Source organism: Enhydra lutris, unplaced genomic scaffold, assembly GCF_002288905.1.
Source record: "Enhydra lutris kenyoni isolate GAN:26980312 unplaced genomic scaffold, ASM228890v2 scaffoldscaffold85, whole genome shotgun sequence".
Taxonomy (NCBI): Eukaryota; Metazoa; Chordata; class Mammalia; order Carnivora; family Mustelidae; genus Enhydra; species Enhydra lutris.
Genome location: NW_019154169.1, coordinates 7,785,976 through 7,918,351, shown reverse-complemented (window position 1 = coordinate 7,918,351; position 132,376 = coordinate 7,785,976). Strand labels below are relative to the sequence as shown.

The following is a 132,376-nucleotide window of genomic DNA, read 5'->3' as shown; positions in this document are numbered from 1 at the left end:
GGAAATATTGAAAGGGGTCCTCTAAGCAAAGTGAGAGCCTAAGAGTAACAGACCAGCTAGGAACAGAGACAATATACAGTAACAGTAGATACAATGGCACTAAATTCATATCATTCAATAGCTACCCTGAATGTAAATGGGCTAAATGCCCCAATCAAAAGGCAAAGGGTATCAGAATGGATAAAAAACAAGACCCATTGATATGATGTCTGCAAGAAACTCATTTTAGACCCAAAGACACCTCCATATTTAAAGTGAGGGGGTGGAAAACAATTTACCATGCTAATGGACATCAAAAGAAAGCTGGGGTGGCAATCCTTATATCATAACTTAGATTTTAAGCCAAAGACTATAATAAGAGATGAGGAAGGACACTATATCATACTTAAAGAGTCTGTCCAACAAAAATATCTAACAATTTTCAATATCTATGCCCCTAAATGGGAGCAGTCAATTATATAAACCAATTAATAACAAAATCAAAGAAACATATCAACAAGAATACAATAATAGTAGGAGACTTTAACAATGCCCTCGATGAAATGGACAGATCATCTAAACAAAAGATCAACAAGGAAATAAAGACTTTAAATGACACACTGGAACAGATGGACATCACAGATATATTCAGAACATTCCAACCCAAAGCAACAGAATACACATTCTTTTCTAGTGCACAGGGAACATTCTCCAGAATAGATCACATCCTGGGTCACAAATCAGGTCTCACCTGGTACTAAAAGACTGGGATCATTCCCTGCATATTTTAAGACCACAATGCTCTGAAACTAGAACTCAACCACAAGAGGAAAGTTGTAAAGAACTCAAATACAAGGAGGCCAAAGAGCATCCTACTAAAGAATGAATGGGTCAACCAGGAAATTAAAGAAGAATTTAAAAATTCATGGAAACAAATAAAAATGAAAACACAACCATTCAAAATCCTTGGGACACAGCAAAGGCGGTCCTGAGAGGGAAGTATATAGCAATACAAGCTTTTCTCAAGAAACAAGGAAGGTCTCAAGTACACAACCTAACCCTACACCTAAAGGAGCTGGAGAAAGAACAGCAAAGAAAGCCTAAGCCCACCAGGAGAAGAGAAATATCAGAAGAGAAAGATCAGAGCAGAAATCAATGAAATAGAAACCAAAAGAACAATAGAACAAATCAATGAAACTAGGAGCTGGTTCTTTGAAAGAATTAGTGAGATTGATAAACCCCTGGCCATACTTATCAAAAAGAAAAGAGGAAGGACCCAAATTAATAAAATCATGAATGAAAGAGGAGAGATCACAACCAATACCAAAGAAATACAAACAGTTATAAGAACATATTATATGTTATACGCCAGAAAATTTGACAATCTGGAAGAAATGGATGCATTCCCAGAGACATATAAACTACTAAAACTGAACCAGGAAGAAATAGAAAAGCTGAACAGACCCATAACCAGTAAGGAGATTGAAGCAGTCATCAAAAATCTCCCAAAAAACAAGAGCCCAGGGCCAGACAACTTCCCAGGGGAATCTACCAAACATTTAAAGAAGAATTAATACTTATTCTTCTGAAACTGTTCCAAAAAATAGAAATTTAAGGAAAACTGTCAAACTCATTTTATGAGGCCAGCATTACCTTGATCCCCAAACCAAACAAAGACCCCATCAAAAAGAATTACAGACCAATATTCCTGATGAACACAGATGCAAAAATTCTCACCAAAACACTAGCCAATAGGATCCAACAGTACATTAAAAGGATTATTTACCATGACCAAGTGGGATTTATTCCTGGGCTGCAAGGTTGGTTCAACATCCACAAATCAATCAATGTGATATAATATATTAATAAAAGAAAGAACATGAGCCATTGATACTCTTAATAGATGCTGAAAAAGAATGACAAAGTACAGCATCCTTTCTTGATTAAAACTCTTCATGGTGTTGGGATAGAAGTTACATACCTCAATATCAGAAAAGCCATCTATGAAAAACCCACAGCAAATATCATTCTCAATGGTAAAAAACGGAGAGCTTTTCCCCTAAGGTCAGGAACACAGCAGGGCCTAAAACTTATATGGATCCAGAAAAGACCCCAAATAGCCAGAGGAATGTTGAAAAGAAAACCAAAGTTGGCAGCATCACAATTCCAGACTTCAAGCTCCATTACAAAGCTGTAATCATCAAGACAGTATGGTACTGGCACAAAAATAGACAAATAGATTAATGGAACAGAATAGAGAGCCCAAAATGGACCCTCGACTCTATGGTCAACTAATTTTTGACAAAGCAGGAAAGAATTCCAATGGAAAAAGGACATTCTCTTCAACAAACGGTGTTGGGAGAATTGGATAACCACATGCAGAAGAATGAAACTGGACCATTTCCTTACACCACACACAAAAATAGACTCAAAATAGACGAAAGACCTCAATGTGAGACAGGAATCCATCCAAATCCTTGAAGAGAACACAGGCAGCAACCTCTTCGACCTCAGCTGCAGCAACTTCTTCCTAGAAACATCGCCAAAGGCAAGGGAAGCAAGGGCAAAAATGAACTACTGGGACTTCATCCAGGTCAAAAACTTTTGCACAGCAAAGGAAACAGTCAACAAAACTGAAAGACAACTGACAGAATGGGAGAAGATATTTGCAAATGACATATCAGATAAAGAATTAGTATTCAAAATCTACAAATAACTTATCAAACTCAACACGCAAAGAACAAATAATCCAATGAAGAAATGGGCAGAAGACATGAACAGACATTTCTGCAAAAAAGGCATCTAAATGGCCAACAGACGCATGAAAAAGTGCTCCACATCACTTGGCATCAGGGAAATACAAATCAAAACCACAGTGAGATACCACCGCACAGCAGTCAGAATGGCTAAAATTAACAAGTCAGGAAACAACAGATGTTGCCGAGGATGTGGAGAAAGGGGAACCCTCCTACACTGTTGGTGGGAATGCAAGCTGGTGCAGCCACTTTGGGAAACAGCATGGAGGTTCCTCAAAAAGTTGAAAATAGAGCTACCCTATAACCCTGCAATTGCACTACTGGGTATTTACCCTAAAGATACAAACGTAGTGATCCTAAGGGGCACGTGTACCCCAATGTTTATAGCAGCAATGTCCACAACAGCCAAATTATGGAAAGAACCCAGATGTCCAACAATATATGAATGGACAAAGAACATGTGGCATATATATACAATGGAATACTATGCAGCCATCAAAACCCCCTGAAATCTTGCCATTTGCAATGACATGGATGGAACTAGAAAGTATTATGCTAAGTGAAATACATCAATCAGAGAAGGACAATTATCAATTATCATATGATCTCTCTGATATGAGGAATTTGAGAGGCAAGGTTTGGGGTCATGGGGGGTAGGGAGGGAAAAAATGAAACAAGAATGGGACCAGGGAGAGAGACAAACTTTAAGAGACTCTTAATCCCAGGAAAGAAACTGAGGGTTGCTGGGGGGTGGAAGGGGAGGGATAGGGTGGCTGGGATACAGACATTGGGGAGGGTATGTGCTATGGTGAGTGCTATGAATTGTGTAAGACTAATGATTCACAGACCTGTACCCCTGAAGCAAATAATACAGTATATGTTAATAAAAAATTACTAAAATCCTAAAAAAAAGGAACAAAACCCAACATTCACTGAGTATTTATTATCTACCAGCTACTGTTAGTGACTTCATTTAATTCTTACATTCACTACTTTAAGTAGGTACTATTATCATTCCAATTTTACAGAAGAGGAAACCAAGGATCTTCAAGGTGAGACAACTCAGTCAAGGTGAAACCATTTTTTTTTTTTAATTTTATTTATTTATTTATTTATTTATTTATTTATTTATTTATTTAGAGCATGAGCAGGGGTCAGGGGAGAGGGTAAGGGGAAAGGGAGAGAAAGAATCTCAAGTAGACCCCACACTGAGCACGGAGCCTGAGGTAGGGCTCAGTTTATGAAACCTGAGATCACGACCTGTGCTGAAATCAAGAGTCACACACCTAACTGATTTAGCCACCCAGGCAGCCCACGGTCAAAAGATTTGTAAGCGGCAAAGCCAGTCTTCAGACTCTAGTTTGTCTCCTGCATCTCATTCTCCCTAGCTCTACCTGACACTGTAGTATGTGTTTTTCAGTAACTACTTTATCAAGATATAATGCACATACCATATAATTCACCCATTTCTAGTGTACAATTCCATGGATTTTAATATACTCACAGAGTTGTGAAGCCATCAATTTGAGAACATTTTAGAACATTTCATCAACCCCTGAAGAAATCCCATATGCTTTAGCCTTCACTCCTCATTTCCTCCCAGCCCCCTCTCCCTACACAGCCCTAGGCAACCACTAATTTACTTTCATCTCTATTCTAGACATTTCATACAAATAGAATCATATAGTATGTCTGTATCTGGCTTCTTTGACTTAGTATAATGTTTTCAAAGTTCATGTTGTAATGTATCAGTACTTCATTATGGCTGATTCTGTATTCCATCCTATGGATATACCACATTTTGTTTATCCATATGTTATTTGGTGGACTTTTGGGTTGTTTCCACTCACTGGCTATTATGGATAATGCTGTCATGAACATTTGTTCAAGTTCTTATGTGGGTATATGTTTTCATTTCTCTTGGGTACTGTGGCTCATTTTTGAACCCAAGCTTTTGGGGATGTCCCTGATTGGTGCAGTCCAGGTCACACGTCTATAGAAATTCTTCTTAAGATACAGAGAATCTGGGAGTGTGAGTTTTTGGCTCACACTCATAATGAGGTGAGGTGAGCTCACCCCTGGGTGAGCCTTGAGGAAGGCTCAGACTCATAATGTGGCAAATTACCAAAGTCTGGGAGAGCATTTGTGTAGGTTTTAAGTTTATTGATTCTTGGCTCCAAATTCCCTCTTTTTGCCTGCTCTTTGATAATGGAGCTGGGCCTTGGTATTTCTCCTTGGCCAGCCAGGAAGTTGTTCAGCCTGGCTTGTAGAGGGGGCTGGAGGGGCAGTGGAGGAGAAAGGGGCTCTCTTTCTTCGTTCTAGTTGCTAGGATTCTTTTCTCTTCACTGTCTGGTCCCCTGTGGTTTCTCCAGGCCACGTTTCTGCCAGGAACAGCTTTCTCCGGCTTCCACGTGCTTCTCTCTTGACTTGGGTGGCAGTAGGGTATCTGGGAGCCTCAGGCAGGATAGGCTGTGCCCTGAAAGGTCACTGGTTTCACACCCTCCCCTCAGCCCCAAGCATATGTGTGCTGGGGAATGAGATGGGATGGGGTGAAGGCTGTGGGATGGCTGTCTAATGACCCAATCCTAATTCCATACACCTGGCCTGGAGTTGCCTTGGCCACACCACACACAGAAGAAGTATGCCAGACCCTGCTGATGGTGTCCCCTTTCATTCCCAGCTCCATCAGCACCTTCACAGTCCCCAACTCCCTGTACAGCCTCTCACCAGCCTTGGCTTGTGTGCTCCCTGAGTGCGGTTCTGCCCCCATGACGACTGTTGACCAGCTCTGACCCTGGTGGCCCAGAGTACTCTCCACCATCCAGTGGTAGAGGTCTGAACCCCTCTTCAGATTGTCCTTCCTTGTGTACTCCTTCTCTGACCTAGGGTACGCTTCAGAATTCTCATTCCATCTTTATAGTCACTCTCTTACCATCGAGCCCCACATTGGGCTCTATCTCACAACCTTGAGACCATGACCTGAGCCAAAATCAAGAGTCAGATGCCTAAACGACTGAGCCACCCAGGCACCCCAATGCCTGGCATTTTAAATCATAATTTCAAGTTGTATTTCCAACAGAGACTAGTAGCTATTTTTTCTACCTTTATGTAGATTTCTTAAACTTTTTTTTCCCGTATCTTTATTAAGTGTGTCAGTCAAGTTTCTACCAGAATCAGTAGAATCTATCTATCTATCATCTATCTATTATGTAGAGATTATTGTATTCCAAGTTATTGGCTCAGACAGGCAGTGATGCTGCAGTCCACAGGCAGAATTTCTTTTCCTGCAGGGAAGAATTCTCACCCTCCTCCACTCCACCACTTAGTTTTGCTCTAATGCCTTTCAGCTGATCAGATGGGCTCACTTGCATTATTGCAGATAATCTCCTAGACTAACTGATTGCAGACTTTAATGACATCTACAAAATAGTTTCAGAGAAACACCTAAATTAATGCTTAATTGAATAACTGGAAACTATAGCCAAGTTGATTATAATTTACATACAATGAACTGTCCATATTTAAAATGTATTGTTGCATCTTGGCACCTATAGACACCTGTCCACTCCCTTCCCCAGACATCAAGAGATCTGCTTTCCATCATTATACGTTAGCTTGCATTTTCCAGGATTTAATAACAGGTATTTGTGGATGAATGGATGATGCCCGGTGAAGTGAAGTAACTTGCGAAACTCATACAGCTAGGAAGTGGTCATGCCAAGATCCACACCCGCACCTGCAGGTTCCTCAACTCCGCAGCCTGTCTCCACTGCCTCCCCCGTGCAGGAATCTTCTGGGGGCGGAGAATGTCAGCTCCTTGAGGGCAGGGACTGTCTGATCCTCTGATTTCTTTCTTTGTTTTTTTAAAGACTTTATTTATTTATTTGACAAAGACAGAGAGAGAGAGAGCACAAGCAGGGAGAGCAGCAGGCAGAGGCAGAGAGAGAAGCAGGCTCTCCGCTGAGCAGGGAGCCCAATTCGGGGCTCGATCCCAGGACCCTGAGATCACAACCTGAGCCAAAGGCAGGTGCTTAACTGACTGAGCCCCCCAGATACCCCCACCCTTCTGATTTCATTCTTTCCTCTCCTTAGCTTCCTCTGGGACCTACAGGACATGGCACTTTAATAAGTGGTTGATGAATTTAATTGTCTCTTCTCTGTACGTTTCCTCACGTCCCTTCCTATGTCTCTGCCTGTTTCAGTTATCTACTGATACATAGCAAATGACCCCAACACTCTGGATAAAAACAAGAGTGACTTATTACTTCTCAAGGTTCTAAGAGTCAGCTGAGCTGTTTTTCTCCCGTACTCACTCACTCACCAGGCTGTTGTTAGCTGGTGGGCTGGGTGCTGGGGTCAGCTGGGATGCTCATCTGGATGGGTCTTTCTCTCATGGAGGTCTTTCACCATTCAGTAGTCCAGATTGGGCTTTTTTGCAAGGTGGCAAGAATATTTCCGACACACAAGCCCTTGGCAAGCTTCTGTGTTAATGCTCCAATGGCCAGAGCCAGTCATGTGGCCAAGTCACGGTCAGTGTGGGAGGAGACCATACAGGGGCGTCAGGGTGGTGCGGTTGCTGCTCAGGTCAGTCCACTGCTCTGCCCTGGGGCTCCCCCTTGTTTATGGAGCAGAATACTTTGCTCTAAGAGAAAGGACTGAGGTTCCCGATGGCCTGCTACCTGTTAGCCGCGTGACCTTGGCCAGGAGACTCAGCTGTGCCATGCCTCAGTGTTCACGCCTGTAAAATGGGTTAATGTTCATCCCTTCCACAGAAGTTAGATAAGTTCATGCAGGCAAAATTCTTAAATCAATGCCTGGCTCCTAGACAGCCCTCGATAAACATTGCCGCTGTTATGCTGTCCCCATCACTTCCGGCTGGCGTGCTAGTGTCCACGGGAGCTCTTGTATCAGCTGTGAATTATACTTGACTGTTAGAACGGAGACCACCTGCAAGATAGAGGTCTGTTTCTCTCCCACGTGAGACAAATCCAGAGGCGGGGCTAGTAGTTCAGCCCCACAGGCTTGTCAGGGATGCAGTGCCTTTCAGCCACCTGCTCAGCCCATTTACAGGTCATCACTGCGGCTCCAGGAGCCTGAGGCATATTCAAAGCAACAATTACATAGGAGGAGTAAAGGGGATGACGGGCACCTGCCAGCTGACTAGTCCCTTTAGGAAACTTTTCCGGAAGTCCCGCCCCAATTCTAGAGGGTTGGGTTTTTTGTTTGTTTTTCGTTTTCTTTCTTTTTCTTTTCTTTTCTTTTCTTTTTTTTTTTTTTTTTTTTTGTCTTAGCTATCCTAACTGCAAGGAAAGCTGGTTGATATCTTTTAGCTGGGCGCTAAATTGCCACCTGCAATTAAATCGGTGTTCTGTTACTAAATAAGTGGAGAACGGATACAGCCTGGGCCACTAGGAGTCTTTGCCACACACCCCTGGCTCGACGGTGAGGGAGCCAGTGTGAGTAGACCAAATGGCAGGTCGATACGCCCTTCCCACTAGAATGTCAGCTCTAGGAAAGCAAGGATCTTTGTGTTTTGTTCACTACTCCTTAGTCATGCCACCAGGTTAAGGCCTGGTACACAGCAGGCACTCGGCAATGCTGAACAAATGGACCTCCGGCTAAGACCCCCGAGGAGCAGAAAAAAAACAATTACAATTGTTTGAAACACGGTAGAGGTTGTTGGGGTTTTTTTTTAAGATTTTATTTATTTATTTGACAGACAGAGATCACAAGTAGGCAGAGAGGCAGGCAGAGAGAGAGGAAGGGAAGCAGGATTGCTCCTAAGCAGAGAGCCCAATGCGGGGGATCGATCCAAGGACTCTGGGATCATGACCTGAGCCAAAGGCAGAGGCTTTAACCCACTGAGCCACCCAGGCACCCCCATGGTAGAGGTTTTAAAAGGAAATACTTATTGGGGTGCCTGGGTGGCTCAGTGGGTGAAACCTCTGCTTTCAACCCCACGTGGTCATCAGGGCTCTCTGCCCAGCAGGGAGCCTGCTTCCCCTCTCTGTCTCTGTCTGCCTACTAGTGACCTCTGTCTCTGTCAAATACATACATAAATAAAATCTTTAAAAAAAAATAAAAGGAAATACTTACTGATTTGCCTCTAATATTTTATTTTGAAATTTTGCACTCTTACAGAAAAGTGATAATAGCAGGTACAGAGATGTTCCTAAGCCCTTCCCCTAGATTCACCAGTGTTAACCTTTTACCTCCCTAGGGCGCCTGGGTGGCTCAGTCGGTTAAGCCTCTGCCTTCTGCTCAGGTCATGATCTCGGGGTCCTGGGGTCGAGCCCTGCATCGGGCTCATTGCTTGGCAGGGAGCCTGCTTCTCCCTCTGTCGGCCACTCCCCCTGCTTACACTCTGTCTCTCTGACAAATAAATTTTAAAAAAAAAACAGCTAACCAAACCACTTTACCTTCCTTTGTCTCTCTCTCCCACTCGAAAGCAATTGCAGCTATCACAGTACTCTACACCTCAGTGCCTCCTGTGAATCTCCTCAAATCAAGGACATTTTCTGACACGAATCACAGTGCTCCAAAATTTCAACATTACGGTAACAGGACAACACTATATTATTTAGTATGCACTCCATATGCAAACTTATCCAGTGATACCCATAATATTTTTGTTCTTTAAAACTATTTACAGTTTCAAATCCAGGATCCAATCCAATCAAGGACCATGCAGATGTTGATGACGCGTCTCTTTCTGTCCTTTGATCTGGAGCAGTTCCAAAGCCTTTCTGTTTTGTTTTATTCTCTTACGACGTTGACGTTTTTGAAAAGTCCAAAGCTGGTTGTTACACAAAAAATTTTGGCTTGGATTTGTCTGATTGTTTCTTCATGATTTAAATTCAGGTTAAATGTTTTTGGCAAGAATAATTCAGAGATGGCGCTGTGTCCACGAGGAACATGATTTCGGTTTGTCTCCTTTTTGGTGACTGGGTTAAGATGAAATCTGGCATGTTTCGCCCTTGTAAAGACTTCGTTTCTTCCTTCTAATTAATACGTCATCTGTGGGATGCTACTCGAGACTGTGTGAATATCTTTTGCCTCAAAATCTTTTCGCCCAAAGGATGAAAATTGATTGGTGATCTTTATTTGAATGAATTATTCCATTGGTGGTCCAAAATGCCTTGAAGAGTTTGAAATACCAGTGATGGTTCAAACAGAAACAACCCGGATTTTCATGGAGAGAAAAATTTTCAGCTCTCTGGAGTCCTTCGACAACAATGTAGAAATAAATTTCTCTTGCTTTTTTTTTTTTTCTTAAATTGGTTTTGTAGCTAGATTCCCCCACATCCTGATTCTATTTGTCCATCTGTCTCTGTCCCCTTCCTCCCTTCCTTATTCCTATTTTCCCCTCCCCTGACTCAGAATTCCTTGGAAAGACTAGCCAAGAGTCGCTATATCTTAGTGTTTGGGGAAATCATTAAACTTAAGTGAGCGATGAAGCTTTGGGGCCATAGACAGGCAATGAGGATATGATGATGCGGGTGATAATGAACGTTTACTGAGCATGGATGATGTGCCGAGAATGATTCTAAGTGGTTTATAGATATTAAGTACCTATATTTTCAACAACCTTATGAGCTAGGCACTATTTTTATCTACCTTATTTCAGAGGAAAGTGAGGTACTGAAAGGGGAGATGATTTGATCAAAGACACATATACCTAGTAAGTGGCAGATCTGGGACCTGAATCCAAGTGATCTCACGCCAGGTTATCTTTCCCACTCTCTTTAACTTTAACAAAGAGACTTTGCAAAGAGAAAGACTTTGAAGTGGCTAACAGATATCTTGCAAAAAGACCGATATTTGTATCAGTCAGGGTTCATTTGTAAGAGGAATAAACCCCGGTAGCTATTCTAAACAAAAAGGGTTCGTAGTAAGATTCAGGCACTTACTGTGATGGTTAATTTTATGTCAGCTTGGCTGGGCCATGGTGCCCAGACATTTGGCCAAATGTGATTCTGGATGTTTCTGAGAGGGCGTTTTTGGATGAGATTAACATTTACATCTATTGACTTTTGAGTAAAGCAGATTGTTCTCCATAACCTGGGTAGGCCTCATTCAAAGGCCCCAAGAGAACAAAAGATGCCCCCCACCCCCGCCGCCCCGCGAGCAAGAGAAAAATTTCCCAGCAGACAGTTTTTTAGACTTGAACTGCAACCTTGTCTCTTCTCAGGGTAGCCAGTTTTCCAGTTCACCATGCAGATTTTGGATTTGCCAGTTTCCATATTTCCTTAAAAAAAATTTTTTTCCTTAAAAAAAAAAATCTCTCCGGGCGCCTGGGTGGCTCAGTGGGTGGAGCCTCTGCATTCGGCTCAGGTCCTGATCCCGGGCTCATGGGATCCAGCCCCGCATTGGGCTCTCTGCTCAGCAGGGAGCCTGCTTTCCCCTCCTCTCTCTCTGCGTGCTGCTCTGCCTACTTGTGATCTCTCTCTCTCTCTGTCAGATAAATAAATGAAATCTTTTTTTTTTAAGATTTTATTTATTTATTTGACAGAGATTACAAGTAGACAGAGAGGCAGGCAGGGGGCGGGGGGAGCAGGCTCCCTGCTGAGCAGAGAGCCCGATGCGGGGCTCGATCCCAGGACCCCGGGATCATGACCTGAGCTGAAAGCAGAGGCTTTAACCGAGCCACCCAGGCACCCCAAATAAATGAAATCTTATAAAAAACCCCAAAAAACCTCTCTTCATATATATATATGTATGTACCATATACATATCACAATAATATATGATAATTATATATATTAATACCTCTATATCTATAGATTACCTATTGGTTCTATTTCTCTGGCGAACCCTAATACGCTTATAAAATCACTCAAAGGCCTGGAGGAGAAAGCTGTAGGCTTGGTGTCCAGGAATGACCTTCTGGCAAATTCTGCAGAGTTTGCCCACCAGAGAGCTCCTACTTCTCCCACAACCAGGGAATTCAGGAGACTGTTGTGGGACTATTGAATTCAGGAGCAAATTGGGAGGACTGATTGTTCATCTATAGTCTCAGCTCCAAGCTCATTTGTCTCTGCTTTGTGTGTGCTCCGTGCTCCATGATTGTAGGGCTGAAAACCGACACACTGCATTTTCCTGAACTCTTTGCCATCTTCTGATTAAGTTCTGCCAAGGAGAGGGGCGCCTGGGTGGCTCAGTGGGTTAAAGCCTCTGCCTTCGGCTCAGGTCATGATCCCAGGGTCCTGGGATCGAGCCCCACATCGAGCCCCACATCGAGCCCCACATTGGGCTCTCTGCTCAGCAGGGAGCCTGCTTCCTCCTCTCTCTCTGCCTGCCTCTCTGCCTACTTGTGATCTCTGTCAAATAAATAAATAAATAAAATCTTAAAAAAAAAAAAAAAGTTCTGCCAAGGAGAGAAGAAGGGAACAGCAACTTTCTTCTTGCTTCTAGCTCAGATCAGCATCCTTACAATAGCAGCCTAGCAGCCTGTCGTCGCTAGGGTTCCTAAAAAGAAGACCAGGGTCGCCCTCAGGATGGATACCTGTGGAAAGGAGGGGGAATGTAGCAGGATTGGGCAGGGGAGACATGGAGCTGTGATATATTCCCAACAAAGACAGCCCCCCGACCCTGCGGCAGCTCTGGATGGTTTTCCAGAATTGTCTTGAGTTGGGATGAGGAACTGGGGTCTTTAGACCCCCACATTTATCAGTGGTTGGATGTAGGCTGCCCGTGGAAAGAGGTGTGAATTTAGGCAAAACAGGTTTCTTTAACTCAGGCAATTCCCAAAGACAGTGACAGACAAGCCCTCCTGGCACCTGGAGAAGTTCTTCATTCTTGAATGGTGTTCTGGGTCATTTATCATAACACCCACTGCACGGTGGAACACTCTAGCTCCAGCTGTAATACTGCAGCGGTCCCAGTACTAGCTGCTCTGTAGCCCCTAAAACACACCGGTAGTCCAATATGCTGTGTGCCATGGATGGTCAGAGAACCAGCTCCAAGTTCTCTCCTCTGAGCCTAGGCACCTGCAGCAGGGAGCTCCCTTCAGAAGTTGGAGCAAGAGTGGCCATCGTGCCTCCTTGGAGGTTTGCAGGTTCCAGTACAAGGTATCGATAGTCTGAGAACCCATCCAGTGGGGACTTGTCGCAAAGATCCTGGATTCTGGGAGCACCATCTATCTTTGTTCCTTCAATCCTAGAGGTGAGAGCTATTTTATTCCATTGCTGATATTTGGGTTACTCTGGTGTTCTTTTTTTTTTTTTTTTTCCTCAGTCAGCTTTCCAAACACCTGTGCGACCAAATCTCTTAATTTAAACGCTGTTACTTGAAATACCTAGAGTAGTTCTATTTTCCTGACTGAAACCTGATGAGTAACACTGCTCCAGTTAAAAGAAAATGTGGGATCATGAGGTTATCACCGGAACTGTTGACTTCAAGAGTGTGCCCTGTGGTTGGGACTCTGCGGTTATGAACTTGTCCCACTGCTTCTTGACATCTGTGAATCTTGAAACTGGGGATGCTGCCGTGGAACAAAATGAAAACAGCGGGAAGAAGGCCTGCACACCAGTTCTCATGCTCTCTCTCTTTCTCTCGAAGAAATAAAATCTTAAGCAAACAAAACAAAAAAAATAGGCTGCTAGATTTGGGGTGCCTGGCTGGTTCGGTCAGTGGAGCATGTAACTCTTAATTTCAGGTGAGTTTAAGCCCCACACTGGGCTTGCAGCCTGCTTAAAATTTAAAAATTAATAAATAAACTGCTAAATTTATGTGGTGGTTTGTTAGGGCACCAATAGGAAACTAATAGAATAAGAGAAAAAGACTCTCGGATAGGCATTAACCCTGCCGGATAATTTCTGTGTTTGTCACCATCTGCCTGCAGGGGAGAAGCCAGCCCAGCTTGAGAGGTTCCTGGGACTGAGGCAGGCCAAGCCCGGACATGCCCTGGCAGTCTGATCAGACTTCCATCCCTCTTCTGCCTTTTCCAGGATGTCCAGAGTGGAGTCGTAGAGTGTCTGTGACCCTTTTCTGACTTATTTTGAGAGTGCTTAATAAACAAGAAAGGGCAGGAGGGAAGTTACCATGCAGCAGAGGAAACTTTAGAAGGTGATGGATATGTTTATTATTTTGACCGTGGTGAGGGTTTCACAGATGTATTCATAGGTCAAAATTGATCAAATTGCAAACTTACGTTATAAATATCTGCAGTTTATTCTATGTCCGTGATACCTTGGTAAAACCATATAGGAAAAATAGACAAGGCTAAGGCATGAAAAGAGAAACCATAGATGGGGAGAAAATATTTGCCAGACAAGGATCTGATAATGGCCTTTCATCCGGAATATATTTTTTAAAACTTGCAACTCAGTAGTAAGACAAATGAGCCAATAAAAATGGGCAAAAATGTTGAACAGACAGTTCCCCAAGGGGAATATGTGGGTTGCAAAGGAGATGAAACCATGCTTGTCATCGTTAGTCATTAGGGAAATGCAAATTAAAATCACAATGGGATTAAAGAGGGCACGTGATATGATGAGGGCTGGGTGTTAGACTGAACCAATGAATCATTGAACATTCTATCAAAAACTAGTGATGTACTATATCTTGGCTAATTGAATTAAAAAAAACAGAAAAAGGTTAAAAAATAAATAAAAAATAAAAAGGAATTCCCAACATTAAAGAAATAAATAAATAAAAATAAAATCACAATGAGAAAAAAATAAAAAGGAAATCACCATGAGATACCATTACTCACCCAGACGAATGACTGAAATCAGAAAGACTGAAAATACCAAGTGCTGGAGAGTTCAAGATCAACAAAACTCGGTGAGGGCTGGACCTGGGTTCTCTTGGTCATCACTGTGTCCCACTGTCACACAGGTCAGGGCCTAGCATAGAGCAGGTACTTGGTAAATGTGTACTGAATAAACGAATGAAGTACTTTGAGAGGATTTTTTTTTAAAGTAAGTTCTACACCCAATGTGGGGTTTGAACCCACAACCCTGAGATCAAGAGTCATACCCTTTACTGCCTAAGCCTGCCAGGTGCCCCAAGAAGACATTTCTTGATGATGACTAGAGTCCAAGGGCAACTGGCTGCTCTCTTCTGGGGATCCTCCAAGATAATGTCCCAGCTCGGGGGTGATGACTTCACAATAGTTGTTTTTTTTTTTTTTTTTAAAGATGATTTATTTGAGAGATAGAGTGAGAGAGAGAGATCATGAGCCAGAGGAGGGAAAAACTAGCAGGAGAAGCAGACTCCCCAATGAGCAGGGAGCCCACTTTGGGGATTGATCCCAGGACCCTGGGATCATGACCTGAGCCAAAGGGAGACGCCCAACCGACAGACCCACCCAGGCGCCCCGTACAATAGTTGTTACATTCCTTCATTCATTAATCATACTTTCCTGACATCTACAGAGTCCAGGCTTTGGCCCTTGATCCTGGAATCCAATGTGGCCCACCGTCCCAGCCCTCTGACAGCTCAGAGGCCACATTAACAAAGAGCCCACACATGGGGTGAGTGTCATGTGCAAAGCGTGGAGGAAGAAAAGCAAGGAGTGACTTACGGATGGGTCCCGTGAAGGCTTCTCAGAGGAAGAGCTGATCTTGTTAAATCTCAATGGATGAAGGAGAATTTCCAAAGCTCCCCAAGGACAAGGTCTTATCAATACACCCATGTCAATTTCCCCTTTTACATGCCTGCTGCCTGCAGGGGTGAGAAGGCTAAACTCCCATTTCTCAGACTCCCCTGCAACCAGGATCTGCCTTACATTTGGGTTTGTCCAATCAGATGTACTCATACAAGATGTGAAAGAATGGCGGGCGTGAGGCAGAAACCGCTCTTCTCCCTGCTCCACCATCATGGAAGGGTTGGCTTTTCTGGGATGGTCTTTCTGATCAAAGCCATTTCCTTTTTTTTTTTTTTAAACACTGTATTCATCTATTTGACACAGAGAGAGAAAGAGAGAGAGAGAGCACAAGCAAGGGGAGTGGCAGGCCGAGAGAGAGAAGCAGGTCCCTGGTGAGCAGGGATCCCAATGCTGGGCTTGATGCCAGGACGCTGGCACTATGACCTGAGCTGCAGGCAGATGCTTAACCGACTGACCCACTCAGGCGCCCCTGATCATGGCCATTTCCTGAGGGTGGTTGTCCATCACTGGGACAGATTCCCAGCTGTGTTGCCTTCCTGAACATGGCAGTGGAAGCCAATTCCTAATTAAGCAGTCAAGGTCCTGATCAAAGAGAAGAAGTCAGCCCTTGAAAAACCTGTCTATGGTTTGGCTCCTGAAATTGTACCAGGATGGTCAACACAGAATCTGTTTGAAGATCTTTTTCTTTAATCTGACATAGAAAGAGAGTGCGAGAGAGAGCGAGAGAGGGAACACAAGCAGGAGGAGTGGGAGAGCCGAGCAGGGAGCCTGATGCGGGGCTTGATCCCAGGACTCTGGGATCATGATCCGAGCTGAAGGCAGATGCTTAACAAATGAGCCACCCAGGAGCCCCAGCACAGAATCTATTTGTTCTGATATTTTTGTTAGCCATTTAACATCTGATAATAAGGCCCTTTCTGCCACAATTAACTAGCCTCGGTCCTGGTCTCTGTAAGGAAAGATGTGAGATCGTTATGGCTATTTAGCAAATCCCCACAAACTTTGTGGTGTCAAATAGAAATTTATTCTCTTGGGACACCTGGGTGGCTCAGTGGGTTAAGCCACTGCCTTCAGCTCAGGTCATGATCTCAGGGTCCTAGGATCGAGCCCTGAATCGGGCTCTCTGCTCGGCGGGGAGCCTGCGTTTCCCCCCCTCTTCTCTCTGCCTGCCTCTCTGCCTACTTGTGATCTCTCTCTTTGTCAAATAAATAAATAAATAAAATCTTAAAAAAAAAAAAGAAATTTATTCTCTCACAGCTCTGGCAACCAGAAGCTCGCCATCAATATCACTGGGCCAAAATCAAGGTGTGCTCCCTCCGCAAAGGCTCCAGGGGAGATTCCGCCTTGCCTCTTCCAGCCTCTAGGGGCTACCAGTCTTCCATGGCTTGTGGCCACATCACTCCCATCTCTGCCTCTGTGGTCATATCACCTCCTCTCTCTCTCTCTTTCTTTCTCTCTCTCTCTTTTTTTAAAAGATTTTTAAAAAAGTAATCTCTACACCCCAGTGTGGGGCTCAAACTCACCACCCTGAGATCAGGAGTCAAGGCTCCACCGACTGAGCCAGCCAGGCACCCCGTCTCCTCCTCTTTTGTGTGGGTAATCTCTCAGTGTATCGCACTTACAGGACACTTGCCATGGCATTTAACTCCCCCCATCCCCTCATCCAGAATAATCTCATCTCTTCTTTAATTTAATCACATTTGGGAAGACTTCCCTGCCCCAGTAAGGTCACATTTCATTTTTCAGCCTGTCACATGGAACAATGTAGGACCTTTCTTAGAGCACCTGTTTCGCCTCAAGCCAGATTCCCCTCATCATCCACCCGAACTGGATCATCATGAAACACTTTGTCTCTTTCTTCCTCTAGATTCACTCTCTGCTCTGTCCTAGGTCTCAGAATCTGGATCGCACCAACGAGGACTCCCTTCCCTTCTGTCTTCCAGCTGGGGTTGGCCATAACCACTTCCTCCCACGTCCCTTCCAGTTTGGGAATGGTAAGTTTGCGGCCATTGGCTGGGCCTGGGACTCTCCCTTTGTTGGTTACCCTTAACCACGCCCTGTCTCTGATCATTGCTGCTTAAGTAAGTCCCTTCCCTCATTTGACTGTGACATGGGTGTGCTACAGGGATCCTGGTTGACACACAGTCACATAGTCATGCCTACTCTGATCCCTAGCAAGAGGAATGGGACTTCCATGATTGGTTTTAGGTCAATCAGATTCGGCCAAGAATAACGTGGGGGAGGGGATCTGCCAAAAAGACACGAGAAATATTTTGTCGGGCTGGGAACAACTCTGTCTCCTTTATCCGTTTTGGAGCTAGGACCCTGAGATAATGCTTCCTCCTTGTTTGACAGTTTATATGTTAAAGCTTTTCTTAAAGTAATGGTACATTGATTAAGTATGGAGTCCTTACTTGTGCCAGGGACTGGCAGCTGACATGACTTAATGTTTTTAATTCCCACAATCACCTGGTGAAGAAAGATATTGGAACTATTTTATCCATTGGAAACTAAGAGTTGAAGTGACTTGCCCAAGGTCACACAGCAACTCGGTGAGCAGACTTGAGATTCTAAGATCTCTCTGACCTCAGAGTTCATTAAAAAAAAAAAAAAAGATTTATTTATTTCTTTGAAAGAGAGAGAAGGGAAGGGGCAGAGGGAGAGAGTCTTTTTTTTTTTAAGATTTTATTTATTTATTTGACAGAGATCACAAGTAGGCAGAGGCAGACAGAGAGAGAGAGGGGGAAGGAGGCTTTCCGCGGAGCAGAGAGCCCGATGTGGGGCTCGATCCCAGGACTCTGGGATCATGACCTGAGCCAAAGGCAGAGGCTTTAACCCACTGAGCCACCCAGGCGCCCCGGAGGGAGACAGTCTTAAGCAGACTCCACACTGAGGGCTCAGAGCCCTACCTGGGGCTTGATCTCACGATTCTGAGATCACACCCTGAGTTAAACCAAGAGTCTGATGCTTAACCAACTATGCCATCCAGGCACCCCAGAGTTCACATTTTTAACCACTATGATCATACTATCTTCTTTATCATACTGGAGACACTTCTACCTATCAGGTCGAATACTCATTGCTTTGCATATATTATTTTGAATCCACAAAACCTATGAATACATCTCACCAACTTTTCTGCCCCGCTGAGATCTAACTCATCATCATAGCACACCTAGACTCCCTTATCCACTCCTAGGCATGCCAGTCCCTTCTCCTCTTACAAGGCCAGAATGTTAGACGCATACATTGGAACAGCGGCTTCCTTGCTCAAAAACCCTGTCGGGACTCGCTGTGTATCCTCCAGGAAATCCAAGTGCTTTGAAGATCTCACAGACGCCGTAGGACCTGGCCCTTGTCTACCTGGCTAACCTTGCTCCCAGCGTGGAGCTCTGGACTCCAGTGCTAGCCTCCTCTCTGCTCCTCCAACTGACGACAAGCTCCTTCCCCAGTCTGGAGCTCCTTGAGGATAGGGGCTGCAGCACAGTACCCCAATACATGGCAAATAACTGACAGCCAGGAAACAGCATCCACGCGGAATGAGTGTGTAACTGAATGGGTGGATATTGACAAATGCATCTTTAGAAGAAAAGTATCACTAGGCTATTTTCAGAGGAAGAACCTAGAAGTCAGAAAAGGCTAGTATGTTACTGAAAGTAACTTGGCAAATAAATGTCCCATCTGGGTATCAGATTCAGGTTGGCCTTCCTCCTCTTCACACCACCTCCAAATGATTGCTCCCAGCTAGTCAGTGTAACACCATTTAATAAGTGAAAATAAATACTTCAGGGGGGAATGGGTGAAAACACAGGTACACAGGGCATACAGATAGGAGGACACATAAATAGCAGGATCCAAAAAATATCACAACAAGGGGGAACTCTGACGTTTGTGATCCCCCAATCCCTCAAGAAATGAGACCAACTTGGGTGGGGAGATAAAAGATTCAGATTCATAGAATCTTTTTTTTTTTTTTTTTTAAAGTAAGCTCCACACCCAGCGTGGGGCCCAATAGAACTCATGACCCTAAGATCAAGACCTGAGCTGAGATAAAGAGTGAGAGGAGGCTTAACCCACGGAGCCACCCAGGCGCTTGAAATTCCCAAATTCACAGAATCTCAAAGGAGGTGTTGAAGGTTCAGATCAGAGGTCCAGCCCCGTTATGGTGAGAAGAACCCAGGACAATGGCATGAGTAAGACTGTCTCTGGGTACTTGGCAGAAGGGGGTGGGGGGTAGGGAAGCAAAAGACTGTCAGTGGCCAAAGTGGACCGAGGTTTGAAGTTTCTTCCTGAACAACCTTGTAAAGATAATAGGGCAATGCATCCCGCGGAAATATCGCTGCACCCCGGGGGAACTCGGTCTGGTCTTGCGAAAAACACCCGCCCCTCTGGCCCTCAGGGCAGGTGAGTAGAGGTCCGGCCAACACACGCTGAGTCTCCCGAGCCTCAGTGCCCACTGGCTGAGACACCCGCCTGCTCCAGGGGGCCAGCAGAAGGCAGCCCCCCGCAGCCGGCCGCCTGCAGACCCGCGGGTCCCAGGTAAAGCCGCCGCGGGGATCAGAGACAAGGCCCCGAGTTCGCCACCAGCTTCAGGTCCCACGTGAGCAGGCGCAGGAGGTTGAAGATGACGCTGGCTTCGTGGCACCGAGGCGAGTCCTGGAACCCGGGAAGGAGGCGGAGCCGGGCTGAACCAGGAATTCCCTTTCGGGCAAAGTCCCCTCCAAAGTCCCCTCACCGCTCAGAGTCGGAGCTCCCAGCCCGCCTCCACCTCCCACGGTCCTCCCTGCGGTCTAACTGCCCCATCGCCTGCTCCACTCACAGCTCTCCGTGTTGGGGGACGCCTCCTCGGTGGCCGCAGGGACTTCCTCCGCGAGCCCAGCCGGACCAGCTCGAGCTGCAGGGGGGACACGAGGGCCATGGAGACGGCGAAGAAGCGAGTGTCCCGGCCACTCGGCCCGCGACCCTCCCAGCCACAGACCAAAGCCCGGATCGGGGGACACCGACACCACGCGAATCGTGGCTGCGGAACAGACCCGCCAAGCCGGTGGGCTTGGGCTGGAGGCCGGGGGCGCAGAGAGAGCTGGGAGGACCCGAGGGGCCGGGGGCGCGGGCGGCACTCACGCAGGCCCCCACATCCCGTCGCGCGGCCGCCAGCAGCTGCAGGGTCGGGCCGGTGCCGGGGAACCGATCAGGGCTCGGCAAGCGGCTCAGCACCGCCTGGGCGTCCGCCAGGTCCCGGACCACAACGCGGAGGCGCGCGCACGACTGCGGGGGGAGCGGACGCCAGTTAGCGAGGCCGTGCTCCCTACCCGCGCCGTCCCCCATCCCCCGCGACGGCTCGCCCCCCTCACCCAGGGCGGCGGACGATCCCTCCTGGGGCGGAACGAGCAGTTGCGCGGCCTCCAGCTCAGCGTCTCCTCCTCCTGCGGGACAAGGGCCGGCGTGAGGCTGGGCCTCCTCGCCAGGCCCCCGAAGCGCTGCGGCGGCGGGGATTCCTGCACGTAGAACGCGCCTGGCCGGGACGGTTGTGCGGATTGTGCACGGAACCTCGCAAGGCGCGAACGCTGGCTGAAGGCACCCGGTGACGCTTGGCCTCGCGCAGCGGGTCCTTTGGTCCGACGTGGAGCCCAGGCCGCCTGCAGGGGGCGCCCTCGGGGCACTGGCCCAGAGGCGGGGTCGGTGCTCCCGCCCGCTCCCCGCGGCGGCCCGCAACATCCGCTGCTCAGAATCCTGGCCCGAGATCCGAGCCGCCCTGCGGGGCGCTAGGGCGCTAGAGCGCCAGGGCCGTCGCACACCGGGACCAGCGGCTGGGGCCCGGCGGGCCCTCGGGCTCGGGGGACCGGGTGGGGACGTCTGGGCATCACTCACGTAGCGGTCCCTCAGCGCCTTGACGGCCGCCAGCGCCCTGGGGTCCAGCGAGCGGTAGTGGGACAGGAGGCAGCGCCGGGGCGTCGCCACGCCGGGGTCCGCCGCCTCGCCCGCGGTCACCAAGACCCATAGCGCCACGGCCATGGCGGCTCCGCCCCTCCGCCCCATTTCTGCTCCTGCAGAAAGCGACGGACGGCAGGCAAGACGCCCAGCCCCTGCCTCTGCTGGGCCTCGCACACCGACTGATGCTCAGAGCTCGGGTGCCTAGCACACGCGGTGGCGGTGGCGGTGGCGGTGGCGGTGGCGGTGGCGGGAGAGACCAGGAGCCCGGAGACCCCCTCTCTGCGTCGGCCTCTCTGCGCTCGCTTCTCCCCTGCGGAGTGCCCTGGGTGCCTCCTTGGTGCGGCCGCGGGACGGGCCTCCCACTGGCCCCGGCGTGGTGCCCACCTCCGACAGCGGTGCCTGCGCCCTCCATGGCGGCTTTATGTGTGCGGCGGAGACCCGGTGAGCCATCGGGCTTTCCCTCGCCATCCCGCTAAGCTTTCTGAACGTCAGCGCTGGCGGCAGGCCGGGTGGGATGCCTGCCATGGAGAAAAGGACTTTACCCACACGGGGTACCGTGCCAGCCCTGACTCTGCCCCAAAGTCTGCCACCAGTTCTGGTCTCCGTCCCATTCTATATCCCATCTTCTTGTCATAGCCTCGGGGTCCTCATCTCCGTTGTATATATGTTACAGAACTGTAAACGGCTGTGTAACAATCAGCCATTGTATAGGCTTACTGTGTCCTAGACCCTGTTTTAAGAAATCCATACATAGGGGCGCTTGGGTGGCTCAGTGGATTAAAGCCTCTGCCCTCGGCTCTGGTCATGATCCCAGGGTCCTAGGATCGAGCCCCACATCGAGCCCCACATCGAGCCCCACATCAAGCCCCACATCAAGCCCCACATCGGGCTCTCTGCTCAGTGGGGAGGCCTGCTTCTCTCTCTCTCTGCCTGCCTCTCTGCCTACTTGTGATCTCTGTCTGTCAAATAAATAAATAAAATCTAAAAAAAAAAAAAAGAAAGAAAAGAAATCCATACACAGGTGTCACCTTTTTGGAGAGAGATTTTATTTATTTATTTGAGATAGAGAGAGAGCATGAGTGGGAGGCAGAGGGAGAGGGAGAAGCAGGCTCCCTGCTGAGCAAGCAGTCCCATGCAGGACTCCATCTGGGGACCCTGGGATCACGACCTGAGCGGAAGGCAGACGCTTAACTGAGTGAGCCACCCAGGCACCCCAAGGTGTTACTTTTCATTCCTCAAAAAGCACTCAGCAAAGGATGTCTTATTATTACCCCAATTTTGTAGATCGGAAAACTGAGGCACAGAAAAGTGAAGGAACTTTTCCAAGGTAGGCAGTACCTGACAGAGGCCGTCTTTGAACCTACACAATGTCCAGCCCCAAGGCTTTCTCTCTAAGCCAGTAACTGCCCCTGCATATCTGATTCAGTTTCTCCTCTCTCTCCATCTCCATTCACCTGGTTCCATTCCTTCTTCTGCGCTCTGTAGAAGCCTCTCTTGGCTCTTGTTCCTGTTTCTGTCTGATTTTGTCTAGCTCCATATTTATCTCATTCCTTTTTCTAGCAATCATCCAGCCCGGGACTCCTCTGTCTGTGTCTGTCTGTCTGTCTGTCTCAACCTCCTTGTTTTAGTTTAAAAATAAAATCTACTTCACCTTGGAACCACTGTTAAAAAAAAAATCTACTACTTTTTTGATAGCAATAGTAATGCCAGTTCATGGAAAATACAGAAATGCATAAAGGAGGAAAAATAATACTTTTTTTTTGTTGTTTTCTCCCCTCAGCCTAACTCTGGACCCATGTTTCCAATGTGTAGCTATTTGATGTCTGTTTATTTGTGCATATGTTTCCTGATTACCAAAGGAACACATTTGAAGATTCAGTCAATGCAAAAACACTGGACTTGGTGAGTTAAAGGAGGTCTTTAATCCCACTTCCTGGAGGTGATTCTTTTTAACAATTAGCAACAATTCCATGTGCTATCTCCCCCTCTTGTTAAACACCCCCCCCTTTTTTTTTTCTTTCTAGAAATCATTTCTCCTAAACTGAAACCAGGCTGTACATGGTTTGGTAGCTTGTTTTTTGTTTATGTCTTACCATTATCTCTCATTTGCATTTCTCCACATCTTTAATGCTACTGTACCAGTTAGGGTCCCAGCTGGAAACAGATGGCCCAATCAATTTAGGATAATTTGAGGTGGGTTTAATACCCGGAGAATTTACAAAGGGTTTGGGTGGTAAAGGTAAAGGTAAATGACCAGGGGCAGTGCAAGGCCCTGGGGCCCTGGATGGGGGAAGGTCTGTCCTCCTTAGGCCCAGGGGAAAGGGAAAGGGAAAGGGGAGGGAGTGGTTGTTTGACCTGGGAAGGAGAATCTTTTTTTTTTTTTTTTTTGGGAAGGAGAATCTTGTTAGCAGGATGGACAAGTGTACAAATTGTCATGACCCTGCAGGGAGGAAAGCCGGGAATTAAATACATTCTCAAGTCTCAGAGAATAAATACTCTCCTTTCCTCTCCCTGGGCCTTCTATGAGGCCTCCAGTCGGCTGCACCCCCATGGAGGCCAAAGGCCAGCCTCCTGGGATGTGGCAGCAATGAGGGGGAGCAGTCAGTAGGAAGAGTTGGGCTGGAGGGGCAGTGGGAAACATCCCACATATAACACTATTAAGGCTTTCGTTCTAATGGGATCATTTAGTAACCAATCCCCTCCTGGTAGGCATTGAGGTTATTTCCAGGTTCTGTTAAAGCCATGGTTCTCCAGGCTGGTGAGAGGGAGGTAGCAATTTTTTCATTCTCTTAACTGCTGAAGTTTTTAAGTTGAATAAAATTTACCTGCTGAATTTTTTTCTTTTGTGGGTTATGTTTTCATTGTATGGAAAGCCATACCAAATTCAAAGTCCCCTAGATTTCCTCTGTGCTGTATTCTAGTAGTTTATAGTTTGCACTTTATATATTGAGATCTATGATCCACGGTGAATTACATGTGGAATTATCACACAAATGAGGGGCTCAGGTCATGATCCCAGGGTCCTGGGATAAACCCCTTGAATTGGGCTCCCTGCTCAGCAGGAAGTCTGCTTCTTCCTCTATCTCTACCCCTCCCCCCACTTGTGTGTGTGCTCTCTCTCTCAAATAAATAAAATAAAATAAAATAAAATAAGAGTTGGTTACTTAACTGTCTAAGCCACGCGGACACCCCTGTTCATTGTTGTTGTTGTTGTTTTTTAAAGTTTCTTTTATTTATTTAAGAGAGAGAGAAAGTTGGGGGAGGAGCAGAGGGAGAGAATCCTCAAGCAGCCTGCTGGCTGAGCACGGGAGCCCAACCAGGACGCTGAGATCATGACTTGAGCTGAAACCAAGAGCCAGATGCTCAGCGATTGGGCCACCCAGGCACCCCTGTTCATTGCTTTTATGCAGGAAAACCACAGACTTTTGTATGTTAACTTTGTGTCCTGCAACCTCGTTATAATCATGTATTGGTTCAGAAATGTGTTTTTATTTTTTTAAAAGATTTTATTTTATTTTACTTTGACAGAGAGAGAGAGATCACAAGTAATCAGAGAGGCAGGCAGAGAGAGGGGGGAAGCAGGCTCCCCGCCGAGCAGAGAGCCCCAGGACCCTGAGATCATGACCTGAGCTGAAGGCAGAGGCTTAACACACTGAGCCACCCAGGCACCCCCAGAAATGTGTTTTTAATGCATAATATAAAATACACATGGCTATGCAGAAAACTCATTATATTGAAACCCAGTTGCCAAAACATAAAAGCAAGTTTGTAATAAGTAATGCACATGCCTCGTTATCAATGCATTAAGTAATAAGATACTGCAATGGGGTTTAACAACCACTATCCTTTTGAGGTGGTAATGAGAGTAAATGATATGTCAAGACACGTGTCACATCTGTAGCGGACCGTGAAAATATCTGATTTCTTTCAGTAACAAAGTCACAGTTTCTGCTATTACCGTTGTGGTTTGTTGCTTACATTCATAATGGAAAGACATGCTAACTTTCATTAGAGAGCAGTGAAAACGAAAACGCATCTTTTTCTCGTGCAAGTTCAGCCTCCCCTGAGTCCTACTGTGGGGTGATCTGCGGACCTCAGGTTAAGCTAGACCTGCAGCAGTTAAATAGAATGAAACAGATCTATATGTGTTGACACGGAAGAATCTTCACGACATCCTATAGAGTGAAACGAAGTTATATGGCTGAACAGTACCCCTGGCGGGGCACTACCTTTGTTCAGAAGAACTCACAAGTGCAAACGCAGTTCAGTGGAGAAAAATAGCCTTTTTCACCGACAGTGCTAGAGCAATTGGACATTCACGAGCCAAACAGTGAACCTTGATCTAAACTTCACACCTAAAATAAAAGGAACTCAAAATGGACCACAGACTTAAATGTAAAATACAAAGCTAGAAGACTTTTGGGGGGGGGAAATCACCAAAAACACCTTTGGGATCTAAAGCTTGGCAAAGTTTTTAGGCTTGACACCAAAGGCTCGATCCGTAAGAGGACAACTGATGACCTGGACACGACTGAAAGCTTTTCCTCTGCAAGAGACCATGTTAAGTGGACGGAAAGTCGAGCTAAAGTAAAGACTGGGAAGCAATATTTGCAAATCACCTACTGGATCGCGGACTAGTACCTAGAGTATACAAAGAACTCTGAAAACTCAACAGTAAAAACTTAAACAGTCCAGGGGCACCTGGCTCCTTCAGTGGGAGGAGTGTGCAACTCTTCATTTCGGAGTCCTGAGTTCAAGGCCCATGTTGGGAGTAGAGATTACTTAAATAAATAAAACTTTAAAAAAAGTTAACAGTCCACATGGGAAATGGGCAAAAGAGACATTTCACCAAAGAATATACACAGATGGGAAATAAGCACACGAAAAGACCGTCTATGCCATTAGCCATTAGACAGACGCAAATTAAAACCACAGTGAAAGAAAAAAAAAAAACCACAGTGAGATCTCATTACACAGCTATCAGTATGGTTAACCCAAAAAATAATGACAACATCAAATGCTGGTGAGGTTGTAGGAGAAAGTGATCACCCACCATTGGTGTGAATGTAGAAATGGTACAGCCACGCTGGAAAAAAGGATTGACAGTTTCTTAAAAAACTCAACATGCAACCACCACATGACCTTGCAGTTGTGTTCTTGGGCATTTATCCCGGAGAAATGGAGACTTATGTTCCCATAACATCTCCCATGTGAATGTTTATAGTAGTTTTACTTGTAATAGTCAAAAACCGGAAACAATCCTGATGTCCTTTAACAGGTGATAGTTAAATAAACTGTAGTGTATACATACCATGGAATACCATTCAGCAATAAAAAGGAACACACTCGGGACGCCTGGGTGGCACAGTCCAGGTAAGTGGTTGCTTTCGGCTCAGGTCATGATCCCAGGGTCCTGGGATCTAGTCCCACATTGGGCTCCTTGCTCAGCGGAAGCATGCTTCTCTCTGACTCTGCCTGCTTGTGTTTTCTCTATCTCTCTCTAACAAATAAATAAATGAAATCTTTTTTTTTTTAAGATTTCATTTATTTATTTATTTGACAGAGAGATCACAAGTAGGCAGAGAGGCAGGCAGAGAGAAAGGGGGAAGCAGGCTCCCTGCTGAGCAGAGAGCCCGATGTGGGACTGGATCCCAGAGCTGTGAGATCATGACCTGAGCCGAAGGCAGAGGCTTTAACCCACTGAGCCACCCAGGTGCCCCAATAAATAAAATCTTTAAAAAAAAAAAGAAAAGGAACACACTCTTCCCCCCCAATTTATTATTTTTTATTTCTTTTAAAAGGAACACACTCTTGATACACAACTGTCTGTGTAAAGGTCCAGGGAATGATACCGGATGCAAAGAGCCCATCACCAAAAGTTACACACCATAGGATTCCATTTATATAACACTCTTGACATGACAGAAGAACACAGGGGTGCCTGGGTGGCTCAGTCGGTTAAGCCTCTTCCTTGGGCTTGGGTCATGATCCCGGGGTCCTGGGATCAAGCCCTGTGTGGATTCCCTGCCCTGTGGGGAGCCTGCTTCTCCTTCTCCCTCTGCCTCTCCCCCACCTCTTCCTCTCTCTCTCTCTCTCTCTCTCTCTCTCTGTAAATCTAAAATTAGGTCAAAATAAAGAAGCTTAATCAACACAATTATGCACAAATATTATATATTGTCTCGGGAGCTATATGATGTATCTCAAAATGTATAAAAAGGTTTTCAAACATATATATCCCTAGTTGATTAATAGGGGCACATCTCTGGGGAGGGCATGGGGAGATGATCCTTGGAATACTTAATCTCATCAACAATATTTTAGTTTCTGGGGCGGCTGGCTCAGTCCGTGGAGCTTTCTGACTCTTGTGGGTTTGAGTTTGAGCATCACATTGGGTGGAGAGATTACTTAAAAATAAAATCATTGAAAAATAATATTTTATTTCCTTACAAGGAGAGGGGAATTCTACTTGAGTAATTAAAAATTTAAACCAGCTCAGAGCGTCTGGCTGGCTCAGTTGGTGGAGCATGCAACTTTTGATCTCCAGGTCATGAGTTCAGGCCCCACATTGGGTATAGAGATCGCTTGAAAATAAAATCTTAAAAATAAAAAAATTAAAACCAACTCATTGGTTATGGGGGAAATGCTAGCTCATTGATTCCTTAATTCCTGGTAGGATGAAAACATTTTGAGAGCTTTTTAAGAGGTAGAACCTGTTGATTTGACCTCTAGATCTGTGGATATGGCCGAGTAAAATGCTGAGTTTGCCCTCTGCTGAAAATCTCTATTTACCAAATCTTTTTTCCAGCCTGTACTGGGCCCACAGACACTGCATTTGTGAGTCTCCCCTGCCCTCTGGCTTATGGTTGGGTTCAGGCAACAGGATGTGCTGGCAGGAGATTGAAAGGAGGAAGTGAGCAAGGCTGGGGTATTTATTCTCTGTCCTCCTGATGCCCTCCCTGCAGGGCTGAGGTCTGACAGTGGCTGCATTTCTGTTCCTCTACCTACAGCCTTGCTATGACGACCCCAGCTTTCCACGTTACTAGCCACTGGATGCAAAGCCATCCCTTGTTGCTTCCCTTAACCCACCCACTTCGGCCCAGATTACACATTTGGGTAGGTCACCCGCTTCCTGTATATTTCAATTTTTTTCCTGAGTTTTTTGCACTTTTATTGAGATAACTGTAGCTCTGCATGCTGTTGTCAGTAATAATACAGAGAGGGGCGCCTGGGTGGCTCAGTCAATTAAGTGGCTGCCTTCAGCTCAGGTCATGATCCCAGGGTCCTGGGATTGAGTCTGGCAATGGGCTTCCTGCTCAGTGGGGAGTTTGCTTCTCCCTCTGCCTCTGTCTCTCCTCCCTGCTTGTGTGCTCTCTCTCTATCTCTCAAGTAAATAAATAAATAAAATCTTAAAAAAAAACACACAAAAAAAACCTTTCTATTAGGTTGGTATCCATCTTAGTCCACTAGGCTGCTTTAACCTAATACCACAGAGTAGGGGGTTCATGAACGACAGATTTTATTTCTCACAGTGCTGGAGACTGGGAAGTCCAAGATCAGGTGCCTGCATGGTCACATGAAGACCCTCTTCCAGGAGGCAAAGTTCTCACGGGGTGGAAGGGAGCTTGGGAGCTCTGTGGGATTGCTTTCAAAAGAGGACTAGCCCGGTTCATGACTTCCTCACCTCTCAAAGGGGCCCCCAACCAGTACCATCATCTTTGTTGATTAGGATTTTGACATCTACATTTTAAGGGGACAAATATTCAACAGTATTAAATGTACTTTTTACCATACATCTTCGAGCTCAATAGCCCGCGTTGCGGGGCTCAGAGCTGACTTACTGATTGTCAAGAAATGGCATTTGCTACATCTTCGTGTCCTATCCCACCGCACTCCACTCTTCCTGCCGTCACCAACTTTACTTGTAGTTCTTCAGCCTTTGAAGGCATGTGCCGGCCTTTTAGCCCCAAAGTTTATGTCGGTTCAGAACACCTTTGGTGGCCAGTAACCAAAACCCCAACTCAAGCTGATTGGAGCACTGGACAATTTATAGACTCATAGAACCAGAACTCCAGAGTTTAGGTGATGTTTGATCCTGGAGGACATCACGAGCCTCCCAGTTTTGCTTTGTTTTCTCTTTCGGGTCTCCCTTTCACAGGTGGGAAGGCTGTTTACCCTTACAAACTTCTAGAGGAGTGCCAGCGGCTGGCCTGGCTTTACACTTCCTTCTTCTTCAGTGGGTAGAAGACAGCTTCTTTCCCCAAGATGTCTGAGACTGAGATTTATTCTGATTGGACTGGCTTAGGTCACATGTCCATAGCCAACCCAATCACTGGAGCCAGGGAGACAAGGCAATGGCAATGGCAATGAGGCAAATGGCAGCAGCCAGGTCACATTCTCCATCCCAGAGATGGGGGGAGGGAGGGATGCACATCCTCTTCCCAAAACCATCTGACTCTCCAACTGAAACGGGGGATACCAGGACGGGTGCAGGAGAAGTAATGGAAGCTTGGAAAGTATGCTGCATGGGTTCCTCAAGGGGTCCTTTCTAGAATTTCCCTCATGATTTTTTGGAATCCTTACATTTCAGCCATTTTGATGTTTCTTTTTTCTTTTTCATCTTTTTCTTTTTTTTCCACTTTTGGATTAGCATATTTCACTGCTACTGTCAAAGTGCAGAATTTTTTAAAAAATCAAGAAGATCTAAGACCTTGTTTCCTTTCTCCCACCCTCTCCTCCAAAAAACAAAAACAAAAACAAAAACAAAACAAAACAAAACAACAACAAAAAAAACACATGATTTTCTTGCTGTATTTTCCTCTCTGCAAATGTCAACCAGGACTCGATGCAGGAGGGCTGAGCGGAATTGGTCACGTCGCCCCTTCTTCCATTTCTTTCAAACCCCAAGGGCACAGGCTCAGGAGACAAGGTGTGGGTGGTGGATAAAAGGCAAAATTCAAGCAGCTAGAGAAGGCTGACCAGCATGGGGTCGTGGGCGAGCTGGGGCCAAGGGGGCCAGTTCTCCATCCCCTCGGGTATGGTGGGGCCCTGCAGGGCATAGGCCAAGGTGGGGGAGGGGGGCTCCCTCGGAAAGCATGGACTCTCACCCTCTGGGGGTGGCTTGTGGCCACCACCTGGTGCTGTGGGCTGCCACCTGGGCGGCCCTCAGGTGGGCGGACAAATGCACACACCATAGCCCAATGTCAGCCCATTTTGATGTTTCTTAAAACATCTATGCCTTTGGAAGGCCTGGGTGGCTCAGTGGGTTAAGTGTCTGCCCCTTGATTTCTGCTCAGGTCATGATCTCAGGGTCATGAGACCAAGCCCAAGTTGGGTTCTGCACTCAGCCCCAAATCTGCTTGCTATCCTCTCCCTCTCCTCCTCTCCCCCTCTACACTCCCCCCACAGTGTTGGTGCTCCCTTTCTCTCTTAAAAAAAAAAAAAAGGCAAAACAAAAACCTCTATGCCTTTGAAGAAGACTTCTGCTGAAAAAACAAAGTAATTTTCTCATAATGCTGAGAAAGATCTACATCTGAAAAAGTCACGACTTGCCTGTAATTATCAGCATTCATTAATGAATTTAATTATAATGAGTTAGATGGGGTCTCATGGTTGAACTTGCTGAAAATATACCTGAACTATTCTGTAGATGGGCAGATCAGTCTCTATGGATGAGTGAAGGTAGAACACCACTGACAGTAACATGGTTGGGGGGGGGGTCCCAAAGCCACATCTAGGAGCTGTGTGAGCTCGGGCAGGACCTGTAGCCTCTCTGTATCTCAGTTTCCTCATTGTCAAAATATCGGCTAACAAGAGGACCTGTGTCGAAATGCTGCTGAGGAGAGTAAAGCAGTAAGTACAAGAGTAGAGCTCCAAGTGGGGTCTGGCAGATGGGAAGTGTTCAGTACAATTCAGCTAATGATGACTATTAACCGTGATTGAAAAACTCATGTCTGACCCTCCGCTCTTCAACAGCAAACTCACATTTAAAATCAGTACAGGAATACCTATCATTTAATAGCCGACTCAGGAAGGAATGAGGAAAAGCCAGAGAGAACACAGAGGGGAGTTTTCAGAGTGAGAGAGAAAGATAAACTGAGAAAGACAGGAATGGAAGGACAAGAGCCTGCCTGTGGGGCACTAGACGCCCACAGTGTGAACTCCCCCCGAGGGCAGGCACTTCAGTGGGGAGGCCTGCCACTCCTGTCTTTGGGAAGGGAAGAAGTGGTCTGTTTTCAGGTCATTCCTAGAGTGCAGAAGAAAGACCAAGGCAGGCGGAAAAGACAAACAGCTGTCCAGAAGACAGACAGGAGCAGTTGGCTCAGGATAAAGTGTTGGGGCAGAGTCAGGGCTGGCACGGTACCCCGCTGGGTAAAGTCCTCGCCCCATGGCAGGCATCCCACCCGGCCTGCCGCCAGCGCTGACGTTCGGAAAGCTTAGCGGGATGGCGAGGGAAAGCCCGATGGCTCACCGGGTCTCCGCCGCACACATAAAGCCGCCATGGAGGGCGCAGGCACCGCTGTCGGAGGTGGGCACCACGCCGGGGCCAGTGGGAGGCCCGTCCCGCGGCCGCACCAAGGAGGCACCCAGGGCACTCCGCAGGGGAGAAGCGAGCGCAGAGAGGCCGACGCAGAGAGGGGGTCTCCGGGCTCCTGGTCTCTCCCGCCACCGCCACCGCCACCGCCACCGCCACCGCCACCGCGTGTGCTAGGCACCCGAGCTCTGAGCATCAGTCGGTGTGCGAGGCCCAGCAGAGGCAGGGGCTGGGCGTCTTGCCTGCCGTCCGTCGCTTTCTGCAGGAGCAGAAATGGGGCGGAGGGGCGGAGCCGCCATGGCCGTGGCGCTATGGGTCTTGGTGACCGCGGGCGAGGCGGCGGACCCCGGCGTGGCGACGCCCCGGCGCTGCCTCCTGTCCCACTACCGCTCGCTGGACCCCAGGGCGCTGGCGGCCGTCAAGGCGCTGAGGGACCGCTACGTGAGTGATGCCCAGACGTCCCCACCCGGTCCCCCGAGCCCGAGGGCCCGCCGGGCCCCAGCCGCTGGTCCCGGTGTGCGACGGCCCTGGCGCTCTAGCGCCCTAGCGCCCCGCAGGGCGGCTCGGATCTCGGGCCAGGATTCTGAGCAGCGGATGTTGCGGGCCGCCGCGGGGAGCGGGCGGGAGCACCGACCCCGCCTCTGGGCCAGTGCCCCGAGGGCGCCCCCTGCAGGCGGCCTGGGCTCCACGTCGGACCAAAGGACCCGCTGCGCGAGGCCAAGCGTCACCGGGTGCCTTCAGCCAGCGTTCGCGCCTTGCGAGGTTCCGTGCACAATCCGCACAACCGTCCCGGCCAGGCGCGTTCTACGTGCAGGAATCCCCGCCGCCGCAGCGCTTCGGGGGCCTGGCGAGGAGGCCCAGCCTCACGCCGGCCCTTGTCCCGCAGGAGGAGGAGACGCTGAGCTGGAGGCCGCGCAACTGCTCGTTCCGCCCCAGGAGGGATCGTCCGCCGCCCTGGGTGAGGGGGGCGAGCCGTCGCGGGGGATGGGGGACGGCGCGGGTAGGGAGCACGGCCTCGCTAACTGGCGTCCGCTCCCCCCGCAGTCGTGCGCGCGCCTCCGCGTTGTGGTCCGGGACCTGGCGGACGCCCAGGCGGTGCTGAGCCGCTTGCCGAGCCCTGATCGGTTCCCCGGCACCGGCCCGACCCTGCAGCTGCTGGCGGCCGCGCGACGGGATGTGGGGGCCTGCGTGAGTGCCGCCCGCGCCCCCGGCCCCTCGGGTCCTCCCAGCTCTCTCTGCGCCCCCGGCCTCCAGCCCAAGCCCACCGGCTTGGCGGGTCTGTTCCGCAGCCACGATTCGCGTGGTGTCGGTGTCCCCCGATCCGGGCTTTGGTCTGTGGCTGGGAGGGTCGCGGGCCGAGTGGCCGGGACACTCGCTTCTTCGCCGTCTCCATGGCCCTCGTGTCCCCCCTGCAGCTCGAGCTGGTCCGGCTGGGCTCGCGGAGGAAGTCCCTGCGGCCACCGAGGAGGCGTCCCCCAACACGGAGAGCTGTGAGTGGAGCAGGCGATGGGGCAGTTAGACCGCAGGGAGGACCGTGGGAGGTGGAGGCGGGCTGGGAGCTCCGACTCTGAGCGGTGAGGGGACTTTGGAGGGGACTTTGCCCGAAAGGGAATTCCTGGTTCAGCCCGGCTCCGCCTCCTTCCCGGGTTCCAGGACTCGCCTCGGTGCCACGAAGCCAGCGTCATCTTCAACCTCCTGCGCCTGCTCACGTGGGACCTGAAGCTGGTGGCGAACTCGGGGCCTTGTCTCTGATCCCCGCGGCGGCTTTACCTGGGACCCGCGGGTCTGCAGGCGGCCGGCTGCGGGGGGCTGCCTTCTGCTGGCCCCCTGGAGCAGGCGGGTGTCTCAGCCAGTGGGCACTGAGGCTCGGGAGACTCAGCGTGTGTTGGCCGGACCTCTACCCACCTGCCCTGAGGGCCAGAGGGGCGGGTGTTTTTCGCAAGACCAGACCGAGTTCCCCCGGGGTGCAGCGATATTCCCGTGGGACGAGATGTCAATGATCCTCCAGGTGCCTGGTATGGCTGGAAGAGGCGATCGATCATGGAGTCTGCCTTGGTCACTGACCCCGCCACCACCACCACCACGTACCAGCCACCAGTTTCTCCTTCTGTGGTTACCAGAACCCCAGAGGTCCTCTTCCAGGACAGGTCCCACTCCGGATTTGGATCTTCAGCTCCCACTTCGAGATTGTATTAATCTATGACTCTTGAATCTCCCCAGTGGGGAGGCCCCATACATTCCCTGAGGGGTTTGGTAGGGAAAGGTCCTAAAGTTCTTAAGTTATTGTAGTTTTTGGATTCTGTTACTTATGGATGTTTTGTATTTGCAAAATTCCTGTGTTTATGTGCCATTCTGTCTGCTGGTGTTAATGTATTGTCAGTTATTAAACATTATTGCATTTTCGTTGGTTGTTTCCCCTGTGACCATTTTGGGGTGTACTGTTCAGTAAAAATGCTGAGCCAAGGAGATCAGGTAACTTGAATTTCAGTTCTGACCTTGCCATTTAATTATGGAGTAACTCCAGGCAAATTCCTTCTCTCTGAGCCTTGGTTTTCTCATCTATACAACGACATTATTATACTGTCCTTGCAAGTGAGTAATGTACATTGAAATAGTATTTATAAAGCTTCCAGGTGAGGTCATAGTGTGGTCTTAATAAGTGGTCTCCATTAAAAAAACCACATACACATAAGTGCACAAACAATTGTACTTTTTTTTTTTTTAACTTGTCCAGATTTGTGGGCTGGCAATCTTTGTTGCTAACTGCATGCCTCATTCTCAAGGTCACACGGCTATGAGGGTAAAAGCCAGGTCTGAACCCCGGACCCTTTAGTTCCAGGGTGTGGAAGTGCTCTTAACCACCCCACTGAACTGCCTTTGTAAGAAAAACAAGTATGAAGTTTAGGAATTTTGAGATAAAATGTCAGTTTTCCGAATTCGTGGTTGAGATGCAAGGTCTTCTCCCCTGATGGAAGGCCGCTGCAATTAAATTAACAGAAATTAACCAGTGCACTGAAAGATGAGTTGGGTACATCCCTGCTCTTGGTTTTGAAACATTTTTATATGTCAGAGCTCAACGATTTTTCCCAGCTGAGGACTTCTCTCTACCCTGTCTCTGGAGTTATGAATGAGGGAAAGTCAAGTGTCAAAAAGGACTCAACTCCTTCTCTCCCAAAAAATTCATCACCTCCAGGTCCAGAGGATCTAGCAACACAAAGGTTAGAGACTATAGTGGATACCATCTAGGTGCAAGACAAAATTCATTACCATCCAGTCCTCATCAGTTACTTGCTGTGTGACCTTGGGCAGGTCTCTTAACCTCTCTGAGTCCCTGCAGGTTACTTCTTACTTACAAGGTAGACAAAGCCCAATATGTGCTTGGCGTTAATGTAGGTATTCAATTCTACATTGTGGCAAAACCTCTGTGACCAGGTGAGACATGTAAGTGCTCAAGAAAATGGGGGTGTCTCTGTTTTCCTTTTGCACGACTGTTGCCTTTACCCACAAGGCTCCTCCCTCGGATCGTCACATAGCTCCCTTCCCCACTTCCTTTAGGACTTTGCTCAAACGCCATTTTCTCCGGCCACCTTATGAATATAAACTCCCTCCTGCTCTCTGCTCTCATCTCTGCATGATGTCTCCCCCCACCCATTTTCTGTTTCCTGACATAATACATACCGTTTGCTCCCCACTCTCCACCCCCCCCCACAACACTGTTACACCTCTCTAGTAATGAACTCTGTGAAGGATTGTTTTATGTATGTTTCTTTGTTTTCTGTGCTCAATTCCTGGCACTTTGGACAGTGCCTGGGACTGAATAAGTACTCAGTGCATAAATGAAGGCATTTGTCACAACAGAGCTGATTCCCTTGAAGGTCATGGGCACACCCCAAATCCTTAGCAGAGCGTCATAGTCCTGGGTCCTTCCATGCCTGGACAAGGAAAGATGTTCGTGGAGGCTCTCCTCCTCCCCCTTTCTCTCTCTGTGAATAACAGGTGGGGACAGGGGACAGGTGGGTGGAGAGCTGGGGTCCTCTCTTAATTCTTGGCTGTTTTGCTTTTCTGACTCTCTCTTCCTGCACTCAGCACCCTTCCCCCTCCCCTACACAGCCTCCCTCTTGGAAGTGCCAAGTTCTTTGTGGCACCAGCCCCTAAGGGTGCCTTTTCCCTCCCTTCCCTGCATGAGGGCATCCCACAGAAAGGGAAGTCCCTCTGGGCCCCTCCCATCCCAGGCCTGAATCTAACCCCTTTCTGGCACAGTGAGTCCTCCTGGCAGGGCCGGAGCTGCCCCAGCCCTGACGATTCATCTTCCGAACTCACCTTCACGCAGGTAAACTCTGAATCAGAGTTCAGTTTCTCTTTCACTCCCGCTCTCGAGGCTCAGCTGGCTCTGGGCTTTCCCGGGCTGGGGCCTCCCCTGGTGGTGGATGTCCACCTGGGGCTGTGTTTTCACTTTTCCTACATCAGCTGGAGTTGCCCATCTGTCCTGGTTAAAAGCTGCACCATGGGGCTCAGGCAGGAGTCACACAGACGAAGCTGGAAGTTCAGAGACGCAGACAGGACAGTCTCCAGGGTTCCAGAGGAGGACACTAAAGTCAGAGACACCCACAGAGACTGAGTGAGGATCCCAGGCGACAGCCTTGAAGGGAACATCCGGATTCTCCTATTGGCTGAAGGAGAGGAGCATCCAGGAATGAAGCTGGGTGAGCCCCCTAGCATGGCCCGTGACCCTGACCTCACCCTCAGCGCCTGATGCTCCCTAACCCCTCTCCTTTCTGTCCTTCCGCATCACAGATATGGCCATGGGCTGCCTGCCGGTGCTGATAGCTATGGTGCTGACCCGGACGGAAGCAATTCCTGGCCCCAATCCCCTCGGGGTCTTCCCCGATGCAGGGGGCTGCCACTTGGCCCAGTTCCAGTCTCTGTCCCCGCAAGAGCTGCAGGCCTTCAAGAAGGCCAAGGACACCTTTGTGAGTTTCCTCACAGTCCCGCCTCCTGTGGGCTAACCTTCCCCTTGCCCCCCACCTCTCTGGGTCACCATGCTGCTCTCCCCCAGAGGAGGACATGCACCCTTCCCTCGCTGGGCTAACCTCCCCCAGGCCCTTGGTGGGCAGATTCAGGGCACCCCGGGGTCGAGGTGCTTCTACCCTCCTTTTACAAGTTAACTTCATTTCCTCCTGCTGTTAGCATCATCTGGTCCTACTGGATGTTCTCCCCTCTGTCCCACCTACTGGGGGCTGACCTCTGCCTTTGCTCTCCAGGAAGAGTCACTCTCCCTGAAGGCTTGGAGCTGCCGCCCCCGCCTCTTCCCCAGGACCTGGGACCTACAGCAGCTGCAGGTAAGGTACAGTGAGGCCCACCTCTGCCCTCCCCTGCTCCTCCTCTTCTGGCTTCTCAGGTGGCCCCTTCATCTCCTTCCCACGTGTCCCTCTCCTCGTTCTCCCCCACCAGCACCACACACGGCTTCCCCTCCCTGAGCACACTGGCTGTGCCCTCTCACCTGTCCCCTGTCAACTTTGCCTGGCCCTTCCTCAGTCCTCCCAACCTGTCCTCTCTCGTGTGCAACTCTCACCTGTCTCCGTCTCCCATCCTCAGGTGTGGGAGCGCCCCGTGGCCCTGGAGGCCGAGGTGGCCTTGACCCTAAAGGTCCTGGAGACCATGGCTGACAGGTCCCTGGGGAGCATCCTGGACCAGCCCCTTCACACGCTGCGCCACATCCAGTCTGAGCTCCAGGCCTGTGTGAGTGCTCAGGGCACCTGGGTCCTGTCTGCGCTCTGACCGCCTGAACCTCCCCTTCCACCATAGGCCCCCGCCTCACACACCACCCTCCTCTGCCCACAGGTGGAAGCTCAGCCCCCAGCAGGGCCCCGGCCCCGAGGCCGCCTCCACCACTGGCTGCACCGGCTTCACGAGGCCCCAAAGAAGGTGGGTGACTAGAGAGGGCCAGTGTCTGGGGACAACTGGGAGCCCAGATGATGGACAGCCAGTGACCCAGCCGTTACTCCCCATAGGAGCCCCTCGGCTGCCTGGAAACCTCTGTCATGTTCAACCTCTTTCGCCTCCTTACCCGGGACCTGAAATGCGTGGCCAGTGGAGACCTGTGTGTGTGATCCCCGAGACCCACCTGTACCTGTCCTGACATCCCAGATAGTACTTATGCAGCAGCCACTTTTCTTAATGTATTGCCACCAAATCATTATTTATTATTTATGTGCAGGGATTCTCAACGTGGACCCAATAAAATGTTTATTTTTCTACTTTTTATAAAAGTTTTGCAAATAAAAAAGTGAAAGAAATAACCCTCTTTGTAGTGTGGGATTGTGGGTTTACGTGGAATAAGTTTTTAGGTTTTTTTGTTTTTCTGGGGTTTTGTTGTTGTTGTTTTGGTTGTTTGGGTTTTTTTTTTTTTTTTTTTTTTGCTGCGATAACCAATTATCACAAACTTAGCTCCAAACAAGACAGATCTCATGGTTCTGCAGGTCAGAAATCCTGGTGGGCTTGGTAGTTCCTTTGCTGTGGGTCTCACAAGGCTGAACAAAGTGCTGCTGGCTGGATTTTTATTGGGGGGCCCTCTGGGAAGAACCTGTTTCCAAGCTCATTCCAGTTGTCTTGCCATTGTGAGACAGAGGTCCCTATTACCTTGAGACGTTGTGACAGTCCATCCTTAGCTCTTGGTGGCCTCTTTCCGGTCTTGGTACATGGGACTCTACATCTGGCGTCTGGCCCCAAACTCTGGCATCTGACACCTCAGGTCAATGACTATGGTTTTCTGTTTGAGTTCGAGCTGTCCCTTGCCGCTTGCACAGAGATGCCTCCCAAGGGGAAAAGCCATATAAACTTAGATCTCACACAGTGCCTTTAAAGATTGAATCCTCTCCAGTTTCTGTCTGGCTCTGGTTTCTCTCTAGTGCCTCCAAATAGTTGTTTTTAATTTTTAAAGTTAAAAAAAATTATTTTGGCAGGGAGGGGCAGAGGGAGAGAGAGAATCCTAAGCAGGCTCCATGCCCAACGCAGAGCCTGACATGAGGCTTGATCTTATATGACCCTGAGATCATATCCCCTTACATAGTTGTTTCTTAAAAAATAACTTTCACTCTCTCGCGCACATGCGTGCGCTCTGTCACTAGGAAATAAATAAATAAAATCTTTTTAAAAAATCATTTTGTCCAGAGTCGGTAATTGTCTGTGCAGAAGGTAGCCAGTACCCTCTCACCTGTCCCTGTCCCATCCTTTTCCCTTTGTGGTTCACCCTCAGGTGAATGATTCCACTTGGGTCTCTCCTGTGCCTGTAGACACATGTCAGCTGGGCTTTGATTGATCTGAAGGTTTGACGGACTTGGATGCCATTGACAGCTCACTCACACGGCTGGCTGAGGGCTCAGCCAGGAATGTTGACCAGAACACCTGCAAGTGGCTTCTCCACATAACTCAGATTTCTCCCAGCACTGCAGTCCCTGAACAGCTGAACTTCTCACAAGGGAGTTGGCTGCCCTCCAAGCAGTGTTTAAGGGACAGGAAGTGAAAGCTGAAGGCTAGTTAAGGGTCCAGAAATGACACTATATTCTACTGGCCCCAGCTGTCTCAGGTCCTGTCCATATTTTAGAGTATAATGAAAAACAAAACTCACTCTTTTTTTTAAAGATTTTATTTATTTATTTGACAGATAGTGATCACAAGTAGGCAGAGAGGCAGAGAGAGAGGGAGAAGCAGGCTTCCGGCTGAGCAGAGAGCCCGATGCGGGGCTTGATCCCAGGACCCTGGGACCATGACCTGAGCCGAAGGCAGAGGCTTTAACCCACTGAGCCACCCAGGCACCCCTAAAACTCACTCTTGATGGTGGAGTAGCAATGTCACATTTCAGTAGAGCATGTGGGATAGAGATATTGCTGGGAAATACAATTTGACCACAATAGACACAATCCTGAGCTATTTCCCTCCGCACAATACTCTAAGACTGCACGATGCTGTGTGTCTTCTCAGTGTCTTCTCAGGGTCCATGGCTGCCCATTGCCCAGAGGAGTCAAAAAAATCGGGACACTTCCAGAGGTTTTGTCTAACACGAGTGTTAGGGGATAGGAGACCAATTAGTATCGCTCTCCGTGGTCCTGAATCTGTGTGATTTCTCTCTCACCAAAGCCATGCAGGAGAATGGTCCAACTCTACCAACACACACACACATTGTGTGTTCTTTGTTTTGTCAATGTTGACAAAATTGACATGAAATATAATAATAGAACAAAAAAGAACCATTCTGTTTTATAACAATAGCAAAAAGTTAGTGAAAGATCACAGTGGATCCAGTCATATTGTAAGTGCTGCCCAAGGGTAAGTCCTTAAATTGACACAATAATCCTATGTTGTAGGTACCATTATCAGCACACATTTTAAGTCTAGGAAAGGTGAAGGACAGAGAGGTAAATAGCCCACTCCATGTTACACAGCTAATAAGTTAGGATTTGGGACAAATTATTCTTGACAGAGTCCATACTCTTTTTTTTTTTTTTTTGAGAGAGAGAGAGAGAGAGAGAGAGCGAGCAGGCTCTCCCATGGTGGGGGGAGGGGCAGAGGGAGATGGAGAGAGAGAGAGAATGCTAAGCAGGCTCTATGCTTAGCACAGAGGCTCATGAGGTTCTTGATCCCACGACCCTGATATCATGACTTGAGCCAAAATCAAGAGTCAGACGCTCAACTGACTGCCATGAGGTGCCCTCTATTTTCTTCTTAGGCCTGCATACTGAGCCAACCCATTCATGGCCCAAGCTCAGCCTCTGCAGCCATACGTGTAAACAAAGGACTAGGCAGCAATGCACCAGGAGAGATGACCTGGAAGCTGGGCCCGCTAGTTCACAAGCGGACTTGTACTCTGGTCTTGCCTGTGCCCGATCTTAGATGTACCACTTCCATCTTACAACAAACGGCTGCTTGGATCACCCGGCCTTAGGATCTTGTGGGTCAGGCGGCTCATAACTGGTCATGTGATATCCCGAGGCCCTGCACTTCCTGTCTGCTGTGACCCAGCATCATGCCAGGCATTGCTTTATTAATGGAGTGTACTTTGTTGTAGATGCCCTGACCTTGCTCCAGAACCCTAGTGGGCTCCCATTGTGATTCTCCCATTGAGGTTTGTATAAATGCCAAAAGAGGTCTTTTCTTACCACATCCCTCAAGTTCCATAGGGTCTGTTGGGTCGTACTCTTCAAGAGACAGAGGGGCTCACACCACAGCCTGGATCTCCTGCAGAGTGCTGTTCTGTTCTGCACCCCACTCAAAGCTGATACGGTTCCCTGCTTGTGACTTGGAGCATTATTCCCATATGCTGTCCCCTGAGCCCAAATGTGCCTAACCAGCTTTGTGTCTTTTTCTTAGCAGAGAGAGGTGTGAGTAGCAATGGTTTCTTTTGAAGGGGGTGTCCTGACATACCCCAGGCCACTGGACCCCTCAAGACTTGACCCATGTAGCAGGTGCCTGCAACTTTGAAGGGTTTCTCCTCCACCCTTGGGAGGATATTTTCCAATGTACTTTCACTTCTTCCTCTTACAATCGGATTAGCATATTGCTGTCTAAGAGTGAGCCAATGTGACATTCTGGTCCAGATGGCCCAGATCCTTGCAGTTATAGTTATGGCAGAGGGCAGGATGGCTAACATATCCCCGATGCCATATTGAATGTGCATCTTGGCCATCCTGAGTAAATGTGACCTCCCTCTGATCCTCCTTTCTGTAAGGGACAGAGGGATCATATTTGCCAGGGCAATGGTCACATATCACACAGTGAGGCTGTGTTAATTCTCTCTGGCAAAGATAGCCCGTCCAGCAGAGCAGCTGCAAATTGGGCTACTATTTGATTAAATCTGCACTTCCACTGTCATCCACCACCATCCAGATAGTTTTTTGAAGAGGTCAGGCGAGTGAACTAAATGAAGGTATGATGGGGACCACCATTCTTGCATTTTTCATGTCTTTGAGGATGGCATAGCTCTCTGCCATACTCTCGGGGATGTGATGATTTTTTTTTTTAAACTGTGATGACTAGGATGGGAAAGGGCCAGTTTCAGAGGCTTCTATTTGGTCTTTCCCCATTATAACAGCTCTAGGAGGGAGGTCTGGGTCAGGATTCCATTTGTCAACTGCCTCTAAATGTCTCCCTGAGGGGCACCTGGGTGGCTCAGTGGGTTGAGCCGCTGCCTTCGGCTCGGGTCATGGTCTCAGGTTCCTGGGATCGAGTCCCGCATCGGGCTCTCTGCTCAGCAGGGAGCCTGCTTCCCTCTCTCTCTCTCTGCCTGCCTCTCTGCCTACTTGTGAGCTCTGTCTGTCAAATAAATAAAAAAATAAATAAATAAATGTCTCCCTGACTCTAGCAGAAGGGCCAGAATGGCACTCTGGGTCCTCAGCATTGGTATTAATTCAGACCCTGTGTTTCACAGCTATCAAAAGATCTGAGTTTTCCCTTTAACCAGTGCACTGTTAACCAAAGTAATTGCCATTAGCAATGGTTTCCAGTAAATGTTTAACAACTGGCTCTCTGAGAAGAAGAGTTCTAATTTGCAGCATTTTCCTATTTCTATCACGTAAGTACAACAGCTATGGCTGACATCAAGCTGCCACCAAGGCATGCTTGAGCACAGAGCCTGGAAGAGCTGTCCAGCAGGACGTCATCATCTAGGATTTCTACATAGAAATAATAGACAAAGCATTTTACTTCCCTAGGGCTGTCATAACAGAGTCCCACAAACTGTGTGACTTAAAATAGCAGGAAAGTGTTGTCTCACAGTTCTGAAGGTTGGAAATCCCAAATCAAGGTATCAGCTGAGCCATGCCAGTTTCCCTCTGAAAACCTGTAGAGGAGAATCCTTCCTCACCTTTTCCAGGTGCTGGGCGTTTCCCAGCAATCCTTGGCATTCCTTGGGTGCACCACTGTGATCTCCCATAGCTGCCTTCCCCCTCAGTTTCTCTTCCTCTTCTTCTCCTTTTTTTTTTAAAGATTTTATTTATTATTTATTTGACAGAGAGAGATCACAAGCAGACAGAGAGGCAGGCAGAGAGAGAGAAAGGGAAGCAGGCTCCCTGTCGAGCAGAGAGCCTGATGCGGGACTCGATCCCAGGACCCTGAGATCATGACCCGAGCTGAAGGCAGTGGCTTAACCCACTGAGCCACCCAGGCACCCTCTCCTTCTTCTTTTTAAAGATTTTATTTATTATTTGACAGAGAAAGACACAGCAAGAGAGGGAACACAAGCAGGAGGAGTGGGAGAGGGAGAAGCAGACTTCCCACTGAGCTGGAAGCCTGATGTGGGGCTCTATCCCAGGACCCTGGAACCACGACCTGAACAAACCAACTGAACCACACAGGCACCCCATTTTGGTAAGATTTTAAATTTTAAGTTCATGTAATTTCATGTTTCTAATGGCTTTGCTTAATGATAGACTTGCAAAATTCCTGAAAATTTAACAATTGGCTCTGGTATGTTGATACAAACCACACCATGGGTTGTGGGTCCCTTTAAGGAAGGACTTTCCCTGAGTCTCCAGAACTCTTAGGAAGATCTCCTGAGTCTGTCTTGCATTTCATCTGCTACCAAGGCAGAATCTTGCTTTCAAGTCCTGCCTTGAGTTGGTGATTCACCATCTGAACCTGTCATTCTGGCTCAGGATACTTCCTCTTTCACTGGTATCTCATCTTTGCTCATCACAGGTAAACATTTTAACTATTGCACTGATTAGCATGCTAGGTGTCTCCACACTCCACCTGCTCCTGGAGATGGGGTCCTCATTGCCAGCCAAACAGCAAGTGTCCCTATTCCAAAAGCCCATTGCTGAGTCTGCTTGATAAGACCACTTTTGATACCAGTGGCCTTAGATTAGATTTTCTGGAACACTTTGACACAGAATTGCAGGCAGAAGGCTTATTGGGAAGAATCATTAAATTCTACTCCTGAGGGGCACCTGGGTGGCTCAGTGAGTTAAGCCTCTGCCTTCGGCTCAGGTCATGATCTCAAGGTCCTGGGATCGAGTCCTGAATCGGGCTCTCTGCTTGGTGGGGGGCCTGCTTCCTCCTCTCTCTCTCTGCCTGCCTCTCTGCCTACTTGTGATCTCACTCTGTCAAATAAATAAATAAAATCTTAAAAAAAAATTCTACTCCTGAAATGGATATTACATTAAATGTTAACTAATTAGAATTTAAATAAAAATCTAAATGAACAACAAAAAAGAAAAAAAAAGAAGACTGATTGGGGAGAGCTCTTGGGAGGTGCACGTGAAAGAATATGAGGAAGGAAGGACTGTGGAGGGCAAGCTGCCCTTTAAGGCAGTTCCACAGACATGTTGGCCCATCCTGCAGAGAGCTCTGCAGCTGAATTGGCCCTTCAAACTTGTCCCAAATAGCAGCTGCGATTGAGGCTTTGATATCTCTATGTTGGCCAATCACTGGCCATGGCCAATGCCCTATTTTTGAGGCAAGGCAGTTCATTGCAGCTGACAGTATTTCCTTCTTGAGGGGTGTGGCCAGGAGCCATCAGCAGCTGCATTCCCAACAGCTGGGGCCTAAGTGTGCAGGTGCTGAAGAAGTGATTTGGGCAGAGTGTTAAAGTAACCATGACAGAGACTAAGATTCAGAGCCTCATCTTTGCATGGCCCCTCCCAGTCTGGGGAGGGGGGGGACTTCTCCATGGGGTTACATGGTTACCTGTTTTTGTAAAATAAGCAAAATAAAATCTTTTTCTCATTGGGTTTCCTTTTTCTATGGAGATAACGTTGACATATACCATTATATTAATTTCAAGTATACAACTTAATGATTTGATATTTGGATATGTTATGAAATGATCACCTCAATTCATCATCATTCATACTTAAAATTTTCTTTCTTTTTTTTTTAAAGATTTTATTTATTTTATTTGACAGACAGAGATTACAAGTAGGCAGAGAGGCAAGCAGAGAGAGAGAGGAGGAAGCAGGCTCCCCACTGAACAGAGAGTCCGATGCGGGGCTCGATCCCAGGACCCTGGGATCATGACCTGAGCCGAAGGCAGAGGCTTTAACCCACTGAGCCACCCAGGTGCCCCTAAAATTTTCTTTCTTGAGATGAGATCTTTTAAGATCTATTCTCTTAGCAAATTTCAAATCTTCAATAGGGTATTATTAGCTATAGTTACTGTACAATAGGTCCCCAGGAATCATTTATTTCATAACTGGAAGTTTGCACTTTTGATCACCTTCACTCTTCTTGGCCACCCCTATACCCCTTGTTTGTCTCTGGTAACCATCAATCTGTTCACTGTGTCTATAAGTTGTTTAGTTTTTGTGGGCTTGGTTTTTTTTTTTTTTTTTTTTAGCTTCTACTTATAAGTGAGATCATATGGTGTTTGTCTTTCTTGGACTTATTTCACTAAGCATATGCCTTCGAGGTCCTTCCACGTTATCACAAATGACAAGATTTTCTTCATTTTTGTGGCTGAGTAGTATTCCATTGTTATCTATATGCTATACCTTTTTTACCCATTCATCCACTGATAGACACTCAGTTTGCTTCCATGCCTTCACTGTTGTAAATAATGCTGCAATGAACACAGGGGTGTATAGATCTTTTGAGTTAGTGTTTTCTTTTCCTTTAGATAAATACCCAGATGTGCAATTGCTGGATCATATGGTTCTATTTTTTTTAAAGTTCTATTTTTTTAAAGATTTTTTTTATTTATTTGACAGAGAGAGAGATTACAAGTAGGCAGAGAGGCAGGCAGAGAGAGAGGGGGAAGCAGGCTCCCCGCTGAGCAGAGAGCCCAATGTGGGGCTCCATCCCAGGACCCTGAGATCATGACCTGAGCTGAAGGCAGATGCTTTAACCCACTGAGCCACCCAGGTGCCCCTTGATAGTTCTATTTTTAAATTTTTGGGGGGGAACCCCCATACTGTTTCTCATAGTGGCTGCATCCATTCAGTTTTTCAAAAGGAGTCCCTAAATGCTGTGAGCTTCAAGTCCCACTAATCCCAGATCTGCCTCTTTGAGTGAGAGCAACTCCAACCAGTCAATTCACGCTGAACAGAGTTTGCATAAAGGTTGAGCTGCTGTAACAAAAAGACCCTCAAAGTAGTGGATGAAAAAAAAAAAAACCAACCCCACAGAAGTGTAATGCTCTACCACCCCACAGACCCAAGGGGAGTGATCCAGCTAGCAGAGTGTTTCCACTCAGTCTTCTAGGGACCCATTTTTTCCCTGCTCTACAATCCCCCGAGGGCAGGCATTCTTACCCATTTTCATGCATTGGACCTCAAGACAGACTTGAAAAGCTTCTCAAAATAAAATACACAGGACAAAGAAATCCAATTCTTATTGCAATGCAGTTATCAAAATATTTTTAAAAACTGCGATATAGTAATTTATGTGCTTCTTCACTATTGTGTTAAATAAAAAGCCACTCATGGCAGCTTTAATAGCTACTTTAACTTAAAAGTAGAGGTGATCATAAATAATATTTCGAGGTGCCTGTTAGAAGATAATGCAATAAGAAAATATCTGAAAATATCTTTCAGTGACAAAGGCACAAGTTCTGCCAGCACCATTGTGCTTTGTTGCCACCATTGTGTGGTGGACTGAAGAGTGGGTCTCAGAGATGTTCCTGGTCCCAGGAACCTGTGACTATTTTCCCTTACACAGTAAAAGAGGCTTTGCAGATGTGATTAAGTTAAATGTCTTGAGATGGGGAGATTATTCTGGGCTGTCCAGGTGGACCCAGTAAAATCACAGGGGTCCTTTTTTTCTTTTTTTAAAGATTTTATTTATTTATTTGTCAGAGAGAGAGAGAGAGAGAGAGAGAGAGAGAGAGAGAACACAAGCAGGGGAAATGGCAGACAGAGGGAGACAGAGAAGCAGGCTCCCCGCTTAGCAGGGAGCTCAGTGAAGGACTCAATCCCAGGACCTAGGATCATGACCAGAGCCAAAGGTAGATGCTTAACCAGCTGAGCCACACCAGGCATCCCCACAGGGGTCCTTATAAGAGGAAGGCAGGAGGGTCAGAGTCAAGAGCAGGAGGAGTGCCATGGGAAGCAGCAGATTGGAACACTGTGGGGAAGGAAACCCGAGTCAAGGAAGCCAGGTGACCCTCAATACTGAATAAGGCAAGGAAATGGATTCTCTCCCGAAGTCTCTAGAAGGAACCAGCCCTGCCAACACTTTGATTTTAGACTTCCGACCTCCAGAACTATAGTAGCATAAATTTGCAGAGTGTTTTTGTTCTGTTCCTTTGGTTAGGCAATTTCTAAAAGTTTTCACTGTGAAGAATACACAGAAGATTTACCATCTTGGCCATTTCTAAGTGGACAGGTCGGTAGTATTAAGTATCTTCACATGATTGTGCTACCCATCTCCAGAACTCCTTCATCTTGCAAAACTGAAACCCAGTACCCATGAAACAACAATTTCTCCTCCCCCTTCCCCCAGCCCCTGGCAACCACCACCCTACTTTCTGTCTCTGTGAATTTACCAACTCCAGGTACCTCCTATAACTGGAATCCTACAGTATGTTTATTTTTGTGACTGGTTTATTTCACTTAACATCGTGTCCTCAAGGTTCATCCATGTTACAGCTCATCATGTGTCAAAATTTCCTTCCTTTTTAAAAGCTGAATAATGGGCTGCCTGGGTGGCTCAATTGGTTAAGCACCAGACTCTTGGTTTTGGCTCGGGTCACAACCTCAAGGTCATGAGACCAAGCCCCATGTCAAGACCCACAAGGGGCTCCAAACTCCGTGCTCAGCAAGGAATCCATGGAGATTTTCTCACTCTCCCTCTTCCTCTGCCCCTCTCCCCAGTAAATAAAATAAAATCTTAAAGAGACCTGAATAATATTGCATTGTATGTATGGACCACATTTTATTTGTCCAGTCATCAGGTGATGGAAAATTTGCATTGTTTTAAGTTGCTAAGTTTATGGTAATCTGTTACAGCTGTGCTCTGTCAAACACATTCTTCACTAGTTCCCACTTGCCTGGTTTTCTTCCTACCTCTCTGGTGCCTTCTTTTCAGTCTTCTTTGCTGATTCATCTTATCATCTCCCCACTATAGACATTGGAATATACCAGAACTCATCCTGGCCTTTATCTCTTGTATCCATGATGCGTTCATCTATTCTCATGGCTTTAGAGCCTACCCGACCTCTACAGTCATGGCACTTCGGGACAGATTGAATTATTGGTGCAAATTCTTCCAATTCCCTGCGTCCATACCCTTGACACAGTCTCACTGAAGACAGAGTTTACTTCTCTGCCTCTTGATTTTGGACACAGCCATGTTAATTGTTAAGCCAATGGTATATATCTAGAAGAGGTAATGTGTCAGTTCTCAGTCTAAGCCTTAAGAAGCCTCCTGCACTTTGGTGACGGCAATTAAAGCTCTCCTGGCTTGCTGCTGTCCCTCAGCTTGGCCTCAGACTGGAGCCAGATAGACCCACAGCTTAAAGCAGAGCCACCCAGCTGAACCTGGTCTGAATCTACCAACCCCAGATATCTACTGACATCTCCAGCTGGTCTGCAAATGCTGGGTTGAATCTACCAACCCCAGATATATACTGATATCTCCAGCTGGTCTGCAAATGCTGGGCTAAGTAAGTGATCATTGTGTTTTTGAGGTTTCTGTGGTTGCTTATTACACAGCACAAACTGATTGATACAACTCGCAAACTTTGATCTTCAGACTTCACTCCAGGACTCCAGGCTTATACATCAGATTGACCACTGAACAACCTTATTTAGATGTTCAGTGGACTTCTCAAACTTATCATACCCAAAATGTAACTCCTGCTCTTCTCACTTAAAACCTAGGGGCATCTGGGTGGCTTGGTCAGTTAAGTGTCCGCCTTTGGCTCAGGTCATGATCCCAGGTTCCTGGGATTGAGCCCCACGTTGGGCTCCCTGCTCAGTGAGGAGTCTGCTTTTCCCTCTCCCTCTGCTGCTCCCCCTGCTTGTTCTCTCTCTTGCTTGCTCTCTAAAATAAATAAATAAATCTTTAAACCTGTTATTTCTATAATCTTTCTCAACCCATTAAATGGCAGTTCATCTTTCCAAACCCCCAGGTGAAAGACCTTGGAATCATCCTTGGCTCCTTTCTTTTCTGTCATTTCCCACATCTGGTTAGCAAATCCAGTTGTAAGTATGTGCCGAATCTGATCATTTCTCATTCTCTCCACTGCCCCTACCCTAGTCTTGTCCACCTTCTCCCACCTGGATCATGGAAGAAGCCTCCTCCCTGAGTTCCCTACTCCTGCCTCAAATCCCCCAGTCTGTTCCTCATACACAGCCAGAGGGACCCTGTGAATACCTGAGTCAGGTCAGGAGTCTCCCCTGCTCTCTCCTGGCTCCATCTCACTCAGAGTAAAAGACAAAGTCCTTATATAAGGCTCCATATGACCTGCCCCCATGACCTCTCTGACCCCTTCTCTTCCCCTCTCTTCCTACCTCTCTGCATTCTGCCCACACAAACTCTTTGTCATTTCTTAAATACTTTTTTGCTCTGGCAGTTCCCTCTTCTGGGAATCCTCTCCCCCCAGCATTGCCATAACTGCCCTCCTTCCCCTCCACAAGTCTTTGCTCAAATGCTTCTTCCTGAGGCTTCCCTGGCCACTTATTCAAAATTGTTCCCACCTTGTTCCATGCTCTCTGCTTGATTCACTTTTCTCCATTGCAGGTACACCCTCTAGCATTCAGTCATTACATTTATTTTATTTTGTTCATTGCCTGTCTTCCAAAATGGAATATGATCTCTACGAGGGCAATGTTTTTTGTCTACCTAGTGAAGCCAATTACCCCCCCTCCCTGGCCCCAGAATGTGAGTGGTATGACATGTCATTTCTGTGTGCATTGCCTGCTTTTTCCTATGACCAGAAATTGACAACAATCCAGGTATCGTCTGAGTATAGACAGTAGCAAGCAGAGCCCCAAACTGACCTGTGATGAGTGCACAGCATGAGAAAGAGATGAACCTTTGCAGATGTCAGCCCCTGAGGGCTACTTGTCACTGCAGCAAAACTCAGCCTCTCTTAACTTACAGGTTATTGTCACCAACCCACTGAGTGTCTATGAAGAGTAAATGAGAACATGTGTGTGAGGCCTTTGTCAGAGAATTTAGCACATAGTAAGTGGGCACTATTACTGTATCACTTTTATTATTGCTACTGTCATGATTTTTAATTATACTACTACTACTTTGGGGTATATTAACACCAATCTAATCTAGCCCTTGACTCCTGGAAGTCCCTTCCCCCTGCTCCCCATAATCACTTTTTTTTTTTAAAAATTGAGGTACAGGGCGCCTGGGTGGCTCAGTGGTTAAAGCCTCTGCCTTCGGCTCAGGTCATGATCTCAGGGTCCTGGGATCGAGTCCCGCATCGGCCTCTCTGCTCAGCAGGGAGCCTTCCTCCTCCTCCTGTCTCTCTCTGACTGCCTCTCTGCCTTGTGATCTGTCTGTCAAATAAATTAAAAAAAAATCTTAAAAAAAAAATTGAGGTACACGGGCACCTGGGTGGCTCAGTTGATTGAGCAACTGCTTTCAGCTCAGGTCATGATCCTGGAGTTCCGGGATCGAGTCCCACGTCAGGCTCCCTGCTCCACAGAGAGTCTGCTTCTCCCTCTGACTTCCTCCCCTCTCCTAATCTCTCTCTCTCTCATTTTCTCTCTCAAATAAATAAATAAAATGTTTTAAAAATTGAGGTACAACTGACATATAACATTATGTTAGTTTCAGGTATACGACATAATGATTCAACATTGCTATATATTGTGAAATGATCACCAAATAAGTCTAGTTAACATCCATCACCATATATGGCTACAAATTTTTTTCTCTTGTGATGAGAATTTTTAAGATCTATTGTCTTAGCTACTTTCAAGGTATGTATGTATGTATGTATGTATGTATTTTTAAGAGAGAGAGAGAATGAGCTGGGGGACGGGCAGAGGGAGAAGCCGGGCACGGGGGGAGCGGGGAGCTCAATGAAGGACTCAGTCCCAGGACCCTGGGATCATGACACATGGCACATGCTAAACTAATTGAGCCACCCAGGCACCCCTGCAACTTTCAAATATGTAATACAGATTATTAACTGTAGTCATCACACTGTAATTACAATCCCATGACATTATTCTATAACTAGAAGTTAGTACCTTTTGACCCATTTCACCCATTTCCCCAAAGTCTACCGCAGCCTCTGGCAACCACCAATCTGCTCTCTATTTCTATGAGTTTGTTTTGTTTGTTTGTTTGTTCTTTCTATATTCCACATATAAGTGAGATCATCCAGTGTTTGTCTTGTTCTGACTTACTTCACGTAGAACGATGCCCTCAAGGCCCACCTATGTTGTTGCAAATGGCAAGATTTCCCTTTTTTATGGCCAAATGACATTCTATTGCATGTATGTACTGTATTTCCTTATCCATTCATCCACTGACGGACACTTAGGATGCTCCCATGTCTTGGCTATTGTCAGCAGCATTGCGAGGAACAAGAGGGTGCAGCTATCTTTTTGAATTGGTGTTTTGTTTTCTTCAGGCAAATACCCAGAAGAGGAAGTGCTGGATCTATAATCACTTTGATTCCCTGGAAGACTTTAGCCAACACCCCATTTCTCAGGGGATCTCCTGCTCCAGTTACTTCTCCTAGTGAACATGAGCTCTTTAGGGCAAGGTCACTATATTCATTTCCTATGGCTAATTAATCACCACAAACTCAGTGGCTTGCAACAACATGTGCTCTCCCACAGTTCTGGAAGCCAGAAGGTGAAAGTGAGATTTCAAAGGCTACCATCAGGTGTCAGCAGGGCTGAAATTCCTCAGGGATGATTCAGGGAAGAATTCATTTCCTTGCCTTTTTCAACTTCTGGTGGCCACTTGCCTTCCTGGACTTGTGGCCCCTTCCTCTGTCTTCAAAGCACATCACCCCAATCTCTGCTCGGGTCATCACTTCTCTGGAGTCATGTCTCCCTCAGCCGCCCTCTTACAAGGACATGTGTTTCCAGTTAGGGTCCACCCACATAATTTAGGGCAATCTCCTCTACCTGAAGATCCTTAATGCAATCACATCTGCTAAGTCCCTTGTGCCAAATAAGGTCACATGCGCGGCTTCCAGGATTAGTACCTGAATGTGGCTGGACGCCATTAATCATCCGACCGCAACCCACCTACTCACTACCATACCCAGGCTGTGATTAGGAAGGACTCTATTTTTAATTCTCCTGCAGATCTGGGTCCTAAGTGACTCTCTGTCATCCCACAATCTGCCTCTTACCCAAGCTTTTTGACCATACCTCCATATCTGTTCTTTCTTTAGTAATAGGAAACTTAGACCTGTCATTCCATAAATGGCTAACCTGGGTTAAGACAGCTTCCTGCGTCATCACGTGCCCACCTGCAGCTAAGTTCTGACAGCAGGATATAGAGAGCAGTATCCTGTGGTACTTCTGGTAAGGCATTCCTTCTTCCTCCCTCCCTCCCATCCCACGTGGGATGTGGATGTGAAGGATGGAGCTCAAGCAATCATCTTGGACCATGAGGAGGAAGCCACATACTGGTGATGGAGCAACAGTATGGAAGGAGGTTGGGTCCTGACACCGGAGCCCTAGACAGCTTGGGTGGTTCCTCTCTTCCTACAAGAGAGAGTATTCCTCATTGATAGTAAAACTCAATGCTAATCTGTGCTAGCAGAATAATCGTCCCCCATAGATGTCCATGTCCTAATCTCCAGTCCTCATGAATACGTTATGTTACATGGCAAGGGGGGTTAAGTCTGCAGATTGAACAAAAGTGCTAATCGGGGCACCTGGGTGATTCAGCCAGTTAAGCGTCTGACTCTTGATTTCGGCTCAGGTTGTGATCTCAGGGTTGTGAGATCCAGCCCCGTGTCAGGCTCCGTACTGGGCACGAAGCCTGTTTAGGATTCTCTCTCGGGGCGCCTGGGTGGCTCAGTTGGTTAAGTGTCTGCCATTGGCTCAGGTCATGATCCCGGGTCCTGGGATCAAGCCCCACGTCTGGCTCCTTGCTCAGCGGGGGGCCTGCTTCTCTCTCTCCCTCTGCCTGCCGCTCCCCCTACTTGTGCTCTATCTCTCTGTCAAATAGATAAAATCTTAAAAAAAAAAAAAGATTCTCTCTCCCTCTCCCTTTACCCCCAACCATTTCTTAAAAAAAAAAAAAGAAGAAGAAGAAGAAGAAGCTACTAATCAGCTGACTTTAAAATAAGGAAATTATCCTGAGCTATCTGAGTGAGTCCAGTGTAATCACAAAGATCCTTTGAAGTGGGAGAGGGGACAGAAGAGCAAGTCTGAATCAGAGAAAGGCAGAGAAAGGTTTGAGGATGCTATATTGCTGGCCTTGAAGGAGGAAGGGGTCACAAGTCAAAGAATGCAAATAGCATCTAGAAACTAGAAAGTGCAAGGGGATGGACTGTCCTCTACAGAAGAATTCAGCCATGCAGACACCTTGATTTTAGCCCAGTAAAACCCATTTTTGATTCCTGACCTCCAGACCTGTCGGATAATAAATCTGTGTTTAAAAACCACCAAGTTTAAAATCATTGGTTATGGCAGCAACAGAAAACCAATGCGTAATTGATTCAGGATTCTTCCCCTGTATCTTTCTCTGTTTTTAAGGCCTCTGATTAATAATAATAATCAAAACCCACACCAACACTAACAGTTAACGTACCCAGCACTTTCTGTGTGCCTGCCACAATCTCAGCATGCTACATTTATTATTCTACTTAAGCCAAAAACACTCCTACAAAGGAAGTGGAAAGCCTTGAGTACAAATGTGAGAAAAGAAAAAAGGTCAAATATAAGCAAACTAAACATGTATCTCAAAACGCTGGGACAAGAATGGCGCGCACACACAAAAATTCAAAGTAGAATGAAAGAAAAGAATCCGAATGCACAATAGAAACGAATGATACTCTTATTGACGATCCAATTAAAGAAAACCACATATCCAATAGAGAGGAATCTACACAGCTAAACATGAATTATTGTCGGTAACTTGAAAAGACTGATGATAAAACGGCTGCAATTATATCTTAAAACTGATCAAGAAAAAAAAAAGAATGTACCAACGACTAATTTAAGCAATAAAAAGGGAAACCTAGCTATAACTAATTTTTGTGTATTATCCCCACTTCACACACGAGGAAGCACGGGGCACGTAATTGGCAGAGCCGGGATTTGAACCTGGGCTCTAGCCCGCCCCGTCCAACCGAGGAATCTCCGTGCTCTGGCGCCACCTCGCGAGCGCTCCCAGCCTCCCCTAACCCTGTGGGCGGCCCGCGAAACCCTGCCCAGCTTCGGGCTCCGCGGAGGGTTCACCGCGCGCTGTCACCCGCGCCCGCACCTGCGCCTGCACCCGCAGCGACTCTTGGGCCAAAGCTGTTCAGCCCCGAGGAGTTTCAGACTTGGCTTCCTCCACAGGCTTCCTTCTGAAATTTCACTGGAGTTTTCTCTTTCAATCGCAACGGCTCCCCAGCGTCTCCCTGGCCTTGCCCACCTCTGAATTCTTGCCACGCCCTCCTGGTGGCAGGTGCCTGATTTGCCGCTGTACCTTTGCTACATCCGTCTCAGCTAGGGGAGCCACTTACTCAGTGACTCTGCCCCATCCCCCCGCCCAGCCCCCAGCAGCCTGGCAGCACCTGGGAGCTCGCAGGAAATGCAGAACCTAGATCCTTAACCCAGACTTGTTGAATCTGCATCTGTATTTTAACAAGACCCTCCCCGCCCCCAAGGGGTTTGCGGCGCAGGGAAGGGGAAGAAGCTCTGGCGGAGACCACTAGGGGGCCATGGGACCCGGGGAGACATGAAAACAGGGCGCCTCACCTGGCGCAGGTGTACGTGCGTATAAGGTCTTCAGCTTCTCCTGAAGTTAGATGATGACCGACCTTTTTTGTCTGTGTTAGAGAAGATTCAAGTTCATTTGAGGTCTTTGGAATCCAGGCGCTGTCTTCCAAGGCTCCAGCTGGGACTCCCAAGACATGTCTCTTTTTTCTACTGCTAATGGGATTTGTTTTAATCAGGAAAATTATATGAAACACCATGTTACAGGAGATGAGCAAATTGAGGTGTCACTACAGAAAATTCTAGATGCAATAAACAATCAGTGACATAGGAAATCTCAGAAGACCAACACCTCAACCCAGTGGTTCTCAAACTCCAGCAGGCATCGAATCCCCAGGAGGGCATTTAAAACTCAGATTGTCGGGCCCCACCCCTAGAGTTTCTAATTCAAACAACTTGGGTAAGGCTGAGAATTTGCATTCTTTTTTTAAGTTTTTAAAATTTATTTTTGAGTGAGAGAGTGCGCACAGGCAGAGGGAGGGGCAGAGGGAGAAGCGGACTTCCTGCTGACCAGCGAGCACAATGCCCAACTCAATCCCAGGACCCTGCTTGACCAGCTGAGCCACCCAGGCGCCCAGAAGTTCCCCAGGAGATGCCAATGCCGTTGAGCTAGAGACCACGCTCTAGAATCACTATTTCCAAACCACACAGTAATGGCTGCTTTGGAGGGTCCCATTAGCCCTTAAGGATTATATAGAAATGACCTCATTCAGTGCCATATTGATGCGGAAGTGTGGTGAGTTCCCATGATCCGGTGTGAACTTAAGTACTGATCTGAATATTTTCCCGTGTTTATGCAATAAACCGCATTTTCATTGAAACTATGTGCCCCCAATATTGTTGTTGATGTTCGGGGACTGTCCCAATTCAGACGAATACTTTCTTTTTCTGCTAGTGGCAATTTCACGCGCATACCAGTCACCTTTTTTTTTTTTATGGTCTCCTGGAAGAAGTGGCATTAAGGTTGTGTGATCTGAAAAGAAGATGTTTTCCTTATTATACAAATCACAATATATCAGAGGATATTAAAGAAACCTTGGTATTCTTCCCTGTGTATTCCCAGAGTCCTTTGCCATGCCTGTTTTAACTCTTTTCACATAGTGTTCGAAATTATTGATTTACTGTCTGACTTTCTCAAAGGCTCATGAATTCCTCAAGGGCAGGACATTCTTCCATTTTTGGAAGAAAAAAAATGGAAAAAAAGGGGGAGATGTTTATTTTTCTACTATTTGCCCAGTCTGTGTTAATAAACAGTAACAGGACTGCTTCTGGACAAAGATGCCTTGTGGGTGCTCCTGCTGGCACGACAGATGTGTGTATAGGGTTTTGTGCTTTTGAGATTTCATGGGGTGTGGGGTGGGAGTGGTGGAGGGCTGGGGGCCTGGGTTGATGGTGGATGTGTTTCTGTAGGGGGTGCATTGTCTGGGACCGTGTTTCTCTTGGACTGTGTAACAAGCGTGTGTCTGCACTCAGTGTGTGCGGTTCTCTAGGACTCACGAGTGAGACTCGGTGACTGTCATTGGCTGACTGTGTCACAGTGTGTCCCTACCCCCTGCCCATGTATGTGTCCCTTGATTGAGGATGCTGTGCGCTCGTTCTGGGTCTCCATGTGTGCTGTGGCCACCTGCATCCTGTGTTTCTGTCCCTGGGGCTTCTCCCTAGCAGGGTCTCCTTGCTGTCCTTAATTGTCCCAGTGTCTGATGCTCATGGCCCTTCCCAACCACGCCGCACTTACCTGTCTCCATCCCTGCTGGAAATGCAGAGCTGGGAGGGTGAGGGCTCTCTGCCCTGAGGTCAAGGAGGCAGGCTGGGAAGTTAGCGGCTGGAGATTAGATTTCTTGGGCTCACAAGACGGAAGGAGGGAGAAGGATCCAGGTCTGGTTTGGGACAGAGCCAGGCCAGGATCCAGGATCTGGAAATCATAGAAGAGTCATAACAGTTCCTGTTTCCAGAGTAACTTCCAGGTACCAGGCACTGGACTTGGTGCTTTATGCATTTATATCGATACTGTTTTCTTTCCATATTAAATATTAAGTATTTATATTTATGAATAACAATGATGTGGATTGTTCCTAATGTTTATGAATAATATTTTATCCTGTCAGTTATAGATTTCTTTTTTTAAGGATTTTACTTATTTGAGAGAGACAGAGCACGAGCAGGGTGGGGGAAGGGCAGAGGGACAGGGAGAGAAATCTTCAAGCAGACTCCCTGCTGAGTGGGAAGCCTGACATGGGGGCTGGATCCCAAGACCCTGGGATCATGACCTGAGCCAAAGTCAGACGCCAAACCGACTGAGCCACCCAGGCGCCCCAGTTCCAGATTTCTTTATATAGTTTTCTAGTATCCTTTTCTGTTATCCCATTGAAGTCAGGAGGAGACCGAAGCTCAGAGAGGTGAGTTCACTTGCCTGAGGTCACTCAGCAAGGTGACAGAGTCAAAATTTAAATCTACTTCCAAGTGTTTCCAGCCTTAGGCTCTTTGGAACCGCATGACCCTGGCCAAGGCAGGAGACAGTGTCTGGGGGAGGAGGAGGGAATAACAGCAGATCGTTGCTGATGTGTTGTTCTGCTTTCCACTTACTGAGCACCACACTCAGGGCTGGCATAACAACAGTGACAAATACGCACAAAGCGCTGGGCAGGGGCCCTACTATTAGCGCTGTCATGTGGATTAACTCACTTACCTCCTATACCAGTGTCCTGAGGTGGATACCACATTGTCTCCCTGGGGCCCGGAGGTGGAGTCAGGTGCGGACAGCTCAAGGAGGAGTTGGGATTTGGCCCCAGGCAGCCTGGCTCCAGAGGCTGTTCCTTTATTCCCCCTGTACTTTCTATGATCCCTTGTAATCCTCCTAACAACCCTATAGTACAGGAAGAAAATACCACCCATTTTACAGATGAGGAAACTGAGGCCCAGATTTGGCCTTACCCACAGAGCCACAGACTTGGATCACTGTTTGTCTCATTGGTTCATCCATATCTGACTCAATGCTCATCTGGCAGGAGGCCAGGAACTCCAAAGAGTCTCCAAAGGGCCCTGGCTGGGGTCCCAAATGCCCAGCTCCCTGTCCCACTCTGAGGTCCCAGCCTCTCAACCCTTCTTGGGCTGGTCCTCAATTTTTTCCTTTGGCTTGTGGCATTTCTGCTCACTAATTGGTAACTGTTTATTGTGCATTACAAGAATTGTCTAGTCTGTGTTTGTTGCTGTACAAAAAGTTTACATTTTATACAGTTCGGTAGGTCCTCTGTTTCTTTTATAAATTCAAGATTTCCAATCTTTGTTAAGAAAATCCCCTGGCTCCTGGGAAGTGGGAGTAGGGGGTGCACCCTCTTCTTCCTTCTCTCTCCCCCTCCAAAGCTTGTCTTTCTTGGAGGCCGAGTGGGGCGGGGGGATTGTTTGATATCTTCTTGTCAATTTGTAAGCACTCTTTATATATGATAGCTATTAATTATATCCTGTCCCAGTGTTGCAAATGTCCCGCCCAAGCCTTTTGTACATTGCCTTGCAGTGGTTTTTAAGAGTTGTGCAAATGTCTATTTCACAGATTCTGGGTTTCCAGCCTTGGTTGGGAAGCTCTCCTGCTCCTGAGGGTAGTGTGATCTCTGTCCTCATCTCCTCCTCTCCTCTCCTCTCCTTTCTCCGCTCCCCTCTGGGGCCTCTCTCTCCTTATCTCCAGCTTCTCCTTTCCCAAGATTCTGTGTCCCAACGGGGGACTTGCCCAACCTGGAGACCCAGCCCCTCTCCCTCCGCCTCCACCTCCAATGGCATCTCCTTATTTGGAAAGGGGGTTGTTCAAATCCCTGTGGGTTTTTAAGAGCTTTTCTTACCTATACTATTAACCCTATGTTCCCTTCTGTATTGTAAAAGACTAGTCCTCAAGTCCTGTTAATTGACTTTCTTTCTTTCTTTCTTTTTTTTTTTTTTTTTTTAGATGTTTGCCACGTGAAATCTTAAGCTGCTAATCTGTACACAAGTATGTCCCTCATGGGTTCATTGGCTGCGGGTCTCCGACGTAGGTGAGGAAGGTCTCCCCGCTCCGGGGAGGGTTGTGGGGGGTGGGGAGGGCGTCCTTATCTCGCAGCTTCTCCCTTCCCACGGGCCAGGCTCATAAAAGCGCGCGGGGACGCGGCCTTGCAGTGTCGCCATGTCCCCGCTCTGCCCCCTGCTGCTGGCCCTGGCCCTGGCGGCCGTCCCTGGCGTCCGAGCGGCCTGCCCGACGCCCGCGGACCTCAAGAAGCCCGAAGGGACGCGCACGTGCGCCAGGCTCTACGACAAGAGCGACCCCTACTACGAGAACTGCTGCGGGGGCGCCCAGCTGTCGCTGGAGCCAGGCGCCGACCTGCCCTTCCTGCCCTCTGACTGGACGAACGTCGCCTCCTCGCTGGTGGTGGCCCCGCGCTGCGAGATCACCGTGTGGTCCCTCCGCGGCAAGGCCGGCAAGACGCGCAAGTTCTCGGCGGGCGCCTACCCGCGCCTCGAAGAGTTCCGCAAGGGCATCTTCGGCGACTGGTCCAACACCATCGCGTCGCTCTACTGCAGGTGCCCGCCCAGCCCCGCCTCCGCCCGCAGCCTCTCCTCCGCGTCCGCGGCGCGAGCCGGTCTCCCAGACCCCTTGGTCCCTGACCCCCACTGGGGGTCCCTAGGACCAATCTTGGAGATCCCCCTTCTCCTACCCGCATCCCTTCCCCCAAGCCCATGTCCCCTCGGAGCTCTCGCACCCAACTCCGGGATTCCCACACTCAGAAGGAACCCCACCCTCTAGCCCTCTAGCCTCCATTCTGGGAGCACCTGCCTCCCACCTTCCTGAATTCTCCACCTGCCGACCCACCCAGAGCTGCTGTCCTAGGCCTAGCTTGCAGATGGGGAGCCACCCTTCTCACCCCAGAGCCCCCAGAACCAAACCCAGTCCGTCCCAGATCCCGGAGCCACCAGAGCCAGCTCTGGGACTCCCAGACTCTAAACTGACCCACCCCGAGACCCCGTTCCAGGAACACCCTATCTACCCTCATGTTCCCTCCCACGTAGACCCTCTAGATCAGGCACAGCCCTGGAAACCAGTCCCAAAGTCCCTGTTAAGGTTCTGGAGCCCCCAGATCCAACTTTGGGCACCCCCACCCAGCCCACTGTGCACTCACATGTGGGAGCTCACAGAACGTGGGACCCTAAATCTAGTCCTAGTACTCTTCAAAACCACGTCACCTGTCCCTCTCCCTCCACAAGAGCTCCAAGGGCCCCCAGGACACCTAGCTCATGAGCTTGGAGCCCAGCCCCAGCCCTCCACCCCATCTCAGCCTTTTAGAACCGCCCCCCCCCCCCCCTCTGGATCTCTGAGCCCCCGGCCCCCCCCCCCCCCCGGAAGTGATCATTTTTATTCTGTTGCAGGTGTTACTGATGCCTTAGGGATACTTCTTCTCCAACCCCCACAGGGTGCAGAGCTCCTCATCTGGCCTTGTCTCTGGGGTCTGCTGAAGTCCCCAAGTCCCAGGAGGAGAGAATTTTCTGCCTGTCCCCCGAAACCCGCCTTCCCTGCAATATAGCCCTTGTGACGTTATCCCTGTCTGCCATCTACTCATGCTTGGGACCCAACTCCACACAGGACAGGGGTGGGGTGGGGGAGAGAGCAGGGCGGTCAGGCCTGCATCAGCCTATACCTGGGACAATGCTGGAGGGGGGTTCATACTCAGAGATTCCGCCATCCGTTTAGGTGGGCACAAAGATATACATCCATGGGACATGTGTGCGACATGCAGTGATACCACTAAAATGCTTCCCTGAACTTTTTGGTAGAGAACCCTTCCCTGAATCCCTCAATCCCTCTCCTCCCCACAAGCTGTTCTGCCTACCAGGGACCTCCAGCCCCATCTCAGGAGTCAGGCCTGGAACATCAAGAGGCAGTCAAGACCCTGCCCCAGGCTAGGACCAGGGTCTCATGCTGGATCTGGCCAGAGCCCGGGACTTCGCAGTTGTTACAGATTTTCAATCTCTTCCCCCAACACATGAAAAAAATTGTAGCTCAAGTTTATCATCTGTTCCACCACCATCCCCAGCGATTATGGCCCTTGATAGAGATCTTGATGGCTTTGGGGGGACTCTGGAGGAATGGGGGGTCTTGTGGGGAGGAGAGGTATGGGGACCAGCTCTGGGGGAGATGAGAATTTGGGGTTGGAGGGGGAAGGGGAATGTGGAGAGCATCTGAGAGGACAGAATTGGAGCAGAGAGGTCAGTGGAAAGGCCAAGAGGCTGTAAACTGGGGCTAAGAGACCAGAGGTCGTGGCGGGAGGTGCACACGGCACGGGCGTTGCGAGGTGCTTCAGGATAAGGGTTACAGGACGTGCCTGTGGGATATGAACTCAGTGTCATTCTGAGAAGCAAAGACCAGGGAAATGCTCGGCATCCTCATGCCTGTGAACTTATTCACCAATCAGCAATGATTTACGAGGCATCTTCTTTTTTTTTTTTAATAATTTTTTTCTAATTTTTAATTTATTTGATAGAGGGAGATCAGAAGTAGGCAGAGAGGCAGGCAGAGAGAGAGGAGGAAGCAGGCTCCCTGCTGAGCAGAGAGCCTGATGTGGGGCTCGATCCCAGGACCCTGAGATCATGACCTGAGCTGAAGGCAGAGGCTTAACCCACTGAGCCACCCAGGTGCCCCTACGAGGCACCTTCTGTCTGTGGAGCACTAACTTGGGAAGAAGCGGTTGCTGCCCTCAGCCCTCACGGGGCTCAGAGAGCGCAGAAGAAATGCCAGTCAGCCATTCAAGGGGGTGTGAAGATGTCAGGTGGGAAATCAAGGGCCAGGCAGGAAGCAGGGGCCTGGGGGGTGGTAAGTGACCAAGGAGAAGCTGAAGGGTCATGAAGGTGGGAAGGGAACAGGGGGCGGGGGTGCTTCTCCACACATCGGGGAAGTGTGTGAGACAACAAGGCAGAGCTAAAGGGCCAGGGAGGTGCTAAGGGCCAGGGACTCCTGAGGGTCAAGGAGGTGCTAAGGGCCAGGGACTTCTAAGGGTCAGGGAGGTAAAAGAGATGCTAAGCGGTCCAAAGGGATAAAGGAACAAGAAGATATTAAGGGGTCAGGGAGATGCAAAGGGTCAGGGAAGTGCTAAGAGATCAGGGAGGTGCTGAGGGATCACACGTTATGGACCAGTGAGACAAAGGGTCAGAACAGGCTGGGAGTTGGACAGCCAGTCACTCCCTGAATTGCACAGACACGGAGGAGTCTGTCACCCTTGTCCGCCGCAGCCCGCCAGGCTCCCTCCGGTTCTTGGTCTTGTGCAGGAAGTGAACGAAGCGCACGCCAGGGCCATACTGGCGGAAGACGTGGGACACCTGCAGCGGGGTCAGGGAGAAGTCCCATCAGGGACCCGGGAACCCTCCTCTCCTACCTCCGCCCTCTCTGAGGTCTTGGGACATGGACACGTGGCCAGGGTTGGTGGCCAGGGCAGAGCCTCACCTGGAGCCAGCAGCCGGGGGGGCCCCGCCCAGAGGATCGGGGGGCCACGTGGTGTTGCGCGATGACTGAGCGGCGGTCAGCTGCCAGCAGCCAGACGTGCAGCTCGTAGACACACGTGTCTAGCCGGCTGTCCTCGTACCTGGGGGTAGGGTCCAGACCTTCAGCTGCCACCACAGCTCTCGTGTCCCCACCTCGTCCCCCGGCCCTAACACCGTGCGACACACGCTCACTGGCTTCCACTCTGTGCACCTGGGATGGCTAGTGTGGGCAACACAGCCCTGACCAAGGCGGCCCCCCACAGTGCCCCTGTGGGAGTCATATAGCCTGGTGTGGGAAGCAGACCTGTCACCAGACAGTGACCATCCGGAACACTAAGGGCTTGGATCGGGGGAGCCCAGAGCCCTGGAGCATACGGCTTCTGAGCCAGCTGGGGGCTGGTCTGGGAAGGCTTCCCGGCAGAGCCACGTATAGCAGAATCCCAAAGGATAAGGAGGAATTTGTCTAGAGAGCAGAGGAGGAGAAGCATCCAAGAATGAAGGAACGATGTCCAGCGAGGTGCATCTCAGAAACTGGAAGTCTCAGAGGGAAGGACCTAGAACAGTAGGCGGGGCTGGATCCTGCCATGACAGGAGGCAAGCTCACACCAGGGGAGGACAGGTGAGGCTGGCGCCCTGGGGAGCCCTGTGCATGACCCCGCGGGGCAGGCGGATTGGGCAGAGGCGCATACCAGTCCATGACCGTGATGTCTGGCTGCTCATCGTCAAGGAGCTCCTCCCACAGGCCCTCGGCCAGAAGGTCCACACACTGCTGCTTCACCGTCCAGCTGTGAGAGAGGCCATGGGGAAGGTGAGGTCTGGTAGCTGCTAGGATTCTTGGGAACAGGAAACCTCGATCATAGTGCCCTCATGGAGACACCAAGGGCACCCATGGATGGGGCCTGAGCACTTACTCCCCCCTTATAGGCTCAGCTCCCTCCTTTCCCCCCTGAATGCCAGATGGTCTGAACCCCATGACGCACAAAGTGGCTCAAGAAGGGAAGTCACTTGCTTAAGGTTAGGCAGCAAAGAAGTGGCAGAGCGGGGCTCCCAACCCAGGCATGTGTGACTCTGTCCCACCCAACCTGCAGAAGCAGGGCTCAGTTTAATGGAGGGCAGATGGTGGCCTGGGTGCCTTCCCCTCCCAGGGAAGAGGTGGAAAAGAGTAACGGTGACAGCGGTTATTTATTGAGCACCTACTATATGCAAGCTGGGCCCAGCCAGACCCTGCACTGTGTTTTAGGAATGTTCTCTTTTATGACAAACCCTGGGTACAGAGCAGGAAACTGAGGCCCAGAGGGGCACAGAGGCAGTTTCTCCAGGCCCTGAGGTGAGAGACTGGGGCAGGGCCCCAGGGGTCTCCGCCACCCACCTGCAGTCATGCTGGAGCTTCTCGGTCCTAATGTACCAGCCGTTGAAGTTGCCTGGCAGGTGGAGGAGCAGAGGGTTAGAACCTGCCCATTCCGCAGGGCCATTCACACCCCATGGGCCGAGCCCGCAAGCACTTACCCAGAGTCTCCAGGGGCTGCTGGGTGGGACCAGTAGGGGGTGCTGGCTCATAAATGTTGATGCCTGAAACGCACCGGGGGATCAGAGCCTCAGGCGGGCTGAAACTGCCTCCAGCCCTTCAGCCTGGGCCTGACTCCCTCCCCCCAGGGCTCTGCTGGAAGGGCGGGAATCTGCCCCAGGACCAACCTGCCTGGCAGGGATGTGTGAGTCAGGGCCCGGGAGAGTCCTGAGAATGTCCTGGGGCAAAGGAATGGTGCAGTGAAGAAGGAGGGAAGGAGGACAAGGAGGAGGGCGTGCTGGTGAGACCGAGACAGAGGGACAGAGCGAGAGGCAACTAGAGAAAGAGACAGAAATACATGTGGAGGGAGGCAGGGAGAGAGAGGCCGACAGACAGGACGAGAGAGAGAGAGACACCGGGAGAGACAGGGACATATGACATAGAAAAAGAGGGTGATGCGGGGCAGGAAGAGAGAGCCCCAAGGAGACAGAGGGGGACAGAATAACAGAAGAGACAGGAAAGGGTGTAGAGAAACAGGTTGAGCCCAGGGAACAGACAAGAGGGAGCAGACAGAAAGATGAGGAGACAGACGGTCTGAGCGAACTGCACGTGGCAGAAGGTGGAGACTGGGCAGCGGTCTGTCGGTGGGTCGGGGTGCCGCACCTTCCCCCCCCCTTCCCGCACCTTCGGGGTTGGGCGAACGCAGCAGGTTGCGGTAGAGCGGCCGCCGCAGGAAGAGCAGCTTCCAGGTGAGGCGCGGGGGCAGCTCCAGGCTCCCCCCCGGGGGTCTCCACTCCTCCAGCAGCAGCTGCCGGGCGTAGGCCTCCGTCGGCTGCTCGGGCTGGGGGGTCCCCGGGGTGTCGGGGGCAGAGGGGGACGGCGGCGACGGCGGCGGGGGCGGCGACGGCGGCTCCCGGGGGCTGGCGGGCTCGTCGGCCTCCATCCCGCTTCCGAGAGCGGGTCGGTCGCTTTCCTCCTCCATCCGTGGGCTCCGGGAGACTGTCCCGGGCTCCTCCGCAGGCTTGGGGTTAACTGGAGGCGGGAGGGGCGGGGCGCGCCAGCGGGCGTTTGAGGGGGGTGTGTGTTAGGGGAAGGCTCTGGGCCTCCAGGCCCTCCACCCTCAGACTTAGGAGTCGGGGTCCCCAGGTCCCTGCTCTGTCGGACCAGGAGCGCAGGTCATCTCCTCCGCCAGGACCCAGGAGTCCGGGTCCCCAGCCCCTGTTCGGTTTCCCAAGCCTCCTGCCCCAGTTTGGCCAGGGCCCGCTGAGGGCTCAGGCACTGGTGGGGGGATGGGGTGTGACCAAGGAGCTGATGTCAGGGCTCCCTGCCCTCAAATGAGGTCCCTCCCCCTCATTAAGATCCGGAGTGGCAGGATTAAGAGGCTCATTAAGGAAGAGCCCCTCTTGTCCCCACCCCCACTTTCATCCAGGGGTAGGAGGTGGGGGGAAGTCCTGTCTCTGCTGCTTCATCACCTGGGACACGCCCTTGGGACCCCGACATTTCCTGTTCTGGAAACCAAAGTGGAGGGCAGAGAGACGTTCAGAGGCACAGAGATGGGAGGACCCCCAGGGAGGCACTGAGATAGCAGCAGATAGGGGAGCAGTAACCCCACCTGGGTTTTGGGGGGTGTCTGTATCCCTTCCCTCTCCCGGGGGGCTTGGGGAAGAGGGCACAGCTGCCAAAGCCTCTGCCCTCAGAGGTCCTGGTGATTTGGGAGTGAGGGATGGGGCAATGGTGGGGGCAAGAGGTCGGGGTGTGGAGGAAGTAGGGTGACCAGGAACCTGTAGGGCCAGATGCCCAGGGCCGCATCCTGCCCCGGCCACATCCCACACCCGGCCCAGCAAACACGGGCGTGGGGTTCCACATGGATCACCCACAGCAACCTCCATGGTGAACGCTTTCTGGGTACTCAGTGTGTGCTGTTCTAGGTGCTTCCCAGTTCCAGGCATCCTCCAGCAATGGAGAGGGAAGTGGGCGCCACTCTTACCACACTTTATTGACCAAGGAAAGGTAACAGCAGACAGGCATGTGCGAACATGCGCTCTAGCGTCCTGCTTGCCTCCGCACCAAGGTTGTGTGGGGCGCTGCTTTTGTTCCCATTTTGCAGAGGAGGAAACAGAGGCCACCCTGGCAGTCCTGCTCCCTTGCTGCCCTAGATAACCCCCTTTGCTTTCAGGCGTGCTTCCTGCCCCAGATTCCTGCAAGACACAGACACATGCCTGGGACACTCAGAGTTGAGCTCACGCCCGAATGATGCTACTCATGTAATTGAGGGCTCCCTGTGGGCTGGCATGGTCCTGAGTAATTAACTCCATCTCCACATCCTCCCTAGGAAATAGATGCTATTGCCATACCCATTTTGCAGATGAGGAAACAGGCACAGAGAGGTTTAGTAACTCACCCAATGCACCCCAGGGCTGCAGCCCAGATGCCCCAGGAAGTCCCCAGGAGATGCCCAAACACTCACCCAGCTCAGAGCACATGCAGAACTGGAGACACTCCCCCGGCCACCACAAACACACAAACACACACCCATGGCTGGCCACCAGCCCACCTGTCTTGCCCATAGCCGCAGCCAGAGTAGCAGGAAGAGGGGTGAGGGAGGAGGAGGAAGGGCAGAACCAGAGCAGGAGTGTCTGATGAGGGAGTCAGTTGTCCCCAGGTCAGAATCCAAGGCAGGGAGTGGCCTGGAGCAAAGAGCGTGCAGAATGGGGTCTGCACCCCTCCACCTGGCACCTACCCCTCCCCGGCCTTCCATGGTTTCCACACCACATTTCCCATCATCTCTGGAATTCCTGGGGTCCTCACCCCCTTCTGTATCTCTCTCTCTCTCTCTCTCTCTCACACACACACACACTCACACACGCATCCACACACACGGATGCAGTCACAGGGCAAACCCAAGTAGTCACTCCCCCACTAAAACCCAGTACAGCTCCCCAGTGCCCTCAGGGGAATAATCCCTGCTCTTTGGCTGCCTTTGGGAGCCTGGATTTCTGGTCCCTGCTTCCCTGACCTGTTCTTTCCCATCTTTTTGCTCCCGAAGTTCTTTCTACCTCTCACCTACATGCCCCCCACCCCAGACTCAGTGGTCCCAAGCTTTACAGCATGTCAGACTCACCCAGGATGCTCACTCAAAATGTGTCTTCCCAGGTCCCACCTGGAGTTGGCTTCGGTCCCTCTGGGCCCCAGAATGGAAAACTTAAGAAGCCAACTCTCCTGCACCTGCCATACTATGGGAAATATTGTTATTTAAATCTGAGGAATCCGGGGCATAACCCGGGCCCTGCAAAGCCAAGTGGATCTCAGACATTCCCCCACCCTCCAGCTTCAAGTGGCGAAGGTCCTAGCATGGGGACCTGTTTTCAGAACAGGCTGAGGCCCAGCCAACCAACGTAGCACCACCCATTCTCATGGGTCACGAAGGATTCAGAGCATGAGCAATGGTGGGACCACTTTGGAAAAGAACTTGACAATTTCCTATAAAACCAGATATCCAGGGCACGTGACCCTTGATCTCTGGGGTGGTGAGATCAAGCCCCATGTTGGATGTAGAGTACCTAAAAAAAACAAACAAAAACGAAAAAAACAAAAAGAGATGCCCTCCCATCCTGCACCATGGGGGCCATCCCATTGCTCCCTGGATTTAGTGAGAGATGGGAGTCCATGTCCACACAGAGGAGCGCACACGACACTTCTCCCCACCAGTGCCAAACTGAGAACCGGGAGCTGGTGTTGGGCTCCCTGCTCTGTGGGGAGTCTGTTTCTTCCTCTCCCTTTGCTCCCCCCGCTCCCTGGCTTGTTGTCTCTTGCGCTCCAGCGCACGCACTCTCTCTCTCTCACGCTCTCAAGAAGTGGAGAGAGGAAGAGAGCGAGAGTGAGAGCGAGAAAGGGCAGGGGAGGGACATACATAGGGCACAGACACCGGGCGCAGACATGGGGCACAGACACAGGGCTCGACCCCAGGACCCTAAGATCATGACCTGAGCCAAAGTCAGATGCTTAACCCACTGAGCCACCCAGGTGCCCCAGGAGTTCTGGCTTTATGGTGGTGGTTACATGGGAGAACATTTGTCAAAACTCACCAAGCTATACATTCGAAACGGGTGTGTTTTCTTGCATGTAAGTTATACCTCAATAAGGCAAAACAAAAAGAATACAGCAACTCTGTCTCCATACTAATAAGAAAATATCTTCAAGCCTATTAAGTGAAAAGAGCAAGATGTCCAACAGTGGGCCGCATAGGCTGCTATTCGTGTGAAGAAAAAAATAGGGACAGAAAACAAGGATCCCTAGTTTCCCATCCCTTTCTACCTCTTGTTCTTTAAACAAATACTTAAGTATTAAGGAATAATAAGTAATAATACTTATTAAGTAATACTATTACTTACAAGCCCTGTGCATCAGGGATATAATGGTGAAAGGACAGACAGATTCCTGTCCCCATGGGACTTCTGGGCTTGTGTAGGGAGGGATGGACTTCAAAAAGTCAGGGAGCAACTCATTAACTGACAAATGGTATCAACGCTTTGGAGGTGAAGAACAGGCTGTGAGGACAGAGAAAAGGAGCCAGAAGCCTGTTAACTAGGGTGGTTAGGGAGGACTTCTCGGAGGAGGTGATGTCTGAGCAGAGACCTGAAGAAGTCAAAAGAGTTGAGCATGTTCCAGCAGGGAAGTGCTTTGCAAGTGCAAAGGCTCTGGGGTGGGACCAAGCTTAGTGTGTTTGGGGAACAGCAGGGAGGCCGGAGCAGAGGGAATGTAGGGGAAATGAGATCCATGAGACAATGGGGCAGCTCCTAGGTTTATCTTGGAGGTAAGTAAGTGTAATGCACTCTAAGTGAAGATGGGAAAGGAGGAAACGTAACTAATCTCTGGCTGAGAGGGGGTCCGGGGAACAGCAAGGAAGGTGATGAGCCAGAAGGTGGCCAGGGCCAGAGTGAGATCATGGAGTGGCTGTTAGAGGACAGATTCAGGGTCTCCTCTTGACTGGTCTTGAGCGGTGGACAGAAGGGGGCCCCATTATGCAAGAGGGGAAGACAGAGGGCAGAACACATGGGATGGGGGGGGACAGGAAATTGAGCATTCCATCCAAGATGTGTTAAGCATAGGACATCCAAAGGGACAGTGCCAGGCAGTGACTGGATGTATGTGGCGGGAGTTCAGAGAGAGGTCAGGGTGGAGACACACCTGGGAGGCATCGCCATGTCTCCAGGTGAAGAAATGAATGAGCTATAACAGTAACAATAATAATAACAATTGTGGAGTGCTCACTCTGGGCCAAGCACCGCTCTATGGTATTCCATGATTTTATTTTATTTTATTTTTTATTTATTTATTTTTATTTATTTGACAGACAGATCACAAGTAGGCAGAGAGGCAGGCAGAGAGAGGAGGAGGCAGGCTCCCCGCTGAGCGGAGAGCCCGATGTGAGGCTCGATCCCAGGACCGTGGGATCATGACCTGAGCCGAAGGCAGAGGCTTTAACCACTGAGCCACCCAGGTGCCCCCATGATTTTATTTTTTAAGATGATATTTTTAAGTAATCTCTACTCCCCATCATGGGACTCGAACTCACAATCCTGGGATGAAGAGACGCTTGCTCCCTTGACCAAGCCAGCTGGGCACCTGTGTTCCATGTGCGTTAATCAAATGCACCCACTATTGTAGGTATTGTTATTATTAAACCCACTTTAGTGTGAGGGAATGGGGGCACAGAGAGGTAAAGTGACTTGTCCAAGGTCACACAGTGCGGAAGTGGCCAAACTGGGATCTGAACCCTGACAGCCTGGCCCCCAGAGTCTGCATCCCTGGGCAGGGCAGCTCAGTTTGGAGTCCAGGCTCCTCATGCTAATGTCTGCCTCCTGGGGTAATCCCTCTTATCAGCCATCTGGCCATGGTTCTGCTCTCCTTAGAACCCTTCCAAGTAAGGTAGCAGTCACAGGTTCTGGGGGTTAGGATGTGGACGTATCTTTTTGGGGACCGCCATTCAACCCACAGTGGACACAGATCCCTCCGAGGACAGGAGCAACGTTTTGGGAGGCAGAAGAGCCTGGCTCCATGGTTCTCAAATTTGACTGGCTGGCAGAATCCTCTAGAAGGCTTGTTAATCCCAGACATCTGGGCTCCAAACCCTGCTCCCACCCCGAGTTTCTGATTCAGTAGTTCTGGGGTGGGCCGAGAGATGATGCTGGTCTGGGAATCCCACACTAAGAACCACTGTCCTGGTGGTTCAGAGGGTAAGTTAGGCTGCCTGAGCTCAACAGTCCCCACACTGACCCTGTGTGTCCTTTGGGGGAAAAGCTTCCCTTCTCCAAGCCTTAGTTTCCCATCTATAACCTGGGGCTAACTCCTCCCTGCACAGGGCTACCTGTGGTGACCCACACTCTCCTCTCACTCATGGTGACCCAAATTTTGGCTGGTTCTTGACCCTCCAACTTCCTTTCTACCTCAGGGCCTTTGCACACGTTGCCCTGGTGCCTACCAAGCCTTCCTCTCCATGCTTCTGTGGCTGCCTTCATCTCCATTCAAATGTCACCTCTTCATAACACACACCCTTCTGGCTTTATTCTGCCTGAGAATACAACCTTGCAATTGTTCACCATACATAAAAATACATCCCAGCCAAGGTCAATTTCTCACCCTCCTGCTATTCTCTAGCGTCACACCCCGTTCTTTCTTTCTTGAACTTAGTGTGATTTATAAATACCTATGAGTATGTGGATCTGTTCACTTGGTCATGAACTGTGTCATCCCATGAGAATGTCAGCCTTGCCAGGGCAGGGCCTTGGGCGGGTCTGGGTTTTTTTTTTTTTTGTTGTTTGTTTGTTTGTCTGTCCCCAGCTCAGGTCTGACAAAGACTGGTTCCTCTGTTTGCTGAGCAGGGAGGACAAGAAGGCCGGGTCCAGGCAGGAGGGGAGGCTCTGTCTGGTTGAGAAAGCACGTCCAGCCTGCCTGAGTCTAGCTCCCATAACTTCCACTCCAAAACCAGTATGCCCCCCCCCCCCACCAGCGCCCAGTCCTACTGGTAGAGAGAGAATGGTGGGGTTCTGGAGGGCAGGCACCTGGGGGCTTTGGGAAACAAATAGTGGGTTTTCCACCGGGGCTGCAGGGTGTTGAGGAAGCCCAGCCAGGTCGGGCCGGAGGCAGGGGATGGGAGAAAGAAAGATAAGCTGGGTTGGGTGCTGTCTTCCCCAAGTACGGACCACAGGGGTCTGGTGGAGGAGGTGGTGAGCCAGCTTCATCCTACAGGGGGCGACAGAGAGGCAAGGATGAGGTTGGAGAGAAGGAGGGAAATGGGAGGGGGTTAGAGGGAAAGAGGAAGAGGGGACCGTGGTGTGGAGGAAAGCAAAGAAAGACAAAGAGAAAGAGACCTGGACGAGGTTGACGAGAGGCGGGGAAGAATCTAGAAGGTTAGAGACACCGAGAGGGCATTACCTGGGGCAGAGGGCAGGGCGGAGTCCAGTGGCAGGTGGGGGAGGAGACAAGACAGATGTATACCAGATAAATTTGCCCATATGCCAAATATAAAATATATGCAAGATCTCTACTGTGGCATTGGTCAAAACAGCCGGCACCCGCCAGCTTCCCGGCATCCGGTGTCCGTGGTCTGGGACTGTTTCCATAACTCAGGGCTCACATGCCCCGTGGAGGATTACTCCAGCCACTGACCAGAGGGAAGTTGCTGTTGCCATTCCCAACAAGGAACCATCACCAAGACACAGTGTTAGGGAGGAAAAAGCAAGACGTAGAAGGATGTGGACATTATGCTAACATTTGTGCAAAGTGGGACACAATCTGCATATACATGTAGGTCTTTCCTGGTCCCTGGATACATTCCCGGAAGAAAATGCGAGAAACTTCTACCAGGGGCCACCTCTGGGGACGGGGTCTGAGAAGAGAAGCAGGGAATGGGGGAGGGAGGGAGGTTGATTTTGCAACTTAACCCCTTTGGAATCTTCTGCATTTTGCTCCGTGGGTTTGGGTCACTGCTCAAATACTAAGTGTGGTTAAGTGACAGAATAAGGGAGAGACAGAGAGAGACAGAGAAAGCCAGAGACAAAGGAACAGGAAGAGAAGGACGGAGGAAGAAAGGGAGAGAGTTTACCTTTGTTTAACCTGGCAGGGTCCCAAACTTCTGTAGATGCTGTCCTGACTCACTCCCAGCCTTCTCTGAGCTTCCTTTCAGGGTCCTGGCCCTGGTCAAGTTGACACTTTCCTATTGGGTCCTGTGGCCCGTCAGGTAATGAGGGGAGCCCTGCCCAGTCCTGGAGGCTGTGGCCTGAGGATCTGCAGGGTGTGGGGGGGAATGTGTGCTTGGGTTCCAGTCCCGCCTCTTCCCCCTGCCAGCTGTGTGACCTCAGGTTGGTGACTTCGTGTGTTCGTTCCTCAGTCTCCCCCACTGTGAAATGGGTTTGAGGAAAGTGCTTGCTTAGGGGACAGCTGCTGAGTGGGTGGTGTGTGTCTCCTAGAGCTGCCCTAAGGAATCGCCGCAAACCCATCGGTTTAGGGGGGCAGAAAGGTGATGTCGCTCGGTCCTGGAAGCCCAAGTCTGAGATCAAGGTGCCAGCAGGGTCTTGTCAGCCACCTCTGAAGCTCTGAGGGGAGACTTCTTGGCGTCTTGGAGCTGCCGGTGCTGTTCGATCCACCCCGTAGCCCTCCCGTGTTCGCCTCTCCCGGGCGTCGCAAACGTCCCTCTGCTTTTCTCTTCGCCCCCCCTTTTTTTCCTTAAGATTTTATTTATTTATTTGACAGAGAGAGACAGTGAGAGAGGGAATACAAGCAGGGGAAGTGGGAGAGGGAGAAGCAGGCTTCCCTCCGAGCAGGGAGCCCAATGTGGGGCTTGATCCCAGGACACAGGGATCATGACCTGAGCCGAAGGCAGATGCTTAATGACTGAGCCACCCAGGCGCCCCTGCTTTTCTCTTCTAAGGACATTGTCGCCCCACCCCCAGCCAGATAACCCAGAGTGATCTCACATTGCAAAATCCTTCATCACAGCCTCAAGGCAAGGGCCCTTTTTATCCACCTAGGTTTGAATTTACAGGTTCCACATGGAGTGGCAGGGGCACCATTCAAAGCACGAAAGGGTTAAATGGGGTAAACTAGGTGCTCAGTGAAGCCCTGGACACTGTCTATTTTTTTTTTTTAAGATTTATTTATTTGAGAGAGAAAGGGAAGCGGGGAGGGGCAGAGGGAGAGAATCTCTAGCAGACTCCCCACTGAGTTTGGAGTCCTACTCGGGACTCAGTCTCACAACCCTGAGATCCTGACCTGAGCAGAAATCAAGAGTCGGAGGCTCAGCCAACTGAGACCCCCAGGTGGCCCCCTTACCCCCACTTACGATCTTGAGGTATGTTAGCTCTGCCCTTGATCTTGCTGGGCCCACAGATACAGTTCGGCACACTGAGTTGGTTGCCTATCTTTAAGATTCAAGAACTGTCACATGAAAATGGGGATTTCTTGGGGCACCTGGGTGGCTCAGTGGGTTAAGCCTCTGCCATCAGCTCAGGTCATGATCTCAGGGTCCTGGAATCGAGCCCCGCATCGAGCCCTGCATCAGGCCTCTGCTCAGCGGGGAGCCTGCTTCCTCCTCTTTCTCTGCCTGCTTCTGCCTACTTGTGATCTCTGTCAAATAAATAAAGTCTTAAAAAAAAATCACCTGGATAATTTTCCTTTAAATACCTGCAACCTTGCCCCAATCCACACCCTTTGTTCATAGGACAGACCGTCAGCATGACCTTCAAGGCTTTTATTCCTCCCGAGACTCCTCTCATGTTCATTTATTCTTCCTCTTTATTCCCTCTCTCTCCTCCTTCCCCACAGGGAGCCATTCTATTATGTAAATGAGTCACCTTTTTAAATCTTGAAAAACAGGTATTACAGTTTTATGTTCCTAATTTGTAATCGACACACGTGGCCTGGTATAGATCCTGACTTTACTTTCCCCATCACTGGTCTGGCTCTCCCTCCCCATGGGCACACTTGGTCCCTGGCTCCCGAGGACTGCACGGGAGTCCTTGGCGTGTGGCCCCTGTGTCTCCCATCTGCTGCCCTAGAGTGGACACACGGCACACAGGCCACCTCCAGCTCCCACCCCATAAACACTGCTGCAGTGAACATCCCCGTGTGTGCTCCCCCATAGGGTCCCATGATTTCTTTGGGAAGGGATTCAGGAGTGGAATTATTGCGAGATGCATACATGCGATAATTCATTTGACTAAACCAGACTTGAATCTTTACCAGGCTCGTGGTAGAAGGACAGCGTGTTGAAATGTGCCTTCCTCCGATTACCAGTAAGTTTGAGCCCTTGTGCACACCCTGATTGGTCTTTTGGGTTTTTTTTCTTCTGTAAGTTGCCTGTTTATATTCTTTGCCCATGTTTCTATTTGGGTTGCTCTTTTCTCATTAAAAAAAAAAAATCTGATACATGTTAGACTCTGAAAAAAATTTTTTCCCCTTTCTGAAGCCTATTACATTTGGCCATGACGTCCTTCTTTGAACAAAAGCTTTACATTTTCACAAGTTCAATTAATTTTTTTTTTGACAGTTTGTTCCACTGGAGTTTTAAGAAGTCCCTCTCTGCTGCTGGTCATCAAGTATTTTCCTCTGTCACCTTCATAGTTTGTCTTTTAGAGGATGTTTAATCCATCAGAGAAACTTTCTCCAGGGGAACTCAGATAATGAAAAGTTCTCATATCTAAACAGTCTAGTTAGTAGCCACTGGTTACATGTGACAGTGAAGGCTGTGAAATGTGACTAGTGCTACTAAGGGACCGAACTGTTTCATTTTATTTTGTTAATTTAAAATTAAATAGCCACATGTGGTTGGTGGCTACCTTCCCGGGAAGCACAGAGCTAGGGTTCTTTTGTCGTGATGTTAGGTAGGGAGCCCGTTTTCCTTTTCTCCAGAAAAATGAACCAATTTCCCCAACACTATTATTAAACAATCTATTTTTCCCTCCTTGTTTCACGGGGGCCAGCCTTGTCATATATAAAGCTCATCCTGAATATACTTGGGTTTGCCTCTGGGCTCTTCAGAGAAGCCCGGGGAGTCTAGGTTTAATGAAGGTGGAGAGTCTAGCAGAGGTGGAGAATCACAATTCTACAGTATTAGAATTTTTAGTCAGACACACAGCCGCCGAGAATAAAGACTACGTTTCCCAACCTCCCTTGCTGCCGGGTGCAGTCACGTGACGAAGCTCTGTCCAATGAGGCAACGGCGCAACCTCCGGGTCATGTCCCTAAGGGGGCGTGGCTGTCTCTTCTCGTCCTCAGGACCCATGATTCAGCCTGGAGTGCGGCCTGGGAATCTGCATTTCCATAAAGTTCCCAGGGCTGCTGCTGGTCCGGGAACCACGCTTGGGAGAACCACTGGTCTGACTTGTTTCACTTACTCATTTTGAATCTCTGTAAACACACCTCTGATCTACAGGTTAATACCTCCTGGGCCTTTGCAGCTTGGAGCACAGCGCCCCCTGCTGCCGCTGAGGTAACACTCACTACTTTGTGTGGGAGGCCGTGCGGTCAGTACCATCTGGACAAAGCCGGTCCTCAGGGCCATATCGCCGCTGGGGCAGGTGTCTGTTCTTGCTCCGCCACACTTGCCCTTCTGAGTGCGCTCTTGTCCCCCCGACGCCTGACGCGGACTCCCTCGCGGGCTGGGATCAGTGGGGGTATGGGGCCTCCGGGAGCGCTCTCTCGAGGCCACCCAAAACCATCCTTAATTTAAACTGCAGTGACGGCGATGGAAGGTGACAATCATGGTTGAGTCCCCATGAAGCCGAATGTTGGCTCCTCCACCAGGTAATGACCTGGCAAGGGACCTCCTGCCCCCCCCCTCGGGGGGTGGGGGAGAGGGGAAAGATCCTTCACCCGCAGTGGAACGTCCTGGAGCGCCCCCAGGGGCCCAGGGAGACGAGGCCCTCCGGTTGGGAGGGGGATGGCTGTGTGCCACCCTGTTCTTCCTGGGTTGTGGAATCACGGGCGTACCAGCCTCTGAAAATGAGTTGGGCTGCTATCCTTTCCCTGTTCTCTGGAACAGTTTGTACAAGGTAGGAATTGCGTGATCCTTCAAAGTCTGGTGGAACTCATTTGTAAAAGCATTCAAGCCCAGGGCTTTTTCTTTGGTGCGTGTGTGTGTGGGGGGGAGATGTTACTTTGGTCTTTTCTTGTTTTCTGTTTCTCCTTATAACCATTTTGGCAGAGTTCTTCCCAGAGCTTAACAACTCCACCCAGGCACCCAACACATTCAACATGGCAACAGCTGCTTCCCTGAGGATGTTTAGACCTCTGAGTCCCCATCTAGACGGAGCCTGTTGGTGGCCGGCCCCAGGCACAGACACGGCACCCCAGCCTTGGGGACCCAGGGCCCGTGGAGAGGCGTGCTCTGGAGTGGGCGCAGACAGTGTACCCGAGCCAGCATCTCCGCACGTCTCCCACCCACACAGCAGGCGGAGGTCCCTGGTGCCAGTGGGTGGTGGGGTTCGCTGCTCACGCTGCACTTGTCCCCAGGGAGCTGCTGGTGGGGGCCCCCCCACCTCTTGGGTTCTGGGGGAGACGCACACAGTCCAAGCTCACACCAGCCTGGGGTGCTCAGTGCCCAGAACACAGAAGCAGCACCGTCCTGAAGATGCCAGCCAATTCCTTTCTCCCCTTGTGGAGACCCAGGCTCAGCCTCCTGGGACCTCGATTTGGAGGGAGGGATCTGGCCTGTGGAGTATCCCTAAGGCTGGCTGTTCCAGATCCATCTGCCTCCGTCGAGGCCTCAAAAGCCCACCTGCCCACTGACCGATTCTCTGAACGACCCATTTACTAACATCAGTTCATCAAGGATCCTTCCTACCCACCGACTATGCTCAAGACAAACAACCTTTAAGACAAGATTCCAGCGGGGCGCCTGGGTGGCTCAGTGGGTTGGGCCTCTGCCTTTGGCTCGGGTCGTGGTCCCAGGGTCCTGGGATCGAGCCCCACATCGGGCTCTCTGCTCTGCAGGGAGCCTGCTTCCTCCTCTCTCTCTCTCTGCCTGCCTCTCTGCCTACTTGTGATCTCTGTCTGTCAAATAAATAAATAAAATCTTTAAAAAAAAAAACAACAAGATTCCAGCAAATCTCCGATTTGGCAAACTGGTCACTGCAGCACACGGACCCTGGGGGACTGGCTGTTTGCAGGCCAGGGGGTGAGTCTGGGTCCCGTCGGGGGGGGCACTACGGGCTGCTTCGACCTGGGGCTCCCCACCCCCCAAGACATGACCCTTGCCCTAAGATGGACTGGAATCCTGGGGTTCGCCAGCCTGCCCTCCCTCCGTCCTTGAGTCCCTCCCCCAAGTCCCGCACCAAGATGACCCGGACAGGGAGGGGCCACTACACGCACACGCAAAACAAGAAAACATTTTAATTGTAAAACTAACTTGAGGGAGGGGAGGGGAGAGTGGGGCCGCACCAAAGGGCTGGGAACCTGATTCTTCAAGCAGTGGTTCTGTCCCTGGTGCCGCCCCAAGGGGCAGGGACCATCTGTCCCCAGGTTGGGACAGGGGCTAGTGTTATAAAATGACAATATAAATAGACTTCTAGAAAAGAGGAGGCTGTCCAGGTGCAGTAGTCATCTGCAGAGGCTGGGGATGGGCAGGAAGCCCTGACCCCCGTCTCCCCAGCAAGCCACCGAGAGGGGGTGCAGGACTCAGGGAAAAGGCCACTCTTCAGACATTCATGATCGACCCCCGCAATGGCTCGGGGGGGGGGCAGGAGGCTGCGCTGTATGTCAGGCAAGGCCTTAGAGACACCCACTCACAGGCTGGAGGACAGAGCAGCTGGACCATCTGCATGGGTGTATGTGCACACATGCGTGCGCACACACACACGTGCACGCACGCACGTACACACACACGCGCACGCCTCTCGTAGTGTTCTCTCCACCACAGCAGCCCCCACTGCAGATGATTTCCAGTGATAGGGGGGCTGTCTGTCCTTCCTGGAAGATAGGAAGACACAGGGAGGGACCATCCCGGAGGGTGGGGAGGCTGGGAACCCTCACTTGCTCCCGCGAGTCCCTGTGTTTTGTTTTGTTTTTTTTTAAAGTCACAAAATCAAACCTGGAGTTCAGTAGTAGGGTCCTGCACGCTCCCCGACCGCCGACAAGGAGGGCGGTGCCACATGGAGTGTCTCCTGGGTGGGGAGGAGTGGGGGCCTCCCCCCGACTGGCCCGTGGTGGGACAGGGGTGACCCAAGGGGCTCTTTGGTTCAGGGACAGGGCACTGGGCCTCATCTGGTGCGGTTCTGGCGCATGAGGGGCACGATGCTGGCGGGCGGGCCCGCTTTGGCCAGGAACGGGTGCTTGAGCAGCTCAGCCGCTGTGGCCCGCTGGGCTGGGTCACGCACCAGCAGGCGGTCCAGGAAGCCCTTCAGGGAGGGTGACACCTGTGGGGAGGTGGGGGAGAGAGTCAGGGATGGGTCTGAGCACCAGCTCCGCTGCTCACTTGCCACTGGGCCCCAGTTTCCGCCTCTGTCAAATGGGCCGACAACATCCGCTGCCTGGGGGTAGGGGCCAGGAGGGCCCAGGTGTCTAGAGCTTGGCCCCAAGGAAAGAAACACATCAAAGACCCCAGGGGCTCATTTCTTCTCCATTTTCAAGGTTTGCAAGGAGGTGACAGTGGCTGGGCCCCAGAAGCACCCCTCTCTTGCCAGGCGAGCCATCTACCAGGAAGGCTCCTCTCCCAGACCTGGCTATGCCAGCCAGCCGAGGCTCAACCACTGGGGGACGGGTAAGGGCTCAGGGAACCTGTAGGGGAGGGGGCGGGGAGCCCAAAACAGAGGGAGTGTCCCCTCCCCTACACCATCTGCCCAACCGGGGGCCCACCTTGTGCAAGTTTTTCAGTCGAGGTGGCAAGTTGTCCCGAATCATCTTCATGGCTTTGAGGGGAGGCTCGTTGAAGTAGGGGGGCTCCCCATCCACCATCTCGATCACCATCACCCCCAGAGACCAGATGTCTACCTGCAGCGGGAAAGGGATAGGAGGGCTGAGCTGGGCTCGTTGGGCCGGTGGTAGGAGAAGCCACAGAGGGGTGGTTGGTTCTGCCTTTGCCTCCTCGCTCCTGGAGTCCTTGGGCCCCAAACATCCTGACACCCAACTTGCCAGACCCACAAGCTCCTCCCCCAGGGAGCCCTCAGAAGGATTCTGCCCACCCAGCACCCTCCCTCCCTCGCTCTAGGGCGCATTCAGGGTCCCGTGGCCAGTTGCCTAAGCAGCATGGTTGGGACACAGTAATTGGCTCATGACTGAGCCAGTCAGAACCAGCCCAAAGACTTTTACAGGCAATAGCCAGGAGCACCCCGGTACTCACAGGCAGGGGGATGGGGTCCCAGAGTTGCCAGGCCAGCTCTGCCCTGACTAGGGGAGCACCTGCCTGGGTGAAGACTACCCGGACCAAGTCAGGACTGGGGAGGGACAGAGCACAGGAATGCCGGGCCTGAAGCCTGTCACTCGCCCCTATGTCACAGTTCTTGGGACCCAGAGCTTTCAGGTTTTGCTAAATCCGATCGGGTTTTGTCAGCACCGGGCTGGGTTCATCAGGGATGGGTGCATACACGCATGCCTCCCTCCTCTCCCATAGGACCACCCCCAGTGACCCATCTCCCACACCGAGCCCCACTCCACCTCCAGCCCCACTCCACCCCCAGCACTCCTGCGGCTCCAGACGGTCACAGCGTAAACCTGTGCTGACAACACGGCAACCGGGCCACCGCCGGCTTACCTCTGGCCCATAGGGAAGGCGAGAGATGAGCTCTGGGGCCATCCAGTAGGGCGTGCCAACCAGGGACTTCCTCCGTGGTACCTCCTTGCTGACTTGGGCGCAGAACCCGAAGTCCGAGAGCTTCACCTGCAGCGGGGTGCAGGCAGTGGGGGGCGGTCAGAGGTGTCTACCTACTCAGTTCCCTGGCCTTGGACGTTCTGGGCCTCCACGGGGCAGCCTAGAGGTTAGAGCCAGACCACTGGGTCCCTCTGCCTCCTCCCAGCAGGGGGCCCTTAGGTGTGTCACCTCCCCATGGGAGACCACACCGTGTGCCTTCCTGACAGGGTCTGCCCTGGGGCCTTTGGGGTAAGTGGCCTGAGTCCTACAGGTTCCAAATGTTGCGTAGGGGGGCTGAGACCCCAGCTGGCTCCCAAAGCCCTTGCCTGGGCCCCGGTGTCCCTGAATGCAGCCCTGGCCCAGAGAGGAGGACAGCTGTGACTTACTCTGCTAACCACCACATGCCCAGAACCACACATTTCCACCTGCTTGGGAGCCACGGGCCCCCTTCCGATTCCTGAGGATACGTGCGGATCTTCTCACCCCCATGAAACGTATGCACACGGCGTGCACACAACTTCAAGCTCACAGATGTCCCCCAAACACATCTGTGGAGAGCTTCAGGTGTTCGGGGATTCCAACTGAGACTCCCCATGAAAGAGAGCCCACCCCGCCCCCTATCTGCCCAATGGCTTCACTTCCCTGGGGGAAGGCAGGCAAATCACCAGAGAGAACTTGGCGACAGTCAAGGACTCCCTCCCACTGAAAATCACGTCCACTCTTGGAGTAGAAATGCAGGTTCTGGGCACTGGGGGCTCATCCGTGGGCCTGAGTCTGAGCCTCAGTCTGGAGAGGCGGAGACAGGAGCGGGGTCCACGGTCCACGGCCACATGCTCGGCTGGGAACAGCTTCTTGGTGGAGGAAGAGCCGCGGCCAGCACCCCAGCTGTCTCCTGGCCTCCCGGGGCCCAGTGCTCAACCATAGCTCCCGGCACCCTGGGCCAAAGGCGCAGCCTCCTCCAGCCTGGGCCCCTCCGTGACTGCGTGCACGGAGCCCCCTGCTGACTGGGTCTGATTCGGGGCTGTTGGCCTGAGGAGTGAACAAACTTCTTGCTCCTCAAGCCGCCGAGCTGGGGGTCAGGGATGGAGGGGAGCCAGGGAGAGGCAGAGGGAACCCAAGCCGCCCCGCTCCTCACCCTGCCGTCGTGGGTCAGCAGGATGGAGTCGCTCTTGATGTCGCGGTGGATAACTCCCTGTGCATGGAGCACGGCCAGGGCCTGAAGCACGGCCAGGCACACGGCGGCGATCTGCTCCTCGTTCATCCTGTGTGGGCTGGGGGTCAGTGACCGGAGGCCCGAGGGGAATGCCGCCCTCCTGGCCCAGAGACATGACCCCCATCCCGAGGGGTCTAAGAGGACACAGTGGCCCCAGGGAGCCTGGGGTCTGGCAGTACCTGGTGTGAGTGACGATGTCGGTGAGGGCGCCGCCCTCCAGAAACTCCATGACCACCCAGAGCTCGTCCCCGACCAGGTAGCTGTTGTACATCTCCACCACGTTCTCGTGCTGGTAGTCCCGCATGATCACCACCTGGGCACCGGGCGGGGTCAGCACCGCCGGCCCCTGCCACAAACCCAGCCACCCCCCAAGCCTGCCTCCCGCCTCCCCTCCTGCCTGGGCTTGAGGCAGGAGGGGAGGCGGGAGGCAGGCTTGGGGGGTGGCCCAGCCCACTTGTCACTCGCGCTCCTTGTCACTGTCATTTGTCACTGCCCTCCCCTGTGCCAAGGCCAGGAGACCCCAAAGGCAGCTTGAGGCCTGATGCCTGCATTGTGGGGGTTCACTGCCCCCATACTCCATTTCTGATCCTGCTCTCTGACCAGTCCTGAGCTGATTGGTCTCTGAATGGCCCTGCTGACCGGGCCGGTGTAGGGACAGGGGCGCAGACGAGAATGTCTAAGCACGGGGCTGAGTCCGCGGGACAAGCAGATACCAGCCAAGGGCAGAGTAACAGGCTGGGGGGATGGGTTCAGGGAAGAAAAGCCCTGGCAGCAAAGCCCGGAGCGGGGGGGAGGGTGAGATGGGAACGGGACACTCACCGGGGTTCCGATGAAGAGCCCACGGTGCGGCTGCAGCGCGGGGAGACTAAGGGTCCGGGGGAGGGGTTACAGGGACAGCTGAGAGACCAGGAGGAGGCAGTTTCGACCACCTCCAGACCTGACATCCCGGGACTCCCGCATTGGAGTCCAGGGGCTGCTGCCAGCCCAGATTCCTCTGGGGAAGGAGCCAGGAGTTGGCCTTTGTAAAAATCTGGCAGATGCCACCGGGAACCCCAGCCAGAGACTGGACACAACCAAGGACCTAGATGGGAGCCAGACCTCAAACGCCTGCCAGAGGCCAGGCCCATGTCCCGAGGACACTGACAGGTAGGCTAGGGGAGCTGCAAGGGTCAGTAACGGGGGCAGAGGGGCAGGCCGGCAGGCCCAAAAGAGCCCTTTAGCTGCTGTGTGGGGAACGCCAAGGGGTTACCCAAGAGGGGACGCCAGGGCAGAGCCGGGGGGAGAGGATGGGCCTGCACAGCAACTAAGGGGCTACGGTGGGAGACGGAACCAGGGGAGGGGCAGGGCTGGCGGAGAGACTCTGGGGGCCAGTTTGGGACTCGGTGGGTATGAAGGACCTGGAAGTCCCACGAGGGCGGGGCTGAGGGGCTCTGGAGTTGGGGCTCCAGGGAGGCAGGGGTGGGTATGGGGCAATGGGGGGGGTGACAGCCTGGGGACGTGTGAGTAAGGAGAGGAGACAGGCTCAAACGTAGCCCTGGGGACCCTGGCGCTGAATGGCCTTCTCCCATCCTCACCCTTACAGGAGCCGGACCAGCATGGGCCTCCAGACCAGCTGGTAGAGGGCAGCAGGAGGAGGGGGAAGGCGGGGCCGGGAGGGCACAGGTTGGGGCCAGGAGGGGCCGGGAGGGGCTGGGAGGGACTGGGATGGGCCCGTGGCCCACCTCATTGAAGAGGAGCTCGCGCCTCTGCTGCTTGCGCAGGTCCATCTTCTTGACCGCCACCAGCCTGCCTGAGCTGCGCACGGTGGCGATGCACACGATGCCCGTGGAGCCCTCGCCGATCTTGATGAAGTTGTCCAGGTAGGAGCGAGGGTCGCCAGGGTCCACTACCAGCTGCAAGGCAGCCCGGAACTGCTCGTGTGACACTCGCTGGGGTTCCCGCTGTGGCGAGCGGGGCCCGGGGGGCCCGGGGGCCGGGGGCCCAGCAGGGGTAGGGGCAGCGACAGGGCGGGCTGGAGGAGCCAGCTGGGGCTCAGAGGCATGGGGCCCCAGCACTCCTGGGCTGGGGGGTCCACGGGCTCGGGTGGGAGGCCGGGAGGAGGAGGAGGACTGGGGGACCGCCAGGCCCCCGGCCGATGGCCCGTTGGGGGCCAGGCTATGAGGCTCCCCCTGCAATAGAAAAGACAGGCAGCTGTTAGTGGAGGGGCAGGGGGCCAGCTCTGCTCCCTGTGTGGGAGAGGGGCCCTGTCTGTGGGACAGACACATGGCAGTCAGGATGGAGATGGACAGTGGGCTGGGCATAGGCTGGCGCTAGTGGGCAGGGAACAGGGGACATTTTGGACAAAGGGGCAGTGGGAGGTCCCGGGGCAGGGGGACTGGTTACCTGGACACCCCGGGCCGGGTGGTCCGTGTCAGCCCTCGGGTACGTGTTAAAGGGCCGACCAGCTGCCGCTTTGGCCCCGCCAGCCAGACCGGCAGGTTGCGGGGTGCCGACGTCGGGCCCAGAGAGGGGGCGTTTGTCCCGGGAGGACTCCTGGGGTCCTCCTGAGCCCTCCCTGGAAGACTTGGGCCTCTTCTCTGGCCCCACCCGCCGCCTGTCACCACTGCTGCCACCCGCCTCGCTGCGACCGGCACCCCGGCCTTGGCTGCCCGCCTTCTCTGGGGCTGCTCTGGCTGGCTCTGCGGGCATCCCGTTTTCCTGGCGGGCACGGGCAGGTGGCGGGGGGCTGTCTCTCCGCAGGGAGTTGGAGCGCGTCACCGACATGTTCTCAAACTCGTCGAGTAGCAGCGTGAGGGCCCCATCCTTGGCGCCTTTGCTGCCCCGCACGATGGTCTGGGGTCCAGGGCAATGGCGGGATGGGGGCCGGGCAAGGAAGAGGAGGACACAGGACGTGTATCCGACACATAAGGACAGGACAACACAACACACACACAGAGACAAGACAGAGACGGGATGAAGAAATGCCATGGGGTGATGATGGGGCGGGGTGGGTGGGGGTGGCACCAGAGGGGCCCCTGCAGCCCCTCCCACGCCCCCAAGTGGTCTGGTGCAGGAAGAAAGCTGAAGGGGTAACCTCCCACGGGTCAGGCTCTTGCCCCTAGACTGGCCAGTCCCCCTAAGAAGCACCCCCGTCTCTCTCCCGTTCTCCAGCCTGGGGGCAGGTCTCTGCCTTGTGGGTGGGAGGGAAGGAGCGCAGAGCCCATGCCACCCCATAATCAGTCCTGGAGAGCTGCAAATTACAGGATGCTGGGCCCAGGGCCCGGCCTGGACTTCCTCCCTTGCTGCCCGCCAGGGCTGTTAACCCTAAACCCATGCTTTGTCCCCCGGAAGCCAAGGGTAGAGTACAGGGAGAGTCAGAAAGGACTGGGCCCAAAGTCCAGGAGCAGTGGTGGCAAATGGGAATTCCCACGTGGCCTGGTGAATGTAACATGTGCCCTGAATCCACCCACAGAATCCACCCAAACTTCGCCTGCCAAGCCCAGCACCCTGATCCTGGTCATGGCCGCCTCCTCTCTCAAATAGAGTCAAGGCCTCCAGGAATACACCCCCATCTCCCATTCAGCTCAGGGCATACAAGCTTCCTCACTGCTCCTCAAACATACGAGGCACAGGCCCACCTCAGGCCTTTGCACTGGCTGTTTGCTCTTCCTAGAACATCTTCCCCCAAGTATGCCCTCAGCTCCTTCCCTCCTCTCCTCTTCCAGGCCTTTGCCCGAACTCAGCTTCTCAGAGGGAAGCTTCCGTTGACCACCCAGAGTCTAAAATGCCAGCCCCTAACACCCCCTATTCCCTTTCTCTGCAGCCCTAGAAACCAGCTGCCCTGATGCACCTGTCAGCTGACCGTCACCTGCCCCTCCTGTGACGTCCACGAGGACAACTTCTGTATTTGCCTGTTGTTCTGCTCTTGCTGATCTCAGCACCTAGCACGGCGTCAGGTATGTGTGCACAGTGTGCTCAAGAAACAGGGGCTGAGCCAGCGGGGGAGGGAGGCGGGCTGGGAGGATGCTGCGAAGAGCGGAACACGCAACCCCGGCCCTCTGCTCTCACTCACCGGCTAGCGGCGATGGGGGCCCGGGGCTGCCACACATCCTCAAGCCACGACTGCCTGCCTCCACAGTGCATGAAACCCCCCCCCGGCCCACAGAACCCCAGGGGCCGGCCCTTGTCTCTCCCTCCCACGCCCCCCTCCTGCGGGCCTGGCTGCCTCCTTGCCTGGGCACCCTGTGAAGCAAGGTAGACAGACACCTGCTCAGGCCCTAGTGCTGGAATAAGAGGCCAAGAAGACTGGAGGCTGCGGGAGGGCCTGGGAAGACCTGGCCAAGGGGAGATTCCCAGCCAGGGGCAGCAAACACGTACCCACAGGGGCCCCAAGACTCTGCTAGTCCCCATGGCCCCTTGTGTGGCCCTTCCTGGCAGGCATGGGCCCAAACAGGACTCACGGCTGGCGGGCCAAGCAGGGGCTAGATTTTCGGGGGTCGCCTAGGGAGGCCACAGCCATCATGGAGGAGCCCCAGGGCCTGCTGGGGGACGGAAGCGAGGCAGGTGGGGTGGGGCCGGCAGGGACAGAGGAGCCAGCGCCCCGGCCTGCGGAGGCAGCTGCCACCCCCTCAGCCCCTGCAATTAGTCAGCAGAAGCCAGAAATACAGCCTCGGATGTGAAGTCTCCACTGCTTTAAGCAGCAGGAAAGAGTTCAAAGTATTCAAAAGGCCTGCAGCAGAGGCACCGAGACCTCAGCGGGGCCGCAGGATGGAGCCCATCCTGGTGAGTGTCCTCGCGCTGGGCCCCGGAGATGATAAGTCAGCCGAAGGCCTGTCCCCCGCCGCGGGCCCGCTGACCGGCACACCCATCTCCAGCCCCAGAACAACCCTGGCTGCGTGCCCCTGGCCCTGGGCCCTTCCTGGCTCCCACTGCCCCTGGGGTGAAGTCCGGCCTTGGAGGCTGGCTTCCCAGGCCGGGCAGGTTCACACCCTGCCACCAGCCGGCCTCACGGTGCCATGCCTGGGCGCCGGGACTGCACAGATGGCAAAGGGGGTCTAAGAGCCTGGGCTGTGGAAACAGACCGTGGTTCAAATCCCAACTCCTCCCTTTTGCTCAAGATGGCCGGAAAACCGCCCCCCAAACCAAAAAGCCTCCAAGGCTTCCCGTGGACTCTTTCCTCTGCTAAAAGGCTCTCCTTGCCACAGGACTCCTCCCTCAGCTCTCAGGGCACAGCTCAGGTGTCCCCCTCCTCCACAAAGCTGGCCCAGACTGGGGGACGGGGGCAGGGGAGGCCGAGTCAGCAGCTCTCTGGGTGCCCCCAGCTCGGCCCTACCATGGGGATCTGTCCCTTGCCCAAGGACAAGTTTCTGGTACTTGGGATGGGGCCACGGAGCCCTGGGAGAGAAGGACAACTCAGAGGCTGGCGTGGGGGGCTGCTACTGGGATCAAGGTGGGAGTCAGTGTTGAGAGGCATGGGGAGGGATCAGTGGGTGGAGGGGTGAAAGGTCAGGACTGGGGCAAAGATTAGGGTAGAGGGTTGGGGTGTCTGTCTGGCTGTCAGTAGGAGGGGGTCAACACGGAGGTGTTGGCCCCAGGGTCAAGCGTGGGTTTAAGGCCTGGGGGCGCCGTGTGGGGTTGGTATGGGGCAGGAGAGGCCACAGTGGGCACTGGCATACCTTGGGGGCCCCGGGCTGGATGGAGGTGATGCAGGCAGGGTCCACAAGGGGCTTGGGCCGGCGAGCCGACTCCTCAATCAGGCTCTGCCATTGGCGGGGCAGCCCCGTGAACTTCTGCTCGTGCTGGTCGAAGCCTGTGTGCACGCGGTGCTCAAAGTTGGATGGCGCGGAGATCTCGACCCTCTTCTTCTTCTTCCCGAACATGGCGCTGACGCTCTCAGCGCCGCGAGGGCGCAGACTTGGGCTCCTCTCAGCAGGCCTGTGGGAGGGGGCCGCTCACCAGAACCCGCCCATTTCTCTGGGCTCCTTGGGCCCTGCCCCAGTCCTGTCCCTCCTTGTCTCTTCCTTGGTCTCCCATCCCCCACAGGTGGCCTGAGGGACCCGCGAACAGGCTCCCCTGCTTAGCCCTCAGAGGCCCCTCCGACATGACCTGCACCTGTCACCTCTCTGCTCTCATGCCCCCTTTGCTCACAATGGTTTTCAAACCTCAGTGCCTTTGCACTGACTCCTCATGGAACACTCTTCCTTAGTATCCACACATGGCTCCCTCCTCCCACTCCTTCAGGTCTCAGAGTGGTTGGTGAATCTTTTCCTGACCGCCCCAAGTGAAGGAGGTGTCCCACTAGCTTTCCATCACAAAGCTTCACAGCACGTTTAACTCCTGAAAATTCTACTGTTCATTCTTGAGTTTACCAGTTGGATGTCTACACCCCACGCCCAACCCTTAGACTCTCAGCACCAAAGGCCAGATCTCATCTGCCCAGTGTGCCCGTGTCCTACCCCACCCCCAGTACAGTGCCTGGCCCGTAGCCCATGCTCAGTAACCGAGCGACTGTTCAACTCAACTGTTCTAGTCCCTGTCCTATGCACGGCCCTTGGGAGCCTCACCCTAACACTCCCACTTTACAGACGAAGAGACTGAGGCTCGGAGAAGGGAGTTCCTCACCAGGGTGGCACAGTGGGGAAAGTTCCAAGGTGCAGCGCATACTAGCAGACGCAACCACCCCCGCCTTTAGGCTCTGTGGTCTCCAGGTGGCACCTCGGCTGGTACCAGGCACTGTATAAATGCTCACCGAAAGCCAGTTGGAAAACCAAAGGGACCTCGGGGGAGAGGCACTGCTGTGTGTCCCCAGGGAGACCAGGGCGGTGAGGGGACGGGAAGTCAAATGGCCAGAGCACAAATCTCTCTCTGACACTCACTCTATGGGACCGTGGGCAAGTGACGTGACCTCTCCCCCCTCACAGGACTGCTCTGAGGACTGACTGGGTTAACAGGAGCAGAGCAGGGCACGGAGCTCAGGCCCTGCTCCACCGTGGTAACTCCGGAGTGCTCCTAGCGGCGTCTGGGGGAGGGGGAACCCGGGTCCTGCACCCCTGTCCCACGCCCGGGCCCCGGAGTCCCACAGACCTGGTTTGATGCTGGCTGTGCTAGACGTGCCCTCTGGCAGGTGACGGCTCCTCTTGGGACCTCGAGTTACTCATCTGGAAGATGGGAAGAAAATATGCATGTATTCATTCGCTAACACCTCGATTTTCTGTGCCCAGCCCTGTGCTGGTGGCTGCTTGTGATACGGTGGGGACCCAGACCAAGATCGCCTCCGACGGTCCAGGATGGTCAAGGCTGGGGTCAAGGAGGACCAGACCCAGCCTGAGGGATGGTAGGGTCGGGGGGCAGGGGAGGCTTCCCACAAGAGAGGCTGTGTGAGCTAAGACCCAGAGGATGAGGGGAAAGGCATCGGGCTGGGCTCTTTGCCGGCTTCAGGCTGGCTCCCCAAAGCCTGGCACGGTGCCCAACATAGGGTCGGCCCCAAATGCAGTGAGTCTTGTGACCTGAGGACTCTCTCAGGCGTCTGGGATGCTGTCCTCCAGACCCGGCTCTCCTCCCTCCCCGTGCCATTCCGCCTTTCCACTGGGGCAGCTGTGTGAGGTCAGGAAAACTCGCAGCCAGCCCTGGCCCAGAGGCAGGACCATCAGTGGGTAGCCATCTAGGAGAACCGGTCCGGCAGCAGCGCCCAGTTGGGAGGGGGTGGGGACCCAGCAGACAACCTGTCTCAACTGGTTGGGGCCTCCTGGGCAGCAGGTGGCCAGAGCCAGGTCCCGCCAGGGCTCCCCCAGCAGGTCCAGCTTCCCTGTTGCTCTGGGATCCCCAGCTGCCCGGATGTGGGGTACGGCGGCCCTGGCCAGGATGGAGGTCTCTTTGCCTCTGCCTCTGCCCCTCCTCTGCCCCCAACCAAGCCAGGAGCCCTTTCAGTGTCTCCCCCCATTCCAGCCCTTCCCTCCCACCTCAACTTCCATCCCCGGCCCCCCATCCACCCTGTTCTGGCTCCCGAGCCTCTCTGCTGCCCTCAGCCATCAGCCTGTCTCAAACGGGTCCTCGCCTTGTCCCCACAGCCAGACCTTCCCCCATCCTCCCACCGATACCCCACAGCTTCACCTCCACCTCCTTGCTGGGTTCCCAGAGGGGTCCCCACCTGGCACGCCTGGCCTCAGCCCTCACCTTGGCCTCTCTCACTCGGCCCTACCCATCCTCCACCCTGCAGCCCACAGCCCAAGGCACCAAGTCACTCCGGGGAGTAGGATTAACCACGTGACCCCTCACTAAGCCCAGGAGAGGGCGGGGCAACCCTATGGTGGGAGGAGCTCGGCACCGAGACCTGGGTCGGGGTAGGCCATGGGGCCCAGGACAGCCTCCTTAGAGCCCTCGCCCCCATAAAACCCAGGCAGCATCCACACACCGCACAGCCAGCCCCAGTGTATCCTGCCTTCCGGGGCATGTGACCCCGCAGGGGAAGGGGATGGAGGGACACACCTCCGGATATTTGCCCGGACCACCCCCTTCCCTCTGGGCACAGCATGGAGGGAGGGACAAACAGAGGAACTGACCGTGTTTATAGTGCTCGGGCTCCAGCTCCACCCTGGGGCAGCCTCCAGCTCCGCGGGCGGCGCCTCCAGCTCCACGGGCGGCGCCTCCAGCTTGGCCGGTGGTGCCCCCACCAAGTCCCCCCACTCCTGACTCTACAGGGGCCCACAGCGGGGAAGGTGGGGCAGCTGTGACACAAAGCTAGGTGCCTGCACCAGGAGCATGGAGGTGGGCAAAGAGGGGGCGCAGGGGCTCCCCAGTGAGCTTGGAACCCAGGAGTCTGGCTGCTGTGTCCCGGGCCACCTCACCTTCTGTACTTGGGAGCCAAGCCACCTTGGGAGCTCACCGTGCAGCCTGTGGCCAGCAGCTCGGCTCCCCCATGCCTCAGTTTCCTCCTCTGTTAGGATAATGCCAGACCGTGCTCCCTGGGGTTCTGAGTCACAGAACACAAGGCACTTGCCCATAGTCACCCATCGAGCACCTACCGTGTGCTGGCCCCTCTTCCAAGCACCCCGCCCAGAGCCCCTCGTCTCACCTGCACACGTGACCCACGAGGACGCAGCCACCGTGAGCCCCACATTATAGCCAAGGAGGAACGAGGTGCAGGGAGGACACCCCACTCGCCCGGGGCCCACCACCTGGCAGCAGAGTGCAAATGTGGTTCCAGGCCAGTCCTCAGAAATAAAGGCAGCGACGATCAGAGGGCCGTGCGCGCAGCACACTGTTGGCTGTCCTCACAACTGACCAACCCCAATTCACAGACCAGCAGCCTGAGGCCCGGAGCGAGGAAGCCCCTTGTCCAGGGCACCCGGCATTCAAACTCCAGCAGGCGGGCACCAGAGCCCTCGCTCTTACCTGCCTGGCTTGCCCTGAGGGCCGCGGGGACACCACTGCTTCTGTCCCCTTCGTCTCCAGGGCGACTTCCTCTCTCCCTCCCAAGCCCACACCCTGCCCTTCCTTCTTTCTTTCAAGTTTATTTATTTATTTATCTTTAGTAATCTCTACCCCTGAGATCAAGAGTCACATGTTCCCTCCACTGAACCAGCCAGTCACCCCCACACTTCCCCTTTTGGTCCTGCCCTGACCCCTCCTGGGGTTGAGGGTCCCCATCTCCTATCCAACCTGTCCCAGCCCCCCGAGGGTAGTGGGAGGCAGCCCAGAGTGGCGGTTCCTGTTCCCCTTCAGCAAGACAATCTGCAGGGGAAAAGATGGCCACACGTCCATCCCCGCCACCAAATGTACCTCTCCGAGGCTCAGCCCCAGTACTGACATCACTACCTCCAACCGCGAGGGACCCCACCACCCTGCCCAGATGCAGACCCTCAGCTCACGGACTCCCTGTGACCTGGGGGGAGCAGCTCTTCTCATTTCCATCTTGCAGATGTGGAAACTGAAGACCACGAAGGTGAAACCTCTTGCTCAGGTTACCAAGCAGAGCTGGGCCTGGAAGCCAGTTGGATCCACTACAGCATCGACCTTGTTAAACCTTCTGCTGGCCCCCAAAACCTGTCCCTGTGGCCCTGTGGCCCATATGATCGGCCTGTCACCTCTGCCCTTTGCTCGTTCTGCCCCAGCCACGTGGGCCTCCTTGCTGTTCTGCAAACCCTAGACACGTCCCCACCTCAGGAGCCTTTGCACTGGCGGTCACCCCCTCGCGGGAACTTCATTCTCACGGATCTGTACATGGCTCCCTCTCCTTCCCTCTACCCACGTCTGTCCTCAAATATCCCTGGCTCCAGTCCTGTCCCCCTTTCCCTTTGCACCTGTCATCCGTCTTGCTCCTTGCCATACCCCAATGTCTACAACGTGGCCCAGCCCATACCAGGCACTTGAGGAACCGCCGCTGAATGAACGCACTCATCTGTACCCACTACACTACACCCCTGCTCAGACACCTCCGGTTCTGCCCAGGCGGTCCTTGGGGAAACTCCAGGAGAGGGTGAAACAGCAACCTCAGACAGAGGGAATGGGGGGGTGGGGGGAGAACGGCGTGCAGCCACCAGCCAGGCCACAGATGCCTCTGAAGCCCCATGTCTGATCCCACGAATGCAGGCACATTCCGCACCCTACTCTCAAACGTTCACTGCAATGAAGAAAAAGGCTTTTGAATTATTCGACATGGGGGACAGGACAGTTTCCAGCCTGTCCTAGCCAAAGCTGCCAAGTTTCTAAACATCCCTGCATTCGCTTGTTCCATCCTCCTGAGCGTTCATGGAAAGAAAATGATACCCACCCACCCCACGCCAGACTCTCCCCACCACAGAAATCCACTCTGGTGGAAGAGCGAGATGCACCTATAGCAAAAGTCATCCGGGGAATGTGTGTGTGCGTGCACGTGTGTGCAAAAACTCCTTACCTTCCGTCTCCTCCCCTCCTCCCCCCACCCCTCTAAAACAAGCTTGCTCCCCTGCAGTTTCAGGGAGCTGATGAAGGGGAACCCAGGGGCCCGAGAAAAGAGCAGGGGATGTGCCAAGATCAGTCTCCAAAATGAAACCCTCAATCAGGAAGGGGACCATGAAGGCAGGCCACTGTCCCCAGCTGGCACTCAGGGCTGCCACCACCGGTGCCCACCCCCCTTTCTATCAAGACTTTTTATTTATTTTTTAAAGATTTTATTTATTTAAGAGAAAAAGCAAGATAACAAGATAGCAAGAGAGCACACAAGCAGGAGGGAGAGGGAGAAGTAGGCTCCCTGCTGAGCAGGGATTCTCATGCGGGGGCTCCGTCCCAGGATCCTGAGATCATGACCAGAGCGGAAGGCAGAGGCTTAACCCCTGGAGCCACCCAGGCGCCCCTGCCAAGACTTTTACCTACTAGCTCAGGGAAGCCCCTTCCCACCTCAGTTTACTCTGTCTCCTGGAGCTGGGCTCTGACAAAGGAGGGGAGACTGGCCCCCAGCAGAATCCTCACTGCCCCCCTCCACCCCCCACACCTGTCCCACCTCCACACCTCTGCTCAGCTCTCAGGTGCCCATCTGTACAGCCCCTGCCTTCCCCAGTCCAAATCTCTCTCCCAGCCCCGCTGCCCTGAGCCTAGTTTCTCCAGGAGTCCCCAGGGATCTTGACCCCAGATGCCATCCTGAGCTTTGGGCCCGACAATGTGCCCGAGCCCACTCCTTGGCAAACACCCCAAAGGACCCCATCACACTCACACACCCGCCTACTGTCCATAGCTACTGAGGGCTGCTCTCTGCCAGACTGGGGCTGGGGCTCCCAGTGGCGGTCAGAATGGCCAGAAGCATCCCAGCACTTGTGGACAGAGCTCACATGGAGACAGTTGATAAATGAGCTGAATCAGAAAAATATCTAGTTGAGTCAGACGGTAAATGCTGAGAACATACACAAAGCAAGGATCAAGAGAGTGCTGAGGGCCAGGAGAGGCTGCAAGTTTCAGTGAAAAGGTCAGGGAGGGCCTGGCTGGGAAGGTGACCCTTGAGCAGGGACCAGAGCGGGGGAGGGGCGAGGGACCCATGTGGACACCCAGGAGTGGGAAGATTCAGTGCAACTGTCCCCAGGTGGGGACGTGCTTGATGTGGTCAGAGCAGAGGAGGCCCAGTGGTGGGGGCAGATTATGGGCCACGTCCTTTCCCCAGAGGGAGGTGGGGCCACATAAGGGCTCTGAGCAGGGGAGGGCTGTAGCCTGACTCAGGCAGCCACAGGCTGGACTGTGGCCACGTGGAGCCCAGGGAGGCGGAGGACGTGACAGCCGAGGGGCAGGCAGGACCACGTGGGGGCTCTGGAGGGAGAAGCGGGCAGGCTCTGGGCATGCTGGAACGGCCTAGGTGACAGGACTTGCTGACAACTGACACCATCTTCCATACTAGCCGCAGCAAGAGCGCCACGGGGGCGGGCGCTGGGTCCGGTCTTGCCCATCACTGCACCCCCAGTGCCTGGCTCATCCTGTCTACCCTCTCCTGGCCCTTCATATCCCCTGATGCGTCCCGCAGTGATGAGTGTGCCTCACGCTTCCCACAAAGTCAGTGGCTCAGCGCCGGCGGGGGGTGTAGGGGGTGTGTGTGTGCTTTGGTGCTGACTCCAGCCCAGCTTCAGGCCAGACGAGCAGACCAGGCCACCCTGAGCCCTCCCGGCCGTTCTTAGGTGACTGGGTTGCGGGGGAGAGTCCTCTTCCTTCCTGTTCTGTTTCCCAAACCAGAACAACAGGGCCCGAGAGGGGAATTCACTGCCCAGGGCTGCCCAGCACCAGGTCACCAAAGCGCCCGTGCTGAGCCACAGAGGTGGCCTTGTCGCTGCCCCCCCCACTCGTGGTTTGCCAGCAGCCCCAGCACCAGCCAAGGCCTGTGCTCCAGACAAAGGACCCCAGAAGTTCATGGGACAAGAATGAGGGCAAAGACAACTCTACTGTCAATGACCAGAATCAAGATCAGCAAGGCTGCCTTGGTTAGGAGGGAACCAGAAGCAATGCTAAACAAACAGTTCTTCCAGGGCTTCCAAGGGGGATAAAGTTCCCCACTGTGCCCTACCAAGGCCCTGCCCAGCTGCGCTCCGCCATCCTCGGAACTCCACCCCTCCTCTCACTTCACTACACCTGCGCTGGCCTCCTACATTTTAGTCGTGGACACCTCAAGCCTCAGGGCCTTTGCACCTACTACTCCCTCTGCCCAGAGCTGCATGGCTCACCCCTTCCTGATATTTGGGTCTTTGTGCAAATAAAACCTTCCTAGAGAGCCACCTGGGTGGCTTGGTAGGTTAAGTGTCTGCCTTTGGCTCGAGTCATGATCTTGGGGTCCTGGGATCAAGCCTCACATCAGGCTCCCTGCACAGTGGGGAGTCTGCTTCTCCTTCTCCCTCTGTGCGTGTGCTCTCTCTCAAATAAATAAATAAAAATCTCTAAGAAATAAAACCTCGTTAGAGAAGTCTTTCGTGGATCCTGACAAAATCTGCACCCCCACTTTATACTTCTCTGTGGCCTTTATTACCATCTGACATCACATAAATGTAGACTGTGGATCCCCTCTCCTCCCTGGCCCCCAACAAAGGCTCCCTGATAGCTGGAACCCTTGTCTTTCTTGCTGTATCCTTGGCATCTAGAGCAGCAGACACTCAGCAAGTGTTTGTGGCACAAATGAACGATGCCACGGCCAACTGAGCAGTCTGGACCCTGAGGAGGAACAGGCAAGGGAGGTGGGGGCGAGGGCAGACAGGCCCCCAGGGCCCGTCCCACACTGCCTGGAAGTCGGACCTTCATGCCTAAACAGGAACCGGTCCCAGTCCTGAGAGACCAAATCTAGCTCTTTGTGAATAAGCTGGCCTATGCTCCAAATGCCACAAGAGGTGCCCACCATTGATCCTATTCCTGGGTCCACGCCACCCCAGGGACGCCCACTCCAGCCACGCTGCCTCGGCTGGAAATGTGAGGATGTGGCAGCCCACTGTGGCTACAGGCAAGAGGCAAGTCACATGGCAAGAGATGCTGCCGGAAATCCACCGGTCCCCATAACGTGTGAAATCCCACAGGATGACACAGATCCATGGGTCACCCTGGCCTTGGGAAGCAGCTGGCATCGGCAGTCTGGGGCATGAGGAACAGCCCTGCCCTTCATGTTCTGGCCAGATGCGCGCCATCTCTCTGCACCGGGCCTTTGCACAGACCGTGCAGGGCAAGGACTCGGCAGAGAGATGTGCTGCCACCAAGTGGGTCCTCACTACAGTCTACCCCGCTGGCACTACCATGGCCATTGTTGCTGCTGCTGCTGAATGCACAGGGGCAGGAACAGATAAATGGAAGAGGGCGCTGCACACACTTCTCTCCAGCCCAGTGCAAGGGTCCAGCCTTACAGTCTCTGCTGTCTTACTTTCTCAGGGCTCCGATCAGAGAATGGGCTGTGCTATCTGGAGCCCCCAAGAGGGCAGTGCCCGGGGCCATCCCAGCCACCCTGTGTCCCCAGCCCTGCCCAACACGGGGTGGGGAGCAGCTCAGACAGTGTGGCTAAATGAAGAGAAGGTATTTCCTGGAGCCAGCTGGGCTGGTGCTCCGAGTCCCCAGGGAGGCCGGGTGGCAAGTCCGGCAGCCCCCGGCTCAGGTGCCTCCTCCCCATCCAGGCCCAACAGGACACAGACACAAAGGGCACTGTTGGCATCCGTCACCCCCCAGAGGTGCCCAGGGTAGGGATGGATGCCACAATAAACCTGAGAGTGTGGGCGAGCCCCCAGGGACCAGGAAAATCAGATCAGACTCCATTCATTCTTCCCCAAGCAGGGCAGGAAGGTGGGGGGTAACAGGAAAGAGGGACAGCCCTCCTCCGCCATGCGACTCCCTGCTCCACACACACAGATACACATACACACACACACACGCGTGCACGCGCGGAGGAGTTCTCAATTCTGAAGCATGAGAAGCCACCGCAGCCACACAGCAGCCTTGGCCCAGAAAAGGACATCCCACCCTGAGCCCTAAGCCCCTCCTCTGGAATACCAGCCCCAGCAGAGCCCACCAGAGCCTTGTGGCCTCAGTGTGAGAATGCCAGGGAAGCAGTCAGAAAGAGGGGCCTGGCTCAGAGGAACCTCTCCCAACAGAAAGGCCAGAACAATCAGGTGGCCCACAGCTGGGTCCCTGAAGAAGCCGTGGACCCAGGACCCCCTCCACAAATGGCATAAAGACCCACACACACACCCCTGATGCGCAGACTCCTGAAAGAGACCCGCAACACACACCGGCAATATACATGATACACACCAGCCACCAGCTCAGAATGCAGGCCCACGAGTGCATACAGCCAACCCCAGAGGCTCCCTAACCGCCTGACATGCCTGGAAAGGACCCCCCACACACACCCGGGTACACTCCCCCAGCCACAGTGTTAGACCACGAGACCCACACACCCTAGATCCACACATAGGAGGAAAGGAGACCCCACAACAGACCCTGGCACGCCCACCACCAATTCCTGGGTTATCCCAGTGAGGCACAGCCCCTCTGAGTCACCCCCCTTAGAACCAGACCCCAGGACTGAGCTCCCCCGGAGGCACTCAGGGACCTGGGCGGAGGCACGTGGTAAGTGCCAGCAGACGAAACACCTGCCTGGGAACACACGGAAACAGAGCGACCTGGCCCCTGGCTCTGACCAAGAAAGGGGTGGTCCCTGAGCATAGGCTGACACCCTCCCACGGGCAGTCCTCCCCTCTCCTTCCTTCCTCCCCCCTCTGCCCTGCGGAGGCCAGGGTCAGCTCACCTCCGCCATCCTCCTCCCTGGTCCTGGGGCCACCGTCAGTGGGAGAGGGCAGTGGACGGACAGGCCTCCAGCTGGCAGGGCAGGAATGGGGAGCAAGGGGCTCCCCTGGCCCTGGATGTGAGCCACCCACCTAGGGGAGCTGGCTGGCCCCGCACTCTGGCCTCCCTGGCTGTGGGTGGTGCCTTGGTCCTGCCCTGGCAGGAGTTGGGCTGCCTGTGGCTCCAGTCCACGGAGGGCGAGGGCGGAGGGCGGAACAGAGGGAAGGAGGGGCTGAGCCCGGAAAGCCTGGGCCACCGGGCCACCACTGCCCTGGCAGAGGGAAGGGCTGGGCAGGGACACAGAAGCAGGGGACACAAACCTCAGCCCTTGCTCTAACAGGGTCCGTCTCCCGCCAGCACCCATGCACCCCCAGGGCCAGACTTGGCGCCAGGAGCCAGGACAGCAGGGGCCCCACCACACGGGGCTGAGTGGCTGAGAGCGGCTGGCAGGGCGGCCAGGTTTGAAATGACAGTTGGGGCTGGGGGGGCTGGACAGAGAGAGGGAGCTGGGGGTGCTCTCTGATGAGGCTGGGTGGTTAGAGAGCCAGAGCTTGCCGGATTGGCCCCCCCACCCAGAACCCCAAGAGGGTGCATGAAGGGGGCCTCTCCCCACTTCATCTCACTCTCTTATTAGACGCGGGGCAGGTCACAGTGGACCCCAGACATAGCCATCTCCAGATGTGAAAGTAGGACTGGTGAATGGTGGAAACGGGGAGGAAGAAAGGTGGGGAGGGCTGGCTCTGTCTTGCCAGCCATGTCAGGATGCAACTAACCTGAAAGTGAGGGGCCCAACTCCTCAGAGAACTTTCCCTGGGCCAGGCCCTGCTCTTAGCACTGACCCGTTTTAAGCCATTTGCCCCCAGCAGGGCCCTTAAGGGACAGGTTTCTTAACAGGCTCATTTTACAATGGGGGAAACTGAGGCCCAGAGAGGTCCAAAGACTTGCCCAAGGCACCCTGCAGGGGGGGGTCTGGCACCAGGCTTCCCAGGCAGCTGCTCTGAGCATGAGGCTAGCCTGCCCAGAACCCCCATTCCAGACAGAGGAAGACGATGCTCAGACAGGAGTCATCTAGAAGGGGTGTGCACACCCTGCCGCCCCTTTGCCTCACACCTCCCTCCCCCTCCAGATCTTACTTCCTCGGCAAAGTCTTCCCGGGCCCAGGTCAGGGCTCCCTCGGTTGTACTTATCTGTCTGTCTTGCCCCTGACAGGGGACCTGGGGGGCAGGGGGGGTGGGGCTGCCTGGTTCATCACCAGTCACCCTTCAGGGCCTGCCTCAGGCACCCTCTCCTCCAGAAAGCCCTCCCTTACACCAGGCTGGGTCTGGTACCTCCTCTAGACTCCATCCCAGGGCTGAGCCCTCCTGATGTCCGCCTCCCCTGTTCAGTCACATATTTCCTGAGCTCCTAGCACTTGCCAGGCGACTGGGAGGCCCTGACAGTTCAGCAGCGAGCAAACTAGACAGAACTCCTGTGAGCAGCAGGGACCAGGTTCTCAAGTTCTCACAGGCGGCCCAGGACAGGTGCCCAGTCGATGGTGAGCCCGTGAGAAGCAGCAAGTGGCCCAGGCAGGCAGGTGGATAAAGACGCCCGTGTCCTTCCCCCTCCCTGGCTCTGGCACCTCCATGGACACCACTCCCACTGCAGCCAACTCCCTGAGGACTTTATCACTGGGACCTGGATTCCCCGGCTCCAAGGTCCCGGAAATCCTCCTCCTGCCTTCCACCTGCCCATCCAACCAGGGGCTCCCAGCCAGGCCTAGGCTGGGCCTGGGGCTATAGCAGGGCAGGTCTAGGAGACCCCAGAAGTCCTAGATCCCAGGCCACTCCCTCCTCTCTGGGGTGGGGGGCGGGGAGCGCTGGTCAGGCAACCACCAGCACAGGAGCCAAGTGGGTGGGCCCCCAGACCTTCCCAAACCGGACAGGCAGGTTTGGGCTCTGGCTGGGGAGGCAGTCAGGATTGGGCAGTTTTGAGCCAAGGGAAACCAAGTCCCAAGGGGAAGGATGGGGGAGGGGGGGGGAGGAGGAAGTACCCTTTCCCCAGAAGTCTCAGTGGAAACAAGTGAGGGGTACTCCTGGGGGCCAAGCTTCGGGAGCAAGGAGAGCTTGCCCTAGGATCATCTCCCACCGCAACAGACAGTTTTGAAACTTTGTAAACATACCCCCAAACCAAGACTAAACCAATAAACCCATGTAAAGCTGGTCACTTGGCTTTTCAACTATTAACAAGCTGCCACATCTGGGCTCCATCTCTCCCCTCTTTCCTTTCCAAGAGAGCCTACACGTGCGTGTGCATGAGTGCGTACACACACACACACACTTACACACCTCTTCTAAGTACATAAATGGCAGCACACCACACATACTATTCTGACCTCGCTTTTCTCCAAAACAGTCCTCGGCTCCCCCGCACCCCTGCCCCGGGAGGAGCATAGCAGCCTCCAGTGGAGGGGAAGACACACACTGGGGACCTCGGGAATGCTCTCCCAGGCACACTCCCTCAAACCCAGAAAAGCGCCCCCCTGGGTATGGAGCCGAAAGATCCAGCCTGCTTGCCTCGGGGACATGCATGGGGACGTTTCTGCAGCTCGGGCTGAATCAGCCCGAGAGACTGGAAAACAAGCCAAGTGCTGGTCCGAGGTGGACTGACGAAGATCGGGGATCTCCTGGCTCCCCCGAATGGTGCACGACAGTGAGAATAGACGACCCACAGCTACAGGTGAATGAAACCAAAACGGAAGCAGGAAAACGTGAAAGGATACGTCTTGTGACTTTGTTTAGAAAAAGCTCAAGGCTAGACGAAATGAAACATACTGTTTGGGGCTACGTACAGAGCTGGCAAGACCAAGGGGAAGTGCAAGGCAGTGGGGGCCTCCAGAGTCAGGGGAGGGCCTGTGGGGGGAGGAAGTTTGGGGGGGCTGGCACCCCCTGCTTCTTCACCTGGGGGGAGGCGGCTGCGTGGGTTTTCTCTCTAGAGTAACCAGTCATGCTGCACATTCATGCTTTATACTCAACGTGCATGCGAACAGTTTAAAATTACAATGTTAAAGACAAAGAAAAAAGTATCTACATCTTAGTGATTTTCCAAGCCTACTCCTTCTCTGAAAGCGCTTGTGGTGCTGCTTGAGCAGCGGCGTGGAGGGGCGACTGTGCCTGGAGCTGGTCCCCACAGGGCCAGCTAGGTAGTTTCCGGCCTTGTGCTCTCACAAATGGCACGGCCATGACACCTGTGCACAGATGTCACCTCACGGGTGGGCCAGCGCGGTCATGGGCTACGGGCCTAGAAGTGGCCTTGCTGCGGCCAGGATCATGACTGCCAAGCTGCCTAAGTGAGGGCTACCTGCCCCCACCCCCCCACCCCCAGCCCCTTGGCCTCCCTGCCCAGGCCGTCCTTGCCTGCCAAGTGTCTCCACAAAGCCGAGTTTCCTCCAGGGGCCAGGGAGATTTTTGTAAAATCCAACTGATGTCCCTCTCCTGCTGAAACCCTACCAGGGCCCACACAGCTAAATCCATCTCCTCTCTAGGGACCCCCCACTCCCCAAGTTCTCCCTGCCTCTCCGGGCTCATTTCTTCACCTTCCCTTCCCTGGGTCCTGGGTGCCCGTGGCATGCAAGCTTCTCCTACCACACCCCACCCATACTGTCCACAGAAACTCCAATGCTAGGCCACCAAATGCCCCCAGGGTGGGGGGTGCAGCTCTGTCCCTGCCTGGCGGGGCCTCTAGTCAAGGATCCCACCAATGAAGTGTGAAATCCCAGCAGAGAAGGGCTCGCTGGAGGGATAAGGGTGTGGGGGATCCATGCCAGAGAGGGGCAAGAGCCAGCCAAGGGGCCGAGGACACGCCTGCACTTGGAAATACAACTCTGGCTGTCCTGTCCGCAGAGGACCAGATCAAGGTGGCTTGAGTGGGTGCAGGGACAAGTGACAGGAGGCAGCACTGCTCCCTGCAAATGATGAAGGCGGCCTGGACAGCAGGACAGAGAGGGGGGTGGGGGACAGACCAGAGCTCTTTGTCTGCCAAGAAAAGCAACACTTGTTGATCAATCAGATATGGGGGCTGAGGACGAGGCAGGTGCCGAGGGTGACCCTGAAACCGGGTAAACCTACGGCACCACCTGCCACACGAGGAAGCCTGCGAGGAACTCCAAAAATGACAGGCCCCCGGGCCCTAGAACAGCTCGGTTCAGGAAGAGAAGAAGGTGGAGGTATCACCTGCCCCCCGCCCCCAGCCACAGTAATAACACAGTGTGGATAAACACGCGGGTCAACGAGCAAAAGAGAGAGCCCACAGACCCCCACAGATATACGTGCTGGTTTTAAAAACACTGATTTTTCTTCTTTCTTAAAACATACAGAATATTTTTCATCTTAACCATGGTAAAGCACCTAATTCAGCGGCATTAAAGACAGCCGCGGGTTCGTGCACATCACCGTCTATACCCAGGACTTTTTCAGCATCCCAGACAAAAACCCTGCAGCCACTGAACAATGGCTCCCCATTCCCTCCTGCTCCCAGCAACCCCCCCACCCCGCCCCAACCTCTGTTCTCCCAACTCTGTGCACTTCCCTCTTCTAGCTATCTCACGTAAGTGAGGGCTTATGAACATCTCTCCTCTGTCTGCCTTATTTCACCAGGCATAACGTTGTCAAGGTCCACCCCATATTGTAGCGTTTTTTTCAAAAGCCCATTCATTTCTGGGGCTGAATAATGCTCCGCCATGTCTGTCACATCCCATCTGTTGACAGACGCTGGGTTCCTTCCACCTCTCAGTTAGTGAATAACGCAGCACGAACGCCGGTACGAGGGTCTGTCCAGGTCTCTGCTTTCAATGCGTCTGGAGGTACACCCGGGAGGAGGGCTGCTAGGTGATCGCGTAGTTCTGTACTGAACCGTTTGAACAACTACCAGCCTGTTTTCCACGGCGGCTTCACCAGCTTAGGTGTCCGCCCATGATGTAGGAGGCTGCCAGCAATATCTGTGATTTTCCCTTTTTGGGGAACAGCCATCCTGGTAGGTATGAAGTGGTATCTGATTGTGGTAACTTACTTTTGTCCAAAAAAAAAAAAAAAAGAAAGAAAGAAAAAGAAAAAAAAGGTATCAGCAACTAGATGGAGGAAGGAGTGTTTTCCAGAGTGCTGGAAGCATGGATATCCACGTGCCCCCAAACAGACCCTGATCTTAAACCGCACACTTTGTACCAACATGAACTTATGATGGAGGCACAGAATCAAATACAGAACTAAAAAATTTTCTGAAAGCAACCAACCAAACCAACCATCCAGGTCTAAGGCTAGGCACGGAGTTGTTCAACTTGATACCAAAAGATCCATAAAAGGAAAAATTAGTAATGCAGGCCTCATCGAAGTTAAATTTTTTTTGCTCTGCAGAAGTCCACGAGAAGAAGGGGGGGAAAAGCACTATGGATTGGGGAAACAATATTTGCAAACTTATCTGACAAAGGACTAGTATCTGGAAGAGAGAAGGAACTCTTAAAATTCCATAGTAAAAAACCCTAAAAATCCAGGTAGAAAACAGGCAGAAGACACGAAGAGGCATTTCATCGAAGATGATGCCCAGATGGCAGATGGGCCCATGAAAGGAGGGGAGGCACCACGGGCCATGAGAAACACGCAGGTTAAAGCCACGATAAGTTATCATTACATGCCCAGTCGAACAGCTTAAAATCAAAAACAGTGGCAACACCAAATGCTGGTGATGGTGCAGGGAAACTGGCTCATCTGCATGCTGCTGTGGGGGATGAAAAATGGTAGAGCTAAACGGTCTGGCAATTTCTCTACACCAGCAACTGCAGTTCTGGTTATTCGTCTCAGAGAAACAAAAAGCTATATTCGCACAAACAACCTGTACGCAACTGTTTATAGTGGCTTTATCTGCATCGCCCCCCACAGGGAGCTAGCCCAGATGTCCTTCAACTGGTGAATGGTTAGACTGTGGTACGTCCATACCACAGAATACTACTCAGCAAGAAAAAGGACTGAACTATTGAATTGGGCAATGATTTGGATGAAATCTCCAGAGAATGAAGCTGAGTTTAAAAAAAAAAAAAAAAGCCTCCATTTAATACCATTTTTTTTAAATGTTAAACTTTTTATGTTTTATTTTTTATCTTAAATTCTCCTTATTGTTATAGCTCTTCACATTATGGTTGTGAAAACTGTTCCATAACACATCATATTCTTGAAATGCAGGATTATGAAAATGGGGAGTGGTTGCCAGGAGTCGGGGACATGCCAGGAAGGGGACATGGCTAAAAAAGGCATTGGGAAGGATCCTTGTGATGGAATGTTCTGTCTCTTGACTTATATCAATGTCGTTATCCTAGTCGTGGTCTCATACTAACTAGAGTTTTGCAAGATGTTACCATGGGGGAAAGAGGGGCGTTCTCGGTGTTATTTCTTAAAACTGCCAGTAAATCTACAGTTATCTCGAAATAAGAAGTTTCACTTAAAATAGTAGTAATTTATGAAATACGCCAGACCCTTTCCCACCTTTTAGCCTTTGAACACTCTATTCACTCTCCCTGGAACACTATTCCACACACTAACTCTTGTTCCTCTTTCTGCCCTTGGCTCAGCTGTCTCCTCTTCCAGGAAGGCTTCCCTGATTTCCGAGGCCCAGTCCTCTGGGCTTCCTCCACCACAGCCGTGACAGTGGTCTGTGCTCCCCCTGAAGTTGCTCTGGGCTGTCACCACTGGTGCTGTGTCTGTCTGTCTTCATCACTGGACTGCAAGTTCCATGAGGGAAGAGCATGGCAGGTCACCAGCCCTTCACTGGGACAGGGCTGGAGGCAGAGGAATGAACAAGTAAATGGCAGTTAGGACAGTAATACCCACAGCTGGCACTCATGATGAGGTTTCTAAGTGCCACTCTCTTTTAAGTGCTCTACGTGAATGAAATAAACTTTATACAATCCCATTTATCATGGGGAAACTGAGCCCCACAGCGTGAAGCCACCACATGCCAAAGGTCACCCAGCTAGTAGGTGGCAGAGCCGGGAAGCAGACCCAGGCCTCTGCATACAGAGCCTTTCCAAGTATTCTCCATCCCGGAGGGCCTCTCCATGAAAGGCTGGACGAGCCTGGCTAAGAGGGGAAGCAGAGAGGTCCGGGAGGCAGGCCAGAAAGAGATCGTCTGGCCCCCAGCCCCCATCCATCCCACGTGGAGGGACAGGCAGACCCAGGATGATACCAGAGCCCCCTTTATCCCGTACAGGTACTCAGGGGAGGACCCCTTATGTGTCAAGGGCCTGTGACTGAATCCCTTTTAGCGACCGGGAAAGCCAGCAGTGGCCTATATCAGACAGAAAATGCCCACTGTCCCGTGAGGCAGCAGTTTCAACCTCCCCGAGTGCCCCCGCCGCCCCACCCGGGCCGGGCTGCTTTCATCTGGCTGCTGGGTGGACGTCGCTCTGACCCACGCTGGGAACATTCCTACGGGCACAGGACTTCAGGCTCCGTTATCCACCTGGGGAAACCTTGAGAGAAAAACAGAGCGAGTGACAGCCAAGTGGTCGTGGTCTGGTACCATCAAAAGCCAAGGAACGCGGGAGCTGGTTTAGGGAAGTGTGGGGGTGGGGGGGAGGCGCGCACACCTGCAGATGGGCACCGAGGGCTCTAACCAGGGCAGGAGTGTTTTCTCCCGCAGCTGGGCAGAGTGCATAAGGAGGGATCCGCAGCTGGTCAAAGCCTCTAGGGCGGTGTCTGTCAGGTGACTCTCGGTCCCCCTGGGGGCACTGGACATCTCTCATGAGTCACCAAAATAGAGGCGACAATTAAAAGGAAAAAAGGGGGTGCTGAATTTATTTGCCAAGGCTGGAAAGAGCACGTGAAGTAGGGGGCTTTTGAGGTGCTGGTGATGCCTGTCTTCTTGATCTGGGTGGTCGTTAGATGGGTATATGCTTGATCGTGATACTCATTCATGAAATTCAATGAGGAGTTACATACATTCTCCACGTGTGTTCTACTTGACACTTGTAGCAAATACCGGGGGCAGCAGTTCTGACAGCTGGGAGCTCTGTCTCTACACGCGTGTACCTTCAGTCTCTCTCTCTTTTGAGCCCTATCTCTCAGCGCGCACACACACACGCGCACACACACGCACACGCATACACACACGCGCACACACACGCACACACGCACAGCCAAGAGCCGCGAACTGCTACCACCATCAGAACAGCAGTCCTCTTTGGACGCTCACAGCTCTCGGCCTGTCTCCTACCAGGAAGACGGAGGCCTGGAAGCAGGCAGTCCTGGAACCCTCCAACGTGGCCACAGCCCCATGCCTCTCCACATCCTGGGCACTCTTGTGTCCTGCGGGAACCACACTCCTCAAGGAGCCCATCTGGCCACAGGAACATACCCGTCCATGGTGTCTCCCTGCCCCGACCTGCTCCGGGGCCCCAGCAGCCCACCACACAGAGTGGAAGGAGTTATTTAAGATTTAAAGTGTCCCCACGGTAGGGGTGGCCCCTGGCTGGCTCGGCTGGGCCAGACGCTGGAGACACAGGTCGGTGGTGAGACCAGCTACAAAGCGTTCCGTGCAGGCTCAGTGCTGGCACCAAACAAGGCAGCGAGCAGGGGGCTGTGAACACCTCCATGTGGCAGGGGAGGAGACCAAGGTTCAGCGAGGGCGGGTGCCGGCCCCAGGTCACACAGTGTGTACTGGAGCCAGCAGTCCGTGGTAGGTCGGACCTGGACCCAAGTCTGCTCACTTAACCATGTTCCTGTCTCACTTGTCCATGCGCTCCAGGATTGTACTCTGCGCTCGCTGTGTGCCAGGCACAGGTTTAGGCACCAGGGACAGATCAGTAAAGGAGACAGTGGCTCCTCAGAGCTGACATTCCCATGGGGGAGATGAGACAATACACAAGTCAACAGAAGGGTGTGCAACCAGAGGGAGAGGACAGAGAGCACTGGAAGGGCCCCGAGGGGCGTGATGCTGGAGTCAGACCAGAGGGCCATGAGGAAGCCGCGTGGTGAGCCAGGGAAGCATGATCAGGGCAGAGGGAAGGGCCGCCGCAAAGCCCCAAGGACTGAAGCAGGCCTGACACGTGCCAGAATATGCAACAAGCCAGCGTGGCCAGGAGGGAGGCTAGGAGGGGAAAGTGGTGGAGCTGAGGTCAAAAGAGGCCTGTGCTAAATGTGGAGGAACAGCGCGCGCCACTCATCACGCCCTTTTCTGTCCGGTCTCCGTCTGCTGGAGTCCTGACCACAGCCCTCCGAGGGAGGTGCTGCCCTCATCACTGTCCGGAGGGGGAAGTGGGTGGGGCAGGAGAAAGCTCCCCAGGGCAGCTCTGGTGGCCAAAGACACAGCCGGGGCAGGAGAGCAGCTCTGTCCCGCAGGATAACCAGGCCAGCTGAAGCGGCTGGAGTCAAGGATGGGGTGGCTGAGGGGCGGGGAGGGGGGCGGCTTGTGGCTGAGGGCCCATGATCCCAGCAAAGCAGGAGCCCAAAGCCATGTACTCCTATGACAGACGGTTCTTGGAAGCTGGAGGCTGACACTCCACCCGTGCCTCCCGGGTGCCCCCGCAGTTCCCGACCCTCGGTCCTCAAGCCCCTGCTGCTCAGTCTGGTACCAGTCTGACCACAAGCAAGGGAAGCATTTTTCTCCACCTACTGAATTTTTTAAATTTAATGGAATTTACTTTATTTGATCTTACTTTACATTTATTTTTTTCAGTAATCTCAACACCCCACGTGGGGCTCGAACTCACAACCCCAAGAGCAAGAGTAGCATGCTTCGCCAACAGAGCCAGCCAGGTACTGCCTACATTTACTTCAAAAGTGACCCAGATACTAATGCTGACCTGAGGTGCATACACACAGCACCACCCGTAAAAGAAACAGCACCTGAATATGATTGAGCTTCCAGACCTGAGTCCCTGTTTAGGAAACACGGGGGACAGAGGAACAACTTGAATGACACCACAAGGATTCACTGCCTGGATCCCGACCGTGGAAAAGTCAAGGGGACAAAGTATGAGGGTCTTTGGCGGATACACAAGGCGAAAAGCAAGCACACAGAAAAACAGACACAAGAAATCCTACAGAAGACTTACGGGACCTGTCAACTAGAAACTCCCAGCACAGACCTTGCCTAGATTCAAAAACAAAAAAGCACGCTGAAAAAGGATGATAAGACAACTGGGGAAACTGACAATCTTAAGGAATCACAAGTTCTTTTCTTCCCGTGACAACAGTATGGTGGGGTTTGTTTTCTTAGACTTTAATCTCTTACAGAAGAAAAATCTGAAAAATTTATGGCTCAAGTACGTGATGTATGGGAATTGTTCTGAAATAATCAGGGAGGTGGGGCTTGGGTTACAGACAGGAAAGCCTGGTCATCGGTGCTGACTGCGGGACACTGGGGACAGTGATGGGGATGGGGACAGGGACACAGACGTGGGGAAGGCATGAGACCATTCTCCCAAGCATGAATGAACACTTCCATTTATACAAACGTTTTCCAACATTTTACGAAAGGAAATGTGACCTAATTCGAGCAGCGAAGGGTTATGGATCACTCACAGGGTGAACCTTGGTTACTGAATCCGAACACGGGTCCTGCTCTAATAACGAACAGTGATCACGGTCAAGGTGACCATAATGACATAATGATGGCAGCAGCACTGTGCTGAGTGTCACACACGCCACTGACTCACTCATTCCTCCCAGTGACCCCGGGAGGCAGCAGGAACCTGTGGGAACCAATGCTGAGAAATGTGGGGGCCCAGACCTGGCCCGAGGTCAGAGAAGGTGCTCTGTCAGAGCTGGAGAGGCCCCGATGGGCAGCCTTTGTCCCCGAGCGGGTGTGGGAGGGGAGGCCAGTGAGCCCTGCGAGCGGGGACGACCAAGAGCCCCGGCCTCACTCCCCCTCGTTCCCACAGTATCGGCTCCAGCAATGCAATATTCACATCTCAGCGTGCGCCTCCGCCAAGATTAAGCCCTCGGCCACCCCACGGGAGCCTGAGATGGTGACCGGTCACAGATGACACCAGCAGACTTTTGGGCCCACGGAAGGATCTCGGGTCACAGGATCTGTCACGTCAGGGTCTGCCTACATGGACAGTCCTCCCTCGAGGTCTCAAAGCTGGCCCCTGTGCCCCCAAATGTCAGTGGGAGGTGTGCCCCCGCCCCCACTCCAGGTGCCAGGAGAAGCAGGAGAGGCCGGCAAGGGGGCGCCACATCCTTCCCGCCCCTCCCCACCTCCCGCCCCTGTCCTGGGGTCTGGGGAACCAGCCCCTTCTGTGGCTACAGTGGGATCCTGGCTAACAGGGGAAGTGGGGCGGGGGCGGGGGGAGCAGGAGAGAAGCAGAAGTTGAGGGCAGGGGAAAAAGGGAGAGAGACAAAAGGCAGAGACATGGAAAGAGAGAAGAGAGGAGGGAGACAGAGAAGGTGGCCCACTGGGAACCTGGAGGACCCAGGGGCGGCAGAAAGGACAGCGCGGCTCCTGGAAGCTTCTGGGCCCCAGCTGCCTTGTCTGCAACGCCACCGTGTGCTTGTGGCGGTGATGTGGCTCAGTCACACTATGTCAGAAGCCTCAAAAAGTACCCCAAACGTTGTGAAAGTGAATGTATATGCTGGTTTTGGAGGCTAGGGGCTCTCATCCCAGCTAGTCACACAGGAAGCCTAAAAAAAAAACTCAAAAAACCCAAAACCCCTGATCAATGCTCAGGCCCTACAGCCAGAGACTAGGCTTCAAATGGTCTAGGCTTGGGGTTCTGTATGGCGGTCCCCACCACGGGGAGGTGCAGGGGCCCCTCTGCCTGCCCACTCTCCCCCACTTCGGGCCACCAGGAGTCTAGGGCCTGCTGAGGAATCCAAGGAATGAAGCCCGGGCCTGGCACAGCCATCTCTGGGTCCCCTCCCCCTTCGCAAACTCCCAGGAGCCCATCCTGTGTCTGTCTGGTCCAGGCGGAAGCCTGCCCTGGGAAGGCATCAGCTGGCTGAGGTCTCCCAGTCCTGAATCCCCACTCCCAGCCTTTTCCTCCAAGTGCCAGTCCTGAACCCCTTCTCCTCTTGGGTCCCCTCCACCTCAAATGCTGGACCACAGCGCCCTGCCCAGGGGTCCCCTTCACTCAGTGCTTATCAGTGGTGGAGTGCGTGACCCTGACAGCCCACAAGGAGCCCGCAGAGCTCACCACCTGCTCCGGTGGGCAGGGGTGACCCAAGAAGGCTTCCCAGAGGAGGTGACCCTTAGGTCAAGATGGAAACTCGAGAGGAGAGCACTTAAAGGTCAGCGAGGCTAAAGTGCAAACAGACCGGGGCAGGGCTGGGTCTAGCAGGGGAGGAACCAGGTTTGGGTCCTCTCCCCAGGCAGTGGGGAACACAGGAGGATTTCAAGCAGAGAAGGGGCCCCCACCCTGCATGTGCTGACTCCGGCCACACATGCTGCCCTCCACCCTTCTTCTTTCACGGGGATGGAGAACACCAGCTGGCCCACTGGAAAGTGCCAGGGTATCCCCAGGTCCTGCCACCCCCGTGGGGTAGGGCCCTGGCCCTGGCTCCTCCCTGCCACGCTGTGGGGAGACCCCACCAGAGTTGCTTCCCGCAGCCCTGAGCCTGTTCCCCAATAATTAAACCGTAAGCTGATTAGTCAAGGAAAACCTTTAATTAGCCCTTGAAATCATTCAGGAAAATTACAACCTCCTCTCTGGGCACCCTGCCCACCCTCTGCCAGGGACTAGGAGTTGTGCCAAGGAGGAAGCAGAGTTGGGGCAGGGGAGGGTAGGGGGCTCCTGCCCCTCATCTGAGCCTCACCCGGCAAAGGCAACCCAGGGAGCAAGGCGCCTTGTGAGAAGAGAAGGCACAGACTCCCGCCCCCGGCCACGTCACAAACTACCTCAGAATAAAGCCACTAAGCCACCAACAAGTGGGCAAGGAAGATGCTGGAAAAGTGTGGCACTCTCCTGAGACATCAAAGAAGACAAGTAAATGGAGAGATGGACCATGTCCATCGACCGGGAGACTCAATGTTGCATCTGGGCGCATGACGAGATACATGTCTAATGCTGAAGTAGAACTGAAACAGCCAAGAATGGCCGGGACACTCGGGAAGAAGAACAAGTGGGAGTGCTTGCTCTCCCCAAGATCAAAGCTTCTTATCAAGGACAGAAGTGAGAGTGGGGTGGTAGTACGCGAACATGCCCGAAGAGAAAGAGAAACGGACGGGGCATCCGGCACCAGAACCACTTACACAGACATGGGACCTATGATAAGGGTGGCCACGGAGAAAAGTCAGTCTGTTTTCATTACATGGTCCTTGAATGACTGGGGATCCAGGTGACAAATATGAAATTGGATGCCTACCTCACACCACACACACACACACACACACACACACACACACACACACACTATTCTAGAACAAAGAAAGGTGAGAGGCAGAATTATAAACCTCTACAGGATATGAGTGATATATTTGACCACATTAAAATTAAATGCTTCTATTCATCAAGAGCCACCATAAAGGAACTGAAAAGACGAGCAGCAGACAGGGAGAATGACAGCAACTTCGAAACAAAGGCTCTCACGCAGAACCTAGGATTTAACTCAAAGTAACAAGTAAAAATGCAGACAGCCCGATGGGAAATAGGCAAGTGACTTGAACGGGCTCTCAGGGCTCTCATCTTCGGGAGGAGCTCCAGATGTTCCCGGAAGACAGGGGAAAAGATGCTCCACATGACAGTGACCAACCGGCCACCAGTGAAATGCAAATGGCATCCTGAGGAGATCCGGCCAGATCTGCTCTCACCAGGCCCGGCTAGCACTCACCACTCACCACGGGTGCTACCGTTCCCCTGTTCCGTCTGTGAAATGGGCTGAATGCTCAGAGCCCCCTTCTGGGATCCCAGGTGGGACTGGGCAGACGCAGGGGAGCGCTATGCGGGGCACTGGGCCTGGCAAGGTACAAACCTTCCACTAGTTTTCCCTACTAATCAGCCTAAGGAATAATCACTGCCCAGACCCAAGGTCATTTCAGGTCTTCCCCTTCCTCGGAGCAGGGATGCCCCAGAAGGCCGAGAGTCCAGGAGACAGACACCAAATGGGTAGCAACGGGATCTGTTTACCCACCAACCGCTGTGTCCCCGGAGGCCACGAAGGGCCAGGCACTCTGGAGTGTGCATAGGAGAAAAACGAAAACAATCACGTTCATGTTTATACCGCAGGCCCTGGTGTAAGTATGTTAGGAGCAGAGCTTTAGAGATGCCCTAGAACACCGGAGTGGCCTCGATTCTAGAGAAGGACAAGCAAGACGTGGAGAGGCCCCGAGCGGCTGTCCGCGTTCAAATCCAGACCGCAGAACCGCAGAGTCGAGGGTGATGCCAGCTACCCTTCAGTTCTGCAGAGGCCCCTGCGCTCTCCCCTCCCCTCCCTCAGCCAACTCCTGCTCACCCTTCCAGTGGCATTCCTCCTCACTCGGGGCAGGCCCACCACGCGCCGCGGAAGCGACACTCAGGGCTTATCACGGGCTCATTCACGCCCCCTCCCCATCACGCTCAGTCTGCCAGTGTTTACTGAGCTATCCTGGAGCATATAGATCAAGCTGAGGTTATAGCAAGGGACACAGTAAGGGTCCCCCCTACCCACCATCCCATGAAGCCAAGTTATGAGGGGCAGGGACGACAAGAAGCCAACTGACCCACAAATCATAACATAATGTAAGTAGCAATGGTAAGAGCCACAAAGAAAGTCAAGCCCGGGAAGGTAGAAAAGGGAGAGTGACCAGTCCCAGACCAGGTAGCATGAACCAAAGGCCCTGAGGCAGGCGCCAGCCTGGAATATTCCAAGAACAGCATGGCAGGAGAGGAGGGGAAGCTGGCAAGAAAGCTGGGCCAGGATCTCATGACCCATCCTTGAGGGAGATGAAGCGACAGGAGGGTCCCAGCAGGGCAGCAATGCGATCTAACCCCAGCTCCCTCTGGCTTCATGTGAGGACAGACTGCAGGTGGGGGTGGGGGGGGAGACAATGGGGGAGGGGGTGAGTGGGGAGGCAGTCCAGGCTGGACAGACAGGAGGCTGGCTTAAGCAGTGGCTGCCACCAGAGGAGCTCTGCAGGTAGAGCAGGTGGCTTTCCTGACATGGTGGCTGTCCTGACATGGTGGCTGCGAAGGAAGAGGACAAGAGGAGTCAGGATGCCATGGGACTGCTGGCCCCATCGAGAGGATGGATGGTGCCTGTTAATGAGAAAGGGTCACCGGCAGTGGGGGAGATGGGGGCTTGGGAGTCTGGCTCATTTTACCTGTCTGCGTGTGGATCTGGAAGCAGGGTCTCGGTGTCCTGCCTGATAGAGCTCACAGAAGGCCACCCGTGCGCCCCCGCCCCGGCTTCCCTGGAGAATTCCCTGGAGAAATGTACGCACGCACGCCCCGGACGTTCAAGGACAGACACCTGCACAGCAGGAGACAGAGAGATCAGCTCTGGGTTGTTTTCACACTAGAAGAGTACACAGCAACAAGGGGGGACATACTACGGACACCCTCGGCCACGTGGTTGGACCCCGCAGACCAGGATCAAAGAAGGCAGCCATTTCTGTGAAGTTCAAAAGCAGGCAAGGTGGCATTTTGTAATCCAGGGATGCACGCCTGGCAGGGACTCTCCAGAAAGGCAGGGACACGGTGACCCCCAAGGTCAGGGTCGTGATCACTACTGGGGCCGAGATCAAGAAGGTGGTGGGGAAAGGGGATGCGACTCCCAGGGTGCAGTGTTCGCTCTTCCCCTAAGCGTGGCGAGTGTTCGTTCATCGCACCCTGATGTTAAACCGACAAGTGCACTCAGGCCCATTTCCGGAAGCACGTTACACTTTGCAGTTATTAAAGGTTTAAAAGTAGAAGAATCATCAGTGTACACAACCATATATACACAATAGGGTATCTCAGAGTCAGATAATCCGGGGGGAGGCCTCCCGTGGAAGATTCACAGGAGGACTAGGCTGTGGAGGCCCTGGTGGGCCACAGAGGAGGGGAACCTAGGGAGAGAGGAGGCAGAAGTGCCTGGGGGTCCACCCTGGGGGAGATATGCTGAACCGCCCTGCCTTCCCACATGTCCTACTTTCTCTCTCTCCCTCACGAGGGCAGGACAGAGAGGGCAGTGAGGAGTGGGGGGGGGGGGGGGAGGGGAGCGGGAGGAGGGCCCTTCCCATCCTGTGGGAGTGGCTGAAACCAGCCTGGGGAAGCCCGCCGGAAGCACAATGCCCCTTTATCGGGAGTTTCCAGGGCCAGGCAGGCCACCTGGGGTTGGGGGCTGGGAGGGCCTTCGAGGGAGCTCTCTGTGCCAGGACCCAGCCTTGATGCCCCCACCTGTCAGGTGCTCTCCACCAAAGCCCAGAAGGAAGACAATGGGGGACATGGGGAGGGAGAGCCTTCTAATTCCTCGGGCTAGTTTGGGAGTGGCACAGGGAGTGACCCCAGGCAAGTCTCCCAGGGTCGCAATCCCCCACCCCCCACCCAACGAAAGAGGAATCATAGTAACACCTACATTCTGGGGTGCTGGGAGGATCCGATCAGTTAGCTCACAGGAGGTGGCCTGTTAAATGCAATGACACAGAATAAGGCAGTGTCAGCACCTGCTATGCATTTTGCCTGAAGATGATGCCATATAGCCTTAAAACCACCCTGAGAAGGCACCATTAGCATCTCCATCCTGTGGATGAGGACACCAGAGCACAGAGCAGCGACCTGACTGGTCTGGAGCCACACAGCTGGCCTCAGAGCCCAGCGCAAAGCCTCCATGGTGTCACACAGGTTAGGAACCCCAGGCCTGGATCCCAGGCCTGGATCTGCCCCTTGTTGGCTGAGGGGCTTCTAGCCCGTTCCCTGGTTTCCCCTTCTTGGGGCAAGTACAAATCCCACAGATGGCCAGCTCCGGGGAAAGGAAGCCCAGGGGGCTTTCCACACCACAAAGATGCTCCACTTCCCTACTGGGAGAACCTGACGTGGCCAGCAAAGGCCAAGGTGCAAACATGGGAAGTCGGGCTCCATCTGGGTAGAAACAAAAGGGGGCAGAGCATGGGGACAAACAGAAATGAGGGGCCGGGAACAACGGCTGTCTTGGGGAAGAGATGTCCTTGTTGCTGGATACTACCCTTCTGTGCTGTGCACAATTATTATTTAGGGGACGAGGTAATGCATGTGCACAGAGCAAAAATGTGCCTTCCTGAAATGAAAATGCTGGGAAAGAGAAATGAGGTTAATAACACCTCCTCCTCAGGGTCTCTGGGCAGAGCCGCCGAGCTGATGCTCACAGGCACACAGCCCACACCTGGCAGGCCGTGAGCCGCGGGCGAGTGCAGTATCACTAGAGGCTGGGAGCTGGCGAAGGGGAGGTTGCAGCCCAGAGGGGATATGGCACGAGAAAACGGAAATTGTTAAAATTGTTGAATTATTAAATTGTTACCACAAGCTTACTGTGTGCCAGGCGACTCGGGGAGCTCTTCCCCGCACGATCTAAGATCCTCTGGACGGCCCATTTAACAGGTGAGGAATGTAAGCCCACGGAGGCTCTGGTTCTTCCCCATGGACCTCAGCTAGTGGGTTGGGGACATGAGTGGGCTGCGTGGCCCCTGCAGAGAAGTCACCACTGCCCCTGAGGATGGTGGCAGCACCCAGGGAAAGGCAGGGCAGGACTAGAGGGCCCCGGGAGACAGGCTGCTGTGAGTGGTGGCTTCCGTCACATCTGCCATCGCCGGCTCCCCCTGGGACCTGGGAAAGCTCCCCTCTGACCCTTCTTGCCCGCCCCCCCAACACCTTCCTCTGGGCCAGGCATCTGGCAGAAAACAAGCCCCAGCCCCGGAAAGGGTGGCGGGGGCGGGAAGGGTCCCATTTCCCCGGCTGTGACTTGGAAGGAGGCTGTTTCCTGCTGGCAGCATCTGTGGCCTCCTGGCTCGGGTGATGGGACAAACAGCTGGTGGGGACACCCCGACCGGCGTCTGGCCAGGAAGTCGGGTTTTCTGGGGGCCAGGCGGAAAAGGGGGGGTGGGGCTGGGGGGAAGAAAGGGAAGGGGTTTTTTTGGGGGGGGGGGGGCGAGGGAGGGAGGGACCCAGCGCCCAGAAACACCCCAGGTTGACCAGACCTCCAAGGAGCTTCTGTCTAAAAGAGGAGCCTGGGTCAGAACCAACTGGACAGGAAGTGGCCTTGTCTTATCCAAACCATTTCCAAATCACTGGGGGGCAGCCACCACAGGCAGTGACTCTAGAGTCCGAAAGCCTGGAGTTTAAGTCCTACCTCTCCTGCTCGCCTGCTGTGTAACCTTAGACGCATCACATACCACTGTGGGTCTCAGTTTTCTCATCTCTGAAATGGGGATAACAACAGTACCCACCTTGTAGGTTGTTGTGGAGATCAAATGGGTTAATACAGGTAAAGCTGGGGTACCTGGGTGGCTCAGCTGGTTAAGCGTCCCACTCCTGACTGTGGCTGAGGTCATGATCTCAGGGTTGTGAGGTCGAGCTCCATTGCTGGGCTCTGCACTGGGCATGGAGCCTGCTGGAGATGCTCTCTGTCCTTCTGCCCCTCACCCCCATGTACACAGGTGCATGCTCTCTCTCAAATAAATAAAATCTTAAAAAAAAAATCTATCGGTTAAGACCTCACAATCTTGGCAGCACAAAGATCCGTTTTCCATCACTGCCCCCCTCATCCTATCCACCTTCGTCTCCTGCTTGGACCGCTGGAGCAGCCTCCCTGTGGGTCTCCCTGCTGCTGCCCCCATGATCCACCCTCCACATGGCAACATGGGTGATCCTTATGAAAGGGAAACTAGATGTTACTGAAAGCCTTCCAGTGACTCCCCATTATACACGGAACGCAATCCACGCTCCTTACCTCAGCCTGTCAGCCTTTGGCCTATCTGCCACATCTTCCCCACCTTCCCGACCTCGCTGCCTACTCTGCCACACGGGCCTCCTTGATAGTACTTGACCATCCCAAGCTCAACTGGATCTCAGGACCTTTGCATTTGCCATACCCACTACCTGCTCTATTCTTTCTACCTCCTTTGCTTAGGCCTGGCCCACTGCTGGGCTGTCACTGTCTCAGGACGGGTCCGTCGCCTTTGTCGCCATACTACATCCATGCAGGCAGGGCTGGGGCTGTGTGGGTCACCCATGGGACCAGTGGTCACGCACGAAAAGAGTATAACAAGACTCTGCCGCTCCCTTTCCACATTCCACCTCCTTCCCGCCCCCTTCCTGAGGAGGTTCAAGCCCAGGCCCACCAGGGAGCTTCTGACTTGGTCAGGGGTGGGGCGGGCCTCGGTACATGGCTCAAGTCAGTACAGTTTCCTTATCCGCTGTCAACGCTGAGAGATGCCTCCCAAGGAAAGCTGGGTCAAAGCTGTGGTCACCGTCTTGCATGTCCTTGAGGGCAAAAGCCTGGGTGTGGGGGCTCTGTGGGTGTCAGGTCCCCGCCAAGCCCAACACATGAACCATCTTCCCAGTCGTTCCCAGCCAGTCTGGAGGGGCCATAAGCCCACCATCTCGTGTCTGAGTAGACCACTTCAGCAAGGCCTACGGATTTACCCCAAAGCAGGACATGGAGTGAGGGGAGCCCTGGAGCCTTGTGGGACAGCAGACTGGTACCACTGCCCAGGAGAACAATCTGGAAGGCAAGGCATGTCCAGTGAGCCACACGCCCAAGACAGACTCTGGCCACAGTATACAAGGAGACACGCTCTAGAATGTTCAATGTGGCCTTGTCACAGTGTCCCAATGGGAAACCACCCCAATGTCCACCAACAGGTGACCAGGTAAGTCCTATGTGGCACAAGCACAAGACATACTCACAGCAGAGACACTGAATTCTAGAGCTATACACAAGTCCTCGCAGAGAGAAACGCAAACTCGAATGCTGAGCGGAAAAGGGCAAGTCGTCTCCCAAGACACCGCTTCCATCAGCCGTCAAACTGTCGAACAGCGGTGGTCCCGTCTGGCTGGCCCCCGAGAACCACGAACCATGTACTGAGGCCTGCCCCACCCCCAACCAAGTCAGAAGCTCCCTAGGGGGCCTGGGCTGGAGCAGTTTTGAAAGTTTTGACAGCAGCGGGGAGCCGGGACTGAGAGCTGCGGCTCTATGATCTGTGAATGAATTCAGAGGTCGTAAGGGTAGGAAGACCTGCAGAGAGACAGACACACCAAATCCAAATCCAGCACCGGGGCAAGCAGGCAGGGAGCAGGGCCTTGAACGCCATCCACCCCGAGTCCCATCCCAGGCCAGATGCTGGAGGCGTGGGGGGGTGGTGGTTCTGTTCACTGAAGGCTTTACTTTTCCCCCCGATCTAAAATGTATCCTAAGGAACAAAAGTAGCAAGTAAGAAAGCACTTGCCTGAGGTCCCACGGCTGGGGACAGGGCAGGGACCTGAGTTCAGGTCTCCGACGGCAAAGCCGTAGCTGTGCTTATCTGCGCGAAGCCCGGGATGCTGAGCAAGCTGGCACCATGAGGAGGAGGCTGGGCCGGCCTCACAGAACTGCCTGGCAGTGTGCCCACCCGGTGACCCTGCCAGAGGCGGCAGGGGGTGGCGCGGCTGCCTGGGAGAGCCAGGAGGCAGGTGGAGAGGCGCCCTCCTCCATCTCTGAGGTCTTCCCCAGGCGGCAGGACTAATGCCAACATAGCACAGAGCGGGGGCCAGGTCTGGGGTCACACGCTTTCTGCTTTGCGCCCTCCCGGCCATCCCATGAGGTGGTCACTGTCATATCCATTTTGCAGAGGAAGAAATGGAGGCCCAGGAAGTAAAGAAACTGGCCCATGGTCACACGGCCCGGGAGTGACGGAGCTGGGTCTGAACCAGTCCCTAGCGCTGCCCCACCAATACGGGCAGCTACCCCTCAGCTCCGGCTCCCCAGGCCCTCCCCACCCCCAGGCCGGGCACCCTAGGGGTCCATATGTAGCTGCGGATCACTGGCTGGGGGTCTGGTTCCAGTCTGCTCCCACCAAGGGATGCCAAGAGCCCCTGGAGGCCAGGCAGCTCTGTGTCTTGTCTGCTGCCGGAGTCTCAGTGCCCAGCCCAGTGTCCAACATTCAACCACCAAACACCGTCCACTGGCCCCACAGTGCTCCAGGGGGGATTCGGGGAAGAAATAACATGGAGAAATTCTGCCATATGGGGCCCACATTCTTGGGGTGGGGGGAGGCAGACAACACATGGTGCCCTGACAAACAAGGTAAGCATAAGGGCCTGGGGAGAAAACCAGACAGGGAGATAAAGAGTGTGTGAGGGACAGTGAGAGGCAGGTGATGCTAGAAGTGCTGCACGTGGGTGACAGTGAGTACGGGGCTGGGGCCAGGGAGAGGATTCCAGGCAGAGGCAACAGGAAGGTCAAAGACCTAGAGGGTGGCATATGCCTGCAGAGTTGAAGAACAGCAAACAGGCTGGTGGGGCTGGAACTTGAGAATAGACAAGGAGAGCTGTAGGAAATGAGGTGGGAGCGATTTGGGACCACCAGGAGAGACTGGGGTCTTAAGTACAGAGAACACTGGGCTTTGTACTGGATCCCACTCAGGGACACCCTTCCCAGTCAGAAGCCCATCAGACTCACTTAGACTCTGGGCCACCCACAAACACCCTACTCCCATGGGTCCATGAGAACTTCTCTTCCCAGATCACACCCTTCCATGGAGCCCAAAGACAATCCATTCCAGTCCAGGGAGTGGCTCGGCCTTGCCCAGGCCCCTGCTTCCAGGAACAGATCTTCCAGTCTACAGTGTAACAACTGGGGGCTAGAAGCTCGGGAATCTGTCAGACCCAGCTTGGAAACTGCCCGTGTTACTCTGCAGATGGACCTGAGCCTCAGTTTTCCTGTCTGTGAAGCGGGTCTGCCCAGTACCCACTTCACAAACTTGTGGTATAATGAAACGAGAGCGCTGAGTGCAACGTTAGCCCTCATTAAATATTAGCCAGAATTGTGATTATTTGAGGGGCAGTAGAACATAGTACGTCTCTGGGACCAGAACTTGAGTCTAAATCCCAACCCCACAACTTACTCATTAGATGATCCTGGGCCAACCGCATAAGGTTGCAATGAGGATTAAATATATGTAAAGCATTGAAATGACCTGACACATAGTGATTTATGAGTGTTTGCCATTATTTTCACTATTTGTGGGAGGGGGCTCCCCTTTGCCCGGCCAAGAAGCACCCTTGATCTCTCTCTTGGGCATCCCTCCCGTCCTCTGCTGCAAAGCATCCCGCTAGGGTTTTAACTATTGACCCCTCAGGTATAACATCCGTCAGATTGGGACCTTTGCCCCCTTTGGCCACGCCCCACATCTGATCCCTTCATAAGGTACACCCCCCACCCCCAATCTCATGCATCTGCTCCGCCGGCTGCCGCCGGTAAACCTCCAAACCACCGCCCCCACGGCTGTGATCTCCGACTCTAGGAAGCGCACCCTCCCTTCAAATGATTAATTTTGACCCCCATTTTCTGACACTCGCCCCGACCCCCTCGAACGGGCCCCACTTCAAATTTCGAATTTTGTGGTCCCCTTCGCCACGCCCCCTTTCGCTGTATTACCTCCGGATCTCCCTTACACCACCGTCCCCAGCAGCACTGACCCCTGACCTCTCCGAGGCGACCCTTCCCTCTTCGAGTGAACTTTGACCCCACCGGCCCCGCCCCCTACTTGCGTGAACGCTCTCCCACCGCCGTCTCCCGGCCCTCCCCAATCCCCTGGCCAGACCGGTGATCCTACCGGCTCGGCGCTGCAGTCGCTCGCGGCCTAGCTGCTTGACCGGGAATTCCAAACCCTCACACCACCCTCAGCTCTCTTGCGCCGCCGCCACCGCGGCCACTGCCGCCGCCATGTTAAATCCCCAACGAACATCCGGGGCTTTCCCCCCTCGCCGCCCACCAGTCCCCATAGCAACGGGGCTGACCGGGCAGGGGGCAGGGCCCGCTCAGGGGCGGAGCTGGGCCATTGGCAGAGCCCGCTCCAGCCTCTGATTGGCGCAGATTGTCCAATCGGAGACCTTCGGGCAGAAAATGCCAAGCGGGGATTGGAAAATTTGGAAAGGGTGCGGGGGGCGGTGGGGAAGCTGGCTCCCCGCCCAATCGGGTTCTTAAAGGGGAAATGACTATCCTCGTGTAGGAGTCCCACCGTACCCCAAAACGAGTTTGTGGGATACGTGCCGCACACCTGGCCAAATGCTTTCTTTGCATTGTCTCACTAAATACTCACTAAAACTCTATCGTATTATCAATACCCACTTTACAGATAAAGGAACTGAGGCTCAAAGGCATGAACTAGCTGCCTCAGGATTACAGGAAGTCGAAAATGAGTTTTGAACGACAGTCTGAGTCCAGGAACTTGACCTGGAACCAAGACACTATTTGATCTTAATCTTTTCTATAAGTTTTTAAAAAGTAATTAATCCGTTAAAAAAAAAAAAAAAAAGGAAACAACAACAAAATCCATAAACGAAACCCGGACATCCTCTCCTATGATTTCACTCACTGGGTCCCAGCTACCTTGCTCTTCAGAAAAAATATCCGGAGCGCTCCCTCCTCTTAAGGTCTTTGGCTGTTCTTTCTGTCTGGGACAGACTCTTCCTCCAGGTATCCTGAGGGCTCCCTCCCCTCACTCGGGGTTTTACTCAAATAGCACCTTATCAGTGAGTTTATTCCTTCCCACTCTAACTAAAGCGGCAAACATCCCTCCTTGGAAGCTACTAACTCCCCCCACCCCTTATCGTTTTTATTTCATATTTTCCTGCTCTGATCACCTTCTAACAAACGAGATGATTAGCTCATTGTAATTTGTTTTTTGGTTGTTTCCTCTACAGAAATGTCAGCTCCATGAGAGCATGGGTTTTTGTCTGTCTTGTTCACCGTGCGTGCCCAGTGCCCTTGCACTACTGGCATGTAGATGGCCAACAAACATTTGTTGAATGGATGGTTGGGATGAGTCCTAATTCCACCCGCTCAAAGATACTGTTAAGTGCTAAGTGCATCCTCCATCCCCCATGCCGCTCCCCAGCACAGTGTCTAAGACATAGTAGCCATTTAATTAATGTCTGGGGAAGCAATGAATGAATGAGTGATGAGTCATTTTTTTCCTGTACATTTACCTACCTCTTTTGTTTTTTAACAGACGGGCACACATTTATAAAGAATTTTGCATGTTTCTAAAAACAAGGTCAGAAATCTCACCAGTATCCCTGCACGTCATTGTCTTCAAGAACATTAGTTTTCACCGCTGCACAGATGCCATTCTATCAATGAACTCTAGTTTGTTTAACTACCCTTTCTTATTGACCATCTAAGCTGTGATAAATATTTTGCTATTATAAATAATACCTCCCTCCGCCCCACAAATTCAAGCAGTTAAATATTTGTGCACACCTCTAATTATTTTCTTTAAATAGATTACCACAAATAGAACTGATGGGTCAAAGGAAATGGGTATATGTGTACAACTTTAAGATTTAATAATACTAACAATTCCCATGCAGGGAGCTAAGCTGTGTAATTTTAACAACAAGGGCTATGATTATTCCGGCTTCGCAGAGGAAACCAAAGCTTAGAGAAGTAACTTTATTTGCTCAAGGCGCACAAGCTAATAGGGCAGAGCCGGGGCTCATCCCCAGTTTTGACTCCCAGGCAAGGCTCTCGCTAACTGCCCTCTGCTGCCTCCCAGCGGCCTGGGATGCACATTGCCCAATTGTGCTATGCGGATCCAGTTCACACTCCCCACCTTTCGGGGGAACGTGCACTTTAAAGTATCTTCGCCAGCATTAAACGTTCTTGTTTTTGTGCTCTTTTGAAATCCGTATGCCTCACACAGTCTTGTTGGTTTAAAAAGCAACTCTAGTAGCTGAGATGACAGCACTTTATTCAGGTCGCGGTGATGGGAGGAGGGCCATGAGACACCCAGGCACCCTAGGAATTGTTCTTTAGTAATTATTTTTTTAATTGTTTTTTTAAAGATCTTATTTATCTACTTGGGTGAGAGAGAGAGAGCATGAGAGGGGAGGTGACTCCCCACAGAGATGGGAGCCCGATGCGGGACTCGATCCAGGATTTCCGGGATCATGACCTGAGCTGAAGGCAGTCGTTTAAGGAACAGAGCCACCCGGGCGCCCACCCCTAGGACTTGTTCTTAAAGGGGAAAAAAAAAAGACAACGGTGTAAGCCTATAGGTGAACAATACGGGTTTGAACGCCATCAGTCCTCTAGTAAACAGATATTTTTCAGTAAATTCAGTACAGTACTATAAGTGTATTTTCTCTTCTCCATGATCTTTCTTTAATAACATCTTTTCTCCAGGTTACTTTATTGTAAGAATACAGTCTATAATACATATAATATATGAAATATGCATTATCTACTATTTATGTTACTGTTTAGACTTCTGGTCACACAAGGCTATGAGTAGCTAAGTTTTAAGGGAATCAAAAGTTTAAAATATTTATTTATGTGTTTTATTTTAGAGAGAGAGAGAGAGCTCGAGCATGGGTGGGGGCAGACGAAGAGGGAAAAAGAAAATCTCAAGGAGACTCCCCACTGTCACGGAGCCAGAAGTTGCTAGGTCCCACAACCCTGAGAACATGACCCGAGTCTACATCAAGAGTCAGGAGGCCTCAACTGACTGAGCCACCCCTCTACAACCTCATTTAATCCCCACAATCACCCCACGCACCACTGTTAGTCCCCTTCTGCAAGTGTGCAAAGAGAGAAAACAGAGAGGTTAAGTAACTTCCCCAGAGTCACACAGGCAGCCTGGCTTCAAGGTCTAGTCTTCTAACCATTTCTCTTCTTTTTGAGAGAACAAATGCTTGGGAGATAGCCAATAAACACATGAATAAATAAGATAAGATAAGATAAGGTGCTGAGCAGAGCTCGAAGTCTGTCACAGAATGCAGCTATGCAGCCGTAGAAAGAATGCAGAAGACACAGGACCCAGCACCCAGCGATCCCACTCCTAGGTATTTACTCCAGAGAAATGAAGACATATATTCCCACCATGACCTGTACAGGAGTGTCCATAAAGCTTGTTTTTTAGTTTTGGGGTTTTGTGTAGGTGTGGGTGGGTGTGGGTGGGTGGGGGTGGGTGGGGGGTGGGTGGGTGGTTGTGGTGTTTTTTGTTTGTTTGTTTTGTTTTTTGTTTTTTGTGTTTTTTTTGCCACAGCACTTTTTTTCACAATCATCAGAAGCTGGAAACAACCAAAATGTCCATCAACTAGTGAAGAGATAAATAGATAGCAGTATATGCATTCCATGGAACACTACTTGGCATAAAAAGGAAGGAATTCTTGATAAACTGGGCCTCATGGATGAATTGCAAATGTATTAGACTGCATGAAAGAAGCCAGTCTCCTGTGGTTCCATTCCTAGCATTCTGGGAAAGGTAAATCTAATCTATGGTGACAGAGGGCAGATTAGTTGTTGCCTGAAGCTGGGGGACAGAGGGGAAGGTGCACTGCAAAGGGACGGGAGGGAAACTTGGGTGGTGGAAATGTTCCATGTCTTGACTGTGGTTCTGGTTGTGGTTTCGTGGGAATATACATGGGTCAAGACTCATGAAATTATACACTTCAAAAGGGTCCAGGTAATTGTATTAAATGGAATTATATTTAAAAGTTTTTAATGGGGCGCCTGGGTGGCTCAGTGGGTTAAAGCCTCTGCCTCTCTGCCTACTTGTGATCTCTGTCAAAGAAATAAATCCTTTAAAAAATAAAATAAAAAAATAAACGTTTTTTCAAAAATATATATCTTTTTATTTGAGAGAGAGCGGGGGAAGGGGCAGAGGGAGAGGGAGAAGCAGAATTCCCACAGAGCAGGAGCCTGACTCAGCTGGATCTTGGGACCCTGGGATCAGAACCTGAGCTGAAGGCAGACGCTCAACCAACTAATGCACCCAGATGCCCCAACTTAAAAGTTTTTTAAATGCAGTAGAATGAACATGGACTTTAGTTAATAATACTCTATCAATATTGGTTCATTAGCTGTGAGAAATGTACCAGGTTTAGGTAAGATTTTAATAATAAGGGAGACTGGGTATGGAGTTTTTGAGAAGTCTGTACTGTCTTTGCAATTCTTCTGGAAATTCCCAACTGTCAACTGAAGTTTACTTTTATTTATTTATTTTTTAAGATTTTATTTATTTATTTGACAGAGAGAGAGAGATCACAAGCAGGCAGAGAGGCAGGTAGAGAGAGAGAGAAGGAAGGGAGCCTGCTGCGGAACTTGATCCCAGGATCTTGAGATCATGACCGAGCCCAAGGCAGAGGCTCAACCCACTGAAGGCACCCTGAAGTTTACTTTTAAAAATGGAAAAGAGAGAGAGAGAGACCAGAGAAGATATTATGCCAATGTTAATTTATACGGGAAAGAAAAAGCAAGGTACAAACCTACCCATACCGTATGATAGTATTTTCATTAAAAAAAAAAAAAAAGAAATCAGGGGTTATGAGGGAAAAAAGGAAAATGTTGAAAGTTACAAGCTGTTAGGAATGGCACAGCCAGGAAATTTCTGGTTCTACTTTTCTACTTTATCCTTTATTGCATGGTTTGAATTTCTTCTTCTTTTTTTAAGATTTTATTTATTTATTTATTTAGAGCGCTTGAGAAGGTAGGAGGGGCAGAGGGAGAGAGAGAGAATCTTTTTTTTTTTTTTTTTAAAGATTTTATTTATTTATTTGTCAGAGAGAGAGGGAGAGAGAGCAAGCACAGGCAGACAGAATGGCAGGCAGAGGCAGAGGGAGAAGCAGGCTCCCTGATGAGCAAGGAGCCCGATGTGGGACTCGATCCCAGGACGCCGGGATCATGACCCGAGCCGAAGGCAGCTGCTCAACCAACTGAGCCACCCAGGCGTCCCGAGAGAGAGAATCTTAAGCAGGCTCCATGCTGGGGCTTGATCTCAGGACCCTGAATCATGACCTGAGCTGAAACTAAGAGTCGTACACTTACCCCAGCTGAGCCACCGAGGCGTCCCTGAGTTTCTTTTTTTAAAAAGAATTTATTTTTAAGTAATCTCTACACCCAACGTGGGGCTCGAACCTACAACCCCGAGATCAAGAGTTGTACACTCCACTGCCCAAGCCAGTCAGGCACCCCTGATCTTTTTTTTTTTTTTTTTTAAAACAATGAGTGTGTTACTTTCTCCCCTGAAGTAAAAGGACAATATTGTTATTTTTTTTAATTTGCTGAAAAGCAGCAGCAGAGATCTGGAGAGAGGATGGGGGAGGAGGACTGAGAGGATGCACCTCTGCCCAGGGAGTAGGGATGCCAAGTAACAGAGGTCTGCTGAAGAACTCAAAGAACGTCCTGTCTTCCTCAGGCATGTGCGCAGGACTCAGAAAGGAACTTTTTGTCCTTTCTGTGTCCTCATCTCCTCCACATCCTGTCTTGCTCATTCCTACAGTTACAACAAAAATTTAGGCAATGAAAATACAGGATGCCCAGCTAGTGTTGAATTTCAGATAAACCTCGAGTCATTTTTTAGCATAGGCGTGTCCCCACGCAATATTTGGGACATATTTAGACTAAACATTTATATACTGTATCTGAAATTCAAATGTAATTGGGCATTGTATTTTATCTGGTAATCCTTCTCACTCCACACCAGTCACTCTGGCCTCATGGCGGTCTCTCAGACACGCAGTCTCAGTCCTGCCTCAGGGCCTTTGCACCTGCTGGTTTCCCTACCTGGATCACTCTTAGAGGTCTTTTTTTTTGACCAGCTCCCTGCCCTTTGGCGTAAATGTTACCTCCTCCGAGAGGCCCTTCCTTGGCGCCATACTGATAGCACCCTTTGCCTTCCCACCTTGAATTCCCTCTGCATTTTCTCCACACTTCTGATCACCACCTGGGATTCTCAGGTGATAGTATTTTTGTTTTCACCGTTCCTTCTCTGTCTCCCCCAGTAGAATGTCAGCCTCACAAAGGCCAAAATGTCATCTTGGCCACCACAGTACCTACAACAGTTGGATCACAGTTGGGTGCCTTGTTCTTTCCTGGTTCTTAACTGCTGCCAGCAAAACCCGTTTCTGGCTGATCTGAGCAATGAAGGATTTCAGTAAAAAAATATTTGTTAATGAATGAATCCTGAGACCCACAGCTCCCCCCTTCTGGTCTCTCCATAGACCCCAAACGGCCTCCCAGGCCATCCCAGGGACCCTGCTGCCCCTCCCAGGAGCAGTCACACCAGCCTACTAGCCATCTGCGTAGCCTTCTGAAGCCTTGCTTGGCTCTGCCTCCCAGAAGCTGTACGGTCTTCAGTCCAGCAACCTGTCACTTCCTGAGCCTGTCACGCATCATAGGTGTTGCAGTCGGCTGGACATGTCTGTCTCCTGCGTGCTCAGCAGGGGGAGCCCCAAGGGCTGGGCCTTTATCTGATTCACCCAAATTACTGTCATTCCTACTTTTTCTGACCTTCTCCTTTGACGCTGGTGCTGTTTTAAGTATTTTGTCGAAATTTCTCCCGCCTCCCCTCATCCATTCAACCAGTGTTTATTGGGCAACCACTATGTTCTGGGTTCTGGAACTAGGGGCTAAACAGAACGGGCAAAACCCCCCAGGAACCCCTGCACCCCCAGAGCTCACTTTCTGATGGAGGAGATACAGAATACATCATGAAACATGTCTTTTCTTAGCAGGCCACAACGTGGAAGTGACCTGAAGGAAACTCAAGCAGGGGAAGGCCATGGGAGGTCGGGGGTGGGGTGCTATTTCAAACGGGTTGGTCAGGGGAGGGCTCCCTGCGGAGGCTTGGAGGAGGGGAGGGAGAGAGCCGTGCAGGTACCCAGAGGCAGTGTCCCAGGCAGAGGAAACAGCCAGTTGTCTGATACCATTGAGGCCAGTGTGGCTGGAGCAGAGTGGGCAGAGACAAGTAGTGGGAGATGAGGACAGGGAGGTGACAGGGGCAGATCCTGTGGGGTGGGCTGCAGGGAAGACGCTGGCTGTGTCCCCAGGGGAGATGCAGCCCCAGGAAAGCTGAGGCAGAAGAGGGACACGATCTGACACAGGTGTCCACCAGTTCCTTGGGCTACATGTAGAGAGCAGACTAGGGATGGGGGGGAAAGGGGAGAGGGGCGCAGAAGGGACACCAGGTAGGAGGCCAGGGACAGGTGGACAGGACCAGGGTAGGAGGCCTTGGAGATGGGAGAAGGGGACAGCTTCTAGATAGACTTTACAGAGTCAACAGAATTTGCTAGCTGATTAAATGCAGGATGTGAGCAAAAGAAGAGTCAAGGACAACATCAAGGCTTTCAGCTTCATTTAATCCCAAGGCCATGCCATAAAGGATGATCCAAAAGGATCATTCTTTTGTGACAGATGATGAAACTGACATTCAGAGCAGGCCGCCAACTCCACATCCCACAGTAAGTGGCAGAGCTGAGATTCAAACCCCATTTCTGTCCAGCCCCAGTGCCAGGCCTTTGCTCTCTGTGGACCCCCTCCCCCGGCCCAGGCTTGTTCGCAGCCTCCCCTGGCCTGGGAGGGAACGCGCCAGGTGCACGTGGGGACCAGCTCAGGCTTTGGCTGCAGTGAGCGATGCATGACTCCGCGGCTGGCGACCTCACGGGCTGGGTGCCTCCCTCGGTGGCATGCCCTCATTGCCTGTCACCTGAGTTGGGTAACCACGTGGCTCTGCTCGCCCATGAACTCCTACAGGGCCTGGCTAGGGCTGATTCATCGCTGTCCCTGGCGTGTCCCTGGCCTTGTCCAGCCAGCACGTGGCATGTGGTGGCCTTCATTAAGGCAACAAGTATTCATGAAGTGACTATCTTGTGCTGGGCTGAGCTGGGGTGAGCCCTGGACCCCGCCCTCCTGGGGCTGACAGTCCAGTGGGGGAGACAAAGCCACCCCAGACAGTGCCGGCCCAGGGCAGGGCTGGGATGAGTGGGCGCGGGCCAGCCACCCAGCTTGAGAAGGGGTCTAGGAGGGGTTGGTGGAGGGGACAGACCCACAAATGGACAAGTTGGCCCTGGTCTCCTCCTGCACAGACCCTTAGCTCCAGGGCGCAGGCTGACCACAGACAAGCATAAATCAGTAAGAGGATTCCAGGAAGCTAAGAACTAGAAGTGACGTAAAGCGGGTACAGGACAGAATGAGGGCAGCTCTCCTTGCTGGGGCTGTCAGGAAAAGCTGAGACCTCAGGCTTAGAAGGTGCCAGCCCAGGATGAGCCCGGGAGAGTGAGGAGAGGGCCTGCCAAGGGTGAGAAAAAGCTTCGCATAATTCAAGAAACTGAAGCCAGTGTGCCATGGGCACTGTGGGGGTGGCTAGGGGAGTAAGTAGGAGGAAGCTGAGCCCTCGCAGCTCACAGCTCATGGAGCTATAACGTGAGGTCGGCCTGCAAAGCTGGAAGCCCACGGGCTGCCCTGGGGGAGCTCTCAGCCCTGGGACCAGCGCCCAGCTTGGCCTAGGACTCCTGCAGTCAGATGTGTCTGTCACCAGCTCAGAGCCCTCCTGTGGATAAAGGACAAAGTCCTCCTGGGCCCCATGAGGCCCCACATGATCTTTCCCTATCAGCTCCCTGTCTCTGTCTTCCCCTACTCATTCTGCCCAGGATGCACTGGCTGCCACATTGATACCCTGGCAGGGCCAGCGTCTTTCTGCCTCAGGGCCTTTGCACCAGCTGTTCCTCTGCCTGGAGTACTCTGCCTGTGGCTTCTCCTTCAGACTTCTTCAGATCAAATGTTCACCCTCTGGGTGAGGTCTCCCTGATTATCCCTGTAAAAACTGCCACTGTCCTCCCCTCGGGCCCCTTCCCTGCTTTTTCAGAGTGCTTCCCAATTTTTACCCTGCTTTACATTTCTCTCATTCATTGTGTTTGCTGTCTGACCCCCTGGTTAGATTATCAGCTCTGTGAAGGCAGAGATCTCTGGCTTGCTCACAGCTGTCTCCCAGGACTGAAACCAGGGCCTGGCACATGGGAGATGCCCAAGAAATAATGGGTGAATACACGAAAAGGAAGGGGATAGAGACAGGGAAAGGGGAGGAGAACAGCAGGTCTGTGAGATCCTTAGGCTTGTCAGAACCCCCAGCTTGGAGGCAGGAGTGTTAACACTTCTCAGTGCTGGGAAACTGAGGCACAAGGCAACACTGGTTTAGGGTGCCTTGGGCAGTGGGAGCCTTGAGGGTCAGCTTAGGAGGAGAAAGTCACCAACACCACCTGCTGGAGAATGGTGTCATGACAGCCGTACCCACTCTGTTGACTTAGGGGTGCTGATGGCCCCTCGCCCCTGCGGGCATTGGGAGGGGGGAGACGGCCCAGGGGGCATCCCCGGCAGAAGTGCAGAGTCCACAGAGCCACAGCTGTAAGTCTCTTTATTCCTGGGGCCCCGTGGGCACCCCGCCCGGTCAGTGCTATGCAGGGGAGCGGGGCTGAGCCGCCCCACACCTGCCCTGCTTTGCTCTGTGCCTGGGCGCCGACCTGCCCATCACAGCCGGTGGTACCCCCACCTCTCCAGGAGGGGAGAGCTACTCCAGCTGCCACGGGGCTGCATGCACCCCACATGGGGCCTCAGAACGGCTGGGAGTCAAGGCCTGCCCCAACTCTCCAGCTGGGCCTGGGCAGTGTCTGGTCACACTAGCCAAGGCAGCAAGGCCCAGGGTTTCTGATGAGAGCTGCCTCTGTACCTAGAGGTACATCATCCGGCCAACCAGTGGTCTCACCACCCAGATGTCATCCACAATCTTCCCATCCTGCAAGGGACAAAAACAAAGGAGGTAATGAGAGCTGCAAGTCCTGACTCCAGGGCTATGGACCTGAATTTTTAATGGGCTGTGTGACCTGGGGCAAAAGGCTAGACCTCTCTGAGCCTCAGTTTTCCTCATCTGAAAAGTGGGGATGCTGGGAATATTACCTACACCATAGATGTTGTGGGGATTCAATGAGATTATTTGTAGAAGGCTTTTTTTTTTTTACTTTTTTTTTTTAAAGATTTTATTTATTTATTTGAGAGAGAGAATGAGAAAGAGAGAGAGAGCATGAGAAGAGGGAGGGTCAGAGAGAGAAGGAGACTCCCTGCCAAGCAGGGACCCCGATGTGGGACTCCATCCCGGGACTTCAGGATCATGACCTGAGCTGAAGGAAGTCGCTTAACCAACTGAGCCACCCAGGTGCCCTGTAGAGGGCTTTTTATTTATTTTTATTTTTTTTTAAAGATTTTATTTATTTATTTGACAGACAGAGATCACAAGTAGGCAGAGAGGCAGGCAGAGAGAGAGGAGGAAGCAGGCTCCCTGCTGAGCAGAGAGCCCGATGCGGGGCTCGATCCCAGGACCCTGGGATCATGACCTGAGCTGAAGGCAGAGGCTTTAACACACTGGGCCACCCAGGCACCCCTATAGAGGGCTTTTTAAAAAGGGATCCCAGGACATGGCAAGGACTGTGTAAGGTTTAAGCTGTTATTATGAGCACAGACCCTGGAGTCAGACAAACATCACTGACAGCCCAGTACAGCAGCTCTCTACGTGGCCTTAAGAGTGTTCCCAACTCTGAGCCTCACTTCCGTATTCTCTACACAGGGGAGAAATGAATGCAATAAATACACAACTTTAAAGCCTGCCTCTGGTGCGTGCCCCGCTCAGTACACTTGATCCTAGCCAAAAGGCCGAGAAGCGATTCCCAGCTCAGTAAAGGATAGTTATTTATAATAAAAAGAACATGGTCTTTGCAGTCAGATCCCAGCTCTGCCACCCTCCAGCTGTGTGACCCTTGGAAAATTACTTCCCCTCTCTGAGCCTTCGTGCTCTCGTCTGTACAAGAAAGAAAAACCATCCCATGGGATGGCTGTGGTGATTAAAATGCTACTAGATGTAAAGAGGCTAGCCCAGCATCTGATACACAACAGGTGATCAAGAAATCATAATTATTATTCTTTTAAAATGACGAAGGCAGGGGCATCTAGGTGGGGCATTCGGTTAAGTGTTCGATTCTTCATTTCAGCTCAGGTGGTAGCCTCAGGGTCATGAGATCAAGCCCCGAGTCAGGGTCTGTGCTCAGTGTAGAGCCTGTTTGAGGCTCGCTCTCTCTCTCTCTGCCCTTCTCCCACCCCTCTTAAATATATAAATAAGTCTTTAAAAAATATAATACAATTACAATGGCAAAAATAAAGCTGAACCATGATTATTTGGGTCCTTCTAGCCTTGGGCCACTTCTGCCGGCCACAAATCATACTGGTTTCCCTCCACCTGCTCCTACCACCCACCTTCTTCAGCCCCTGCTTCAGGTTGATAAGTACCTATGGAATTTACCATGCTTTGGAAACTGTTCTCAGCACTTTATGTATAACAGGTCAATCAACTATTATCATCCCCTTTAACAGACAGGAAAGCTGTGGCTCGGACAGGTGAAATAAATTGCTGGAGGTCAGCCAGCCTGTAAGTAGCCGAGGCAGGATTTGAACCCAGGATTCCCAGCTCTGGAATCCATTCTTTTAACGGATCGGCTCCAGAACCCACTGGGCCCCGTTACTCAGGCAGGCGATCAGGCACACCGCTCACTGACCTGGTCGTCCGACACCTGCTGGATGTGGAGGTGGGTCCCGTTGAGGATGTGTAGCCGCGTGTACCCGTATTCCTTCACGCGCACGGCGCTCCAGGGCCGAGGGAAGAGGGAGAAGGGGGTCAGCCGCTCCTCACAGCCCTGCCAGACAAAACCCTTTAGACCCAGGGCTGGGGTGGATGGAGAATCCAAGAGCAGCAGAAACAACTCCCAGGCCAGGACCCCGATGTTCCCGAGGAAGACGAAGTCTGTTAAGCCTTGACCTCACTAAGACTTCTAGAAAAGAGCTTGGCTGTGAGAGACTGCCCAGTGCGGCATTTTCTCTAAGAGCCCTAGGCTGGAAGGCACCCAAAGGCCCATCGTGGGGGTCAGTTAAATACGTTATGGCGCGACTGTCACAAAGCAGGGTGTCACAGAAAGGGGGCCGAGATGTACAGTAAAAGGGAAAATGCAATCTCGAAGAATAGATAGAAGTCATGGGTCTTGACACTGTCGGCATGGTAGACCCTCCAAGAAGGCTTTTTAAGTCACCAGTCCCTGGGGGAGAGCGAGTGCTCAGCCTTGCAGAAGCCACGCCAGCTGGCATGAGCAGAGAGCATGTGGGACCTTGAAAAAAAATCACCATTTTGCTGCCATCATTGTAATCATGAATGGAAGCAAGGCTTATCAGTAGATGGCCAAACTCACTGTGCAAGTCGGAGGACTAACCAGATTATGGCATAGTCCCACACGATCTCTCCAGGAGGAATACTATATTCATCATCATTCATTATATATGATACAAAAATATTATAAAATATTAATATAATAATAGCCACAGACAAATAAAATAATAAGATAAAATAGAGATTAAAACAGATGTGGTTAGGGTGCCTGGGTGGCTCAATTGATTGAGTGTCTGACTCCTGATTTCGTCTCAGGTCATGATCTCGGGGTCGTGGGATCGAGTCCTGTGTCGGGCTCCTCCCTGGGCATGGGGCCTGCTTGGGATTCTCTCTCCACTCCCCCTCCCCTCCCTGCTCACACACACCTGCTTGCACATGCGTGCTCTCTCACTCTCAAAACAAACAATATAGGGGCGCCTGGGTGGCTCAGTGGGTTAAGCCTCTGCCTTCGGCTCAGGTCATGATCCCAGGGTCCTAGGATGGAGTCCTGCATCGGGCTCTCTGCTTGGCAGGGAGCCTGCTTCCCCCTCTCCCTCTATCTGCCTCTCTGCCTACTTGTGATCTCTGTCTGTCAAATAAATAAATAAAATCTTTAAAACAAACAAACAAACAAACAAAACATCAAAAACAGATGCGGTTAAATGTTCACGTTTGGGAAACATTGGTAACATTGGGGATAGGGAAACTCCTTTTTATTTTTGCAACTTGTCTGTAAGTCTGAAATAATTTCAAAATTGGAAATTGAAGGGAAAACTCATCTGTGCTCGTTCAAGTTCAGAATAGCGATCACCTA

The 132,376-nt window shown here is 52.3% G+C and overlaps 6 protein-coding genes across 8 annotated transcripts in view; 2 read left to right on the top strand and 4 right to left on the bottom strand.

Annotated features, from left to right (window-relative positions):
• Positions 1 to 19,905: 19,905 nt before the first annotated feature.
• LOC111161398 (interferon lambda-4-like) lies at positions 19,906 to 21,691 on the bottom strand. Its single transcript, XM_022525015.1, has 6 exons — positions 21,664 to 21,691; positions 21,217 to 21,392; positions 20,700 to 20,771; positions 20,470 to 20,613; positions 20,168 to 20,242; positions 19,906 to 20,004 (listed from the first exon to the last, which is right to left on the bottom strand). The coding sequence occupies exons 1-6, from the start codon at positions 21,689 to 21,691 to the stop codon at positions 19,906 to 19,908; spliced, it is 594 nt and encodes a 197-aa protein (XP_022380723.1).
• Positions 21,692 to 36,503: 14,812 nt separating this feature from the next.
• LOC111161564 (interferon lambda-3-like) lies at positions 36,504 to 37,920 on the top strand. The gene is made up of 6 exons (XM_022525305.1): positions 36,504 to 36,513; positions 36,605 to 36,780; positions 37,072 to 37,149; positions 37,406 to 37,549; positions 37,652 to 37,735; positions 37,822 to 37,920. The coding sequence occupies exons 1-6, from the start codon at positions 36,504 to 36,506 to the stop codon at positions 37,918 to 37,920; spliced, it is 591 nt and encodes a 196-aa protein (XP_022381013.1).
• Positions 37,921 to 58,805: 20,885 nt separating this feature from the next.
• Positions 58,806 to 60,212, top strand: LOC111161433 (syncollin). Its single transcript, XM_022525071.1, has 2 exons — positions 58,806 to 59,205; positions 60,049 to 60,212. Exons 1-2 carry the CDS (start codon positions 58,811 to 58,813, stop codon positions 60,056 to 60,058), a joined length of 405 nt encoding a protein of 134 aa, XP_022380779.1. The 5' UTR covers positions 58,806 to 58,810; the 3' UTR covers positions 60,059 to 60,212.
• Positions 60,213 to 61,642: 1,430 nt separating this feature from the next.
• On the bottom strand, positions 61,643 to 64,640 carry LOC111161617 (non-specific cytotoxic cell receptor protein 1 homolog (zebrafish)). Its single transcript, XM_022525376.1, has 6 exons — positions 64,343 to 64,640; positions 63,661 to 63,723; positions 63,524 to 63,575; positions 62,844 to 62,939; positions 62,117 to 62,255; positions 61,643 to 61,992 (listed from the first exon to the last, which is right to left on the bottom strand). The coding sequence occupies exons 1-6, from the start codon at positions 64,638 to 64,640 to the stop codon at positions 61,852 to 61,854; spliced, it is 789 nt and encodes a 262-aa protein (XP_022381084.1). The 3' UTR covers positions 61,643 to 61,851.
• A 12,411-nt stretch (positions 64,641 to 77,051) lies between these two features.
• On the bottom strand, positions 77,052 to 119,260 carry LOC111161532 (p21 (RAC1) activated kinase 4). 3 transcript variants are annotated; one of them, XM_022525258.1, is made up of 10 exons: positions 119,158 to 119,260; positions 87,775 to 87,848; positions 86,367 to 86,625; positions 83,095 to 83,544; positions 82,434 to 82,880; positions 80,892 to 81,025; positions 80,635 to 80,761; positions 79,404 to 79,529; positions 78,509 to 78,643; positions 77,052 to 78,069 (listed from the first exon to the last, which is right to left on the bottom strand). In XM_022525258.1, the coding sequence occupies exons 3-10, from the start codon at positions 86,568 to 86,570 to the stop codon at positions 77,914 to 77,916; spliced, it is 1,779 nt and encodes a 592-aa protein (XP_022380966.1). In that variant the 5' UTR covers positions 86,571 to 86,625; positions 87,775 to 87,848; positions 119,158 to 119,260; the 3' UTR covers positions 77,052 to 77,913. The 3 variants fall into 3 exon arrangements, with proteins under 3 accessions (XP_022380966.1, XP_022380967.1, XP_022380968.1); XM_022525259.1 differs by lacking the exon at positions 119,158 to 119,260 and adding an exon at positions 89,250 to 89,296; XM_022525260.1 differs by lacking the exon at positions 83,095 to 83,544 and having other exon boundaries at positions 119,158 to 119,214.
• Positions 119,261 to 128,905: 9,645 nt separating this feature from the next.
• LOC111161540 (acid phosphatase 7, tartrate resistant (putative)) overlaps positions 128,906 to 132,376 on the bottom strand; it is a 16,126-nt gene continuing 12,655 nt past the window's right edge. Inside the window, exons 12-13 of the mRNA XM_022525271.1 lie at positions 130,922 to 131,059; positions 128,906 to 129,114 (exon numbers count right to left, since the gene is read on the bottom strand). Of these exons, the coding sequence (XP_022380979.1) occupies positions 129,049 to 129,114; positions 130,922 to 131,059 (204 nt within the window). The 3' untranslated portion in view covers positions 128,906 to 129,048. The remainder of the gene's footprint in view (positions 129,115 to 130,921; positions 131,060 to 132,376) is intronic.

Bases quoted from the DNA above. Each gene is read 5' to 3' on its own strand.
- LOC111161398 (XM_022525015.1), bottom strand. From the start codon at position 21,691: ATGGAGGGCGCAGGCACCGCTGTCGGAG. The intron at 21,393-21,663 runs GTGGGCACCACG...CGCTTTCTGCAG, and splicing joins CGCAGGCACCGCTGTCGGAG to GAGCAGAAATGGGGCGGAGG. The intron at 20,614-20,699 runs GTGAGGGGGGCG...CTCCCCCCGCAG, and splicing joins GGGATCGTCCGCCGCCCTGG to TCGTGCGCGCGCCTCCGCGT.
- LOC111161564 (XM_022525305.1), top strand. The intron at 37,150-37,405 runs GTAAGGTACAGT...TCCCATCCTCAG, and splicing joins GGGACCTACAGCAGCTGCAG to GTGTGGGAGCGCCCCGTGGC. The intron at 37,550-37,651 runs GTGAGTGCTCAG...CTCTGCCCACAG, and splicing joins AGTCTGAGCTCCAGGCCTGT to GTGGAAGCTCAGCCCCCAGC.
- LOC111161433 (XM_022525071.1), top strand. From the start codon at position 58,811: ATGTCCCCGCTCTGCCCCCTGCTGCTGGCCCTGGCCCTGGCGGCCGTC.
- LOC111161617 (XM_022525376.1), bottom strand. From the start codon at position 64,640: ATGGAGGAGGAAAGCGACCGACCCGCTCTCGGAAGCGGGATGGAGGCC. The intron at 63,724-64,342 runs GTGCGGGAAGGG...GGTGCGTTTCAG, and splicing joins GCGTTCGCCCAACCCCGAAG to GCATCAACATTTATGAGCCA. The intron at 63,576-63,660 runs GTAAGTGCTTGC...TCCACCTGCCAG, and splicing joins GCAGCCCCTGGAGACTCTGG to GCAACTTCAACGGCTGGTAC.
- LOC111161532 (XM_022525258.1), bottom strand. From the start codon at position 86,570: ATGTTCGGGAAGAAGAAGAAGAGGGTCGAGATCTCCGCGCCATCCAAC. The intron at 83,545-86,366 runs GTATGCCAGTGC...CCTGGACCCCAG, and splicing joins TCCAGCCCGGGGCCCCCAAG to ACCATCGTGCGGGGCAGCAA. The intron at 79,530-80,634 runs GTGAGGAGCGGG...ACCCCGCTGCAG, and splicing joins TGCTGACCCACGACGGCAGG to GTGAAGCTCTCGGACTTCGG.